Below are 121769 nucleotides of genomic sequence, written 5' to 3'. Positions count from 1 at the left end.
GGGGCTGTCGCTGGGCAACACAGACTTTCAACTCCCTCCAAAGATTTTCTATGAGGTTGAGATCTGGAGACTGGCTAGGCCACTCCAGGACCTTGAAATGCTTCTTACGAAGCCACTCCTTCGTTGCCCGGGCGGTGTGTTTGGGATCATTGTCATGCTGAAAGACCCAGCCACGTTTCATCTTCAATGCCCTTGCTGATGGAAGGAGGTTTTCACTCAAAATCTCACGATACATGGCCCCATTCATTCTTTCCTTTACACGGATCAGTCGTCCTGGTCCCTTTGCAGAAAAACAGCCCCAAAGCATGATGTTTCCACCCCCATGCTTCACAGTAGGTATGGTGTTCTTTGGATGCAACTCAGCATTCTTTGTCCTCCAAACACGACGAGTTGAGTTTTTACCAAAAAGTTCTATTTTCGTTTCATCTGACCATATGACATTCTCCCAATCCTCTTCTGGATCATCCAAATGCACTCTAGCAAACTTCAGACGGGCCTGGACATGTACTGGCTTAAGCAGGGGGACACGTCTGGCACTATAGGATTTGAGTCCCTGGCGGCGTAGTGTGTTACTGATGGTAGGCTTTGTTACTTTGGTCCCAGCTCTCTGCAGGTCATTCACTAGGTCCCCCCGTGTGGTTCTGGGATTTTTGCTCACCGTTCTTGTGATCATTTTGACCCCACGGGGTGAGATCTTGCGTGCAGCCCCAGATCGAGGGAGATTATCAGTGGTCTTGTATGTTTTCCATTTCCTAATAATTGCTCCCACAGTTGATTTCTTCAAACCAAGCTGCTTACCTATTGCATATTCAGTCTTCCCAGCCTGGTGCAGGTCTACAATTTTGTTTCTGGTGTCCTTTGACAGCTCTTTGGTCTTGGCCATAGTGGAGTTTGGAGTGTGACTGAGGTTGTGGACAGGTGTCTTTTAATACAGGTGCCATTAATACAGGTAACGAGTGGAGGACAGAGGAGCCACGTCTGTGAGAGCCAGAAATCTTGCTTGTTTGTAGGTGACCAAATACTTATTTTCCACCATAATTTGCAAATAAATTCATAAAAAATCCTACAATGTGATTTTCTGGATTTTTTTCCCTCAATTTGTCTGTCATAATTGACGTGTACCTATGATGAAAATTACAGGCCTCTCATCTTTTTAAGTGGGAGAACTTGCACAATTGGTGGCTGACTAAATACTTTTTTTCCCCACTGTAATTACTGTGCGTCAATAAAAATGATCAAATCAAAAAGTATTTTGTGACTTGATGCTTTGCTCCCAACAGTGTACTTAAATCCAAGCACAATATCACCATGGCTCTACTGAGTCCTGTTGATTGCACTGATCAAAGAAAATGCAGCTATACTATTGCATTAGCTATTTATGATTGGCTAGTTATAATACATCCGTATAATAGAAAGACCAGGATATAGAGATTATATTTGCCTCATAATATCAACCCTCAGCCACATCTCACTGTGACTGGACTATGAGGTGACTGGTTGATTGGGAGACAGTGGTAGAGGTTAACATTTGGCTACTTTCAACAACTAGGAAGGAGCAGCGACAGAGTATAGCACCACACAGCTAAGAACATAACTTAGCATCCACCACACAATATGCTCTTAAAAGCCTTGAACAAACAGTTATAATTATGATCCAGGGTTAAAATAACAATACAATATATAAACACTATAAATACAAATAACAAGGAATACTACAGCATAATAAGATCAATTATGGTTAACAATTTCTGTGGAATTTCTAGGTTTGTTGTTTTTAGCGCTTCAGCGTCCTATTGATGGGCCAATCAGCAGAGTAAGTGTCTTAACAGTGGCAGTATTCACTGACAAACTAGTTTAATAGACCTCAGAGTTCTACAGTTATTAAGCTTGATTTAGAGTGGCTCCCTAAAGGACAAGTGGCCATTAAGTTGTTATGGCACTATGTAGGATCTCATTGCGCGTCTACCACTATCTGATTAGGGACTGGAATGGCCTTCTATGGGGAGATGTATCGACCATTCACCACAACGCTCTGTGCTGTTTTATAATGTCCAGGCTCCAAACTCACAGTTCTACACCGAGCACAATGCAGCAGCCCAAAAGGCTAAGTGGTTTAGTTTGTGTGTGTGTTGTCAACCAGTATGGGCAACATGTCGCTGTGCATGGTGCAAAACAGCAAGCAGCAATTGAGAGTTTGAAAGCTGAAGAGGTTGCATTTAGTGCTTGCTATCCTTCACTCTACCCACGGGTGCTTCCTTCTGCATATCCTCCTCCTGCAGTCTTTCCTTCCCTCTCTTCTCCTCTCCCAGGCTTTATTTGGCCCAAATCCCCCCTTTTCTCCCTCTCTTTTAAATCCTTTGACAAACAGCACTCTTCATCTAGCAAACGACTAATTATGCCTTTATCCCACAACGTCTATGTTGTTCTGTGCTGCCATGCCGACTAACCCCTCCCCATCTGGTACTATAGCCCCTCCCCGGGCCACCAGAAGCTCCTCCTCCTGAATGGGTACTGCAAAGAGCTTCTCTGGGTCTCCCGTGGCGACAGAGGAAGCACCGCGATTGGTCCTTTCCAGCTTGCGGTGCATGCGCGGCTCCTGGGGAGAGTCCTTCTGGTCAAAGACGTCCCTGATTCGGTTGACGCAGACGTTAGCCGCTTCCCTGGTCTCCCTGGAGAGCTGTGATAGGCTGAGGAAGCCGTGCGGGAGGTCGTCCACCACACACAGAGTGACGGGCTGATCCACGTTCCTCAGGCGCTTGGCAAACATTACAGAGTCATCCAGCATGGGGTCTAAAGCACAGGCCTAGGGGGAGGGAGAGATAAACAACAGAGTCAAAGAGGGTCTTATAAGATCATGTAAAGAATTCTAATTGGTGGAAAAGTCCAGAATAGGATTGGGACAAGCCAGTCCTCAACTCCATTTCCCTCTCTCTCTCACCACTAGGTAGTCGTCCCTCTACCCTCCCTCTCTCCCACCACTAGGTAGTCCTCCCTCTACCCTCCCACTCTCTCTCCTCCCACCACCTCCCTCTCACCACTAGGTAGTCCTCCCTCTACCCTCCCTCTCTCCTCCCTCTCTCCCACCACCTCCCTCTCACCACTAGGTGTATGGGGGGCAGTCCTCTCAGCATGCTGTCGGGTGCCAGTAGAGGAGACATGTAGGGGTTCCTGACGACAGGAGAGGTGGCCAGCTTCATCTCAGCCAGCTGCTCAGAGCGCAGCGGTTCGAAGCCCAGGGGGAACTCCCGAGGGTGCTCCAGCGCCACGCCCTCCTCCCCCTCAGGGGGCGGTATGGCAACAGAGGACAGAGCATCCGACATGGACACCACCTCCTCTTTGGAGAGGAAGAAGCTCACGTCTTCAGGCTGGAGGGGTACAGGAAAAATAGTTTACCATGGCAATACATAAGTTAACACTAGTCTAGGACCAGGACTGTGGAAACCTGATGTATTGGATACTGGATCATACTGATATGTCTTTCCGTTGGGACCAGACACTTGTTCTAAGAATCTACAAGCCTCAAGTAGATTTTTTCCATTTCAAATCACAGGAACAAACATTGACATGTTTCACTCTGACGTCAAATGACAGTTCATATTCTCCCTGTAGACAGAGGCATTAATACAGACTGGCTTTATAGAAAAACACAGGGATTATCCCTATACTGAAACACTAGAGGTTACACTCAGAGATCTGCCTCCATCCCTCCCTCCCTCCGCCAGTTAAATCTGTGGAAGAGGAAACAAGACAAGCAGCTTGGTCACCATCTATTTGCGTAAGTTATTCAGAGAGGCTTAGTTTAGACAAACGCCTACAATTCAGTGACAAGTGTGTGAAGTGGTTGTAAAAGCAGTAAGCATGAAGCTGCTACACTGATCTGAAGTCAGTTTAAACACCCCCCCACCCCCAAATGGTTATGGTTAGGATTTGGGGAGGGTAATCTGATCCTAGATCTGTTGTTAAGGGCAACTCAGGGATTATCGTACCGTGCGCTCGGGGAACACCATTGCATTGTGGGCAGGAGTGGTGGGGGCAGCAGCGGGGGTGTTGTTGGCGTGGGCTGCCAGGTCCTGGCAGGTGTGGCTCTTCAGAGACTCTCTCCTCAGGGAGAAGTCAGAGGGCTGCTCAGGGGGGTCCGAGTGGGGCGAGCTGATGGACGCCTCAGACACACTCTTCCTCACTGACGAAGATGTGTCTGAAGAAGAGAGAGAAGAGAAAGAGTAATCAACAAACCAAAATAAGACAGAGTGAGACATCAGACTGAGGCCATTATGGAACAGGGAAACATCAATGAAGACATATGATTGGAGGACGGTGATAAGAGGCGGGAGTGAGGGACGTGTGGTTATCAGGAGATGGATATTTAAAGCTAAAATCGTTAGTTACTACACTCATTTTTGGACTTATAAATTAATCATATACACCCATTGATTGTTGAAGAATATAACTTTAAAAATGCCTCATGAGCTTAGTTCAACTGTCATACCCCATCAGAACCCCAAATATAATCTTATTTTACCCCAATGTTTGTAAACAATATAAATGTAAACTAACACTGTATAGCTTTAAAACACGGTTAAAACAACCATTTTGATCACATGGATGGTCAGTCCTGGCATCCATAGCTGTCTACAGTATGAACTTGAGTGGTTACATTGCTCCAGGCCCATCCCTCAGCTTTTTACCAAAACAGAGGCGGGGTGTCCTCTTTGTTATCGTTTCAACTGCAGATTCTAGCTTTAAGCAATAATGGTGTCATTACGATAAGATCTCCCCGTCACAACACAGCTGTAAGCGGTGTCATGGCTTGTCTGATCTCAAAGCTGTACTCACTGAGCTCTTTTATTAATAATGAACTCCCCTCATCATAGCCTTTAATAATGTACACCCCCCAATGACACAGTCATTAGTCTGGCCCACAGCTGCTGGGTGTCAGCTAACATGGTGACGCCTGGAATAGTCTGCTTACAGCGGGGTTTCAACACAATTAGTGGTCAGAGCCTAACCAGTCAATTGATATGGATGGGTGAGGGTGTGACGTAACAGGATGGTGGCCATGGGTGATGACTGGTTAATTAGACGTTAACTGTGGATATCAATTTCAATAAAATCTTCCATACTGTATGTACACACATGGCCCTTCCGGTAATAGGGAAATATTATTTCACCTCACACTCCAAGATGCGTGAACACAAGTACATACAGAGACACACACACCCTCTCACCACAAGACACACACCCCAGACACACACACTGGTGTACCTACCTGTTGATGCCATGGCAACAGCTCTGTTGGGGTCCAGTATGGAGTGGATCCAGTTGGAAGCTCCCTGTTTGAAGTCTCTGAGCAGCAGGGCTGTGTCTCTCCTCACCATGCTCAGAGTACTCACCTTCTCCACCTGCTTCTCAGCCTGGGGCTCCTCACCTAGGGGAGAGAGGATGGGAAGGGAGGTAGGGAGGAAATTAGTTACCCGTCCTTCACCAGCATTGAATGCCATGCACAAACAAGAACACACACTATGCTGAGGGGCAGCAAACCATCTCTGCTCCCTCTTACACACAGTTTTACCTGCGTAGGCGCTGAGGCACCTGGACAGCACACTGAGGGGCAGCAGGGGGTCGAAAAGAGTGAGCAGGCGGGAGGGCGAGGCGTAGGCGGTGAGCAGGATGGCAGGGTAGGCAGCTACGATGCCATCAGGCATCCGCACACCGTGAGACGCAGCGCGCATCGATGTGGTAATACACAGGTTACCACCAGCACTGTCACCGGCCAGACACACATTCTCCCCTGTCCAACCTGAGAGAGAGAAGGGGAGTCACAGAGTCAGTAGATTGAGGCAAGAGAGTGAGAGAAGGGGACAAAGTGAGAGAGAAACAGAAAAGCTGACTATAAGTGAGAGTCCTTATAACACTTTCAAGTGATCTGCATGTGATCTCCCACTCTCTGTACCCGAGTCTATATGGGGCAATGGAGGGGCTGGTTGTTGATATGAAAGTGTTTCATATTTGAGACATAAGTTGAGACTATGGCCTTCAGTTGACTGAGTTCCAAGCTAACCAGTCTTTAGCTTTCTGTCATAATAACAATCAATTAAGTACCAGGAAGTACCCATAGTAAATATTGAGATCATTGGGAATAAATCCCATCTGAAAAAGCAGGTCTGTCTATTTTATATACAGCATCAAAATGTTGTCTAAGACATTTTCCCCTCGGGACATTAAGGATAATTATATTTTATGATAAAGTGGTAGTAGTGTGTTGTCCTACCCAGCAGGTGGTGGTTCTTGATGGCCCAGCAGTAGGCATAGAAGCAGTCCTCCAGGGCCCTGGGGAAGGGAGCTTCAGGGGCCAGAGAGTAATCCACAGACAGGATGGGCACACCCAGGTCCTGAGACCAGCTCTTCAGATACGGCTGGAAAAAAGAGAGGGGGAGAATGGAGGAGAAAGGAGTGAGTTTACTGTAGACGGTGCATCCCCCTACCATTAAATAGGCAGGGCAGGCAGAGTGGTGTTTGCAGTTCAGGAGGTGGTGTTGGGAAGGATAGGAGAGAGGTCCTGTATCAGATTCCCAGCTTGCAGGTTCTGTATTGGTGAACTACAAACCCAACCGTACACTGCCTAACTCCAGTGGCAGCTTGGTAATTCTGTTATGAAAATACCAGGTATGTGCACTGTGCTCACAAATGCAACATGAAAACCTTGCTTTGCTCTCACTAAAACAGTGTTGGTGTTAGCCTCTTGTTGCTATGCAATTTGAAGTCATGGTAGCTAAGTGCTTAGGATTCTTAGAAACATACTTTCCAGATCAGACATCCTTAGAATACTTGCTTTTATATTATAACCTTGTAAGGTCATCAAGTACTTAGCTAGGTAAGTGAGAGGTCAGAGTGCGTACATCCGACAATAAATCTCATCTGACAATATTAGTCTACCCTCTCTCCTGTCGCTCCACCGCCGCTCCTCCTCTTCTCTCTAAGCATCAGTGACAGTGTCAGTAGTGACAGCTCCGCCTCTCTAACCAATACACAGAGTGCCTCACCTCAGCGGCCCATGACTGGATGTGACCACATCACACTGCCAAACACCACCTCAACACCATCCCCGGGAATCTGCCCTGCACTCTTAAAGCCACGCTGTCATAATGGATCACAGTCTGGCACCGCTGACGTGTGGTGTGGCGTGTGTGTGCGTGTCAATTTAAACGATCGTCATTGTCAGTACATGATGCGTTTTGACACCCGTCAGCGGCCCCCATAGAGAGAGATTAATGCCTACAGAACAACAGGCTGCGTCTAAACTGTCCTGAGGAGAGGCGTGTGTGGAAAATATGCCCACAACAGGGACACACACACCTATCCATAACCATGCAGATCATCTCCTACTGCAGGGATTACTGGGAGTAGTAGTTCCACTGTGGTTAATCTGCTTCTGGGCACCTCTGTCACACACACACTTGAGTGATTAAGTTGTGGCCCATCCATTACTGGGGGTCTGGATCAATGGGGTGCTGAGAGGAGGGACACCACAGGCTTCTTCCCTCACACAAACAGCTCCCTCTGAGAGATTGAGAGAGAGAGTGTGCAGGAGAGCTTCTGCCCTTAGACACTATCCATCTTCCTGAACACTTCAGGAGGAGAGGAGGAAGGAGGGGGAGTGAAGGTGGCAGGAGAGAGAGAAAAGTGAAGAATGGAGAGAAGAGAGGAGGGACACCACAGGCTCCTGCCCTCACAGACTCCATCCATCTCCCCACTGGCCAGGGGAAAGAGTGGGTAAAGTGAAGGAGGGAGGAGAGAGAAAGGAACGTCGTGGGGAAAGGAAAGCAAAGAGCAGAGGTGGATTACAAAAATGAGAGAAGAGGTCATTAGGACAAAGGAGAGTAGAGAACAAACGGAATAATGATCAGAAAGGAGGAAAGCTTAAAGGACAGGGTTAGAGGAGAGAGAAGAGAGCCTAGAGCAGGGAGATCACACAGACACACATCTTCCATTAGGGCCTATGGAATATAAAGCTATAATAACTTAATGCAGAGTTCTCAGCTAATTCAACATGACAGCCTTGTTCCTCCTCAGATCACTTCCTACAGCCTCTGGTTGCTAGGCTATTGGAGATCAAGGGACTGCCAGTCCACTCTGGTTTCATGGTGACGCATCTCAGTGGTTTAAAGTAGCCTGCTGGTTATATAATACAGACCCGTCTCATCTGAGGCTGAGCTCGGAGATGACCACTTCAAGAGGACAGGGGGAGAGAGAGAGGAGATGGAATGAGGAGGGAGAGGAGAGAGGAGAGACCGACAGAATAGGAAGAGGGGGGCTGGCCTGCAACCAATCACTGGATAATAGTGATATAAATACATGTGTCCATCAACCCTGTTGGATTAATTAAACAGTCATAAGTAGGAACGGCTCATTACAGGGAAGCCATGGAGAGAAAACACAATAATTCCGAACCCGTGACGGTCAATTCCTCCCGAGAGAGAGAGGAGAGAGAAGGTGTTCTTACCTCGTGAGATTTGGAGGTCTGGGCCACAAAGCCTCCTCCGTGGTAGTGTACCAGGAGCCAGCGGGAAGGGGGGCTTCGCTTGGTCTTCATTCCCAGAGACAGGGAGATAGGAACCCCCTCAGAACGAGACAGGGACAGCAATGCCTCGCTGTCCTACAGAGGGAGGGAGACCGAGACAGCCAAAGAATCACTATCACAAAGCTAGAAAAAGTCTATTTTCACTTCAATTGCTACAGATGTTGATTTGTCTGTGTGCTTTCCAGCGCTCTGTAGAACAATCCCTTCAGTCAGGATTAGCTGTGTGGTTTGTTCTCTGCTTCTGGATGTCTTTCCAGCTCCACCACAAACACACTATCCTCATTCCCATTTATTAACATTAGCAGGGAACAGCAGAGAGGCTTTCGCTTGTGTTCTCCACATAAAAAAAACAGCAGCTCTTTGACTGAGCAGAATCAATGAGTGAGTTGAAAGTGTTGGCTGATATCATGTCTGGTTTAACGCCAGACTACAGATGCTCAAGCTCTGCTGTTCAATACCATCCCAAATAAATAAATATATATGTGTGTGTGCGCGTAAGAGGATTTAAAGGGATTAAGAGCCAAGGATGAGACGAAAAGACGAGACACTGTCGTTTACTACAGCTGCTCTCAGACAAAGGAAACGCAAACTAAAAGAATCCCTTGATGTTAAAGAATTTCACGCAGGAAGAGGCTTCTCAATAGCTGATGAAAGCAGCAGCTTAAAGCCAATTAATTTGGGAAATATACACTGTCAGACTGCTGCTGTCAAAGGTTGTACAGCTTCAGCAGCACATTTTGATATACCAGTTAAAGGTTCTGCGTGTCTGTGTGAGATTTGAAAAGTTAACAGTGAACTTTGATCTAGAATCAGCACGAGATCAGCTGAGACTGGAATGCAACCAGTATGAGACCAGGGTTGTATTCACTAGGAACCAAAGAACGAAACGGGACCTACCCGAATTTGTCCAATACAAACTTGTTTATGTTGCAAAATGTTTTCTGTTTGGAGTAAATGTTGCAAAATGTTTTGGACTATGAGTCTAACCTTGATTTGCATTTTGATAACATATCTACAGTATTTCACTTTTTTTATGTGTATAGTATTGCTTACTAGGTGTTGTCCAATCAATCAAATTTTATTTACAAAGCCCTTTTTTACATCAGCAGATGTCACAAAGTGCTTATACAGAAACCCAGCCTAAAACCCCAAACAGCAAGCAATGCTGACGTAGAAGCACGGTGGCTAGGAAAAACTCCCTAGAAAGGCAGAAACCTAGGAAGAAACCTAGAGAGGAACCAGGCTCTGAGGGGTGGCCAGTCCCCTTCTGGCTGTGTCGGGTGGAGATTATAACAGTACATGGCCATTAAGGCAAGATTTTTCTCCAAGATGTTCAAACGTTCATAGATGACCAGCAGGGTCAAATAATAATCACAGTGGTTGTAAAGGTTGCAACAGGTCAGTACATCAGGAGTAAATGTCACTTGGCTTTTCATAGCTGGGCATTTAGAGGTTGAAATAGCAGGTGGTGTAGCGAGAGAGTGTTGAAAACAGCAGGTCTGGGACAAGGTAGCACGTCCGGTGAACAGGTCAGGGTTCCATAGCCGCAGGCAGAAGAGTGGAAACTGGAGCAGCAGCACGACCAGGTGGACTGGGGACAGCAAGGAGTCATCAGGCCAGGTAGTCCTGAGGCATGGTCCTAGGGCTCAGGTCCTCCGGGATGGGAGGGAGAGAGAGAATTAGAGGGAGCATACTTCAATTCACACAGGACACCGGATAAGACGGGAGAATAACACCAGATATAACAGACTGACCCTAGCCCCCCGGCACATAGACTATTGCAGCATAGATACTGGACGGAGACACTGTGGCCCCGTCCGACGATACCCCAGGCAGGGCCAACCAGGCAGGATATAACCCCGCCCACTTTGCCAAAGCACAGCCCCCACACCACCAGAGGGATGTCAACAGACCACCAACCTATTACCCTGAGACAAGGCTGAGTATATCCCACGAAGATCTCCTCCACTGCACGAGCCCGAGGGAGCGACAAACTGGACAGGAAGATCACATCAGTGACTCAACCCACTCAAGTGATGCACCCCTCCTAGGGACGGCATGGAAAGCACCAGTAAGCCAGTGACTCAGCCCCCGTAATAGGGTCAGAGACAGAGAATCCCAATGGAGAGACAGGAACCGGCCAGGCAGAGACAGAAAGGGTGGTTTGTCGCTCCAGTGCCTTTCCGTTCACCTTCGCACCCCTGGGCCAGACTACACTCAATCATAGGACCTACTGAAGAGATGAGTCTTCAATAAAGATTTAAAGGTTGAGACCGAGTCTGCGTCTCTCACATAGATAGGCAGACCATTCCATAAAAATGGAGCTCTATAGGAGAAAGCCCTGCCTCCAGCTGTTTGCTTAGAAATTCTTGGTACAATAAGGAGGCCTGCGTCTTGTGACCGTAGCGTACGTGTAGGTACGTACGGCAGGACCAAATCGAGTAATATGATAAAACAATTTGGTTCTAGTCAAGATTCTAGCAGCCGTGTTTAACACTAACTGAAGTTTATTTAGTGCTTTATCCGGGTAGCCGGAGAGTAGAGCATTTCAGTATTCTAATCTAGAAGTGACAAAAGCATGTATTAGCTTTTCTGCATCATTTTTGGACAAAAAGTTTCTGATTTTTGCAACGTTACGAAGATGGAAAAAAGCTGTCCTTGAAGTATTCTTGATATGTTCGTCAAAATAGAGATCAGGGTTCAGAGTAACGCAGAGGTCCTTCAGTTTTTTTTTTGATGACTGTACAACCATCAAGATTAATTGTCAGATCCAACAGAAGATCTCTTTGTTTCTTGGGACCTAGAACTAGCATCTCTGTTTTGTCCGAGTTTAAAAGTAAAACATTTGCCGCCATCCACTTCCTTATGTCTGAAACACATGCTTCCAGGGTAGGCAATTTTGGGGCTTCACCATGTTTCATCGAAATGTAGAGCTGTGTGCCGTCCGCATAGCAATGAAAGTTAACATTGTGTTTCCAAATGATATCCCCAAGAGGTAAAAATATATAGTGAAAACAATAGTGGTCGTAAAACGGAACCTTGAGGAACACAAACTTACCATTGATTTGTCAGAGGACAAACCATCCACAGAGACGAACTGATATCTTTCCGACAGATAAGATCTAAACCAGGCAAGAACCATGTACACCAATTAAGGTTTCCAATCTCTCCAAAAGAATGTGGTGATCAATGGTGTCAAAAGCAGCACTAAGGTCTAGGAGCACGAAGACAGATGCAGAGCCTTGGTCTGACGCCATTAAAAGGTAATTTACCACCTTCACGAGTGCGGTCAGTGCTATGATGGGGTCCAAAACCAGACAAGCATTTCATATACATTTTGTGTCTTCAGGAAGGCAGTGAGTTGCTGCACAACAGCTTTTTCTACAAATGTTGGAGGGGAATGGGAGATTCAATATAGGCAGATAGTTTTTTTTACATTTTCTGGGTCAAGGTTTGGCTTTTTCAAGAGAGGCTTTATTACTGCCACTTTTAGTGAGTTTGGTACACATCCAGTGGATAGGGAGCCATTTATTATATTTAACATAGGAGGGCCAAGCACAGGAAGTAGCTCTTTCAGTAGTTTAGTTGGAATAGGGTCCAGTATGCAGCTTGAAGGTTTAGAGGCCATGACTATTTTCATGAATGTGTCAAGAGATATAGGGTTAAAAAACTTGAGTGTCTCCATTGATCCTAGGTCCTGGCAGTTTTGTGCAGACTCAGGACAGCTGAGCTTTGGAGAAATACGCAGATTCAAAGAGGAGTCTAATTTGCTTTCTAATGATCACGATCTTTTCATCGAAGAAGTTCATGAATTTATCACTGCTGAAGTGAAAGGCATCCTCTCTTGGGGTACGCTACTTTTTAGTTAGCTTTGCGACAGTACCAAGGGTTATGAGGAAAAACATTTAGATCCACAATATTTATTCCACGGGACAAAACTAGATCGAAGGTATGACTGTGGCAATGAGTAGTTCCGGAGACATGTTGGAGAAAACCCACTGAGTCGATTATGGCGCCGAAAGCCTTTTGGAGTGGGTCTGTGGACTTTTCCATGTGAATATTAAAGTCACCAAAAATTAGAATATTATCTGCCATGACTACAAGGTCCGATAGGAATTCAGGGAACTCAGTGAGGAACTCTGTATACGGCCCAGGAGGCCTGTAAACTGTAGCTATAAAAAGTGATTGAGTAGGCTGCATAGACTTCATGTCCAGAAGCTAATGTCACTAGTGTAACCAGGAGGAGAGGCCTCATTTAACACAGTAAATTCATCAGTTTTTAACAAAGCAAATTTGAGGAATAGGCTGCCGAAGTTCCATCAACATATTGACTGTTGTACTCGCGCTGCTAAAATCCTTGACCATTGCTATTCGAACTTCCGGTATGGTTATAAGGCCCTCCCCCGCCCTCCTTTCGGCAAATCTGACCACGACTCCATTTTGCTCCTCCCTTCCTATAGGCAGAAACTCAAAACAGGAAGTACCCGTGCTAAGGACTATTCAACGCTGGTCTGACCAATAGGAATCCACACTTGAAGATTGTTTTTATCACGCGGAATGGGATATGTTCCGGGTAGCTTGCAAAAATAATTTTGACAAATACACTGAAACGGTGACTGTGTTTATAGGGAAGTGTATAGGTGATGTTGTGCCCACTGTGACTATCAAAACCTACCCTAACCAGAAACCGTGGATAGATGGCAGCATTCGCGCAAAACTGAAAGCGCGAACCACCGCATTTAACCATGACAAGGTGACTGGGAATATGGCAGAATACAAACAGTGTAGCTACTCACCCCAAGGCAATTAAACTGGCAAAACATCAGTAGAGAGACAAAGTGGAGTCGCAATTCAACGGCTCAGACACGAGACGTATGTGGCAGGGTCTACAGACAATCACAGGCCACAAAAAGAAAACCAGCCACGTCGCCGACACAGATGTCTCGCTTCCAGACAAGCTACACACCTTCTTCGCCCGCTTTGAGGAAAACACAGTGCCACCGACGAGGCCCACTACCAAGGACTGTGGCCTCTCCTTCTCCATGGCCGACATGAATAAGACATTTAAGCATGTTATCCCCCGCAAGGCTGCCGGCCTCAGAGCATGCGCAGACCAGCTGGCTGGTGTGTTTACGGACATATTCAATCTCTCCCAGTCTGCTGTTCCCACATGCTTCAAGATGGCCACCATTGTTCCTGTACCCAAGAAAGCAAAGGTAACTGAACTAAATTACTATCACCCCGTAGCACTCACCTCTGTCATCATGAAGTGCTTTGAGAGACTAGTCAAGGGTCATATCACCTCTACCTTACCTGTCACCCTAGACCCACTTCAATTTGCTTACCGCCCCAATAGATCCACAGACGATGCAATCGCCATCACACTGCACACTGCCCTATCCCATCTGGACAAGAGGAATACCTATGTAAGAATGCTGTTCATTGACTATAGCTCAGCATTCAACACCATAGTACCCTCCAAGCTCATCATTAAGCTTGAGGCCCTGGGTCTGAACCCAGCCCTGTGCAACTGGGTCCTGGACTTCCTGACGGTTCGCCCCCAGGTGGTGAAGGTAGGAAACAACATCTCCACTTTGCTGATCCTCAACACTGTGGCCCCACAAGGGTGCGTGCTCAGCCCCCTCCTGTACTCCCTGTTCACCCATGACTGCGTGGCCAAGCACGCCTCCAACTCAATCAAGTTTGCAGACGACACAACAGTAGTAGGCTTGATTACCAACAATGACGAGACCACCTACAGGGAGGAGGTGAGGGCTCTGGGAGTGTGGTGCTAGGAAAATAACCTCTCACTCAACATCAACAAAACAAAGGAGATGATCGTGGTCTTCAGGAAACAGCAGAGGGTGCACCCCCCTATCCACATCGACAGGACCACAGTGGAGAAGGTGGAAAGCTTCAAGTTCCTTGGCGTACACGTCACTGATAAACTGAAATGGTCCACCCACGCAGACAGTGTGGTGAAGAAGGCGCAACAGAGCCTCTTCAACCTCAGGAGGCTGAAGAAATTTGGCTTGGCACCTAAAACCCTCACAAACTTTTACAGATGCACAACTGAGAGCATCCTGTCGGGCTGTATCACCGCCTGGTACGGCAACTGCACCGCCCGCAACCGCAGGGCTCTCCAGAGGGTGGTGCGTTCTGCCGAACGCATTACCGGGGGCAAACTACCCGCCCTCCAAGACACATACAGCACCCGATGTCACAGGAAGGCCAAAAGGATCATCAAGGACATCAACCACCCGAGCCACTGCCTGTTCACCCCGCTATCATCTAGAAGGCGAGGTCAGTACAGGTGCATCAAAGCTGGGACAGAGAGAATGAAAAACTGCTTCTATCTCAAGGCCATCAGACTGTTAAATAGCCATCACTAGCACATTAGAGGCTGCTGCTGCCTATTGAAGTCACTGTCTACTTTAAGAAATGGAACACTAATCACTTTAATGTTTACATATCTTGCACTACTCATCTCATATGTACAGTGGGGGAAAAAAGTATTTAGTCAGCCACCAATTGTGCAAGTTCTCCCACTTAAAAAGATGAGGGGCCTGTAATTTTCATCATAGGTACACGTCAACTATGACAGACAAATTGAGAAAAATAATTCCAGAAAATCACATTGTAGGATTTTTTATGAATTTATTTGCAAATTATGGTGGAAAATACATATTTGGTCACCTACAAACAAGCAAGATTTCTGGCTCTCACAGACCTGTAACTTCTTCTTTAAGAGGCTCCTCTGTCCTCCACTCGTTACCTGTATTAATGGCACCTGTTTGAACTTGTTATCAGTATAAAAGACACCTGTCCACAACCTCAAACAGTCACACTCCAAACTCCACTATGGCCAAGACCAAAAAGCTGTCAAAGGACACCAGAAACAAAATTGTAGACCTGCACCAGGCTGGGAAGACTGAATCTGCAATAGGTAAGCAGCTTGGTTTGAAGAAATCAACTGTGGGAGCAATTATTAGGAAATGGAAGACATACAAGACCACTGATAATCTCCCTCGATCTGGGGCTCCACGCAAGATCTCACCCCGTGGGGTCAAAATGATCACAAGAACGGTGAGCAAAAATCCCAGAACCACACGGGGGGACCTAGTGAATGACCTGCAGAGAGCTGGGACCAAAGTAACAAAGCCTACCATCAGTAACACACTACGCCGCCAGGGACTCAAATCCTGCAGTGCCAGACGTGTCCCCCTGCTTAAGCCAGTACATGTCCAGGCCCGTCTGAAGTTTGCTAGAGTGCATTTGGATGATCCAGAAGAGGATTGGGAGAATGTCATATGGTCAGATGAAACGAAAATAGAACTTTTTGGTAAAAACTCAACTCGTCGTGTTTGGAGGACAAAGAATGCTGAGTTGCATCCAAAGAACACCATACCTACTGTGAAGCATGGGGGTGGAAACATCATGCTTTGGGGCTGTTTTTCTGCAAAGGGACCAGGACGACTGATCCGTGTAAAGGAAAGAATGAATGGGGCCAAGTATCGTGAGATTTTGAGTGAAAACCTCCTTCCATCAGCAAGGGCATTGAAGATGAAACGTGGCTGGGTCTTTCAGCATGAAAATGATCCCAAACACACCGCCCGGGCAACGAAGGAGTGGCTTCGTAAGAAGCATTTCAAGGTCCTGGAGTGGCCTAGCCAGTCTCCAGATCTCAACCCCATAGAAAATCTTTGGAGGGAGTTGAAAGTCCGTGTTGCCCAGCGACAGCCCCAAAACATCACTGCTCTAGAGGACTGCATGGAGGAATGGGCCAAAATACCAGCAACAGTGTGTGAAAACCTTGTGAAGACTTACAGAAAACGTTTGACCTGTGTCATTGCCAACAAAGGGTATATAACAAAGTATTGAGAAACTTTTGTTATTGACCAAATACTTATTTTCCACCATAATTTGCAAATAAATTCATTAAAAATCCTACAATGTGATTTTCTGGAGAAAGAAATCTCATTTTGTCTGTCATAGTTGTGTACCTATGATGAAAATTACAGGCCTCTCATCTTTTTAAGTGGGAGAACTTGCACAATTGGTGGCTGACTAAATACTTTTTTCCCCCACTGTATATACTGTATTCTATAATATTCTACTGTATCTTAGTCCATGCCGCTCTGTCATTGCTTGTCCATATATGTATATATTAATAAATTCCATTCCTTACTAGATTTGTGTGTATATGTTGTGAAATTGTTAGATATTACTTGTTAGATATTACTGTACTGTCGGTGCTAGAAGCACAAGCATTTCGCTAAACCAGCAATAACATCTGCTAAACACGTGTATGTGACAAATACAATTTGATTTGATTCTTAAGCCATGTTTCAGTCAGGCCAATCACATCAAGATTATGATCAGTGATTAGTTAATTGACCATAACTTCCTTGGAAGTGAGGGATCTAACATTAAGTAGCCCTATTTTGAGATGTGCGATATCACAATCTCTTTCAATAATGACAGGAATGGAGGTCTTTATTCCAGTGAGATTGCTAAGGCTGTGGTGAATTATTATTAATGAACTATAAAGTTGAATGGACTGAGGTAGAACTGGGTTAATCAAGAGCATAAAGTTAGAATTCTTTGTTACTGGGCCAGGAATTGTATTGGGTCATTTAATTTCACTGTGTGGGTGAGTAGAGAGGGAATCTGCCCTAGGGTCAGATTGCTTGCTCTTACTTAAATCCATGGCTGTCTTATCTGATGAGAGACTGAAACTAGCTTGTGGCCTTTTGTCTCTCTTCAAACACAGTGAAGGGAGCGGCACCAGGGTTGAATAGAGTTTGGGCTAGACCTTTGTCTCCTTGGTATCTTCTTGATTGATTACAGCTTGAGGGGGTGAAGTTTGTGTATGATTCAATAATTTAGGGCCTTGTCATGTTTAAACTAAACATGAGTGTGTGTGCAAGACAGGGGAGCGAGTGATTGGTTGGAGTAATACTTCAGCCGTCCTCAGGGACAAAGGAAGTGGGTGTGGAGTGATAAAGAGCGGGAAACTGAAGAGGGAGGGATTTAGAGCTAGAAGAGTTGGGGAAGATGGTATATAATGTGACGTGAGAGAGAAAGAACGGTGTGCAACTCTGCAGACTGGTATCGGCTTTGTTGAAAACTTTAATAAAGTCATTTCTTGATGCAACAAAAACTCTGTAAGACCTTATTTGTAATAAAGTATAGTGGTTATTTTCCACAACAAGGCAAACACAGCCATGTTCAGTTTTGCTCAACCTAGATCGAGGCACAGACACGGTCTCAATGGGGATAGCTGAGCTGACTACACTGACTGTGCTAGTGGCAGACTCCACTAAGCTGGCAGTAGCCTGCACCCTATCTCATTGTGGAGCTAGAGCCCTGTCTATGTTGGTAGATAAGATGAGAGCACCCCTCCAGCTAGGATGAAGTCCATCACTCCTCAGCAGGCCAGGCTTGGTCCTGTTTGTGGGTGAGTCCCAGAAAGAGGGCCAATTAATCGACAAATTCTATATTTTGGGAGGGGCAGAAAACAGTTTTCAACCAGCGATTGAGTTGTGAGACTCTGCTGTAGAGCTAATCACTCACCCTAACTGGGAGGGTGCCAGAGATAATTACTCGATGCCGACACATCTTTCTAGCTAATTTACACGCTGAAGTTATGTTGTTCTTGGTGACCTCTGACTGTTTCATCCTAACATCGTTGGTGCCGACGTGGATAACAATATCCCTATACTCTCTACACTCGCCAGTTTTTGCCTTAGCTGCACCATCTTCAGATTAGCCTTTACGTCGGTAGCCCTGCCCCCTGGTAAACAGTGTATGATCGCTGGATGATTCTTTTTAAGTCTTATATTGCAGGTAATGGAGTCGCCAATGACTAGGGTTTTCAATTTGTCCGAGCTAATGGTGGGAGGCTTCGGTGGCTCAGACCCCATTACGGGTGGAGGAGAGACCTGAGAAGGCTTGGCCTCTGACTCCGACTCGTTGCTTAAATGGGGAGAACCGGTTGAAACTTTGTCGGCTGAATGAGCGACACCGGTTGAGCATGCCGACAGTATTTCTTTCCAGAAGCCTTGAGAAAATTGTCCGGCTGCGGGGACTGTGCGAGGGGATTTATACTACTATCTGTACTTACTTACTGGTGGCACAGACGCTGTTTCATCCTTTCCTACACTTACATTGCCCTTGCCTTACGATTGCGTCTGAAGCTGTGCTTGCAGCACGGCTATCCTCAACATAAGGCGATAGTTCTCCTGTATATTATGAGTACAGCGACTGCAATTAGATAGCAGTGTTAATGTTACTACTTAGCTTCGGCTGGTGGAGGTCCTGTAGAACCATGTCCAGATAAAGCGTCCGGGGTGAAAAAGTTGAATGAAAAAAGTATAGCGAGTAAATAAATAAATAAATAAATAAAGTACAAACCATGAAGTTTGGCAGGTAGCCAAGCAGCAACAATCAGCGTAGCACGGAAACAAGTGACGCGCTCAAAACGGAAGTGAAAAAACAGCAAGGTGTCGAAAGTGTTTGACCAAGTGAATCCAAGAGACTTGCAGCTGTAATTGCTGCAAAAGCTGGCTCCAATGGATTCTGTAACCACTCCCTCTTCAAATCAGGGTTGATTGGAACAAGCTGTTCAAAAGTATTATCATCTTTGTACTCCCTGAAGAAGGCCATGCAGCCAATACGCGTCTGAGTTTTTAGTCTTTGTTTCCATTGAACATGTCATACAAATAAATGCATTTTAATTTATTATATGAAGAGTGCCTTGGTCCTTCTTTCTTTTTGATCACATACAAAGGTGGTTTAAAATGTGGCTTGAAATATCCAATCCCAAAAAAATTGGATTTGAGTCACTTCAAAATGCCAATATGAACAAGGCTTTAGTTACCTGTCCCTCCCTCAGCTCGTAGGAGATCAGCCTCATCTGCACGGGGCCAGGGCCGGTGTGGGCCGACGGGGCCTCTATGGTGACAGTGAGGTGGGGATCAGCCACCAGCGGGAGGTCAAAGGGCACAGGGGGCACTGAGAGGGCACGGTTCACCTTCACCTGGGTGGACGTCATACTGGCTAGACTCTGAGGGGGACAGTGGAAAGCAATGAGGGGAGGAAGAAGATGACTGTCATTTGTCACAGACACACTGCGATGTTTCATTCTTTTTCCTTTAGGAGGAGGAGGGACAAGAAAGAAAGAGGGAAGGGAGAGGGCATATCGGATATAAACATTCGCAATTCACCATATCATTTCATTATTTGGTTTTTATCTTCCGGTCATTTGTAGGTCAATAAACTTTACAAGAGACAATGCTGAGAGCATCTCCTCATGGCAGGAAAGCATCCAGTAAAATCGGAATATATCCACACAGTGACAGTATTACAAGCTCTGCAACTACATAACTATGAGAGGCATGAAAGAGAGTCAAAACAGCCAACAGGACAAACGCTGAGACAAACACATACAAGGGAAGAGTAATCTACCACTGAGCAGTACATTCCAACGCAAGGGGACAGTATTCTACCAGCAACCCGTCCGAGGGTCGGTCCAGAGAGTAGTCAGTGACTCACAGATAGAACTTCTGTCTCTGTGATGTTCCAGAAGGCCTTCCAGAAGTGGACGTCCAGGTTCTGAGTGATGCGTTCAAACTCCGCCCCCCTTAGCTCCGGATCGATGGCATACTTCCCTGAGGTAAAGAAGGAGCTAGCTGCTACACCTGGAGAAATAGGGGTGGGTGGAGAGGAGATAGTGGATGGATGGTTGTAGGAGGGAGGCAAGAAGGAGAGAGAAGGAGAGGGTCGAGAAAGAGAGTTGCAGGTAAAAAGAGAGGGGGACAAGGTAGTGGAAGTGGCAGAGAGAGGGAGAAATATACAGGTATGGATAAAGATGAATGACAGAAAAGGGACAGGGAGAAGAGAGGGAGAGAGTGGAGAAGGAGAGGGAGTGAGTGACTGGACGCTAACACATCAAATCACCACAACATCAACTCACTGAGACAGAAACACAGGGAGGGGGCGGCAGAGAGAGAGAGATGGCCATGAGTGGAGGCAGTACATGCTACTGTTAAACAGAACTCTTTCAATATCTGTAGCTACAAGAGTGTATGGATTGTATGGCTATTTGTTCCGCCACAGCACTAAAACAGCTGAATCTAATTAATCACTAAGACTTGGTTAATAGGTGACCACGGGGATAGCGCGACTACAGTGAGGGAAAAAAGTATTTGATCCCCTGCTGATTTTGTACGTTTGCCCACTGACAAAGAAATGATCAGTCTATCATTTTAATGGTAGGTTTATTTGAACAGTGAGAGACAGAATAACAACAACAAAATCCAGAAAAATGCATGTAAAAAATGTTATACATTGATTTGCATTTTTTAATGAGGGAAATAAGTATTTGATCCCCTCTCAATCCGAAAGATTTCTGGCTCCCAGGTGTCTTTTATACAGGTAACGAGCTGAGATTAGGAGCACAGTCTTAAAGGGAGTGCTCCTAATCTCAGTTTGTTACCTGTATAAAAAGTCACCTGTCCACAGAAGCAAGCAATCAATCAGATTTCAAACTCTCCACCATGGCCAAGACCAAAGAGCTCTCCAAGGATGTCAGGGACAAGATTGTAGACCTACACAAGGCTGGAATGGGCTACAAGACCATCGCCAAGCAGCTTGGTGAGAAGGTGACAACAGTTGGTGGGATTATTCGCAAATGGAAGAAACACAAAATAACTGTAAATCTCCCTCGGCCTGGGGCTCCATGCAAGATCTCACCTCGTGGAGTTGCAATGATCATGAGAACGGTGAGGAATCAGCACAGAACTACACGGGAGGATCTTGTCAATGATCTCAAGGCAGCTGGGACCATAGTCACCAAGAAAACAATTGGTAACACACTACGCCGTGAAGGACTGAAATCCTACAGCGCCCGCAAGGTCCCCCTGCTCAAGAAAGCACATATACAGGGCCGTCTGAAGTTTGCCAATGAACATCTGAATGATTCAGAGAACTGGGTGAAAGTGTTGTGGTTAGATGAGACCAAAATCGAGCTCTTTGGCATCAACTCAACTCACCGTGTTTGGAGGAGGAGGAATGCTGCCTATGACCCCAAGAACACCATCCCCACCGTCAAACACGGAGGTGGAAACATTATGCTTTGGGGGTGTTTTTCTGCTAAGGGGACAGGACAACTTCACCGCAACAAAGGGACGATGGACGGGGCCATGTACCGTCAAATCTTGGGTGAGAACCTCCTTCCCTCAGCCAGGGCATTGAAAATGGGTCGTGGATGGGTATTCCAGCATGACAATGACCCAAAACACACGGCCAAGGCAACAAAGGAGTGGCTCAAGAAGAAGCACATTAAGGTCATGGAGTGGCCTAGCCAGTCTCCAGACCTTAATCCCATAGAAAATCTGTGGAGGGAGCTGAAGGTTCGAGTTGCCAAACGTCAGCCTCGAAACCTTAATGACTTGGAGAAGATCTACAAAGAGGAGTGGGACAAAATCCCTCCTGATATGTGTGCAAACCTGGTGGCCAACTACAAGAAACGTCTGACCTCTGTGATTGCCAACAAGGGTTTTGCCACCAAGTACTAAGTAATGTTTTGCAGAGGGGTCAAATACTTATTTCCCTCATTAAAATGCAAATCAATTTATAACATTTTTGACATGCGTTTTTCTGGATTTTGTTGTTGTTATTCTGTCTCTCACTGTTCAAATAAACCTACCATTAAAATTATAGACTGATCATTTCTTTGTCAGTGGGCAAACGTACAAAATCAGCAGGGGATCAAATACTTTTTTCCCTCACTGTATGTCAAAGCCTGGCTCTATGTCCCAGACCGAGACTATGGCAGTGGTCAGGGGGACAGACACTCACCATACGGTGCAATACCTCCTTCATCCACTGGGATGCAGCATAGAGCACAAGACAGCGTTAGGTCATCCCGCGCGTGTGTGTGCGGTCACATGCTTCGTAAACAACAGGTGTAGACTAACAGTGAAATGCTTACTTGTGTATGTATGTGTTTGAGTGTGTGTGAGTGTGCTCTATGGAGAAGGTGCTTTCTGTATCCACAAGTGTCCATATATCAATGAACTATGAAATGTTGGAATCCTTCAACTGTAATGTGATTTGGGGATTAAAATAAAGTATTTAAACTGTGTGTGTGTGGGTGTGTGTTCATGGGTAATATAGTTAAGTGTCCCTTTAATGATGTATTGTATCTAGTATTGATATTCACCCTCACACTCCCTTCACGTCGACTGAGTTGCCTTGTCAGTAGAATGGTTTAGGATGTAAATGAGAATGAATTAATGATTGAGTAGCTTTTGTTTTCATCAATAGGGAGGTTTGCTGGAGCCACTGACCAATGCCTGACTGGTGGCGTCTGTAGTTCTCTCCGAAGGCCACCAGGCCGATGGCTATGGTCTGCAGACAGGGCCGGATGGCTGGAGTGAACTGTCAGAGGAGAGCGACATGTCACAAATCACAACAAAATATATTTTTCCCTGAGACTAACCAAAAGGGCCTCAAGGTCATCCCAAAAGTATTCCTCCCTCCCAGTCTCCTCTCCTCCCCCACACCTGGAATCCGAGGCAGCGTCCATAGAAGCAGCCCTTGTGCATGGAGGAGTACTCCCGGACAAAGCTCTGGCTGAGGCCGCTCTCCTCGTGGAAGAAGAGGTTTCCGTGGCTGTTGTCGTGCAGCAGTCGCTGGGCCAGGTAGAGCAGGGCTCTCAGCTGGCATAGGGCCGAGCAGTAGGCCTCCATCTCCCCTGCGTTGTGGGCCGTCCGAAAGAAGATGCTGCGTCGGTTGGTGGAGATGTAGCGCCCCTTGTGGATGATGTGGAGAATGCAGCAGCGCACCACCTAGGAGGTGTGGGAAGAAAAGGAGAAGTGAGTGAGAGAAATAGGGGGGAGGAGATAAAGTGCTTGTGTGTGAGAGGTGGAAATAACATATATAAAAAAAGAATATGTGCGAGAGGAAGAGTGAATTTCTGAGAACAAAAAGCGACAGGTACAGAAAATTAGTGTGTGTGTGTGTGTGTGAGAGAGCGAGACACCAGGAAAAAGGGGGAGACAGAAATTCAGTGACTATTTAATAGAGGTAAGCAGCTGGCAGAGAGAAGGTCATGATTTCTCATCAATAAAAGAGTGAGCCTGAAGAGGTACAGTCGAAGAGGTTCTATTCCAGACAAATTGGCTACCATGACACAATCAATTGGTAGCAAAAAGAAACTTGAATAAAAAAAAAACTGAGGCATACAATGCTTGTGTTGAGTTTTTCCCCAATGTTGAGAGACGGTCAGGCACACACCCATATGCACTTAGAATGCTCACACATGACACATACACACTCCTTCAAACCCTCTTAACTAGGGAGTAGTTACACACACAAACCGTGCCACCCTACCTTGACTAGAGAGCGGTATCCGTTGGCTGGTATATGTGGGTCAAAGTCAAAGTGGTGGTAGATTGCAGCGAACCCGTAGATGACAGGTTCCAGGCTGCGGGCATGCTCCTGGATCAGGGTCATAGTGTCCACCAGCCGCTGTGCCGCTCCCCCCTGAGCACCCTCCGAGAAGAACGTAGCATTCTCCTCACACACACTGTACAGGGCAGCAAACACCGCCTTGGTGTCCATCACTGGGGGGGAAGAAAGAGAGAGAAGAGAGGGGAGAGAGGTCAGAGTGAAACAATCAGCATGCGTCACCATACAAAGACTAATCCTGTACAAATCCAAAAAAAATGATCTCTATAGGCTATACTTAATTCAAATGACTAATCCCACTATAGCCAGCCTTATACAACAGGTGATTTGAAGTTAGATATACTAGACAACATGCACGTCGCCACATTCAAAACACTGCCATTGTTTGCGTCATTACCTAGCAACGCACTACTCCTTTTACAGATCCACCATCTCATCTGCCAAGCAACTTATAAAACTTCATCAATGTCAATAGAAAAACAGGTCAAATGAAACAAAATGCAGCTAGTTTGCCACCTTTCCAGCTTCAGTCTGAAGTGATTGTGTTGGCTGTGTAGTTGGCTAGCAACCATTTTTGGGTAGTTTTGCTTTACATGGCAGTCAGAAAGAGACCATGTCACAGCCATGATAAATGTCATAACACATGGCCTCATGTATTATTGCTTAAGTATAAAAGCTGATTTGAGTGAAATGTTGCACAAGCTGGGAATTCAATAAACTAAATCCAAGCTTCATTCCACTAAGACAGTCATGTAACTGGAGGCATGTAACTGGAGCAGAGAGCAAGTGTTGGAAAACAGTCTTGCTCCTTCCTCTCTTGTGGTCCCAGAGGGAGGAACACGACTGACAAACAAGAGGAGTTCAACAAACAGAGTATCCATGCATTAATAGTGAACTGAACTGGCATCCAAGCAATAAACACCTAACTCCCTGGTGGACTCCTTGTGGAGTACTCAGCCTGTACTCTGCCTGCCTGCTATATTGAGTTTTAGTGAGCCACCTGAGAGCACAGACTCCACAGCAGAGGCACAGGGCAGGGCAGAGCAGCCCGGGTGACACAGGTACTTACTGTATAGAATGACCGAGATGGAGAGAGATGGAGAAAGAGAGAGGGGAGGTGGGAGAGCATGCAGAGAGACCGGGAGATGGTCAGAGTGAGAGCATGACAACACAAGGGAAATAAATAAATAAATAAATAAATAAATAAATAAATAAATAAAGAGAGAGAGAGAGAGAGAGAGAGAGAGAGAGAGAGAGAGAGAGAGAGAGAGAGAGAGAGAGAGAGAACACACAAGGGAGGGTGATTCATGTTCTCTCAGACAGTCAAGGCCACTGATTCTAGGATCCAACAATGCTTCAATTATGAATGTATATGACGAAAAGAGAAGGAATAAGGAAGGCATTACAGGTACAACGCCTCTCTGTTAGAGAAATGATGGTGGGTCAGCCACAGACATGCATGGTACTGTACAACAGTCAGTCAGAGGTGCCATCACTTTGTTGTGAGGAATCTCAACCTCCTGACATCCAGGCAGCAACTTGTCACACACACACCAGTGAATCGCCCCATCCTCTATCCATCACTACATCCTTCTCCATTCGCTTCTCTCCTTGGAAAGCAATGGAATGACACACTAGGCATGTGATGTCTATCACTTGGTGGAGGGAGATTGCACAAAACTTCACAGCATTGAAGAAAAATTAATGATCAGGCTTATTCATTGCCAATTACTTATCCTCCTCCAACGCATTAAGTAAATCCTGTGTAAATTACCTGCTATTCATCAGTTAACTGCTATATTGAGTACACCCTATCCACCCTAACCTTTGCCCGACATTACCCAACCACCCTCTCCAATTCCCCAAATTCTCAGCCTCCTTCGTCGCCAAGCATCCCAGAATGTAATAATAATAATAATAATAATAATAATATGCCATTTAGCAGACGCTTTTATCCAAAGCGACTTACAGTCATGCGTGCATAATTTTTTTTTTGTGTATGGGTGGTCCCGGGGATCGAACCCACTACCTTGGCGTTACAAGTGCCATGCTCTACCAGCTGAGCTACAGCTCCCGAAGGGAGCTGTAGCACTCCCTTCGGGACCAAACTCCTTTCCTTCCCCTAGCTCTTTGTATGCCATCTGTCATTTTCTCCCTCTCTCTGTGTCACGAACCAAGCGTCTACAAACAGAGGAGGGAGGGTGTGTGTGTGTTCACTGCCACCAACTCTGTCCAGTAGCAATGTGTCCAAAAGGGTTTGTTTCTGCAATGCTGGGCCCAGGGGCTACCAGCACCAGTGGCTGGACATGACACACAAGTATAGCAACACTGAAACAGACATTGGCTTAGCAAGAGCTTAGTACAACTAGATACTTAAACATTACATGACAAGTTCATTAAGTTTTGTGATTAAGTAAATCAGAAACCTAAACGGAACCTATTCTATTAAAACTTGGTATGTGAATTAGAGGAGCAAAATACATTTGACAGAGTAAGGCCTTGTTTTTTTTTAGAAGTTCTATGCATGTAATTTCCTATTAGTTCAAGTAGTTGGGAATATAGCCTAATGGGCATATATGAAACATATCCCATGACCTGCACTCTGCCACACTGAAAGGAAGAATACAGAGGGAGAGATTTACGAGGCTTTAACAAACAAGGAGGAATGACACAGGGAGAGGGAGAAAGTGATATGGACAGTCACAGGAGGAGAAGAATACTGATGGAGTGAATGTGGCAAAAGGACAAGTGGTCCTCTGTAGCTCAATTGGTAGAGCATGGCGCTTGTAACGCCAGGGTAGTGGGTTCGATCCCCGGGACCACCCATACGTAAAAATGTATGCGCACATGACTGTAAGTCGCTTTGGATAAAAGTGTCTGCTAAATGGCATATTTATTTTTTATATTTAAGACAAATTCCTTCAGGTCAACCTTCTCGGAGACAAGAACACTCACTTAAAACACACTAAAAATGCAGGATGACCAAACATGTACTCGTGGACCACACACACGTTTTTCTTCACCGCTGGTGGTGTGCAGCTCAGTGTTTCCGCTGCAGTCATTTAGCGGTGGCGCCACTGCAACATTATTGCCGCAACGGCAAAAAAATATGGAACATGAAAAAATATTTCTGCCGAGGTGCACTTTGAAGATAATATGCTAAAACAGTCCTCATTTATTACCCCTCTGCAAACAAAACGAGTAATGAATAGAAAAACCAGAAAACCCCGTAGTATAATAATTCATCCATTTACAGTCAGCTTGTTGTTGTGCGTTCTATGCAAGAAACACTATATATACAAAAGTATGTGGACACCCCTTCAAATTAGTGGATTCGGCAATTTAGCCACACCCTTTGCTGACAGGTGTATAAAATCGAGCACACAGCTATGCAATCTCCATAGAAAACATTGGCAGAAGAATGGCCTTACTGAAGAGCTCAGCGACTTTCAACGTTGCACCGTCATAGGATGCCACCTTTCCAACAAGTTAGTTCGTCAAATTTCAGCCCTGCTAGAGCTTCCCTGGTCAACTGTTAGTGAAAAAATTGTGTCAATTCTTCAGCGCATGGACTCTACAAGGTGTCGAAAGCGTTCAACAGGGATGCTGGACCATGTTGACTCCAACGCTTCCTACAGTTGTGTCAAGTTGGCTGGATGTCCCTTGGGTGATGGACCATTCTTGATATACACGGGAAACTGTTGAGCGTGAAAAACCCAGCAGCGTTGCAGTTCTTGACACAAACCGGTGCACCTGGCACCTACTACCATACCCCGTTCAAAGGCACTTAACTTGCAAGACAAAAGTTTTCGGTGACAAAATTCATCAATACATGCTAAACAGTAAAGAGATCACATTTGGGATCTAGCTAATGATAAGCCCAATAGGGTAAATGCAGATAGGCTACCCCATGCTTCAGCCTATTTATTTATAGCCATTATGCTGCATCAGTTGGGCTACAGGTGATACTGCTTATTGCTAAAAGCATACCTGATAATATGGACCATGCATAGGCTATATGCATGGTCCAATATGTAAAAATGATTAACAAATAATTTTACCAGTACTATTGGGCTCATATTTCTGGAGGTGGAAATTATATTTTAGATGTCAACAATTTTATTTTCATTCATTTTGGAGCTTCTCAGTCATTCTACATAAAATGTATCTGGGGGGAATATCTGCCAAGCATAGCAAAGCCAACTGACAAGTGCTGATAATTCACTTGACTAAGGGCCGAGAATTTAGATCTGCATTAATGTATAATGCTAAAGTGAATTATGTACATTTGCATAAGGCAGGAGATTGTGTTTCTATCTATTGATAACTGTATTTTGCATAGAAGTGTGGGCTGTAGCATTTTACTTTTAAATTGTTTAGAATATACAATCAATCGTTTGGCACTCGCTATAGGCATCATGCATGTTTACTTTGAAAAAGTCACTGTAGAGAATAAAACATTCTGCCCACACCGCTACAGAAATGTGATCAAATTGACCATTGCTTTTTTTCCTCTTTACTGCTGTGGCCTAACTCGAATAGTTCCAAATTATACAGCAAACATGTCGTCCCCCACGAATGATGCAGCGCACACCCTTTGGCCAATTTATATAATATGTGACTAACACATTTCAATTAATTACTATAGCTTCCGCCTTGGGCCAATCAGTGTAATTTTGTAAATGGCGGATATCTATTGCAAGATGCATAATTCATCCAAGTTATTTCAAAATCGTCCCAGTGCTGTCTGAGATATTGCGTGTGACCAACGGACAGTTGGGGATAAAGGGTGTTATTGTCACCATAAAAAGGTGACTGGAGGGCATTTTCCTGACAGCGTTATAATGCTCGTTCACGTGCGCACAGTTTTACGACAGGTCTGATATTTACGGAAAACATGCGTATGTATGGCGTACGCCAAATGTATAAATCTCAATATTTTTTTACACATACTTTCAGAAATGGCGCAAGCAGATAGTGTGAAATTTACACCACAATTATAAATGAGGGCATTGGTGTAAAAGTAGACTTATGCCATTTTCACTATTGTCAGAATGGTTGAAATGTAATGTGACTGTTTGGATCCCAGTTAGGTTCTTTCCACGATTGTAGATGGGTGTTACGGACTGAACAGCTGTAGCTTGCTTAGACTGCTTCCATTTCTATAGACTTGTCTTTAGGGCCAAGTCCTAACTTGGTATAGGCTCTGAGATTAAATAGGCTATGATGCCGTGCTCCTATCGCAAAACAATACTGTAGCCTATAACCATACTGTTAAATATTTTACATAAGCTTCCGGTCTATTACTGTGTTGGCAGAATGTTTTAATCTTTGCAGTAATTTATGCTGTATTTTGTAAATGACTGTGGCAGTTTCGGAAAGAGAAAATGATTGAAAATATGACCTGTTTCAGGAAGCTAGGCGTATGTCGCACATCACTACTTCACAGGAGAGGCATTTCCATGAATTATTTTGGCAGAAATGCCATCTGGAACATATGAACTTTCATGTGCCATAATCAAACTTGTATGTAATCTGTAAATACAAAAACAATTTTTTAATTACGAACCTAGTTGGTTTTGCCATGGAAAAAGACAGGAACCTTCCTGCTAGCCATGATTGGCTGAGATAATGGGTGGGCTGGACATGCCGAGAGATGAGTTCGGATTGGTCTGCCATATACAATGCTTCTGTCGATAACATGAGCTGCTCAGTATGTGTAGATAATCCTTGCTAACGTGGCTTTTTTGAAAGACATGATGTTAGCCATGGAGAACTGCAAAAGTGTTGCTACTGCTCTCAACAACATTGCTGCAAAGAACAGTGGGAAAAAAATTGTGATGACTACTTTCTGCACATGGTCAGTGTGAACCGGAATGACTTGACACAACGGGCCAAACAAGCTGTAGCTACAAACAAAACGGAACCGACACAGGACGTCTTAGTTAAAACTGGGGTTCCAGTCTGCCGTTGATCACAGATACCTTTTTTGATCCGAAAATTAGTCCGTATCTGGTGTGACCAGGATTTGCCTCATGCAGTGACATCTCCTTCGCATAGAGTTGATCAGGCTGTTCATTGTGGCCTGTAGAATGTTGTCCCACTACTCTTCAATGGTTGTGCGAAGTTGCTGGATATTGGTGGGAACTGGAACACGCTGTCGTACACATTGATCCAGAGCATCCCAAACATGCTCAATGGGTGACATGTCTGGTGAGTATGCAGGCAATGGAAGAACTGGGACATTTTCAGCTTCCAGGAATTGTGTACAGATCCTTGCAACATGGGGCCGTGCATTATCATGCTGAAACATGAGGTGATGGCGGTGGATGAATGGCACGACAATGGGCCTCAGGATCTCGCCACGGTATCTCAATGCCTTCAAATTGCCATTGATAAAATGCAGTTGTGTTCGTTGTCCGTAGCTTATGCCTGCCCCTACCATAACCCCTTCGCCACATGGGGCACTCTGTTCACAACATTTGACATCAGCAAACCGCTCCACCACACAACGCCTTGCACGTGGTCTACGGTTGAGGCCGGTTGGACGTACTGCCAAATTCTCTAAAACTATGTTGGAGGCGGCTTATGGTAGAGAAATGAACATTCAACAGCTCTGGTGGACATTCCTGCAGTCAGCATGCCAATTGCATGCTCCCTCAAAACTCAACATCTGTGACATTGTGTTGTGACAAAACTGCACATTTTAGAGAGGCCTTTTCTTGTCCCCAGCCCAAGGTGCACCTATGTAAAGATCATGCTGTTTAATAAACGTATTGATAATCCATCCACCTGACAGGTGTGGCATATCTAAAAAGGGATGCAAACAAATTTGTGCACAACGGTTTTGAGAAATAAGCCTTTTGTGCGTATGGAAACTTTTCTTTCAGCTCATAAAACATGAGACCAACACTTTACATGTTGCGTTTATATTTTTATTTAGTGTATATGGGTAAGAGTCTAGCTACAATCAGATATTATAGGTTTCTAATTGTCAGAAAGTTGTATTCATTGCACCTTGATATTATGTTTTTATAGTGTAATGATGTCATGTCATAGTATCGTGGGGAACAGGTTAGAGTTACTAGATAAGTGGTTAGGAGACAAACGTCTACATTCCTTATGTCAAAGGAGATTAGTGATGTTTAGGGTAGTATGATTGATGGACAGGGTGTAATGACCTGGGGCAAAGGGTAATAATAACAGAGAAAGGGAGTGCCATGATGGTTTCCAGATGTATGTGAAAGGAAGATAACCAAGGGTATATAAGGGAGAGTGAATCTTTGTTCAATAGTTGGAAACAGCAAACGGCAAAGCTCTGTCCATTGTTGTCTCTAACCCGGTACCGATCATTAAACATTTGCATTAACTGTCTACAAAGTGTCTAAGTATATCCTTGCATCCTTGATTCTTTGATACCCGAGAAACTCATCATAACACATTGGAGTCTTCACGAAAAGGATGCAGTCTACAGCTCAACTAACAGGAAAGCAGACTTTCATTATACACTGCTCAAAAAAATAAAGGGAACACTTAAACACAATGTAACTCCAAGTCAATCACACTTCTGTGAAATCAAACTGTCCACTTAGGAAGCAACACTGATTGACAATAAATGTCACATGCTGTTGTGCAAATGGAATAGACAACAGGTGGAAATTATAGGCAATTAGCAAGACACCCCCAATAAAGGACTGGTTTTGCAGGTGGTGACCACAGACCACTTCTCAGTTCCTATGCTTCCTGGCTGATGTTTTGGTCACTTTTGAATGCTGGCGGTGCTTTCACTCTAGTGGTAGCATGAGACGGAGTCTACAACCCACACAAGTGGCTCAGGTAGTGCAGCTCATCCAGGATGGCACATCAATGCGAGCTGTGGCAAGAAGGTTTGCTGTGTCTGTCAGCGTAGTGTCCAGAGCATGGAGGCGCTACCAGGAGACAGGCCAGTACATCAAGAGACGTGGAGCAGGCCGTAGGAGGGCAACAACCCAGCAGCAGGACCGCTACCTCCGCCTTTGTGCAAGGAGGAGCAGGAGGAGCACTGCCAGAGCCCTGCAAAATGACCTCCAGCAGGCCACAAATGTGCATGTGTCTGCTCAAACGGTCAGAAACAGACTCCATGAGGGTGGTATGAGGGCCCGACGTCCACAGGTGGGGGTTGTGCTTACAGCCCAACACCGTGCAGGACGTTTGGCATTTGCCAGAGAACACCAAGATTGGCAAATTCGCTACTGGCGCCCTGTGCTCTTCACAGATGAAAGCAGGTTCACACTGAGCACGTGACAGACGTGACAGAGTCTGGAGACGCCGTGGAGAACGTTCTGCTGCCTGCAACATCCTCCAGCATGACCGGTTTGGCGGTGGGTCAGTCATGGTGCGGGGTGGCATTTCTTTGGGGGGGCCGCACAGCCCTCCATGTGCTCGCCAGAGGTATCCTGACTGCCATTAGGTACCGAGATGAGATCCTCAGACCCCTTGTGAGACCATATGCTGGTGCGGTTGGCCCTGGGTTCCTCCTAATGCAAGACAATGCTAGACCTCATGTGGCTGGAGTGTGTCAGCAGTTCCTGCAGGCCCGCCCGTTCCCCAGACCTGAATCCAATTGAGCACATCTGGGACATCATGTCTCGCTCCATCCACCAACGCCACGTTGCACCACAGACTGTCCAGGAGTTGGCGGATGCCTTAGTCCAGGTCTGGGAGGAGATCCCTCAGGAGACCATCCGCCACCTCATCAGGAGCATGCCCAGGCGTTGTAGGGAGGTCATACAGGCACGTGGAGGCCACACACACTACTGAGCCTCATTTTGACTTGTTTTAAGGACATTAATGATAGATTAATTTGTATTTTAAGAATAATGACTAAAGGATTTCACCCCAAATACAGTATAAATGTGTGAACGGTGTTAGAGTTATAATGTAGTGGCAACCCACTAACAGAGGGGGGCGGGACTAAACATTCCAGGGTGAAGGGGACTGAGAAAACGGGTTAAAAAAAGCCTCCTAAAGGTGGGCGGAGCAAAGTGCCTTTGTGTGTCAAGGGGTATAAAGCTGTATGTATGTTTTTTGGCGGCAGAGCTCTCCATGATTAAAAATACAGATCATTCTTGCTGGTTGTGGACCTTGAATCATTTATGATTAAAACCAGAGCCTTACAACCCCTGGTAATGATTCAAGCTTAGGTTGAATTAGAGATATAAATTCTCATGACAATTACATCAAAGTTGGATCAGCCTGTAGTGTGGTTTTCCACTTTAATTTTGAGGGTGACTCCAAATCCAGACCTCCATGGGTTGATAAATTTGATTTCCATTGATAATTTTTGTGTGATTTTGTTGTCAGCACATTCAACTATGTAAAGAAAAAAGTATTTAATAAGATTATTTCATTTAGATCTAGGATGTGTTGTTTAAGTGTTCCCTTTATTTTTTTGAGCAGTGTATTATTATGTTAAAAATCTGCTTATCGGTGGTAAAGCTGAACTGTAACGAACTTTAAAATTCTATATTTTAAAGGGGGACGATGAGTGGTGTTGAATTATGTAAAGGGAGTAAGGAGGAATATTAAATTGCATAATGACATGATGCTATGATTCAAAACAAGGTGTGTTAACAGTAATTAGCGTAAATTGGTAAAGAGAGACTGATGTGTTGTATCATCATGGGAGTAAATTAGGTTATGAAGCTCTGATGTGTTGGACCATCATAGGAGTAAAATAGATTAAGCTCTGATGTGTTGTATCATCATAGGAGTAAAATAGATGAAGCTCTGATGTGTTGTATCATCATAGGAGTAAATAGGTAAAGAGAGAAATAGGTTACGGACCTTTTTGATGTGGTAAAACATAATTAAATAAAAAGAGAATTAGACAAATGAATTACTCAAAATGGCTAGGAGAGGGAGCCAATGACATAACCTCTGAATCATAGCACCAAAATGACATTTCAAGGCGAACTACATTTTAATACATTATCAGGGTGGATATTTGATGCATGTGTTTGAATTTACTAACATTGCATGAAATAATAATACAAAACAATGTGGAACCATATCTTAGTGATTTATCAGCATGGACAGATAATGACTATCCTCTTGATGGTAGTTTTAAAAGGGATAAATTACAAGTAGCGCGAAAAGATATCAGACAATATCGCCGTAAGCATCACGAAATGGGATTTAGATTATATGAAAATGGTATATAAAGCATGTGATTTAATGAACGCACGATGGCCTGGAAATGGGTTTAATAATAAGAAAAGTTAGATAAGGCATTATGCAATTGGGCAATGGAACGACATAGGCTACTTTATGAAAAGAGTGTAGAAATTATTTTGTGTGCATAATAAGTATGTAAATGCGTATGATAAGGTCATATAATAAGTTACGATATATAATAGAATAAGGTCATAGAATATCAAGGAGGGGTAAATAGAGCTTGATGTTATTTTAGAGAGTAGTGGAAAGTCTGTTTTCTGGGACAAGCAGTGTCCTTGGAAATTACAGGCTGTGTTTTTTTGGTTCCGCTGGGAGAATGAATGAAGATTGTTAAACTAACTGAAGTATTCTTTGATGTGAGTACCTATACGTTTCTAACGGTCTATATGGAGTTTGTGACAAATGTGAAAATATGATCCATTTTACGTATGGGTAGGTGATTATTACAGATTTCATAAAATAATAATTGGAATAATAATTATATATTGGCTTGCTCACCCAAACGTAGACGTACGTCGTGGGTGGAAAAGTAATTAATATGGGTTTTCTAAGTTTGTACCTGATAGAAGAATTTGGTAATGACTAATTATTACACTCCACTTTATGAAATGTGTTAGAATCCTGAGACTATAATCTAATAATGTGTGTGTGTGTGTGTAGGACCAGTAAAGATTATGACATTGTTACTATTTAGCAATGTGAGTAAGAGTTAGGCCAGACAACAAAGGACAAGGAGAACTGTCTACAGACAACTGAGAAACCAAGATAAAGAAATAGGACTCCCAATTTAGGGAGGAGAGAAACCGTTAGGCTTGGAGGAGAGTATGAAAAGGCTTTCAGGATATTGTAAGAACAGCGATAACAAAAATGTTTTGCCTGCCCGAGCAAGGAGTAGACTATGATAAGAACATGAGTGTGTGTGTGTGTGTGTGTGTGTGTGACCTGATGGTCAGGAGAGCGGAGGAAAATCACATGAGCTAAACCCAGGTGTGAGCTTAAAAGATGCCTAAAGTGAAAAAAATACAGCCCGCCTACAGCGGGGTGGGATTTTTCCTCTGACGTGTGCGTATAAAAAGATTGTACAACCATTTGGTTGCAGAGCGCTCTCATGAATAAACATGCTGACCATGAGCAGAATTGGGTCTTTGTTTAATTTATTTAAACTAAGAGATTTACAACCTTTTGGGAATTATTCAAAGATTTAAGAAGTAGTTGACTTCAACCATTGAGATAACAAAATTCTCGTGACAGTACCGTAGTTGGATAATGTGATTGAGATAAGATTTAAGGAATAAACTGACCATGAGTAAAGTGGTTAAAGACGTAAGTTATAATATTGTACAAAGCCAATTTAGGGTTTCCATCAAAATAAAACTCATTATGGAGCGAATATGATGTAACAAAGGAATTTCATTATGTCGCAAGGGAAACATAATCAGTTTTATTAAAATCGCCAGATCTATTTCCAAATCAATAAATGTGGATTTGACTCGTTGACTGCTAATTTATTCATTCTGAGCACGTGAGCGATTTGCAAAGAAACACTTGAAAGATTTTTTAAGGCTATTTTCTTGTAATTGTGTCGTTATTATGTACCAGAGGTTAAGACTACAAACCTTTGTAGTTGGGCTACTTGTGGGACTTAGTCTTTACGAATGGCATCGGTTCCATGGTACTGACTAAAATCTAGGTTTTGGAGTGTAATTCACATGATGGTATGTGTGCTTGAATGGATACTACAAAGTATTTGGTTTGGTGATGTTGAATGGAAGATTTGTAGCGTGGTGCGTGGTTTAAATAGAAAGACTCACTTATTTAACAAGAATAGCGAGACGATTGAGTGGTAGTAATTATTTTGGGCGTTGACTAATGGGTTTGCTAGATAAGTGATTGAGAATGGTGGTGTAATGTTTATAAATAAATTGGATATTGATTATATGAATATGAATTCAATATATGATGGTAAACCATGGTGCTTGCCTACGGAGCTGTGAGGGGAACGGCACCTCCGTACCTTCAGGCTCTGATCAGTCCCTACACCCAAACGAGGGCATTGCGTTCATCCACCTCTGGCCTGCTGGCTCCCCTACCTCTGCTGAAGCACAGTTCCCGCTCAGCCCAGTCAAAACTGTTCGCTGCTCTGGCACCCCAATGGTGGAACAAGCTCCCTCACGACGCCAGGACAGCGGAGTCACTCACCACCTTCCGGAGACATTTGAAACCCCACCTCTTTAAGGAACACCTGGGATAGGATAAGTAATCCTTCCAACCCCCCCCCCCCTTACCCCACCAAAAAAAAAAAAAAAAAAAATTGTAAAGTGGTTATCCCACTGGCTATAAGGTGAATGCACCAATTTGTAAGTCGCTCTGGATAAGAGCGTCTGCTAAATGACGTAAATGTAAATGTAAACTACAACAAGTGTTTGGTATTACTTGTAGCCTACGTAGAAAGGATAGTTACCTATATCTGCTATATTATGATAATGGAGGAGTGTTGGTTTCAGATGAGAAGTGGCTATGATTTTAGTTGATTACAAGAGAAATAGGATATAGTTTAAGACGCATGGAGAAGTGACTGTCATATCGTAATAGATAAACTGAACCGTACATGACGTTACTAAAGCAATTTAGGATGGTTAATGTTGTTACGTTCGTTTTTAAACCCTATGATAGAGGTAAATGTAGAACGCTGTTTGAAAGTGTGTTTTATTAGGTCTGCTAGTAAAAATGGAAGAAGGTCCATGTTTTTTGTTTGCGGGTGTTAATCATTGGGGCTCGCTGTAACGTGGGAGCGCTATAGGGAATGTTATGTTAGGTGTAAAAGGATCAATGGTTGCTGTGGAGAAGAGAGTCATAAGGGTTGAATGTTTGGTGTGAAAGGGCTAGCTAGTTAGTGGTGCCTACTAGTGACGTCAGTTGCTATGCGACATGGAAGTGGTTGTTTAACTTTACATTTATGTCATTTGGTAGACGCTCTTGTCCGGAGCGAATTGCAGTTAGTGAGTGCATGCATTATTTTTTCATACTGGTCCCTGGGGAATCGAACACACAGCCCTGGCGTTGCAAACGCAATGCTATATCAAATGAGCTACACAGGGTCTTGCTTTGAAAGGAACGCAGATTTTGTATGGTGTTTCGATGGTAAATGTTGTCGATATGTGTAGAGGGTCCCTGGTTCAAACCCAGGGAGGGACAGAAAGCAAAACTATTCTATTGATGATTTTGACCTAGATCACGAGGTGAATTGATTGTCTTAACAACTCATAGCGAATAGTATAACATAGTAATTAAAGTGGCATATTGGTGAATAGATGTTTTATTTGTTTTGACTATAACTTCATAATAATGTATATTTTGTTGAGGTAACGTTATATGGAAAGGTAGAGATAGAGAATAATAGATATTGTAGAGGGTTTACAAAGTAAGTAAGTTCATTGGGTGATGAGACATGTTGAATTGAATTGTTTGAAGATGATATGTAGGAAGCATTGGGATGATATGAAGAACATGTCTAGATAGGTGAATGTGGAACGTTATTTGATCATTGGTAATTATTATTACATTATATAGTTTGTTTAAACAACATTGAGTTATGCAGACAGTTCATTATTTCTAAAAACGATAATCTGTTTATGGTACGTTGAACAATGGGATATAGTTTTTACTATTAGGATGATGGATTATGTTAACATTTTTGTAAAGTATGAAGTTATTAAACAATAGGTTTATATTTTAAAACATCAATGCAACAGGTTGCGATGATTAAATTAATATCAGGGGAAACATATTCCCTATGTTGATTGATCTAGTAACGATACTAGGATAATTTGATATGGGATCAAAAGGAGCAGATTTAGGGGTTGAATAATCATTGTGAGAATTACAGAGGATGAAGTCTGAAGGGTAATCAATTTAAAATAATAATTGTAAGCTCAGAGAACATTGAGTGGTTTTCATATTTTTAAGACATTTTAGGTAATCTTTTTATGGAGTAGTTAGATTGATACAAATGATTATTGATGAGATAGGACTGTGGATATATTTACATTTACATTTTAGTCATTTAGCAGACGCTCTTATCCAGAGCGACTTACAGGAGCAATTAGGGTTAAGTGCCTTGCTTAAGGGCACATCGACAGATTTTTCACCTAGTCGGCTCGGGGATTAGAACCAGCGACCTTTCGGTTACTGGCACAACGCTCTTACCCACTAAGCTACCTGCTATGTATCATGTTTTGTGTGTACTTACTATCTTTGGATTACTGATTGTAAATGAATGTTAACGACATGTATAATTTCTATTCCAGGAGCAAGGGGGTTTCCTTATCTCATTGGAATATTGCCCAGGGCTAGGGTGGAACAGTTAGTAAAATTAAGTACTCTTATATTTAGGTCGTAAAAGGGAGCTACCAAATTAAGTAAGGCCTGGCTATTTTTGTTTGTTGTTTTTCAAATTGGGTTTTTCATATAAAACAACACACATAGTATGGTGTTTATAAAGGGTTGTTATTTTGATTTTAGGGAGTTTTCAACAGGTAACAGGTGATAAGTCTTAAAGGAGCACACAGTGAATTTTATGAAGTTTAAAAAAAATTGACTGAGTTTTGGGTATACATGATTTCTTATGTGAATAAATGTCATGAGGATTTAATGTACACTTGGGGTACATAACATTTATGAGATGTTTTGAATATTGGTCATGTTTAGTATACAGTGGGGGGAAAAAAGTATTTAGTCAGCCACCAATTGTGCAAGTTCTCCCACTTAAAAAGATGAGAGGCCTGTAATTTTCATCATAGGTACACGTCAACTATGTCAGACAAAATGAGAAGAAAAAAAATCCAGAAAATCACATTGTAGGATTTTTAATGAATTTATTTGCAAATTATGGTGGAAAATAAGTATTTGGTCAATAACAAAAGTTTCTCAATACTTTGTTATATACCCTTTGTTGGCAATGACACAGGTCAAACATTTTCTGTAAGTCTTCACAAGGTTTTCACACACTGTTGCTGGTATTTTGGCCCATTCCTCCATGCAGATCTCCTCTAGAGCAGTGATGTTTTGGGGATGTCGCTGGGCAACACCGACTTTCAACTCCCTCCAAAGATTTTCTATGGGGTTGAGATCTGGAGACTGGCTAGGCCACTCCAGGACCTTGAAATGCTTCTTACGAAGCCACTCCTTCGTTGCCCGGGCGGTGTGTTTGGGATCATTGTCATGCTGAAAGACCCAGCCACGTTTCATCTTCAATGCCCTTGCTGATGGAAGGAGGATTACACTCAAAATCTCACGATACATGGCCCCATTCATTCTTTCCTTTACACGGATAAGTCGTCCTGGTCCCTTTGCAGAAAAACAGCCCCAAAGCATGCTGTTTCCACCCCCATGCTTCACAGTAGGTATGGTGTTCTTTGGATGCAACTCAGCATTCTTTGTCCTCCAAACACGACGAGTTGAGTTTTTACCAAAAAGTTCTATTTTGGTTTAATTTGACATTCTCCCAATCCTCTTCTGGATCATCCAAATGCACTCTAGCAAACTTCAGACGGGCCTGGACATGTACTGGCTTAAGCAGGGGGACACGTCTGGCACTGCAGGATTTGAGTCCCTGGCGGCGTAGTGTGTTACTGATGGTAGGCTTTGTTACTTTGTTCCCAGCTCTCTGCAGGTCATTCACTAGTTCCCCCCGTGTGGTTCTGGGATTTTTGCTCACCGTTCTTGTGATCATTTTGACCCCACGGGGTGAGATCTTGCGTGGAGCCCCAGATCGAGGGAGATTATCAGTGGTCTTGTATGTCTTCCATTTCCTAATAATTGCTCCCACAGTTGATTTCTTCAAACCAAGCTGCTTACCTATTGCAGATTCAGTCTTCCCAGCCTGGTGCAGGTCTACAATTTTGTTTCTGGTGTCCTTTAACAGCTCTTTGGTCTTGGCCATAGTGGAGTTTGGAGTGTGACTGTTTGAGGCTGTGGACAGGTGTCTTTTATAGTGATAACAAGTTCAAACAGGTGCCATTAATACAGGTAACGAGTGGAGGACAGAGGAGCCTCTTAAAGAAGAAGTTACAGGTCTGTGAGAGCCAGAAATCTTGCTTGTTTGTAGGTGACCAAATACTTATTTTCCACCATAATTTGCAAATAAATTCATTAAAAATCCTACAATGTGATTTTCTGGATTTTTTTTCCTCAATTGTCTGTCATAGTTGACGTGTACCTATGATGAAAATTACAGGCCTCTCATCTTTTTAAGTGGGAGAACTTGCACAATTGGTGGCTGACTAAATACTTTTTTTCCCCACTGTACTATAGGATGGAACAATTCATTGAATGATTTCAATGACCACTGCAATCTGTCCTGGCTTTATAGTGTGACATAATCACCCGCACTGTAAATCCTGGAGGCATGATGAACTGAGGGTTAGTTATGATAAGGATAATTGTGAAGAAGTTTATAATTTGGTAATAATATATATAGTAGATAAAGAGAGAGGGAGCTATCCTGAATGAGGGATACTTGTTGCTCGTTAATTGTACTAATCTTGGGTTACTTTACGGGATAGAAGTAAGTTGTGGTATTATCCAATGTTGTCATTTTATTATGATTTAATAAACAATGTTGGTGTTTTGTTTTTGAAAGCATGAATCACGTTGTGACTCATGTGTTCAACTAAGGGGGTAGTAATGATGGTAAGATGATTTATTGGTACAATTGAAAATCATAGTAAGAATTTGAGCAGTAGTAATTAATGTGTTATGGGTTAGATTAAATGTTTTAGGGGAAATGTATGTGGTATAAGGCATGATGTAGAGGAAGCATGTCTATGAAACTAGTGACTATAATAAGATGCAAGAATGTGCACTTCCTAATCAAGGTTATTACTGACTGATAAGTAGTGTGTAAAGTAGCATACTGTGTCTCAACTAACAATGTTATGAAGTCTTCTTTAAAAAAAGGTGAAGGCTTCTGGGCCAGAACTAATAGGAAAATATGTGCTTTTTATGTGCAAGGGAGACTGTGGCAGTAGAGGATTAAAGTAGTAAGAGCTGGACAGAATCTAGGTGGTGGTTAGTACTAGTTGTTACGGGCTACCTCAAGGAAGGGAAAGTAGAAGAGAGATTTGTGCATATATTTGTCCCAATGTAGGAGTGTTAAAAACTCATAGGAGGAAGATGGAATTGTCACTGTGGAGCATTGCTTTTGTTTTTGTGTCTATGTGTGTCGTTGCAGCTGTGAATCTTGAATTCCATATTGGTGCGTTGCAAGAAGGACATGCTACACAGAGCGATGTGAATAGAAATGGGAAAGTATATTAGAAATTGGTATTAGGAATAATTGTTAAAACATAATCTGTCATATGGTGAATCTTTATATGGATTTATTGGTTTAGATATTAAATCAATTAAACTGTTATGTTTGTATTCTAGTGAGATAAATACAGATGATCTCTTGATGCATAGTAGGGATCATTTGGCCTAGCATGGTGTGAACCTAAATAAATAAAAGTAACAAACTATGAACCGGGTGAAGATGAATATCAGAGGCGTTGAAGACGATTTTGTAAAATACCACTTCTACATGCAACTGGTCTACAACAACCAATCGAAGATATCAAAGGATATAATTTCTCATATTGTTGGTATAATGGTTGGCAAATGGAGAAGACAATGAGGTTGTGGAGTTGGTGGTGAATAGAATGAGACATTGTAGTTGTGACATTGTTATGGGCAAGTCATTTTGAAATATGAAGATGTCTGAAGAACGTAATGAAGAGACGCAAGAAGATTTAAGTGCCGGGGGACACAAAGGGGTTGCTTAGCTGTGTTGATAATAAAATTGGATTTATCTAAATTTGATAATTTGGGTAGTAGGTATATACACTGGTAAATTAATAGTATTAAGAATGCATTGAGATAATGTATTTATTATCAGGATGAGGAAGGTCATAATTCAATTATGGATGTTTATAATGTATGTTAATATAAGTATACATTCGGACAGTTGTAATGGGTGATTAAGTTGAGGGTTTTAATTTTCATTGATATGGATAAAGTGAATCAATAAGGACAGTCATTTTAAATTTGGTAGAGTTAAGTCATTTGGTTGGTTATAAGTTATAAGATTAATGAGTGATTTAAGTAAATCATTGGTATGTATTTGTATAACTATTTTCAGAATGAAGGATATTGATTGTTAAATTGAGAAATGTTTTATATAGATATTATGGCTTAAAAGAGTGATACATTAAGGTAATGTCTTAGGATACATTTATATGATTTATTTTGAGTGGACATTGTTGAATCATACTGTTTTAAACATGGAAGTTAAGGTGAGGATTGTGAATGAAATCATGAATATGTTGATTAATTGGGTTAATGTTAGCATATTGGTCATTATATACATTTGAAGTAGTGGGTGATATTGATAGGGATGTTTAGAGTGGTAAATATCTATGTTGATAGGCAAGTACTTAATTGGTTATTATCATGGGGTTATGATATTTTCATATGATCTGAATTTGGTTGAATTCTTAAAGCATGAATAGTTGAGGGATGCGATGATTTAACAGGGAGTGATAATAGAGTGTTATAATGTGTATGTCACTTCAAATTTTGCAACATAAGACTGAATCGTGGTGGTCAGTCACAAATTGTTGTGGACCTGTCAGCATAACGTTTGAATTCAACAATGTTTTGCATTGACTTTCCCCCCAACCTAATATGCTGGACTGCCCACGAATTCTGAAACATTGTCAAAGTAATACTTCAAAGTAAAATATCAACTGTTGGCATGTTAACCTGAAATTCGACTGTAGACTACAGACCGGCTGCCTATGGCATACAGCAAAACTTGAAATACATAGCCTATTTACTAAGATACTAGGCCCAATTAAATGAGATGAGCATGGTCATTTGTTGCATTGGCTACTTCGAGATACTAACCCATCACGGTCAGAAATGTGAGGAATTTATTCTGCAATGGTTATGAAAATAACAGATTCCTATGTCTAATTATTCAAAAAATAACAGATTTTTCGCTCTTCTCACTAACGCCAAATAGCTGGATCTTGTTTTTATGAATAAGTGTCTCATAGCCCCCATTTGCACAAAATACTTAGGCTACTTGCTTGCTTGCAATACTTCAACCACTAGACAATGCGTACACTGTCTGTTATGTACTCACGCAACGTTTATAAATGAGGCCCCTGGCCCACTAATTATCCTGAGAACATCCTGAGAGGGCAAGAGGACAACTCAGACCCTTCAACCACCAATCAATTAAACTAATCAAATTAGTGAAAGCAGCAGTATACTATATTCTCTCTCAAGTCTATAGAGATGGAGGCAGCCTAAGCAAGCAACAGCTGTTCAGTTCATATCACCCATCTAAAATCTTGGAAAGAACCTAACTGGGTTTCAATCAGTTGCACTATAACCATTCTGACCTGTCAACTTTTACACCAGGCAGTTAAGTGTAAACAACCACACTGAACTAAAAGTGACACCTGGACTCAAGACATTAAAGCTGGATGAATACAGGCATTAATAAATCATATACAACAACTACCACCAGCGGCATAACAGGCTTATAATGAGCCCTACAGGGGGATGGGTGTGGGTGGGTGAGAAAAGAGAACGTAAATAATGTGTATGAGCAGGCAAATACACACAGAGGCATTAAGCATGCTGCAGGCCACAACTACTCTAAAGCCATAAGAGTATAAACAGGTTTTTTTACCTGTGTCCGGGTTCATGGTTCTGTCCTTGTCGGTCTCCTCTCTTCAACAACAGCAAGGAGAGAAGGAGGAAAGAGAGAGTGAGAGGGAGAAAGTAGTAAAAAAAGAGAGCGAGAGATGGGGTTTTGTGATTGGTCCTCCCTCGTTCCCCTTTTCTCTCCGTCCCCTGTCTGTTTTTGTTTGTGTCAAGCAGCATGTCATTCCTCATCCACTTTCAACCAGTCTTGTTTTTCTTTTCTCTCCGTTCTGTTCCCCCACTCTGTTTTAAAGGGCAGGGATTCTTCAGCCACATGCCAGCAGTCCCACTGAGCTACACTCTGGGGCCATGACTCTTCACCCAGTCAGGGGAAGACAGACACACTGCACACATGCACACAGTATACACACAGAACTGAGCAGGGGGATTGGGTGCATGTATGTGCCCTGATGTCGGATTGAAATAATACAATTTTGCAAATGCAGACATAGCGTAACCTCTGTCTCTCTCCCCCTGGCAGTTAGTAACCTTGGCTGTTATTGGCTGTTCAGCATGAAACTCCCAGTGACCTTCAGCCTAATTGGCAGATACCATGGTCAAAGACAACTGTGTGTGAGCGTGAACGAGTGAGTGCATTCCTTTTGTTGGGTTCTAGTAGAGCTGGGTGATATGGACAAAAATCCACATTGCAATAAATTGACCCAAAAAATTGCACTAACAATAAATCAGCGATAAATTACGAGAAATAATTTTTGGGGAGGTGCTAGAGCTGGCCGATACGGAAAAAAGCCATATTGCGATAAATTTAACTACTTTGCGCGATAAAATGTTTTAATGGACAGTTAATTTACATTAGCGGCAGGGCTCTAGAAAACGTTTTGCAGTGCCAAGCCATTTCATATAACATCCAGGAAATGCATTTTTGATATTTTGATGTGCAACCTGTCAAAATAGGATCCAGAACGATCAGATTTATTTTTGGCTCAGAGAATTTGTCAACATCTTTGTGCATATTGGAGTATAATATTCACCACCTGAGGAAGTGGGAACTCAAAACACTTAATAGATTGCTAACTCTAAATATGATATTGTTGCTAGATAGTCATGTAGGCTAATTGATTAATCTACCAGTAAATGTAGGCTAATGTCCTACAAAAACTTTCCAGTAATTTTTGTTTTTTGTCCCAGCTCTAGGCTTTAGATCCTTCATTTTATAGTTGAGGTAAGACAGTTGTAAGGTATTTCAAAGTAATATTCCTCTAGATCAGGGCTGCCCAACCCTCTTCCTGGAGATCTACTGTCCTGTAGGTTCAGTCCAACCCTAATTTAGCATATCTGATTCAGCTAGTTAAGGTCTTGTTGAGCAGCTAATAAGTAGAATCAGGTGTGTTAAATTAGGGTTGGACTGAAAACCCACAGGACGGTAGATCTCCAGGAAGAGGGTTGGGCAGCCCTGCCCTAGATCAAAGAGTAGGCCTATATTTAATTCACTGAATTTACAGGAAGTACATTCAAAAGTATGGTAAAGTAGGCTATAGTACAAACTCTAATTAAAAAGGTAGGGCGTGAAAAACAGTCCAACTACGCCTCTCTCATCGATGTGTCATGTATGAAAAAATAAAATAAAAAAAGAAACATGTATGCACTCACTAACTGTAAGTCGCTCTGGATAAGAGCGTCTGCTAAATGACTAAAATGTAATTCTGGTCATGCACGCAGCGGCTAGCCACTGTAGCTAGCCAGAAACTCTCCCCGTATGTGTTGACGTCATTTCACAGGATTTGTTTTTGGATGGAAGATGTAGAGATCGGTAAGAAATAGCTTCTGTGGCCAAATATTTTTTAAAGATTTAAATGACACGCCTCAAAAGCATCTTAAGGCTAAATTCATCGTTAGAACCTTCATAGGAGAATCGTTAAATCTCTGAGTTGCACTTGAAAACGCTCGTAATCTAAAAAGCCTGCCTCAGACCACTCGTAGAACAGCTAAGTGCTTTGTTAAATGCTTTTTTTGCCCTCCTGCGTCACTTTATACGCAGAAGATCTCCACGAAACAGACTCACATGGTTAATTGGTCTGTGATCGCTAATAACTTCAGAACAAAGTTGACTACAAATACAAAGTTGCCAATGTCTACGCAATTGATATGAACAAGTGACATAAAAAGATGCTTCAAATGAAAACCTAGATGACTGCATTAAAATATAAACAGTAGGCTATAGGCCTATTTTAATTATATTGAAATACATTTAATGTTCCTATCAATTGAGTTCTATTTTGCTACAGGCTACTGTCTAATTTGTCTCAATATATTTGGAATCCTAGATGCCATCGTCTGCCGTTGTCCCCTTTCCTTGAGCAAGTCACTTAACCCCCACACAACAACAGCTCCACAGGTGTCCAGTGTGGCAGCAACCTGCTGCAAACTCTTCAACCTGTGTGTCTTTCGGAGAGGTTGGGAGTATAAGTCACATTTCAGTTGGACCTTGTGTACAATTGATGACTAAAGTGATCTTAATCTACAGCCTACTGCACACTCACGTGCAAACACACACTTACTACACCCCAAACACCTCATACTGTGTCTGAACATGAGAGTTCAAGTTTTAATAAACAGTAGTAGTGAAACTTTGAATGTGTACTATTTAGGGATGCTGAGATGTACATGTAGGCCAGACAAGTCTTGAGAAATGTCTACGTCTGCCCCAGGCCTGAACCTCATTGTTGGATGTACTGTGCAGTACAGTACGTGCCAGGGCAGCAGCTGGATTGGTTGTACGCAGTGCTTTCCAAACAGTGGGAACAAATTATCTTGTTGTGGGTGGCAGCTCAGCTCTTTCCTCCTGGATTGCAGCTTGAGACTGACTAGGCCTTACCATTGTTGTGGCTAGGCCTTAATATTGTTTTGGTTAACCACATACTTAGCTAGTTCAGTTTAACTGAAAAATGCAAGGTGGGGTGGCATCCTAATGATCCCATAGACTGTAGGACAAACATGCTGAATCGTCTGAATACAGAGTAAGGATAGGTTAACTGAATGTTTTAGCACCCTCCCTGATAAGCTTATCTTCAAGGAAAATGTAAATTGTCAGCCCAGGTACAATGAGAAAAGTAAAGAGGGAGACAAAGAGAGTGAAATGACTTCTCTCCTATCTAGAACATAGGCCTAGAAGTCTATCTTGAAAGTAAAGTCTTATTCAAATTAATAGCCACGTCTGCTCGTCTTTACAACCTTGGTACCTCAGTATCAGTGATAATTGGCTACTTGACATCCATTTAGTGTCGCCTACGCTATTTGAATATGGTGCATGTTAATGATATTCAAATAGTAATGTATTCATTTAAACTGTGGACCTCTGGGGACTCACACATTGTGTAAGTCACCCTAATTCAAATCAAATCAAATTTTATTGGTCACATGCGCCGAATACAACAGGTGCAGACATTACAGTGAAATGCTTACTTACAGCCCTTAACCAACAGTGCAGTAAAAATAAAACAACAAAAAAAGTGTTGAGAAAAAAAAGAGCAGAAGTAAAATAAAATAACAGTAGGGAGGCTATATATACAGGGGGGTACCGGTGCAGAGTCAATGTGCGGGGGCACCGGCTAGTTGAGGTAGTTGAAGTAATATGTACATGTGGGTAGAGTTAAAGTGACTATGCATAAATAATTAACAGAGTAGCAGCAGCGTAAAAAGGATGGGGTGGGGGGGCAGTGCAAATAGTCCGGGTAGCCATGATTAGCTGTTCAGGAGTCTTATGGCTTGGGGGTAGAAGCTGTTGAGAAGTCTTTTGGACCTAGACTTGGCACTCCGGTACCGCTTGCCGTGCGGTAGCAGAGAGAACAGTCTATGACTAGGGTGGCTGGAGTCTTTGACAATTTTGAGGGCCTTCCTCTGACACCGCCTGGTATAGAGGTCCTGGATGGCAGGAAGCTTGGCCCAAGTGATGTACTGGGCCGTACGCACTACTCTCTGTAGTGCCTTGCGGTCGGAGGCCAAGCAGTTGCCATACCAGGCGGTGATGCAACCAGTCAGGATGCTCTCGATGGTGCAGCTGTATAATTTTTTGAGGATCTGAGGACCCATGCCAAATCTTTTCAGTCTCCTGAGGGGGAATAGGCTTTGTCGTGCCCTCTTCACGACTGTCTTGGTGTGTTTGGACCATGGTAGTTCGTTGGTGATGTGGACACCAAGGAACTTGAAGCTCTCAACCTGTTCCACTACAGCCCCGTCGATGAGAATGGGGGCGTGCTCAGTCCTCTTTTTTTTCCTGTAGTCCACAATCATCTCCTTTGTCTTGGTCACGTTGAGGGAGAGGTTGTTGTCCTGGCACCACACGGCCAGGTCTCTGACCTCCTCCCTATAGGCTGTCTCATCGTTGTCGGTGATCAGGCCTACCACTGTTGTGTCGTCGGCAAACTTAATGATGGTGTTGGAGTCGTGCCTGGCCATGCAGTCATGGGTGAACAGAGAGTACAGGAGGGGACTGAGCACGCACCCCTGAGGGGCCCCCGTGTTGAGGATCAGTGTGGCAGATGTGTTGTTACCTACCCTTACCACCTGGGGGCGGCCCGTCAGGAAGTCCAGGATCCAGTTGCAGAGGGAGGTGTTTAGTCCCAGGATCCTTAGCTTAGTGATGAGCTTAGAGGGCACTATGGTGTTGAATGCTGAGCTGTAGTCAATGAATAGCATTCTCACGTAGGTGTTCCTCTTGTCCAGGTGGGAAAGGGCAGTGTGGAGTGCAATAGAGATTGCATCATCTGTGGATCTGTTGGGGCGGTATGCAAATTGGAGTGGGTCTAGGGTTTCTGGGATAATGGTGTTGATGTGAGCCATGACCAGCCTTTCAAAGCACTTCATGGCTACAGACGTCAGTGCTACGGGTCGGTAGTCATTTAGGCAGGTTATCTTAGAGTCCTTGGGCACGGGGACTATGGTGGTCTGCTTGAAACATGTTGGTATTACAGACTCAGTCAGGGACATGTTGTGAAAATGTCAGTGAAGACACTTGCCAGTTGGTCAGCACATGCTCGGAGTACACGTCCTGGTAATCCGTCTGGCCCTGCGGCCTTGTGAATGTTGACCTGCTTAAAAGTCTTACTCACATCGGCTACGGAGAGCGTGATCACATAGTCATCCGGAACAGCTGGTGCTCTCATGCATGCTTCAGTGTTGCTTGCCTCGAAGCGAGCATAGAAGTGGTTTAGCTCGTCTGGTAGGCTTGTGTCACTGGGCAGCTCGCGGCTGTGCTTCCCTTTGTAGTCTGTAATAGTTTTCAAGCCCTGCCACATCCGACGAGCGTCAGAGCCAGTGTAGTACGATTCAATCTTAGTCCTATATTGACTCTTTGCCTGTTTGATGGTTCGTCGGAGGGCATAGCGGGATTTCTTATAAGCGTCCGGGTTAGAGTCCCGTTCCTTGAAAGCGGAAGCTCTACCCTTTAGCTCAGTGCGGATGTTTCCTGTAATCCATGGCTTCTGGTTGGGGTATGTACGTACGGTCACTGTGGGGACGACATCATCGATGCACTTATTGATGAAGCCAGTGACTGATGTGGTGTACTCCTCAATGCTGTCTGAAGAATCCCGGAACATGTTCCAGACTGTGCTAGAAAAACAGTCCTGTAGCTTAGCATCTGCGTCATCTGACCACTTTTTTATTAACCGAGTCACTGGTGCTTCCTGCTTTAGTTTTTGCTTATAAGCAGGAATCAGGAGGATAGAGTTATGGTCAGATTTGCCAAATGGAGGGCAAGGGAGAGCTTTGTATGAGTCTCTGTGTGTGGAGTAAAGGTGGTCTATAGTTTTTTTTCCTCTGGTTGCACATTTAACATGCTGGTAGAAATTAGGTAGAACGGATTTAAGTTTCCCTGCATTAAAGTCCCCGGCCACTAGGAGCGCTGCATCTGGATGAGCGTTTTCCTGTTGATTTATGGCCATGTACAACTCATTCAGTGCAATCTTAATGCCAGCATTGGTTTGTGGTGGTAAATAGACAGCTATGAAAAATATAGATGAAAACTCTCTTGGTAAATAGTGTGGTCTACAGCTTATCATAAGATACTCTACCTCAGGCGAGCAAAACCTTGAGACTTCCTTAGTATTTGATTTTGTGCACCAGCTGTTGTTTACAAATATACACAGACCGCCACCCCTTGTCTTACCGGAGTCAGCCGTTCTATCCTGCCGATGTAGCGTATAGCCCGCTAGCTGTATGTTATCCATGTCGTCGTTCAGCCACGACTCGTGAAACATAAGATACTACAGTTTTTAATGTCCCGTTGGTAGGATAACCGTAATCTTAGGTCATCCAATTTGTTATCCAATGATTGAAGATTGGCTAATAGAATTGATGGAAGAGGCAGTTTACTCGCTCGCCGTCGGATCCTTACAAGGCACCCCGATCTACGTCCACGATATCTCCGTCTCTTCCTCACGCGAATTTGGGCCTTGTCGGGTGTCTGTATGATATCCTTCGCGGCCGCCTCGTTGAAGAAAAAATCTTCGTCCAATACGAGGTGAGTAATCGCTGTCCTGATATCCAGAAGCTCTTTTTGGTTATAAGAGACGATGGCAGAAACATTATGTACAAAATAAATTACAAATAACGCGGAAAAACACACATAATAGTACAATTGGTTAGAGGGCTGTAAAACGGCAGCCATCTTCTCCGGCGCTGTTTGTCAGTTGATCATGGCATGATGTCACCTAGGCCTAGAGATGTTATGGGTGGTGCACACTGCACTGCTCTTTAACTTTAGATGGCATATAAGTTAACTTTTCATCAGAAATGCCATGGTACCAAAAATAGGCTAAGCCTGAGGAAGTAAGCCCTATTGCCAATTGAAGTCAAGAAGCATTCAAACAGTGTGAAGGCTAGGCTACATCTTCCTCGGGCTGTGCCAAACTTCACAACAGGACGTTAGTAACAATGATCCTCTCCACCCCTCACAACCAAGCATGCCTGGTGGCCTGGACTGGTTTCCCCTCAGTCCTTTACTACACTGTCTGACTGAGATGACAAACCAGATAAGACAGTCTAGTACTAGGAGGTGGCTAGTCAACTGACAGTTGAGTCAACATCTCATACAGCAGGTCATTGCTAAGGTCAGACGGCATCTATAGCCAATGTTTCGACGACTAGGCTACATTCACCGTTATCTGCCTATTTTGATGGATAGGCTAAACGTGTGGTTAATGTTGTGGCAATCCAATCCACAGGTATTTTTGGAATTCAAATGTCTATGGGAAGGAGGAAATCCTGCCCCTGCAGAATGCATCTGGCTCTTCACTCATTATCTGGAATCACTCAAAAGGGGCTTACAGCTAGAGATAATAACAGGTCTCTTTGCTCCACAATAACAGTCTAGTGCCAGTTTTCATCCAAGAGGCACGTTTGCTGAAGATAATATCATGTTCATTCGCCTCATTACTAAATGCCTACAGATGAATGGTTTGTTTGTGAGAGACTATGGTGAAAGGCTCTTGGACATATTTAATCCAGGTGTTTGTAAATAGAGTGATGGTTAATTAAAAGTCTAGTGAAGAAGCCCGCTACAGTGGGAGAACCGTCTGACTGACAATGGCTTATCCATGGCCATGTACTGCCGACCCCTCAAGCATGTTCTTTTCCAGTCTGCACATGTGTCACATTGTTGAGTACACGGTTCCAAATGTAAACTGATGGCAACACTGTCTGAAGAATGATAGGATGCTGCTGTTGCATTCTGCCGCTTCTCAGCGTCCCTCACCCCTCCACACACACACACACGTTAATCACTGTTTTGACAACCTGATCAGGTGGAGCATTGTCATCGTTAGCCTACATGAGCTGGGAGTAAGCAACAGGGGCTAAAGAAATATACCGATATAACAGGTGACACGGGGTTTCGATTAGATACAATGTTGATTCTAAATACAGTCAATGACTCGCGCAAAATTGTTACAATTTCCAAGTCATTGGAAACGTTACATTGTAGCGAGATAGCGCGTTACCTACATTATGAAATAAAACGAGTTGTGAAAGTTTCAACCTAGCTAACTACTAAGCTTAGCTTCGAAACACTGGCAACTATTTTAATGCACAAACCTCATATCACATAATGCAAGTTGCCAGAAAACTTAATGCTAACGTTACATGTTAGACTGTTGTTGTCACTTGACGCGGCTTAAATATTTCTGTAACTTGGCTAACGTTAGCATCCTAGTTAGCTAGCTAGAAGAGAGGCAAGAGTTGGTGTGCAACCTAATTTAACCGCCATGATCAAAAACCACTAAAGCGAAAGGTCAAATTTCTAACTGCTGTAAATTACGTACCTATTGGCCCCTCTTTATGTTTTGACGAACGTCGTCCATTCAAACCTTTTTCGAGGCTGCTATTGCCTCCCTTCTTTCCCGACGCCATCTTCGCCCACTATTTTCGCACCGCCTTCTCAAACCTTCTAGTCATACCTGTGAAAAAGACACACCCACAAACAAAACCGCAGCCAGTCAGCGCTGGCTATGTATTCCTAGAGCCTATTGACGTGCTCCAATTTGACAAACGCCACCTCTCTTTGCTGCGTTGCAGTGTCCAAAAGCTTTCCCCAGATAATCATCTGTGGTAAACAAAGTACGGTACTGTCTGTCAGTAGGTTTCCCATCACAGGGAGGTAAACCTTCATGTATTATAGCCTAGTGACGGCTTAGTAGCTGCCTACAAGCTACAACATCGGCAGTGGAGGCTGCTGAGGGGAAGATGGCTCATAATAAATCAAATCAAATCAAATCAAATTTTATTGGTCACATGCGCCGAATACAACAGGTGCAGACATTACAGTGAAATGCTTACTTACAGCCCTTAACCAACAGTGCATTTATTTTAAACAAAAAAAGTAAGAATAAAACAACAACAAAAAAAAGTGTTGAGAAAAAAAGAGCAGAAGTAAAATAAAGTGACAGTAGGGAGGCTATATATACAGGGGGGTACCGTTGCAGAGTCAGATCCAGGTTCAGAAATGGGATAACGCTTCCGAGACTCCATCAAGCCTGTCACATCAGTATGGGCGCGAGTGACATATGACAAATACATCAATTTCATGAAGCAAAAATGCTAAATATGTAAACATGAAAGCATAAGGCAAATCAGTTTTATACTTTTATTTACAAAGCACAATTCAGGCCTTGAATTATGGAGATTGGAGAGAAAAAAACATTTGGCCAATGCATACACAAAAGCGTAGAAAATGCAAATATGCAGAAAAAATAATCTCTCTTATTTATATAAAATGTTTAGGTATTGGCAATGGTAATGAAAGGCTAAACTGAAAGCAAAATTCCCCCTGATATTGTAGTTTACTGCCTTTTTGGCCCACTAAGAAATTAGATTCAAATATAGGCAAAGGCTGCAAGGAAAACGCAGGTCACCTCTATAAATTCAAACATGGGGGGGAGCACTTTTGAAGAAAATTCCTATCAAAACCCTCACCCCAATTCTGTTCTCTCAAATGACTCTTCTCTTCTCCCACCCTCTCTCTTCCTCCCCCTCCTTCCTGCCCCCTCTCATTCAAGGCTTCTCCAGTTAGATTTCCTCCTCCTCCTCCTCTATGAGCATGTTTCCCACATCTTGGTAGGGGCCCTGCACCAGAGAGCGCTGGATCTGATCATATGTGGAACTGCATTCCTCCAGATTTAGACCCTGTATATGGATTGAGGTAAGGGAGGTCATGATAGTTTGACTTCCTCTTCCCTTCTTCTAGGACTTGTTTGATTGACAGAAGAATGGTGAAAACAGTTACTATGACAGAAAGACAGAGAGAGGATCTCATTCAAGACCCACCTCATAGATATTCTCCTCTTCCTCTTTGACCCTTTTCTTCTTTAGTTGATTTCGTTTCTTCGTCTTGAAAAGGAGAGGAAGTTAATGACATCATGATATTAAGTAATTCTCATGACAATGGTGTGAAAAAAAGCCCATTGTCGTCATATAGTAAGATTACCATACATACTAGTCCTTCTGGTTAAAGCAGAGTTTTCAAATGACAAAATTCACTATTGGAATGAGAGTAAATTAGGAATATTAGGTCTAGTAGCCTAGCATTAGAGTAGAAAAGGTGGCCTGCTTGCCTCTCTGACCTTACGGAGCATCATGGTACCATGCAGAAGCACCACCACCATCAGTAACACTCCCTCAGCCGTCAGGATGCTGTTCTTGGTGCTTTCACTGATGTCCAGAATCTTCACCATCGGCCCTGAGCAGGGAGAGAGGGGTCAGATAAAGGTCATCAGAATAGAACTCACCTGCTGCTCTTTCATGGGTGAGATGTAGGCTAGATGTGAATGAAAGAGAGAATGTGTGTGGGGGGGGGGGGGGGGGGGGGGGGGGGCAGAGTACCATGCATCAGATTGCAGCAAGACAGAGGAGAATATTTTGAGATAAATAAAAAAAACAATGCTCCTTATGTCACACACATTCCAAGGAAAAACTATAAACAAAGCATTTGTTTATCATTTCAACATTGGTAATTTGAATTAAATCAGAGGGATTACCACACAATGTAGCCATTCTCTGGTGACTTAAGTCTGGGTGCTTTAGGTGGATTGCAATCTGGTCTGATCTGTGTGCACTACCGGGACCCAACTTTTACGTGGGCAGGTTGTCATGACCATCACAGATGATCTACGTGATCCACAGGGAACAGATACTGCCATTCATGGTGCATTCTACTGGACTGGGCAGTGGTTAACTGGATTTGTCGATTACAAAGCATTCTCCATTGCTTAGCTGGTTTGACCCCATCCCCCCAGACACCCACACGTACATACACACTGACACACACACACACACATAGTAGAAATACTGTACAACAAAGTACTATGAGTACAGTCTAGACTGAAGCTTTTGAGGGTTACACACACAATACCTGAAGGAAGGTGACGTGGGTGCTTACTGTGAGGGCTTCACACACACACACTCACTGTAGACCTGCAGGAAGGTGCCGTGGGTGTACAATGAGGGCCACAGGGCGCTGTGGTTGAGGAAACACTGGTACAACCCTGAGTCGTTCAGACGGACTTCCCTCAGGATGAGTGTGTGACACATGACCCCCGCCGCCGTCCAGTTCACCCCATTCACCGTCGTCTCTCCGGTCCACTCGCTGCGGGCCGGCCGTGCTGTTGACTATGTGGAGGCGGGTGACCCAGGTGATCTGCACGGGGCCCCCTGTGGCTGAGTAGCAGCATTGCAGGGAGGCGGTGTGAGAGAGCTGCACCCTCAGAGAGGGCCTGTCTGCCTCCAGAGTAACCTGGATCCAGCTGAGGTCACCGTGGACACCTGCTAGAAGGCAGAGCAGCAGGAGTTGGATGAGGTTGACCCATGATACACTGATCAAAGGTCAGTTATTGACAGCATATCTGTCCAACTATTGGCCCAAGACAATGATGATATAAAGAAACTGTAGCCTACAAAGTATAAGAACTCCACACAATCCAGTGCTGTAATATTATGTCTCTTAACATCTCTTGTTATTTAGAGAAGTGTTATAAGTGTGGGGTATAGATTCTAGTGTGTGATAGCTTAACCATCTGCTCTTGTAGGAGATACGGTTCATTAGAGCAGAACAGATACATTAATACATTATACTCCCTCAGTGTTCTCACATGTACATAATGTCACACAAACAGCCAAATAATCTCATGTTCCAAGGGATAAAATGGGGGAAAATTGTTTTAATGTTGCAATGCATGGTTTAAAGGGTTGAAATCTGTTCAAAGGATGTTGAGAATATTCATATTAATTCACTCAAACACCATGGTTTATACTCCGGCGCCACATATACTCTGGCGCCACAATGTAACGTAATTGATCTCAAATAAAGGTGAATATGCACTGAAAGGCTAACTACCCTGCACTGTTTATCAGCGTATCCTAGCAGCCCCTTACTCACCAGCCCAGAAGCAGAGGAATAAGAATGTCATGGCCACCATCTTCTTCACTATGTTTTATATTGGTTGCCAGTCGTTGCAGAAAATAAAAAGCCTTCATAAAAAGTATTTTGGTCCGATGGTATTTTGAGTGTTGTGCCTTTCAACACAGCTATACACTTCTACCCAGTTGTCTTGTGAACAACCTTCCTTCCTCTTTTGTTGGTCTCTCTGTGTCAGGATATATGCTTGAGTGATTGCAGTGTTCTAGAACTAAAAACAGTAAAAGACAAAAAAAGTTTGTTTTTCTTCCCCATTTATTAAAAAAACTGAAAATTACAATTTAAAAAACGTACCTAATTTCTTCTGAAGTATACAATTAAAGACTCTTACTCAATGAAATCAATGCCAAAATACACAGTATAGATCTTGCATATTCATTTTTTTATAGATAAGACATGTGGCGGATGCCTGTGTGACAGACCAGACCCTATTCTATACAAAGCGCTGGCTAGCTGGAGCAAACATGGTGCTGGTCAAACCCTGTAGTCGCTGAGGTGAACACACACACACAATACACTTTGTAACATACATACCCCTGAGATAGCATAGTTACAGGGGACACTGCAGGACATATACCGCCACCCTACAGTCAATCCCCCACAAACCACCTATCTGAAACCTGGGATTACCTAGAATTAAGGCCAGGGGGGATTTCCTGACCATGTGACCTGACTAGGAAAACCTCCTGGTCCAACCTAGAATGCATGTTGTTTTAGAGCTTGCAAGAAAGGCATTTCACTGTAATTGTGCATGTGACATTAAAACTTGAAACTGGAGACTTGATGTTGGTCACCCAACTCTTTCTATGTTAATTTCATGGTACTTAACAGCCAAACATTTCCCCAACCAACAGTGTTTGTTTACTAGAGAGCCCTTTGGGGAAAAAAACAAGCTTGATCATCAGAACAAGGCACCCTTCTCTATAAATACATTTTATACAAATAAAGTAGACCACTATGTATTTCTAAATAGGATACATGAGGGGAAGCAAAGGGAAGAGAGAGAGAGAGTGGAGAGACTTTGTAAGCACACGTTTGCCAAGTAGTCTTGAGACTACAGTGACGGTGGAGGTATTAATCTAAGCTGGTATAACAGGATTTAACCTGCTCATTACTGTGGTTCAATGGTGAAAAAGCCCTAGTTAGAGATAATCTGTTTAACCTTATCTTGTTGCCATCCAGTATTGTATAATACAAGTGAGCGGTCTCACATTTGGCATTTCTGAGCAAACAAAAGCTATGCAAGTCTCTTCCTCTTTTTCCCATTGTTGCCAAATGTATAGTACATAATTACATACGTTCCTCTCAACAAAACATCACCAAAAAAAACAACTCCCGACCCATTTAAGCAAATGAAATAAAATACACAGCAACGTACAGTGAAATTGTGCGATAAGAAAAGGTGATGAGAGTAGTAAGGAAGTAAGGACTACATTTCTACCACTTCTAGAAGGAAGACAGGATGAAGGAGAGATGGAGACTATTATTGTGGACTTGGTGATGGAGAGGGGAAGACGAGAAAAGAAAGGAGTGGGGGGTGAAAGAAAAAAGACAATGAAGTTTCAACACAACTCGTAACCTCGCCCTCTGCTTCTTTGAGTAACTATCAATAACAACATTTGCATAATTACATATTTGGGGGAGGGGGTAAGGGAGCGGTTGCTATGGCCACGAGAATGCATAATTCAAAAGTGATCGTGAAAGATAACTGTCATTACAGCACTGGTGAGAGTGACGACTAGTCGTGTCTGCAATTCCTGAATCCAAACTCCACTGACCCGCTTCTCTTCATTCCCGAAGTGGTCTATAGAAACAGTAGCTTAATCCAGTAATGATGGGTTTCATCTCAGTATCCTTCTGTATCTTACTGTACTGTCATCCCATGCTGTCCCTAAATGTGTTCCCCTGTGTTCCAGTCAATATGAAAGTGATGCTAGGTGAGTCATGTCTATAACAACACAGTGCAGCCCTGCTCACACGTGGTAGTAATGAATAGAGGATTTGAATGTCAGTGTGATTGTGAAGTGTCCAGTTAAGTCTTGTTCATTAGTCTGGGGCAGCAGCATGGATTGATGTATCACAGCACAGTCTTCATACAAGTTTAGATATAATTATCTCCCTCTACTGTCTAAGTTCCTACCCACTGTGTTGTTTTCTCTCTATATATGTGACGCTGGAGTTTGGATGGAGGAGAAGCAGAGAGCCAAGGCTACTTACTGTAGGCATCAGACACATAGGCATCACTCTCCAATCAGCATAAAGTGACTTTCTCCTATACTAATAAGCAGTGGGATAATATGAACAGCTCATATGAGGATCTACAGGTACATGGCTCTCTCTTTGGCCTGTTTCTCTGTCCACAGTTCAATGCCACTACTCTAAAAACTAAATCATAAAAATAATAAAAATAATTACAATCAACTCCTGAAGACAAATACACACAAAAATGGTATTGCTACCATTGACGACTATAACCTTTGTATCGGACTAAAAACGTATCCAACAGCATATAATACAATATGTCTCCCTCCGTCTCCCTCCTTTCTTTACCGAGAAGCTACTAGCCCTATAGTCAGGAAGTCGACTCCAGTGACATCACACACGTGATGACCGTTCTCCTGTGTGACCATTGTTACTGCACTGGGCTCCCACGCAATGCAAGTATCAGTGTGTGTGTGTGTGTGTGTGTGTGTGTGTGTGTGTGTGTGTGTGTGTGTGTGTGTGTGTGTGTGTGTGTGTGTGTCTGACTGTGTCTATAACATATTCTACATTACATTGAACACTGAACTTCAAGTCTTCTCATCTCTACATCTCCATCCATCACCATCTAATACGCTGCTAATCAAGTTGGTCTTCGAAGCAAAAGCCCTTCTGCCTCCCCTTCTCTCCTCCCTTACTCCTCTCTTCCTTGCTGTATCCCTCCATCTCTAATCTACATCCTACTTCAGTCTTAAAAACGGTCCTCCGCTCTCCCTCTCTCCTTCCATCTCTGTGTTCCTGTCCATCCCTCTATCGCCCGGCCCAGCACAGTAGCAGGGTCCAATGGAGAGGCAGCTAAAGTCAAAAGCAGTACATACAGTCTATATCCCTAACAACATGATCAGTTCCAGTGCTACTAGATGAATGTTTGGACCATAATTAAAGTTCTAACGGAACTTAATTACAGTAACTACAGAAGAAGGCCATTTTGCTTCCAGAACACTGTAACACACATACACACACACACACAGACACACACACAGACACACATGTCTTCTCAACAATTGGGGTTGGCTATGATACACATGGCACAACATTGGTTAATTCAATTCATTCATGGTTTAGTTTTTCTATTTATAAAAACAAAGGTCTTTTGTAGCTCAGTCGGTAGAGCATGGTGCTTGTAGCGCCAGGGTAATGGGTTCGATTCCCGGGACCACCCCATAAGTAAAAGGTATGCACGCATGACTAAGTCACTTTGGATAGAAGCGTCTGCTAAATGGCATAAATTATTTATTATAATAATAGTAATAAATATTATCAAAATCAATGTTGGGAATTCAGTATGGGTGGTCACTTGAATTGGATTATACTAACTTAAAAGTGCATCTCTGCTGTACTTTGGCATGTACTGGATATAGGGGCCCACTAAATGTGCAGTAGCATGTCTAGGTTTGGAAAGTTCCAGGTAACTTTCCCAAAAATCCCAGCTTCTCCAGAAATCCCCAGTTGAAGGATTCCAATAATTCCTCCTTATTCCAGGAATCTTCCAACCAGGATTTTGAGAAAACCTGTGAATTCTGGAAAAGTTACCAGAATTTCACAACCCTGAGCATGTTCCTATGTCTGGTTCTACAGCTCTACATCGCCCTCTATAGGGCTGACACTAGTATCTCTCTCGACATGCATACATGGGGGTTTATCATACTGTCCAAACCCCTACAGTTGGCAATTATATAAATACATATATATATATATTGAACATACACTGGGGGAAGTATCTGTTGTGTGTGTATGTGTGTTGCAACAGCTCACAATCAATAAGCATAGGCAGCATCTCTCTCACAGCAAACTACTGCTCTAATCTTTGGCACCTGTTTGCAAAACTCCCCTCTCTCACACGCTCACTCACTTGCACACACTAGTATATTCACACACACACACACACACCTCCCACATTGCATTACTCAACTACTTTGCGCAAAGCCCTCCTCCTCCGCCTTGCAAGGGCCTCGCGGTTGTCTGCGACCCCCTGTAAATCTTTAACAAGGGCTCAGGCATGGCAGTGGAGCACAGAGAGTGTTTAGTAAATAGGAAATTCCAGGACGCATTCATCAATCCTCCAAAAGCAACTCTAGCACTCCAATCCAGCACTTACAGTGATCTGAGGAAGAGCAAGAGATGACAAGGGTAAAGAAAAGAGTTGGTGAGATTAGAGAAGACAACATATCCTGGACACAATTCTAGTATTAATACCCATGGCATTGCAAAGCCTGAGGTAGAAGTTGACCTTAACCACAGACCTAAGGTCAGATTACTCTAACCCCAACCCTTATCTTAACTAGAGGGATAATAAAAGATCTGACCCTGTATCAGTGGTAAATGGCAACTCCTCCCACTTGACATCAGTATAAAGGGTTGTATATGAAGGTTCACCTGGTGTCCCGAAGGTGGCGCTGTGTATCTCACTAGAAGTTGCCTCCCTCCAGGGAGAACTTAGACAGGACCTGCTGCAGCCGGTGGTGCTCTTCCTCAACACTCTGATGGAGCAAGATCAATACACAGTTAAATAATGAAGCACACACAGACGCACACACACACACACACCACCCCTCAGTCTCTGCCATCCCTTCCTTTCATAATCTTCTCTCCCTTTTGGTCGGTGCTCTTGTGACATCACATAGTTAGCTGTAGACAAAGGCCATTGTCCCAGAACTTCAATTTCACATAGCAATTTCAGTGACAATAGCAGCAGAGCAGCACAAGCCCTGGTGAAGTGATTTTCTCTACAGTGAGGGAAAAAAGTATTTGATCCCCTGCTGATTTTGTACGTTTGCCCACTGACAAAGAAATGATCAGTCTATAATTTTAATGGTAGGTTTATTTGAACAGTGAGAGACAGAATAACAACAAAAAAATCCAGAAAAACGCATGTCAAAAATGTTATAAATTGATTTGCATTTTAATGAGGGAAATAAGTATTTGACCCCCTCTCAATCAGAAAGATTTCTGGCTCCCAGGTGTCTTTTATACAGGTAACGAGCTGAGATTAGGAGCACACTCTTAAAGGGAGTGCTCCTAATCTCAGCTTCTTACCTGTATAAAAGACACCTGTCCACAGAAGCAATCAATTAATCAGATTCCAAACTCTCCACCATGGCCAAGACCAAAGAGCTCTCCAAGGATGTCAGGGACTAGATTGTAGACCTACACAAGGCTGGAATGGGCTACAAGACCATCGCCAAGCGATTATTCGCAAATAGAAGTAAATCTCCCTCAGCCTGGGGCTCCATGCAAGATCTCACCTCGTGGAGTTGCAATGATCATGAGAACGGTGAGGAATCAGCCCAGAACTACACGGGAGGATCTTGTCAATGATCTCAAGGCAGATGGGACCATAGTCACCAAGAAAATAATTGGTAACACACTACGCTGTGAAGGACTGAAATCCTGCAGTGCCCGCAAGGTCCCCCTGCTCAAGAAAGGACATATACAGGGCCGTCTGAAGTTTGCCAATGAACATCTGAATGATTCAGAGGAGAACTGGGTGAAAGTGTTGTGGTCAGATGAGACCAAAATCGAGCTCTTTGGCATCAACTCAACTCGCCGTGTTTGGAGGAGGAGGAATGCTGCCTATGACCTCAAGAACACCATCCCCACCGTCAAACATGGGAGGTGGAAACATTATGCTTTGGGGGTGTTTTTCTGCTAAGGAAACAGGACAACTTCACCGCATCAAAGGGACGATGGACGGGGCCATGTACCGTCAAATCTTGGTTGAGAACCTCCTTCCCTCAGCCAGGGCATTGAAAATGGGTCGTGGATGGGTATTCCAGCATGACAATGACCCAAAACACACGGCCAAGGCAACAAAGGAGTGGCTCAAGAAGAAGCACATTAAGGTCCTGGAGTGTCCTAGCCAGTCTCCAGACCTTAATCTCATAGAAAATCTGTGGAGGGAGCTGAAGGTTCGAGTTGCCAAACGTCAGCCTCGAAACCTTAATGACTTGGAGAAGATCTGCAAAGAGGAGTGGGACAGAATCCCTCCTGAGATGTGTGCAAACCTGGTGGTCAACTACAAGAAACGTCTGACCTCTGTGATTGCCAACAAGGGTTTTGCCACCAAGTACTAAGTCATGTTTTGCAGAGGGGTCAAATACTTATTTCCCTTATTTAAATGCAAATCAATTTATAACATTTTTGACATGCGTTTTTCTGGATTTGTTTGTTGTTATTCTGTCTCTCACTGTCCAAATAAACCTACCATTAAAATTATAGACTGATCATGTCTTTGTCAGTGGGCAAACGTACAAAATCAGCAGGGGATCAAATACCTCTTTCCCTCACTGTATCTTTCTCTTCTGTGCTGCTGTTAGTCCCCATCTGTCCTCCTTGGCTCCCTCCTTTTATGCTTCAGTCATCCTTTGCAACCCCATTACTCAACCCTCTACAACTCTCTTTCTCCCACTCATCTCTCCTTGCTTCCATCTCCTTCCTTGCTTCCATCTCCTTCCTTCCTTCCTTCCTTCCTTCCTTCCTTCCTTCCTTCCTTCCTTCCTGTCATCCCTCGTTCTCTCACCTGTAGTCTCTTCAGCTGTACCTCCAGACTCTGCAGTTTCCGGCGCACCTCCTCCATCCTCTCCTGGGACAGAACCAGGGGAGCACTGATCCCCCCATCCTCTCCTCCTCCTCCTCCTCCTCCCTCCTCCCCTTCCAGTCCTTGGTCCTGGCTCTCTGGCCCCTCCCTTCCATTCTCCTCATCAAGCTGTGAGTCCTCTGATAGGCTGATGCTGCCAACCAATAACCTCTTGAGAGACATGACTGTGGGAGGAGACAGGAAGAGTTGATTTACGACATGACAGTAAGAGGAACATGAAAATGGTAACAGCTTGGACAAATCAAATAAACCCACTCACCTTCGTTTAACGCGCTATTGGCCACTTTCACCTGATCGCTGTTGCTGTGGCCAATCAAGTCAAAGCCTTTGTCCAAGAGGTAATCAATCAGCGAATGACGAGAGTCCACAGACTTAATCTCATCAGTCAGGCTGTCCTTATCTCTTTCTATAGACACAGACACAGCAACAGTCTTGGTAGTAATTCAGTAACAGTAAAAACGAAATAAATAAACATTAGTAATAACACCATTAACAACTACATTGCCAACACCTATAAGCTCAATGGCTTGAAAGAGTTGCTTTGTTGTCTGTTCTCACCAATGCTGTTTTTCAACGAGTCTCCTCCATTTTCTGTGGGGCTGAGAGGGGGTTGAAGAAACCTGAAAGAAAGAGAAAGCGAGAAAGAGGAGAGAAAGAAATGTGATCGGCGGCAGGTAGGCTAGCGGTTAAGAGTGCTGGGCCAGTAACTGACTGGTCGCTGGTTCGAATCCCCAAGCTGACTACGTGAAAAATCTGTCCATGTACCCTTGAGCAAGGCGCTTAAACCTAATTGCTCCTTTAAGTCACTCTGGATAAGAGTGTCTACTAAATGACTAAAATGTCAAATGTGATCAGTGCTCAGAGGAGACATTTGGCTTATAACAGCGCACACGCACACTCAGAGCTGTGTTGACTCACGTGGTGGGGCTGTATGGGTTTCCTCCAGTTAGGATGCTGTTTCCTCTCTTCAGGTCAGGCGGAGGTCCTTTCTTCTTCAGCTCATCTACCGCCGTCTTGATCACATCTGTCCAGCTTCACACAACAAACCCACATCACCACTACACTTGGTGCTTTGTCTTTACCTTCATATCTTCCATATCTCCTCCTCTCTCCTCTCCCACACTCACTTCTCCCTCTCCCCTCCCTTCTCAATCCCCTTCCCAAACCCTTCTCTCCTCCTCTCCGACACTCACTTCTTCCTCTCCCCGACAGATTGAGCCACCAGTTCGTAGATCTGAGCCCCGCTGTCCCAGGTGAAGATCACGTAGAAGGCCTTACGATCTGACAGACGGAGAGAAAAGAGAGGGGGATTTAGCTGACATATTCCTGCAAGGTGTTTGTGTGTGCGCAGTTTGATGTTGATGATGTTGTGTTTTCTTGTATACCAAATATGGCAGGTATTGTTGTTGTGGGGGGAGGCCGGAGACAGGTGCTCATTTTGGAAGTGTGTTGCTCTTTTGACTCTTACATGGATCAGACCCTGTGCTGTCAAGTTTCTGAAATACCAGCCCCTTGAGTCATGCCTGAACAGCGTTGGGCCGTGTACATAGGCTGACAGTGCATGGCCTTCAGACTGCTGCATAGGAAAAAGGCAAAGCAGCTAGCAAGGTACTGCTCTTTGTCGGCGAATCTGGTGTAGCCTAGCTGTATGGAGAAGAAGGTGCTTTGACACCATTTCTGACGCTATGTGTGTCCATGTATCTGTGACTTTTGAAATGTTTGAATCCTTCTGGACTGTAATGTGATTTGTGGAGTCAAAATAAGTATTTAAAATGTGTGTCTCACCTGTGGCCACCTCTCGGAGGAAGGCAGAGTCTAGTTTGATGATAGGGCTGAGCATCTGCTTGCCCTCCTGAACAGCAATGTTACTTTTACTCTGACACTTCAACACCATCTTATCATCCTGCTTCTGTAACAGCACCAACAGGTCCCCCAGCAACACACACTGCACGTCTGAGAGGGGGAGAGGAACAGAGAAGGGAGGAGTAGGGAGAGGAGTTGTTGAGAAGGGGAGGAGAGAGGAGGAGAGTGGGGCAGGGAGGAAAGGAGTAAATACTAGAAGAACAACAGTTTGGGTTTGTGCAAAATGAAAGTCAGACAGACTGAATTGGTAGATAAATAAACAAACTAATGTTAGTAGAGTTGATACAGCACCTAAAGTTTTCTCCTTGGTCACTCTCCAGGTCAGAGGCCCCTCATAGATCATCCTTCTCTGGGCCAGGTCAAGGTTCTGAGAGAGCAGAGATCGATAGAGAGTGATAAAGAATGAGAGAACAGGACACCTGTAGAAAGGATAGCATGAAGAGCACTGGACAGTGACCACACTACAAGCCCACACTATTGTCATTCACCTTGTATTCCAGGTACAGCTCGTTACTGGGCTTCAGTCCTGAGGTGTCCAGCCTGCGCTGGTAGTCTTTCAGTGTCTGGAGGGAGAGAGAAATCATTTATACTTTCCCTCAGACACTTATAATAATATTAGTAGATGGTTTGTGTGTGTGTGTGTGTGTGTGTGTATCTCACCAGCAGGTTCTCCATCTGTTTGACCTCCTCGTTGACGTGGTTGAGGATCTTCCTACAGCACTCTGCACTCTGCTGGATACTCTCCTTCTCCAAGGTGTCCTCTACAGGAATACACACAACACATGTCACAACACACACACACAGACCTGTGCATAGTCTGTTTATCTAAATGAGAGCAGGGAAGGACACACACAGACCTGTGCATAGTCTGTTTATCTAAATGAGAGCAGGGAAGGACACACACAGACCTGTGCATAGTCTGTTTATCTAAATGAGAGCAGGGAAGGACACACACAGACCTGTGCACTTGGCGATGTTTTCCAGCAGTAGGGGGTATTTGGTGAGCCTCTGCATCTCAGTGGGGATGATGTCCTTCAGCTGCAGCCTACGACACTGAGGCCTACTCTCTGCCTCCAGTATGAAGGCGTTGAAACGGGGGTCTTTCTTCTGTCTGATCTTCAGCTGTTCCAGGGCCCACGTCTGGTGACTACAGAACCTAGACGTCAGCTTCTGAAACCACTCACCCTCCGTCCCTCCAAACTAGACAGAGAGGGAGAGAAAGAGAAGAGAAGAGAAGAGAAGAGAAGAGAAGAGAAGAGAAGAGAAGAGAAGAGAAGAGAAGAGAAGAGAAGAGAAGAGAAGAGAAGAGAAGAGAAGAGAAGAGAAGAGAAGAGAAGAGAAGAGAAGAGAAGAGAAGAGAAGAGAAGAGAAGAGAAGAGAAGAGAAGAGAAGAGAAGAGAAGAGAAGAGAAGAGGAGAGAGAGAGAGAGAGGGAGAGATGAAAAGCTTTCTTCAGGGATCCATTTCCCTAACTATCCACCTCAAATAAGGGATGAGGGGGTTAGGCTGAGATGGGGTGAGGGGCACAGAGAGAGGGGAGTGAGGGTGAGGGGCACAGACAGGGGGGTGATGGAAGGTGACCTGTTCTTTACCCTGTTGAGTAACGTGGTTCCGATGGCCTTGACGATGAAATTGTGCTGACGCAGCTTCTTCAGGTGCTCATAGAAAGCATCTGCACAGAAACACACAGGGAGCACAGCGGTTGGACTGGGGTAGACTTATGGTTGGGTTATTATGGTCAGACTGAGGTCAATTTACAGTTTGGTTACAGTTACACTAGGGTTAATTTACTAGTGATGAGGGAAAAATATGGATACAGTTATATATCAGGATATAACTTTGGAAGATATATCGTATCATTTTGACAGTATCGCAATATTATTTTTGCGCTAGTTGCACCAAAGTTCCAGTATTTTCCCTTCATAGCTTGTTCTCAGTCTTCTTTTTAAATAAGGAGCCAATTTGTTTTCAGCACTTTTATTTCCATGACTGATCAAAACTTGTTTTCTCATGGCTCTCTCTGTCCCTCTGCAGCAGACATATGGTGAGCAATATGTTTGGAACATGGAATCACAATAGAATCACAGTATCGAATCGCAATACATAAAGAATCGTGAGAATCGCAATCCATATCGTATCGGCACCTAAGTATCGTGGTAATATCGTATCGCGAGGTCCTTGGCAATTCCCAGCCCTACAATTTACAGTGGTCCGACTGACTTCAGCCAGCATCAGAACTGTAGAAGTGCTGTTGTCAGGTAACGGTCACAGTCATGCAGCGGCAGTAATGTGGTCATACTGTGTATGTGTGGTTGTATGTCAGGGGTATTGCGGTCGTACTGTTGTGGGGGTTACGGTCATACTACGGTCAAGCAGCGGTGGGACCGTACTCACAGTGCATGTCTATGATCTCGTCCAGGCTGGGGAAGATGGTGGCCAGCTCTGTGGTGGTCATGAGTTCCTCTCTCTCCAGAGGCTTCCAGAACACTGTCTGCAGAACACTCAGCATGCGCACGTGGGCATGCTCCGTCGCAAACAACTCTGAGAGAGAGAGAGAGAGGAAGGGAGAGAGAGGGGGGTTAGTCTAGTGGCAATTCATTCACAATATTTTGCTTCAGATGACCAGCAGCTCAATGTTACACTGCAATTATTTCTAAACCATTGTTTCTTTCCTCCTCCGTTGGCTGGATCCCTCCATCCCCCCCATCCCTCCTCACCGTTGGCTGGATCCCTCCATCCCCCCCATCCCTCCTCACCGTTGGCTGGATCCCTCCATCCCCCCCATCCCTCCTCACCGTTGGCTGGATCCCTCCATCCCCCCATCCCTCCTCACCGTTGGCTGGATCCCTCCATCCCCCCCATCCCTCCTCACCGTTGGCTGGATCCCTCCATCCCCCCATCCCTCCTCACCGTTGGCTGGATCCCTCCATCCCCCCATCCCTCCTCACCGTTGGCTGGATCCCTCCATCCCCCCCATCCCTCCTCACCGTTGGCTGGATCCCTCCATCCCCCCATCCCTCCTCACCGTTGGCTGGATCCCTCCATCCCCCCATCCCTCCTCACCGTTGGCTGGATCCCTCCATCCCCCCATCCCTCCTCACCGTTGGCTGGATCCCTCCATCCCCCCATCCCCCCTCACCGTTGGCTGGATCCCTCCATCCCCCCATCCCTCCTCACCGTTGGCTGGATCCCTCCATCCCCCCATCCCTCCTCACCGTTGATGACCTCCTGTCTCTTGGTCTCCTTCTTGCTGAGATCTTTGAGGGTGTCTGGGGGGGTGTGTTCTCTCCAGTTGGGCGGGTCCTGCTCCAGCTCCAGGAGGCGAGGGTCCTGTTCCTCCTGCTGGGGGGTGGGGCCAGAGAGGGAAAGACCTGGGAGCGCACCCTCGAGGAGTAACACCCCTTCATCAACACTGATGGAAGAGAGGAGGAGGACAGAGGAGGAGGAGAGAGGGGAGGTATAAGGGGTATGGGGCGATAATATGAAACGAATGAGAAGCTAGAGAAGCTTCATCTAACGTAAAGCTAGAAAATCTGCTTGGGTTGAGAAGCATTTGGATTGGGACAGTAGGCTATTGGCTGGTTCAAAGTCTACATAATCTACAAACAGCATTAACATTGCACTTAGTTACAGTTAGTACTGTAGCCCTGACTCTAAGACACTAGCTCTGGCTCTGACCCTCCTCCTCCAGTCTAGATGTGTCACTCAGCATTGATCTCTTCCTGTCTTAATAAAGCTACTGGGGACACAGTGTAAGAACCCTCCATTCACTCTCACTCAGTCTGCTAGATTAACGGTGTGTCTTTCGGTTTTATAGTCAGACATCAGACAGTCAGTAAAGCAAAGTTAGTTGGTCAGTAATGTCAATGAGTCTGTCTGTCTGCCTGTCCATCAGTTAGTATAGTCAATCAGTCAGCCTGCCTGTCCATCAGTTACTATAGTCAGTCAGTCAGCCTGCCTGTCCATCAGTTAGTATAGTCAATCAGTCAGCCTGCCTGTCCATCAGTTAGTATAGTCAGTCAGCCTGCCTGTCCATCAGTTAGTATAGTCAATCAGTCAGCCTGCCTGTCCATCAGTTAGTATAGTCAATCAGTCAGCCTGCCTGTCCATCAGTTAGTATAGTCAATCAATCAGTCTGCCTGTCCATCAGTGACTATGTCCGTCTGTGGCTGTGCTCCTCTCTCTCCCCCTGTGAGAGAAGGGGGGTAGGGGGTCTGCCTTACGAGGGGTGGGGAGAGGTCGGGGAGGAGTGTGCTGCTGTGGCGGCGGCGGCTTGCAGGTCCACGTCGCTACGGGAACGCGACTGTTTGGCCCGGGAGGAGCCACGGCGACGGGAGGAATGTCTGTCCACACGAGCACTCTCACTGCGTCCCACACGCCTGGGGAGGGAGGTAGGGAGGGAGGAGGAGAGTACATAGAGGGAAGGAAGAGAGGAGAGCGAGAGGAGAGCAAGTGGGCAGGAAAATACAAGGAGGAAGGTGGTATAAGGAGGAAGTAGAGAGACAGATGGAGTGAGGAGTACAGGAACAACAAGGAAATGGTACCAGATGACCAAACCAAAGAGTACCGAGTCAACAATGAAGACGGGAGATATTAGGATAAAATGGACCCAAGCAGGAGAACCATTACAGAGGAAGTCAATGTGATGTCAAAGGAATGTAGAGGATCAAAAGGAAGCACATAAGAGATGTGACAGAATGGATGGATAGACTCAGGAGCCCTATTAGAAACACATTGGAAGCCCATCTACTTCAACACTATTGCATTTAGTTAAGAAAACGGTCATTAGTAACATCTCAGTGCGTCTGTGTACCAAGGCCATTCAATTATGCAATGTTAATGACAAAAATTTGGGCTTATCAGCTCTCCAATCTCACACATGGTACACACTGACAAGAAGACTATTGTTATCTAACATCACAGCCCACTGACTTCACTTCAAGGTGCAGGATAAACAATACTTAGCTATGCAGTCAGTGAGTGTGTGTGTGTGTGAGAATTTCTATAATATGTTTCCATTATTGTGGCTGTATGTTGGTCTGACATGATACTGTGTGTGTGTGTGTGTGTGTGTGTGTGTGTGTGTGTGTGTGTGTGTGTGTGTGTGTGTACAGTAATGTAGGATGGAGTGTGTTATCAATGAGGCCCAGTGTGTGTCCGTATCCCTGTCGCAGAGATGTAGAAACCCACCTTGTCTTGCGTCTGTAAAAACACGGGACACCACAGTTACATAACCACCACAACCACTCAACAGTAACACACACCCTTTCTACAACCTCCAACTCCCCCATCAACCGCTGCAGCACACGGACGGAGGCTAACAGCACTGAAAGCATGTTAAAACCACAGAGAGCAAAGCACGCCCACAAACATAAGAAGTCTGCTGTCCTGAACATGGTACCACATGAAGCCCTGTGACGACTGGACAACAGAACAGAGGAGATCCCCATAAAACAACACACACAGATGCCTTCTGTAAACAACAGACATGAAAGCGAACCAGACCTCACTGCTTGACTTACAGTAGGACTGGGATAAAGCCGACAACAGACAAATCCAAAGCTGGACCGCACGACTGAAGCAAAGTAAAAGCCAAGTTAATGCACTTAAGCCTGTAGAGATACAATGCTGTACAAACCAAATATAGCACAATGAATGGCCAACTCAAAAAGACAGACACAAAACCCCAGACAACATAACAACAACGTTATAACAGCTTTCCCCAACTTTGGTACTTGAGTCTAGCCTGCACACACACAGAAGATATGGCACACTGCAGTACAATGTTAACTATTGTACACTTAACAACTTGCTCTCAACAACTGAGCAGAGTCAGCATCGCACAAACAAGGAGACAGCATAGTGGGTGCTTTGGAAGTAGCAAACACAAACAAGAATAATGATGGACACAAAAAGAGTGAAAGAAAGTGGAGTACAAGAAAACACAACAAAAGATTTGGGGTAGAGGAGAAGGGAGGAGGATGGGGTTGGGGGGGGGGGGCTGGAGGGGAAGACCAGGTCCCTGTAGCCACAGTAAGGGTCCATCTCCAAATGCTGGGTGGGTCTTAGCGATGTTAGCTACATGGAGCTGCCGGCAGGGCAGGGCATGGCAGCAGTAAGGTGTGGTAGGTAGGCTAGGTAGCACAGTACACAGCAGGGACGGACGGAGACACTGAGGGAGTTTTACCACGCTCCCTCAGCCTTAGCATGGCCACTGACCCCTAACCTTTTTTAAATGTTTGACTATGTTCAACTATACCTAATAGTGTTGGGTTTATGTTGGTCTTATACATCTTATCTATCCCATTTTCTCCCCCTTCCCACCCTGTCTCTTTACCTCGCTCTTCCTCTATTTCTCCCTCTCCCTCACTACCTCTCTCTCTCACCTGTCTTTGTCCAGGTTTTCCTCCGGGGGGAGTTCATTGGGTGAGGGGGGCTCCCCTGCCAGCCCCGCGGGGGACACCTCGCCCCCCTCCGCCACCAACTGGGGGTCCGAACGGCTGTTGAACAGACCTGGGAGAGGAGAGAAGAAAACATACATTTCAGATTCACCTCACTGAATACACCCTTAGTTAGGTTGGGTGTTGCTATGCTACCATGTATCCGTCCAATCAGCCTTACCTATCTCGCTGTGGGAGAAGTCTGGGCTGGAGGTCACACTGATGTGGACCCCTGAACCCTCGCTGACCTCCGACCCCTGATGGGGGGCGGATCCTGTGGAAACAGACTTCCTGTTTAATGCTGGAGGGGCGGCATCAGGGGCGGAGGAGCCTCGAGAGGGGGCGAGGCCGCTGGAAGCCTTACGCTCCTGATTCACCTTCTCTTTATCCACTGAGAGAGAGAGGGAAGGTAGAGAAATAGATGGTAAAAGGGATGACATTGAGAAGGGAAAAAAAGAGTCAAAACAGTCAGAGGCATTTCTATGAGAGAGACCATGAGATTGTGAGACAAACAGACAGACAGAGACAGACAGACAGGATGAGTATAGGGCAATCAGTGGATCTGTGGTGAGAGAGGTGGGTTAATCATTCTCAGGGTTGGGACAGTTTAGCACCTACGTTCACAACCCTACGACAGACTGACCGTGTGTGTTTGTGTGTGTATGTGCGTGTGTGTGAGAGCTGGGAGAGATGGACAAAAATCCATAGGGTGATAAATTGACCCCTTTTTTTGATAATGATAAATCATGTTTGGGGGAGGTGCTAGAGCTGGGCAAGATGGACAAAAAGTGATATCGTGATAAATCTAACTATTTTGCTCGATAACAATAAATAGCCTACATCTATAAAACAAAACGTTTTAAAGGGGCAGTTAGGTTACTTTACATTATCGGCAGGGCTCTAGACAATTTTTTTCCAGTGCCAAGTAAGTCAACTGAGATGGTAGCCTAATATTTAAAAAGTAAGCTGTTTCATCTAACATATCCAGGGAATGCATGATTTATATTTTGATGTGCAACCTGTCAAAATAAGATCCAGTATTATCAGATTTATTTCTGGCTCTTCAGAGAATTTGTCGACCTCTTTGTGCATATTGGCCTATAGGCTATATTATTCACCACATGAGGAAGTGGGAACTCAAAACACTTAACTAGTGATATTGTTGCTATAGCCATGTAGGCTAATTTATTAATCTATCAGTAAATGTAGGCTAATGTCCTACAAAAACTTTCCAGCGCTAGGCCTGGGCTACTTGATGTACAACAAGATCTCACGGTTTTACCAATTTGGCATCAGATTCTGATGTTTATCCGCGTTTCTCCAAACGTCAAATTTCAAAGTTGCACCAAACGTCACAATTTCTGCAGGACACAACATAATGCATAGGCTGTTACTGTTGACCATATAATGGTTTTAGAACCATCTACAGGAACGTTGTTTAGCAAAATCGGTTTATCGTCTCTGCTCTAGTGTGTGTGTATATGTGTGTGTGGTCAGTCCATCTATCAAAACACCAGTGATTACAGATCATGCCACAGAATCTACACCTACAGGCAAAAAAGCAAGTCAACAAATCAAAAACTTGGCATTCCCCTCGGATCCCCTTCCAGGTTTGATTTGGTACATGCAAACATGCATGCATGCATTGGGGTTGATTAGTAAGGACTAGACCATTCTAGAGATAAAGGGGTGGGGAAGAGGAGATGCAAGAGCCAGACGGTGGTACCTTCAGCCTCCACTTTAGGAAGTTTGACCTCAGCTGAAAGAAGAACACAGGGCAAGACAACGGGTTCTTTTTAATTCTACAATGACTTTGGCTTATACAGGCACTATGGTCATTCTGGTAGACCCACTTTTGGATGGCGATCGATAATCAAACACCTGACATAGCTTTTACTATGTCATCCATTCTGTTTCTCTGTACCTTCAGTATGCATATGTATTTAGTAGTGTATACAGTATGTATTTATTGTAAGTATTTGTATTGTTTTTTTAACTATTTAATGAAGACAAACTAATTTCCCCTTGGGTATTGATAAAGTACAATCTCATCTCATATTATGACACTGCTGGTACGTACTGCTGCCAGCAATCCAGCCACCAGCGGCGCTGAGGATGTTGGGAAAACCCCCCTTCTGTTTGGATTTAGTGGACTCCTCACTCTTCTTACTCTGAAAGGGAGATGGACGGAGAGAGAAAAAGAGAGAGCGCATTATGACAAGAACAGTCCAATAATACTGGATAGGTTGGTGTGTGGTATGGACCGTGGACCGTGGAGTCCAGCTAGCTGCAAACCAACAGACAGTCTCACCTTCCCAAGGGGTCTCCTGAAGAAGCCTCTGGACTTCTTACTGTCAGATACTCTGGACTTCACTCCTAGGTGCTTCATGTAGAAGGCCACTGCTGCAAAGATGGACGAACTGGAGGACGAGAGAGAGGGAGAGAGAGCGATCTCTGTAAAGTTAGTGGTGATGAAAGTACATACTGTATAAATGCATATATATTGACATTGCAATAGAAATAAACAGTAATGATAAACTATTATAAAGGATGCTAAAGCATGAGCTGTAAATAAAAATAAAAAGCGTGAAAGAGGGAGAGTAGGGGTGGGATTGAGATGAGAAAAGGGTTTGGGTTGGAATATGAGAAAGGATGGAGAAAGGATGGGGTGATACTAGGTGGAGAGTTGGAAGTTTACCAGAGAGGAGGAGGAGGAGAAAGAGGAGGAGCTTGAGAGGGAAAATGCAAGAGCTTCTCAAACTGAGGCAAGACCATAAACCAAGTCAGTCTACATCAGCTACAGAATGCCATTTATGTCAAAGTAATGCAACTATAGTACTGAATTCTGCACAATGTACAACTATAGTGCTGAAGACTGCACAACGTACAACTATAGTACTGAAGCCTGCACAACGTACAACTATAGTGCTGAAGACTGCACAACGTACAACTATAGTGCTGAAGACTGCACAACGTACAACTATAGTACTGAAGCCTGCACAACGTACAACTATAGTACTGAAGACTGCACAACGTACAACTATAGTGCTGAAGACTACACAACGTACAACTATAGTACTGAAGCCTGCACAACGTACAACTATAGTACTGAAGACTACACAACGTACAACTATAGTACTGAAGACTACACAACGTACAACTATAGTACTGAAGACTACACAACGTACAACTATAGTACTGAAGACTGCACAACGTACAACTATAGTACTGAAGACTACACAACGTACAACTATAGTACTGAAGACTGCACAACGTACAACTATAGTACTGAAGACTACACAACGTACAACTATAGTACTGAATTCTGCACAACGTACAACTATAGTACTGAAGACTACACAACGTACAACTATAGTACTGAAGACTACACAACGTACAACTATAGTACTGAAGACTACACAACGTACAACTATAGTACTGAAGACTGCACAACGTACAACTATAGTACTGAAGACTACACAACGTACAACTATAGTACTGAAGACTGCACAACGTACAACTATAGTACTGAAGACTACACAACGTACAACTATAGTACTGAATTCTGCACAACGTACAACTATAGTACTGAAGCCTGCACAACGTACAACTATAGAGCAAAACAAACTAATTGAGGAGGAAGAGAAAATACATTTAAGGCATGTATGGATTTTTAAACATCAATGAATCTAAGCAGGGAGATGGACAAAACATGTCTAGGATGCATTCACTCACCATTTCTCCTCATCTGCGACGATGGAGGGACTGAAAGAGAGGAGATGAATAGATATTAAAGAGATAAAGAGAGAGAAAGATAAGTGCAGACATTGCCAAGTCCGTAGACTTACCGCCAGAGTCGATTAAGTGGCATTTCCCCTTGCTTTTTCTCGACCGATTCTTAACTCTGTTTTGGGACGGTGGAATCTGAAGCGACTAAGCTTTTCCTGAGCTTTTCCCAACTTAAATCTGACTACAGTGATATTGTGTTCAGAGCAGAGGCTATTGAACATATTCTGATATTTCCAACAAAAAAGGGAAAAAAATACAACTAAAAGTTTAAAACAATGAGAGATGCATTAAAAGCTGCACCCAAAACAATGCACAAGAAACTATTGACAATTGTTTTTAAACTAAAATACTGCACAAATCGAATCTGTAAAAATCTATCCAATATGCTTTTCTGCACAAGGCAAGGTTTTAGCTCTAACTATCTGCAAAAGATAAGTCTAAAGTCAAGGCACAGCTGCTCTCTGGGAGTTGTCTGCAGGGTGAGTGGAAACATCTAACAATGCTCCAGGACAGCGGAAATGACTATTTAACTGTGTTTTAGTCTGATGCAACAAGCAGGCAAGAATATGGAAATAAGATCCCACGGTTTTTCTTTTCTATTAACATAAAGGGAGGGGAGGGGTTTCCCTGGGATTCCCCAAGCCAAGCCAATCAGGACGCCCCATCCCTCCATTCCACTGTCAGACTGACCAATGGGAGGCAGAGGAGGTGAGGTCACCATGTTGTGGCAGAGAGAGGGGGAGAGTGGGGGAGCGGCTGAACGAGGGAGAGTGTGGGATTGTGGAGGAGAGCAGAGGTTTGAGGAAGAAGGAGAGGATTGTGTAAGTGAATCTAAATGGACAGAATAAATGAATAACTATTTTGTTGTTAGGAGACAGAGAGAGTTGATTGTGAGTCAGTAACAGGGCCGGTGGGAAGCTGCTTTATGATGTGTTTGACACTGCCTGCCGACAAGCTTTTCATACTTCCTCCACTGACAATACAGTAGTAACCAGAGAAAAGGGACTTATGCATTGGGCATATCCCTTTTCCCTTTGTTGGTCTCTCTCTTATAATCACTCTTCCATCCTCTCTCTTCGCACTGCAGGTTAAAGAGTTAGCCTCCTGCTGTCCTCCTTTCCCCCTCTGTCTCATTCACTTGTTCCATTGTTAATTGTGTCTGGCCACTTGGTCAGAGGTAGATGAACTTCCCCCTACTTCCCCCTCTGTGTCCGGCAGCCGGACTGCATCAATAATACTGCACTGCCCCTACTCCCCCTCCCTCCATCCTCCCCCTCCCTCCTGTTGGCAGCATGCCAGGGGACAGCCTTCCGGCCAACGTGGCACTGCTGACTCGATCCTTCTCCCTTTCACCCCTCTGTTCCAATCACTGCTCTCCCTCTTTCTTTTCTCCCCACTAACCTCCTCTTCTCTCCTCCTCCTCTTTAATCATCCATCTATCTATCTATCTATCTCCATAGTGGTCTCTGTGTGTTGAACTGGTTGTGTCAGTGTGTGTATTTATGTACCATATTCTAGAAATGTCCGCTGAGGGACTGGAACTGTGATGTATCACTAGAGGCCCGTGATGTCATGATGATACTATACAGTATTTAATTGAATTCAAATGAAACTTGCCCCCAAACGAAGCTATGGGAGGTTTAACATAGCTAATTAGACTGTACCCTTATCTATTAAGTTACATAAAAGCTACACGCCATGTAGCACTGCATTATGAAAGTTAATAATCCACCCTAGCCGTCTACTCACTGGATCTCAGACATCTTGTCCAGCAGGGTCTCTGCCACTGCCTTCTCCTTCATCTCCATGGGGATACGATCGGTGGGGTAGTGAGACTCCACCTCCATCAGCTCTGCCGCGTTAGGGGTCATACCCATCATCCTCTTCTGCCTGAGAGGGGGGCACAGCAGGAAGTAGCCCTTTAAGTATTTACATATCACACTATATAACTGTCATTAGTCTGACATCTATCGCTGAGGGCTAATTGGTACAAACATGTGCATTGGGAGCAACAAGAGAATGTGTTTAGGGCAGATACTATTTGAACCCAATGTTATCACTGGTGAGTCAATACAGTGGCTTGTGAAAGTATTCACCCCCCTTGGCATCTTTCCTATTTTGTTGAAGGTGCGGGGCTGGTTGCTTGGAAGTTGCTGCCTGGAACTGCTGCCAGAAGGACTGGGATCTGAATTTGGATGCTTGCCTCAAGAACACGGCTCCTATCTTGACCATTGGGTCTGTTGGCTCCGGGGAACCATAGGTCTCTGCTTTGGCACTGTAGGCTTGGGGTACAGTGGCTTGCGAAAGTATTCACCCCCCTTGTTATTTTTCCTATTTTGGAATAGATTTTTGGGGGGGTTGTATCATTTGATTTACACAACATGCCTACCACTTTGAAGATGCAAAATATTTTTTTCTTATGAAACAAACAAGAAATAACACAAAGAAACAGAAAACTTGAGCGTGCATAACTATTCAATTTTTTGCAGCAATTACAGCTGCAAGTCTCTTGGGGTATGTCTCTATAAGCTTGGCACATCTAGCCACTGGGATTTTTGCCCATTCTTCAAGGCAAATCTGCTCCCTTCAAATTGGATGGGTTCAGCTGGTGTACAGCAATCTTTAAGTCATACCACAGATTCTCAATTGGATTGAGGTCTGGGCTTTGACTAGGCCATTCCAAGACATTTAAATGTTTCCCCTTAAACCACTTGAGTGTTGCATTAGCAGTATGCTTAGGGTCATTGTCCTGCTGGAAGGTGAACCTCCGTCCCAGTCTCAAATCTCTGGAAGACAGAAACAGGTTTCCCCTCAAGAATTTTCCTGTATTTAGCACCATCCATCATTCCTTCAATTCTGACCAATTTCCCAGTCCCTGCCGATGAAAAACATCCCCACAGCATGATGCTGCCACAACCATGCTTCATTGTGGGGATGGTGTTCTCGGGGTGATGAGAGGTGTTGGGTTTGCGCCAGACATAGCATTTTCCTTGATGGCCAAAAAGCTCAATTTTAGTCTCATCTGACCAGAGTACCTTCTTCCATATGTTTGGGGAGTCTCCCACATGCCTTTTGGCGAACACCAATCATGTTTGCTTATTTTTTTCTTTAAGCAATGGCTTTTTTCTGGCCACTCTTCCGTAAAGCCCAGCTCTGTGGAGTGTACGGCTTAAAGTGGTCCTATGGACAGATACTCCAATCTCCGCTGTGGAGCTTTGCAGCTCCTTCTGGGTTATCTTTGGTCTCTTTGTTGCCTCTCTGATTAATGCCCTCCTTGCCTGGTCCGTGAGTTTTGGTGGGCGGCCCGCTCTTGGCAGGTTTGTTGTGGTGCCATATTCTTTCAATTTTTTAATAAATGGATTTAATGCTGCTCCGTGGGATGTTCAAAGTTTCGGATATTTTTTTATAACCCAACCCTGATCTGTACTTCTCCACAACTTTGTCCCTGACCTGTTTGGAGAGCTCCTTGGTCTTCATGGTGCCGCTTGCTTGTTGGTGCCCCTTGCTTAGTGGTGTTGCAGACTCTGGGGCCTTTCAGAATAGGTGTATATATACTGAGATCATGTGACAGATCATGTGACACTTAGATTGCACACAGGTGGACTTTATTTAACTAAATATGTGACTTCTGAAGGTAATTGGTTGCACCAGATCTTATTTAGGGGCTTCATAGCAAAGGGGGTGAATACATATGCACGCACCACTTTTCCGTTACTTATTTCTTAGAATGTTTTGAAAAGATTAATTTTTTTCATTTCACTTCACCAATTTGCACTATTTTATGTATGTCCATTACATGAAATCCAAATAGAAATCCATTTAAATTACAGGTTGTAATGTAACAAAATAGGAAAAACGCCAATGGGGATGAATACTTTTGCAAGGCACTGTAGGTGCTGTTTCACTGGTTCCATAGATATGGCTGATTTTTACCAGGTCACTGCTGGTTCTATGGATGTGGTGTGGATGTGGATGTTCTATGGGTGTTGGTGTTCCCAGGGATGTGTCACCTGAAGTCTTCCAGCTGTCGCAGCACCTCTGGGACTTGAGCCAACTGGACATCCTGGACAAACTTCTTCTGCTGCTCCTCACTGAGCAGGTCTGGTCTGGTACGGTCTGAGACAGAGAGAGAGATTACATACACACAATGCTTTATCCAGATAATGCTGAGTAGATCAGTGATGGAATAGCAGTATGACGGCTGCATGATCTAAAATCCTAAAATAACGATTGTAGAAGGGCTTACCCAACTCAAACGATACATTGTGAGGGACTTGTACTCTGAGAATCTGTGTGGGTTGAAGAGAAGGAGGGAGAGACATTTTTTATTTGACATAATGATAATATGTTTCACACTGACTTCCATGACACAATTTGTATAGAAATCTCAAACACTGCAGTACACCACATTCACCACCAGATGACACTTGAATACCAATACAAAAATAAATGCAGGCAAGAGGAAAATGAGAAAACAGAAGTACAATTTCTACTCCATGAGTCTCTCTCTACCTCTGAATGTTCCAATGAACTTTCACTAAACGTATCCTTTTAGAATAGAGTGAGTGTAAAACAGAAAAAGAGCAACAGAAAAAGTGATTCTTCCCAAAGGTCATTCCCACGACCTAAACAGGAAGTAGTGGGTCAGACGGAGAAAGTGTGACACACACTGAGTAGAGGGACAAAGAGAGAGAGAGAGAAAGAGAGAGAGGGGAGGGAGAAAGAGAGAAAGAGAAGAGGAGAGAGACTCTGGTCAGATGAGCATAGCTTGCAATGTGAGTGTGAGTGTCCGAGAGGGAGAGCGAGAGAGAGAGAGAGAGAGAAAGACACACACACAGGGCGAGAGGAAGAGCGTTGCCCTATAAAAAAGGGGTACAGAGGGTACAACCGGACAAACGGCCAGTAGCAAGAAGATGCACGGTACAGAACAGGTACTAAGTACGGTACAGAACAGTGAGGTGCCATTCTGGCTCTGGGCTCTACAATCGCTTCTTAGCTCCCTGTGTTTCTTGCACTTACAGCGCCCTTGTCCAGGAAGCTGTTGTAGAAATCCACAAAATGCTTCTTGGTCTCTTTGGTACTGAGGTTCTTGAAGAGGTCAGCATGGAGGTAACACAACTGAGAGAGGGAGGGAGGGAGAGAGAGAGAGAGAGAAAAATAGAGAGAAAAATGAGGAAGGAAGCTAGAAGATGTGAGTACCACACACAAACTTGACCATTTTCTATAACACTATTAAGGAGGTAATTTATGCAGCCGTATGCAGACTTTCTACAGCACATTGTGACACTCTGGAGGACAGATAGTCTGGTGTGTATTAAAATACAGGTGCATCGCTAGCTACAGGGACAGGCATGGGAAAGTAGGGGGGTTGGGAGAGGGTTGAGGAGAGGGAGGCTGTCTGGGCTGTGGGGGTAACAGTACCTGGGTGGATCACAGTGTCTGCATGCAGAATAAAGGGAGAGACAGGCATGCTTAATATCACTGGAGATACACAGCAACACATGGAGCAGACACTCATCACTCACTAAGTACATAAACACCCAAACACACACCAGACGATACACACACACACACACACACTAGACGATACACACACACACACTAGACGATACACACACACACACTAGACGATACACACACACACACCAGACGATACACACACACACACATACACACACACACTCATCACACAGACACTGCCCCCGGTCCTCTCCAGGTGCATTCGGGGGTCTGTAGTTCTCACCAGGGAGGAGCAGTCGAACTGCAGGATGACGTGCTGAAGGAAGACCAGCAGGTGGGTTGGCCTGCCCTTCACTAGCTCTATACTGGTGAAGTGACTGCTGTGGTCATCCACCATCTGGGATGGACAGAGAAAGAGGGGGCAGATTAGAAAACAGTAGATATATTGAGGGAGAGGTGAGGGAAAAGAGGATGGAAGGAGGAGACAGTACAGAGTGAAGGAGTGATTAGATAGAGGACATTGCTGGACAGGGAATGACGAGAAGGGTAGAGAATGGAGTGTGAGAGGGACAGAGAGAAAGGTCAGAACAGATATGATCATTAATCCATTAGTGAGTCTATTGTTCAGTACAGTTAATTGTCATTAGGGAGTTACTCACAGGTTCCAGATCATTCTCAAAGTCTTCATCCTCAGCTCCGATGATGCTCATGGCTGGGTTAAACCACTGAGCCCCAAACGCTCCCCGCTAGAGACAGAGTAGATCTGGGACAATAAACCGAAAATGAACGACACCGACCAGACCGATCACTTATCGCCGGCATTTTGCTGATATCGTTCATTACAATAAGTAGCCTATACTAGAGAAATGTGAAGTTTGAAATGAAATAAGTTTGCTAATATGGGTGACTGTTTATGGGACAATTGATGGCTATAACCATCAAACTAGTAGTAGTAGTTTAAATGACTTATGACAATAACTGTGGTGCACATTAATGTTATAAACGTATAGTTATATTTATTGTTATCGCATCAATTCAGGCAATTTATTGCAATATGGATTTTTGGCAACATGAGGAGACAGAAAGAAGAGAGAGAGGACATTAACCCATCTGACACCACCACAACCTGCTGAGTGACACTACAAAAGTCAACCCACACCGACCTCAGGCCTCACTCACCACACACACACACACACACACACACACACACACACACACACACACACACACTTACAGTCAAGAAGATGATCGAGGAAACATATATAGGCTACCCCAGGGGTAGGCAACCCTGGTCCTGGAGTGCTGCAGGCCCTTCATGTTTTTGGTTTAACTGACCTGGAAGACCAGGTGTGTTGATTTTAGGCAATCACTGAACTGATCAATGAGCTCAGCTGGTCAGGTGTGGTGCCTAGTTGGGACAAAATCCTGCAGTATCTGCGGCACGCCAGGAACAGGGTTGCCGACCCCTGGGCTAGCCTATAGGACCCCTTAATCACACTACTAAAGCCTTGTTCACACTGCGGACCTTAATGCTCAAATCAGTTCTATTTTTCAAATCCGTTTTAGAATACTGACTGTCGAAATAGCAAGTTACAAGTGACCAAATCAGATGTGTTCAGACAGCAGTCATTAGCTAACATGGCCAAGCTAGTTGTCATAGTAACGACTGGTGTGTGGCGGTGGTGTAGCAAATATATTTATAACTAAACCAAGATAGACCACAGCCTGCCATTTCAAATGGAAACAAATGAGTCATAGTGGGTAGAACAAGCAAGGAGGTGGGCAGAGCCAAGCACAAGCTAGCGAGATCCTATTGGCGTGTTCTAGCATAAATTTGCATATTTCCGTTACGGAATGACTACTCTGAAGTGTGTGTGTGCGCAATTACTCAATTCACCTTTGCACTCATTCTAAACAAAGCAATTTTTTGTAACTTTAGCAAAGGATAAAGTCTAGAAAACTTAGTCCACTCTGTTCGTAAGAGATTAGTTTTGGGTCTACTCTGGTTAGTGAAGGGGTCTACTCTGGTTAAGGAGGGGGTCTACTCTGGTTAAGGAGGGGGTCTACTCTGGTTAAGGAGGGGGTCTACTCTGGTTAAGGAGGGGGTCTACTCTGGTTAAGGAGGGGGTCTACTCTGGTTAAGGAGGGGGTCTACTCTGGTTAAGGAGGGGGTCTACTCTGGTTAGTGAAGGGGTCTACTCTGGTTAAGGAGGGGGTCTACTCTGGTTAGTGAAGGGGTCTACTCTGGTTAAGGAGGGGGTCTACTCTGGTTAAGGAGGGGGTCTACTCTGGTTAGTGAAGGGGTCTACTCTGGTTAAGGAGGGGGTCTACTCTGGTTAAGGAGGGGGTCTACTCTGGTTAGGGAGGGGGTCTACTCTGGTTAAGGAGGGGGTCTACTCTGGTTAAGGAGGGGGTCTACTCTGGTTAGGGAGTGGGGTCTACTCTGGTTAAGGAGGGGGTCTACTCTGGTTAGTGAAGGGGTCTACTCTGGTTAAGGAGGGGGTCTACTCTGGTTAGTGAAGGGGTCTACTCTGGTTAAGGAGGGGGTCTACTCTGGTTAAGGAGGGGGTCTACTCTGGTTAAGGAGGGGGTCTACTCTGGTTAGGGAGGGGGTCTACTCTGGTTAGGGAGGGGGTCTACTCTGGTTAGGGAGGGGGTCTATTCTGATTAGGGAGGGGGTCTACTCTGGTTAGTGAAGGGGTCTACTCTGGTTAAGGAGGGGGTCTACTCTGGTTAGTGAAGGGGTCTACTCTGGTTAAGGAGGGGGTCTACTCTGGTTAAGGAGGGGGTCTACTCTGGTTAAGGAGGGGGTCTACTCTGGTTAAGGAGGGGGTCTACTCTGGTTAGTGAAGGGGTCTACTCTGGTTAAGGAGGGGGTCTACTCTGGTTAAGGAGGGGGTCTACTCTGGTTAGTGAAGGGGTCTACTCTGGTTAAGGAGGGGGTCTACTCTGGTTAAGGAGGGGGTCTACTCTGGTTAAGGAGGGGGTCTACTCTGGTTAGGGAGGGGGTCTACTCTGGTTAAGGAGGGGGTCTACTCTGGTTAAGGAGGGGGTCTACTCTGGTTAGGGAGTGGGGTCTACTCTGGTTAAGGAGGGGGTCTACTCTGGTTAGTGAAGGGGTCTACTCTGGTTAAGGAGGGGGTCTACTCTGGTTAGTGAAGGGGTCTACTCTGGTTAAGGAGGGGTCTACTCTGGTTAAGGAGGGGGTCTACTCTGGTTAGGGAGGGGGTCTACTCTGGTTAGGGAGGGGGTCTACTCTGGTTAGGGAGGGGGTCTACTCTGGTTAGGGAGGGGGTCTATTCTGATTAGGGAGGGGGTCTACTCTGGTTAGTGAAGGGGTCTACTCTGGTTAGGGAGGGGGTCTATTATGGTTAGGGAGGGGGTCTACTCTGGTTAGGGTGGGGGTCTACTCTGGTTAGGGATGGGTCTACTCTGGTTAGGGAGGGGGTCTACACTGGTTAGGGAGGGGGTCTATTATGGTTAGGGAGGGGGTCTATTCTGGTTAGGGAGTGGGTCTACTCTGGTTAGTGAAGGGGTCTACTCTGGTTAGTGAAGGGGTCTACTCTGGTTAGTGAAGGGGTCTACTCTGGTTAGGGAGGGGGTCTACTCTGGTTAAGGAGGGGGTCTACTCTGGTTAAGGAGGGGGTCTACTCTGGTTAGGGAGGGGGTCTATTATGGTTAGGGAGGGGGTCTACTCTGGTTAGGGAGGGGGTCTACTCTGGTTAGGGAGGGGGTCTACTCTGGTTAGGGAGGGGGTCTATTATGGTTAGGGAGTGGGTCTACTCTGGTTAAGGAGGGGGTCTACTCTGGTTAGGGAGGGGGTCTACTCTGGTTAGGGAGGGGGTCTACTCTGGTTAAGGAGGGGGTCTACTCTGGTTAAGGAGGGGGTCTACTCTGGTTAAGGAGGGGGTCTACTCTGGTTAAGGAGGGGGTCTATTATGATTAGGGAGGGGGTCTATTATGATTAGGGAGTGGGGTCTACTCTGGTTAGTGAAGGGGTCTACTCTGGTTAGGGAGGGGGTCTATTATGGCTAGGGAGGGGGTCTACTCTGGTTAGTGAAGGGGTCTACTCTGGTTAGGGAGGGGGTCTATTATGGTTAGGGAGGGGGTCTATTATGGTTAGGGAGGGGGTCTATTATGGTTAGGGCCTTTGCTTGCTTATCACGACAGGTCATTACTGACGCAATTGACTGCAAGAAAATAAAGGGGCCAATTTGAATTCTCCAATCAATTTTTGGAGAATGGCTAAATATCTAGCACCATTAAAATCAAGGAGTGTTTGACTAATTAAATAGAATCAAGGTGCTTTCTGCAAATCACAAATTCCTCTTCCTCCAGGCTCCTCTGAAACATTTAGATTTGGGATCGTGGCTTGGAGGGAGTTAGAGAGAGGGATACATATTTTAACCCAAGGGAAACAGTTGGACATGGCTTGCCAAAACCCAGTTTACAGCTGAGCATTCAACAAAGTTTAATCAAGCCTGAGCCAATAATGCCCTGAGGGAGATGGGTCCCCATGAGAACTCTGTCCAGAAACAACCCCCAACCCCATCCCTTGGACTCTACCCCTAGACCCTAGGTTACACCTTCAGTATTTGCTGATCTGTAGACTGTAGGAATGGAATAGATGTAGTCTAAGCAATCTGGCAGAAGCGCAGAACCTAAACCCAATTCGAAGGTAGAGCCAAATTGCTTACACATATCCAACACCACTTCAGATCTCCAAACACAGAAGGGGTAGGGACTAGGAATTGTTTGTAATACAACTGAGAGAGATGGAATTGCCCTTAAGTCACAGGAGTGGACCCCCGCCCTGCATTCATCCTCGAGGCCATAGTTAGTCAGGCTCCTAGAAGCCACCAGTGAACACTCTGACACAGTGACACCATCACCATTGTCCAGCCCCAAGTCAAATCACTACTGAGAAGATCTTTAAATGTCTGTGTATGAGTGAGGATGTGGGCAGGTGGGTGTGGGCCTGTGAAAGTGTAAACTCGTTTTTTTTTGTAGAAAGAGTACAGCGTATCTAGATGACGTGAGCCGAGATAGTAGCAAATGTGTGTTCGGTTTGAGAGTGAGGTTAGGTAAGTGACAGAGACTGAAATGGCACATTGTCTTGTAAGGGGAAGTGGTGTTGCTGGTATGAGTTCAAAGAGGCTTTAGAGGTCAAGAAGGAGAGAGATGGAAAAATTGAGTTGGAGGAGGAGAGAAAATGTGGTCATTCACGGTCATGTGTAGAGGTAAGTAAACCAGGGAACTGAGTGGAATGCACAAACATGCACATAGAGTAAGGTGCAATAATCCCACACACCAGTTGGTAAACCTTCCCCTCGGCACCACACATACCGACCACCGCTGTTAGTAGCCTGAATCAACCAATGCCCTGGCTGCACTTAGAGTAATCTTTTTCACCAGACACTTCTGCCAAATGCTATGCGCAATTAGCCTGGGGACGAGGTGACAAGTAAAGTAAAGTAACACTGCTGCAGTAGCCCATCATTTACCCAATCGTACGGTTACATCACCATGGCTACCACAGTGGATGAAGGTGCGTACTGCTGCCTGGTGGAACTATGAAATGCTGTCACATTAAGTAGTATCCCCCACTCCAGTGCAGACAGGGGGAGTTTGCTGTTACAGACAGTGTTGGGATACTATAGCTAGCCTAAATCTGAGGAGGGTCTGTGTGGGAGTGTCCCCTTTACTCTCCTCTCCTGACATATTGAACATTCCACAGCATGGCGCCAGACTACACGTGTCTCCTTCCCTTCTCGTCTCCTTCCCTTCTCGTCCCGATACCTGAAAGGGCTGGATGGGGCCGTTCTGACAGTGAGGAAAGGAGACAAGGAGAGAAACTACTACAAGACTATTGGGACGTGACTTGGTGAGGAAAGGAGACAAGGTGAGGAAGTTGATTTGGGCCATTATTGGGACGTGGCCCAGAAGAGCAGGAGCGCCCTGGAGCTGCTGAGGAGGCAGCTGTGCTACTCCTCCCCCCCACTTCCTCTCCTCCCCTGCCCTCCACCCCACCTCCTCCCCTCTCCTCCACCTCTTCTCCCCTCCACCTCCTCTCCTCTCCCCTCCACCTCCTCTTCTCCCCTCCACCTCCTCCCCTCTCCTCCACCTCCTTTCCTCTTGTCACATTCCAACAATAATTAGCTAGGTGTCAGCTGGCATCAATCTATTGATAGCTATCGAGCGTACGTGCCTCTGTACATGAGTGTTTCTGTGTGTTAATGTGCAGGGGCTTGTGTGTGTGTCTGTATTATAAAGGACCTGTTACAACTCTTATCTCCCTTTTCACTTGAAACAAATGAATATTATGGTTATTCAACAAGTAATTGTTTCATAGTTCCACCAGGCAGGTCAGTGTGAGAGGGTTGTATTAATAACCACTGAGTCACTGTTACACCAGCTCTAACAACAAGACCCCAATCCCCATTGTGTAACCGTTTGAATAAACAACCACCCAGCGCGTCACCATTTACACAACCAATAATAACGCAGGACACTAAGGGGCCAAACGATGACCTCACCCCACTGTGATCTTCTTCACTGTCCATACCACAGTGGGAGAGGCTGATACATGTCAATCAAGCTTCTTCAATGACAGTCACATTACAGTGACTGTCAGTCAGAGCAGTTTGTGTCAGGCAGTCAGAATCAGAATAGAACATATACATTCTAGTGGTATGGTGCCAGCCAATGCCCACTAAGAGTAGAGCATCACAGACCGCTGGAGTTCAGATAATGCCAACCAGAGCCAACTGGCACAACACTTTAGAGGGATTAAGCCTAAAACAGACCCTTATGTGACTGGTGAGAGTCATATAGTACTGTACAAATAAAAGCAACCAAGAGAGTGAGGGGTTCTACAGTATCTATCAATCATAGAAGCCAGTCTTTCATCCCATCTGAAAATATAAAGTAGGTGCATTTCTATGTACCAAACGTCCATTCATTGTGTCAGCTTAGGTCTCTCTTCACCCCAAACACCCGGTCCCACACAATAGTCTGTGTCCCGTCCCCTGTGCCACTATGACAGCATGGCCCTGAAATAGAGCAGAGCCCTAATGGCAGCTAGCTGTGTTTGTGCTCTTTTTATCTGGCCTTCTCATCAGGCTGGGCTTCATTACACTGAATGAGTCAGGGATTCTCTGGGGTCCTACGGCCCCGGCCGGGCTCCGAAGGGGTGTCCCCAGAGGCGCCTGAGTAGAAAAGGAGCGGGAGGCACACAGACAGGAAGTGGGTGTAATTTCCTCAGGAAACGATCAGAGCCATTTCCTGTTCAACCTGTCTGCAAGAGTCATGTCGAGAGATCGAGAGAGCGAAAGAGAGAGAAGACGAGAGAGAGAGAGAAAGGAGGACAGGAGGGATGAGGAGAGGAGGGATGAGGAAGAGGAGGAGGGGAGGATAGAGGAGGAGGAGAGGAGGAAGAGAGGAGAGAGAGAGAGAGCGAGAGAGGAGTAATGGGGTACAAAATGAGAGAAAGAAAGCTAGAAAGAGGAAGGGTGGAGCATGGCAGAGGAGAACAAGGTCAGGGGTCAGATTAAGAAGTGACACCCTTCTCTTTATTTGAACGGTGCTCATCACCTCTGTCACTCAGAAGAGGAAGTTGGCAAACCTCACATGAACGACACCAACCGAAGAACGATGATTGAAACCAAGAGAGGAGTCGAGGACGCGTGGGTAAAACTGAGATAAGGTGTGAGAACCAAAGTAAGGCCCTAGTCCTGCTGCCAGCCTGCACCAGACTGACTGATAAACAGAAAGAACAGGGGAAGAGGCCTGGGGTAGGAAAGGAGAAGAAGGAGACCAATGAAAGAGAAGGCTAAATCTAAAATAAATAAAATAGAATCATTTTAAGTACTTCACAGCTAACTTTAGACTAAAAACACATTATTCGCTGCTTAGGCTAATTTATAACTAAATATACAGTGGGGAAAAAAGTATTTAGTCAGCCACCAATTGTGCAAGTTCTCCCACTTAAAAAGATGAGAGAGGCCTGTAATTTTCATCATAGGTACACGTGAACTATGACAGACAAAATGAGAAAAAAGAATCCAGAAAATCACATTGTAGGATTTTTAATGAATTTATTTGCAAATTATGGTGGAAAATAAGTATTTGGTCAATAACAAAAGTTTCTCAATACTTTGTTATATACCCTTTGTTGGCAATGACACAGGTCAAACGTTTTCTGTAAGTCTTCACAAGGTTTTCACACACTGTTGCTGGTATTTTGGCCCATTCCTCCATAAAGATATCCTCTAGAGCAGTGATGTTTTGGGGCTGTCGCTGGGCAACACGAACTTTCAACTCCCTCCAAAGATTTTCTATGGGGTTGAGATCTGGAGACTGGCTAGGCCACTCCAGGACCTTGAAATGCTTCTTACGAAGCCACTCCTTCGTTGCCCGGGCGGTGTGTTTGGGATCATTGTCATGCTGAAAGACCCAGCCACGTTTCATCTTCAATACCCTTGCTGATGGAAGGAGGTTTTCACTCAAAATCTCATGATACATGGCCCCATTCATTCTTTCCTTTACACGGATCAGTCGTCCTGGTCCCTTTGCAGAAAAACAGCCCCAAAGCATGATGTTTCCATCCCCATGCTTCACAGTAGGTATGGTGTTCTTTGGATGCAACTCAGCATTCTTTGTCCTCCAAACACGACGAGTTGAGTTTTTACCAAAAGTTATATTTTGGTTTCATCTGACCATATGACATTCTCCCAATCCTCTTCTGGATCATCCAAATGCACTCTAGCAAACTTCAGACGGGCCTGGACATGTACTGGCTTAAGCAGGGGGACACATCTCGCACTGCAGGATTTGAGTCCCTGGCGGCGTAGTGTGTTACTGATGGTAGGCTTTGTTACTTTGGTCCCAGCTCTCTGCAGGTCATTCACTAGGTCCCCCCGTGTGGTTCTGGGATTTTTGCTCACCGTTCTTGTGATCATTTTGACCCCACGGGGTGAGATCTTGCATGGAGCCCCAGATCGAGGGAGATTATCAGTGGTCTTGTATGTCTTCCATTTCCTAATAATTGCTCCCACAGTTGATTTCTTCAAACCAAGCTGCTTACCTATTGCAGATTCAGTCTTCCCAGCCTGGTGCAGGTCTACAATTTTGTTTCTGGTGTCCTTTGACAGCTCTTTGGTCTTGGCCATAGTGGAGTTTGGAGTGTGACTGTTTGAGGTTGTGGACAGGTGTCTTTTATACTGATAACAAGTTCAAACAGGTGCCATTAATACAGGTAACGAGTGGAGGACAGAGGAGCCTCTTAAAGAAGAAGTTACAGGTCTGTGAGAGCCAGAAATCTTGCTTGTTTGTAGGTGACCAAATACTTATTTTCCACCATAATTTGCAAATAAATTCATTAAAAATCCTACAATGTGATTTTCTGGATTTTTTTTTCTCATTTTGTCTGTCATAGTTGACGTGTACCTATGATGAAAATTACAGTCCTCTCTCATCTTTTTAAGTGGGAGAACTTGCACAATTGGTGGCTGACTAAATACTTTTTTCCCCACTGTAGCTACAGTATATATTTTGGCAACTAGTCTACATGCTTCCAAACACTGATCACATAGTTTTGACAGTATCTGATAGGTTCCTTAACAGTTCACATTGAACCAGTTCAGACAGTGAAAATAGCCCTGGGCATTTTGTCTAAAGCAACATGTGTGGGGTGTTTGTGTGTGTGTGTGTGTGTGTGTGTGTGTGAGGTGTGTGTGTTTGTGTGAGGTGTGTGTGTTTTGGGCAATGCAGGGTTAGGCAAGGCCTGAGGTGTGACATTTCTGGGCGACTCAGGTTAATGAAGGATAATCATTCAGAGATGCCAACTGTTTCAACACCACTGTGGTCAACACATTTACACCACCGCTGCAGATTACAAACTACACTCCAGATTAGATACATTGATATTCCAACTGCATGTGAGATTAGGGATTACATAGGTACAGAACATTACCCAAATGAGTCTATATACACTGTTCAAAAAAATAAAGGGAACACTTCAACAACACATCCTAGATCTGAATGAATGAAATAATCTTATTAAATACTTTTTTCTTTACATAGTTGAATGTGCTGACAACAAAATCCCACAAATATTATCAATGGAAATCAAATGTATCAACCCATGGAGGTCTGGATTTGGAGTCACCCTCAAAATTAAAGTGGAAAACCACACTACAGGCTGATCCAACTTTGATGTAATGTCCTTAAAACAAGTCAAAATGAGGCTCAGTAGTGTGTGTGGCCTCCACGTGCCTGTATGACCTCCCTACAACGCCTGGGCATGCTCCTGATGAGGAGGCGGATGGTCTCCTGAGGGATCTCCTCCCAGACCTGGACTAAAGCATCCGCCAACTCCTGGACAGTCTGTGGTGCAACGTGGCGTTGGTGGATGGAGCGAGACATGATGTCCCAGATGTGCTCAATTGGATTCAGGTCTGGGGAACAGGCGGGCCAGTCCATAGCATCAATGCCTTCCTCTTGCAGGAACTGCTGACACTCCAGCCACATGAGGTCTAGCATTGTCTTACATTAGGAGGAACCCAGGGCCAACCGCACCAGCATATGGTCTCACAAGGGGTCTGAGGATCTCATCTCGGTACCTAATGGCAGTCAGGCTACCTCTGGCGAGCACATGGAGGGCTGTGCGGCCCCCCAAAGAAATGCCACCCCACACCATGACTGACCCACCGCCAAACCGGTCATGCTGGAGGATGTTGCAGGCAGCAGAACGTTCTCCACGGCGTCTCCAGACTCTGTCACATCTGTCACATGTGCTCAGTGTGAACCTGCATTCATCTGTGAAGAGCACAGGGCGCCAGTGGCGAATTTGCCAATCTTGGTGTTCTCTGGCAAATGCCAAACGTCCTGCACGGTGATGGACTGTAAGCACAACCCCCACCTGTGGACGTCGGGCCCTCATATCACCCTCATGGAGTCTGTTTCTGACCGTTTGAGCAGACACATGCACATTTGTGGCCTGCTGGAGGTCATTTTGCAGGGCTCTGGCAGTGCTCCTCCTGCTCTTCCTACTGCTGGGTTGTTGCCCTCCTACGGCCTCCTCCACGTCTCCTGATGTACTGGCCTGTCTCCTGGTAGCGCCTCCATGCTCTGGACACTACGCTGACAGACACAGCAAACCTTCTTGCCACAGCTCGCATTGATGTGCCATCCTGGATGAGCTGCACTACCGGAGCCACTTGTGTGGGTTGTAGACTCCTTCTCATGCTACCACTAGAGTGAAAGCACCGCCAGCATTCAAAAGTGACCAAAACATCAGCCAGGAAGCATAGGAACTGAGAAGTGGTCTGTGGTCACCACCTGCAGAACCACTTCTTTATTGGGGGTGTCTTGCTAATTGCCTATAATTTCCACCTGTTGTCTATTCCATTTGCACAACAGCATGTGAAATGTATTGTCAATCAGTGTTGCTTCCTAAGTGGACAGTTTGATTTCACAGAAGTGTGATTGACTTGGAGTTACATTGTGTTGTTTAAGTGTTCCCTTTATTTTTTTGAGCAGTGTATATATATATATATATATATATATATATATATATATATATATATATATATATTCTCAATATCAAGAGATTAAATAATCCAAGATAACTAGCTACTAGAACGGTTTACTGCCTGGCCTTGTAACTATTTGGAGGGTTAATCAGTACATTTGTTTGCATAGCATAAAATAGTATTGGGTAAACAGAGATTGTCATTCACAATTCAACATACTGTAGTAGCAGACCTAAATGGATGGATGTTCCAAAAGAGATATATATAAAACAGAAGAAAGAACCAAGAGAGACAAAGGAGATGAGAATAAACGAGCAAAAGAAAAGGAGAGAAAAGAGAGAGAGGAGAGAGAGAGGAGAGAGAGAGAGGAGAGAGAGGTGAGAGAGAGAGGAGAGAGAGGTGAGAGAGAGAGGTGAGAGAGAGGAGAGAGAGAGGTGAGAGAGAGAGGTGAGAGAGAGAGGTGAGAGAGCGAGGTGAGAGAGAGGAGAGAGGTGAGAGAGAGAGGTGAGAGAGAGAAGAGAGAGAGAGAGGAGAGAGAGAAAGGAGAGAGAGAGGTGAGAGAGAGAGGAGAGAGAGACAAGAGAGAGAGGAGAGAGAGAGGAGAGCAAGACAGAAGTGTCAGGAGGATGTGTGGATGGAGGGAGTGAAACAGCTACGCTGAAGGTGGTGTAGAATATGGCCTCATACCACATCCTCTCTTCTCTCTACCCATCCCTCTTTCAGTCCGTTTCTCTCGCTCTCTTCCTTCCCTCCCCGTCCTCTCTTCTCCCCTCTCTCTCTCCACCTTCAACTCAATAATCTTGGTTGGTATGGCCACTTCAATACAGCCAAGCCACTCATGACCAGAACAGTAGAGCAAATTATGTCATTTAACAGCTATTACGCACTGGCTAACATAAGACTAGCAACTCAAAATAGACCAAGAAGCAAAGAAACATAGACAGGTCTATAGTATAGGAAGAACCCCTCTACTCCTCCCTTTGTGTATGCTGTATGAGGTCTGTCTCTAGACTGTCCTACCTCACCAACCCCCCCTGACCAAGTTTAACCCCCTCTTCCTCTCTCATCTACAGCCAAAATAGACAACCAACAGCAGTGGTGTTAAATCCCCTACATCTCTTTCTCTGTCCCTATTGCCTATCCCTTAGAGCCAAAATATACTTCCATACCCCTGACAACTCCTTGGCATTACTTTCCCTACCCTCTTTCTCTCTCTCTCTCTCTCTCTCTCTCTCTCGCTCTCCGTGTAAGTGGTCACTGCTTCATGGAAACATTGGATGGACGAGGGCCAATCGACTGGCATGGATTGGGTTCGCAGTGAGCCTCCCGCCTATTAAACTGCTTCCAAATGTGTGTATGTGTTGGTGTGTGTGTCGGTGTGTGTGTGTGTGTGTGTGTGTGTGTCTGGATGGTAGGGTATTTGCGCAGGCCAAATACAGAGGCCTTTGATTACCATTTGGGTCATGGAGAACTGTTCTCATTCATTCAGAAGGGATGTGTGCGTGTGTTGGCAGGCCACGTTTTACTACCCCTATGTCCAGCGGTGGCTGATGATGACTTGAGGACTGCAGCACATAAAGCAGCTACGCCCGGCCAGAGTGCTGTCAGAGCTTTCCCAGAATCCCAATCTGGGCTGGTTCTGAACATGGGAGTAGCAATAACGCCGCCCAACACACACCCACCATGCAATGCAGTCCTGCAGCATTCATATCCTCCATCTTAACATAGCTCTATTAAATGAGGCACCATGAACCACATACTGCAGCTAGCATCCTTATTGGACATTTCTGTTACATTTCTCAGTAAAAATTGCCTAATAATTCATCTCTTCAGATTTAGTCATACAGCTCTATCTCCCCCTTTTCTAATAAGATTTTTAGAAAACAAGATGTCTACAACTCATACAGAGTTGTAAATGTTAAGATAGTGTCGTGTCCTAGGACCCTCTCATTGTTTACATTACAATCCTCATCAGCCCTGCTGCACTGTCAACACGGATGTGTACTTTGAGGCTGCTTGCTCTCGTGATGGTGGTGGTGTGTGTGTGTCTAAACCTCCACTCTTGTTCAAGTCCCTTCTTGCAAGTTATCCCACCCATCCATCCCTCTCCCTCTCCCTCCATCCATCCTTCTCTCTCCCTCTCCCTCCATCCATCCCCAAGAGTAAACACGGTCCATGAAGCCCAGTCTAGAATGAAAGAGCTCCTTCTCTCACTCCTGTTCTCTACCAGTCTGACTCACACTGACTGAGGGGCAGAGCTGTTTCCATGTCGTACCTGTCTGTCTGTCTGTCTGTCTGTCTGTCTGCCAGCCAATACACTACCTGTCTGTCTGTCTGTCTGCCAGCCAATACACTACCTGTCTGTCTGCCAGCCAATACACTACCTGTCTGTCTGCCAGCCAATACACTACCTGTCTGTCTGCCAGCCAATACAAAAGAGACACACACAAACACAAGGTCTAATACAAAGACATAATACATACAAACAGCTGTATACCACATACAGTCTAATTACCCTCGACTAACCGGGGGCACATTGACTCTGTACTGGTACCCCTGTATATAGCCTCCCTACTGTTATTTTATTTTACTGCTGTTCTTTAATTATTGGTTATTTTTACTTTACTTTTTTCTTAAAACTGCATTGTTGGTTAAGGGCTTGTAAGTAAGCATTTCACTGTAAGGTCTACACCTGTTGTATTCGGCGCATGTGGCAAATAACATTTGATTTGACTTGATTGTACATACTGTATGTGCACACTCACACATCTCTTCTCCTCCCTACTAAAATACTCATTCAGGGCTTGGGGATGTCACCACCTTGCACACATCTCCTTCACACATGCTCAGTTCCATTCCCCTGCCTCTACATAGTGTAGCAGAGGCCAGTGGGTTGGTCCTGTACTGTTCTGTCCTGTTCTGGACTGTTCTGTGCTGAACTACATGGCTGTGCTACAGGGCTGACACAGCAGACAGACAGACAGACAGGAGAGAGAGATAAGCGCTTCTACTGTACAAGCTAACAGTAAACCAGGGCTACCTGTGTTCACCTGAGAATACCCCTGAGCTAAGCTGACTCAAAACCATCACCCACCTTGCCGTTACAATCTCCACTTATTACAAATCCACGGGGGGCCAGTATGAAAAATGTACGCACTCACTAATTGTAAGTCGCTCTGGATAAGAGCGTCTGCTAAATGACTAAAATGTCAAAAAATGACAGCAAAGTGTTTTGTTCCTCTAACAAAGACAGGAAGCCACTGTAGTTCAGTGGTTGCCGCTGACACATCACAAGGCTCCAAGCCCAACCGCAGTTTCAGCATCACCTTGTCACAATACAACTGATTGGCTCAAACGCATTAAGGAAAGAAATTCCACAAATTAACTTTTAACAAGGCACACCTGTTCATTGAAATGCATTCCAGGTGACTACCTCATGAAGCTGGTTGAGAGAATGCCAAAAGTGTGCAAAGCTGTCATCAAGGCAAAGGGTGGCTACTTTGAAGAATCTCAAATATAAAATGTATTTTGATTTGTTTAACACTTTTTTGGTTACTACATGATTCAATATGTGTTATTTCATAGTTTTGATGTCTTCACTATTATTATTCTACAACGTAGAAAATAGTCAAAATAAAGAAAAACCCTGGAATGAGTACGTGTCCGAACTTTTTGACTGGTACTGTATATATTCTGGACTTTGACATTGCGCGTTCTGATATATATATATTTTTTTAACTTATTGAATGATGTGCATATTGTTGTGTATGGCTAGTTACTATTACTGCATTGTTGGAGCTAGAAACGCAAGCATTTCGCCGCACCTGCGATAACATCTGCAAATCTGTATATGCAATCAATAAACTTTGATTTGATTTTGATTTGATTTGTAGAGGTTTAAACAGCACGATGGGGGAGGGGAGTGAGACAAAGGGGAGGGGAGAGGCAAAAAGGGGCCAAAAGTGGGAGGGACTTGAGTAACAGATGCGTGTTTGTATTGCTGCTGTACTTTTCATATAGAAAGATATAAAATAGTGTGATCAATTGGAAAACAGGAGAAATATGCTACAGTGTATGATATCAGAACTGGTACAATCTCACATAACTTCCTATCAGTAGTCTATCTACCTTTAATAGTGATTAACTATCTAATCTCTTGTAAACTAGTGTTATCAGTGTAATGTATGTGATATCATGTCTAAATAGCACTCAGAAGACTTTAGGCTGGTTTAACAGCTAAATCAAACATGCACTAATAATGTTATTTGATCAAGTATACTTTTTAGATTTTAAATGTCACATTCAAATACCCCAAAAAAATACATAGGCAAGCAAATCGATTTACCCTACAAATCATCGCATGTAGGCCTGCTATAGTTAGAGTTACATTAAACCGTAGGCTACAATGTCGCGAGTCACTTTACAAATTCCGCTCCTTGCAACATTTTTGTAACATGACGGATGGCGATACTTTGTAGCCTACTAAAAAATATAACTTGATTTAACAACAAATTAGCTAGCGACCTGACACGTAACGTTACCCTTCAAATACCAATATGCTTCAGCAAGTTTGTGAAGTCCTGCTTTGTAATGAAAATAGTGTTTCGTTTACTCCAAAACACCTGATTTGGGACTCGAGAGAACGAGATGTTCTGCTAGATTGTAGCCAAACACAACATTCCTTTAGCTAGACGCTAACTAAAGGCTGTCTGGTGAGCTGGCTAGCGAGAGACAGAGAGACAAGCCTTTACTCGCGGAATAACCTAATTAATTCTCAAGTTTTTATAAGTAACAAACCATCCAACATATGTACTACATGTTAAATTAGCTAAATGTTTCGACGTGGTACTCACCTCAAAATACAGCAAAAAAAGACTGACAAACGTCTAATATGGTTTGCTGTTCGAAAGTTGGCGTATGTCGCTGGAAAAAAACATTATACGCGGAAGTACAAATTCAAGTGCACAATTTCCCCTTGCCTGTTTTTTTTATCTGCATAAACCACTGGCAAAGTAATGCATGACGATGTCAAAATATATTGGTTTGATGTAATAATACAGTTTTCAATATGATCTAGCTATGTAAAATCTGGTTTTCATGTAACTTTTTCCATCCCCAGTTCTTTCCTGTTGGGCTTCCATACAAGACTGTGTTACACGGTATTCGGTCCCCTCGTTTACCCCATGGGAGTCAACCGTATCAACAGTTATTCAATGCATCTTCAATGTGTTTGTGTAGCAACATTTCAGTTCACTGCCAATCTTTTCATACATAAGGTAATCTGTGTTCAAATATAAATTATGGAATTTAACACATTATGTCATTGACTGAACAGTATGGTATGGAACACTGAACTAGTGCATCCATAAATACATTTAGGCATATCCAGTACAGAGGCAATGCTTTTGTTTCCGTAAACTTCTGTTTCACTTAGCAATATGATCTCATATGTTTCACGATTCACAAAATAGGCTATCACACAAAGTAATTCCGACATAGCTAGTGTGAAAGTTTAGGGCATGCACATATCTTGGTTTGTCATCTTCATTTCCCTTCTTCATATCCGGCCTTTGCTTGCAGTGTGCGTCTGAAATGGCACCCTATTCTTGATACTGCGCTGGTAAAATGTAGTGCACACTATGTAGGGAAAAGGTTGACATTTTCAGACTTTTTATTCAACACATTTAACAAAGGTAGGCGGCAGATTTGTCATGACTTTATATCCTTGGGAGAGGAGGCCATATGGCATATGCTGTCCCATTACCCTGACTATTACAACTCATTGAACTCAATCAGCCAATTACACATGCAAGGAAAATAAGACTATGGGAAACCATGGCCAATTTTTACTCATCCTCATGAACTCAAACCCTTCCATGATAAAATGCAAACTATTCTTGTAGACTAGATAAGGTAATTACATTGTAATATAGGTCCAGGTTCGCCACCCTGTGGCGAAAGGATGCTCTACACCAGGGGTCTCAAGCAGGCCTATAGGAGCCACTTACTGTGTCAACGCACACATTCACACAATGAGTTCAGTGCCAACAACAGTCCAATCTCTAGAATAATGTTTATTGCTTTAGAAGTTATTCATCTTTTTTTCTTATTTTTGCTCTTTCCATTTTTCCTCTTTACAATAAAACAAAGAAATGTGACTTATTATTTCACGGCATGATCATTTTGGATGTGTACACATACATTCACAAAGGAAAGAGTATTTACAGCGGTGTTGGTGAATGCCACACAGAGATCATGAAACAGAGATTTCCGGTAGAATCCAACAAATATAGAATTATATGACCTTTACAATAGGGCTTTCACACCTAATGTTATACCGCCACTTGTTTACAAACCATACCATATGAATCTGTACAATGTGGGGTAGTTAGTATTGCACTCTGTACTTCAAAGTGAGCATCGTGGAATGGGGAAGTTGGTTTGCGTCCCTAGTTGGTATTGAGATACTTTGTACCTCTGTTTTAATTTCTACAAGGGGACGCATTGCCTAACTGTTGCCATGGATAAAAAGCATTGACTCAAAAATAATCAACATATTTTTTTGAAAGAATGTGCTGAAACCAATATTATTCACATTGGAGAAATTACAGAACAGTTACACTGGGTGAATGCTAACTATAAAAATAAGACTACCAGAATATTTTAAATCCAAAGGGCATCTCGGAAAATGACCAAAGGGCACAATTAGCTGAGGTTGAGAAAATATGAGACAATTCCCCATATATGAGTCCTCCTCATAGAAAAAACACCTTCCCAATACAGATACTCTGACTGCCGTTAATTATTTAAAACTTTAATACACCTATACTTGTCAATTTCCCAACATTATTTAAATACGTAATTAAATCACACCAACACAGCTAACCTTTATAATATTGATAATAATTAAATGTAATGTACATCATAATAAAATATATACAATGAAATATTGATACAAATTCTAGATTTGTCCAGCTCTCTGTTTTGCTCTTTCTTTCTCTCTCTCCCTTTTCTCTCCCTCTCACTGAAGAAAGTGAAGCAATTTAAATTAGCATTAAACAATAATAAACAAAAAAGTATGGAGTTAGAAATGTACATTACAATACCAGAGCATTACATTACCAGAGCAAAATGACTAATTGTTTGGATTTGGGGGATGATAATTTCTCCAAACAGACAATGAACTGTAGCAGCCTCCTATAATGACCACCAGCTGGCAATGTCTGACTATGTTTTGAACAGCAAAAACCATACCTGTACCCAGGAAAAGGAATCCCAAAAAAACTAAAGTAATATCTGTCAGATATAATTTCTTGTGGCCATTATTGCAATTCATCTTATGTGTGTATATTGTAGTGTTGTTTATTATTGTTATAGCATTATGTTTTAATGTAATGAATTATATATTGAGTTATATTTATGCAGTTTGATGGACCCATTGCAGTAACATGGTAACATATGAATAGCACAGAACAATGTACAATGCTGTTAAAGCTCAAAACATCACTGAAACCTTGAGACAATAAAATGTGTGGGAGCTCATAATGAATAAGAAGTACACATACATCTGAAACATGGTAGACTCTCAGTAATGTCAAAATCAGCAAGCTCACTAGCTCAGCCATGTTGGACAAGTTAACATGTAAAGAGAGAGCGGAAGAGAGAGGAAGAAAAAACAGAGAGAAGGGGAAAGACGTTTCAAAAGGCGCAGAGCAGAGTCTAAAGAAACAGCAAATAAAAGACAACAAACAGATGAAGGGAGAGAAAGAGAGAAGGAGAGAGAGGAGGGAAAGAGAGAGAGAGTTATCTATTAGAATCTATTAGCTGTGGATCAGTTTGAGAGTCTCTGTCTCCCTGTGCCGTTCAACCAGAGCAATGGATGGAGAGAGGGGTAGAGGGAGGGACGGAGGGGGAGGGGTGAGGGACACCAGCCTCTTGAGGGCATGGGGGGACACAGGGGGAGGGAGGGAGGAGAGAGGTGGCAGTGCTCCCCCTTTCTTCCCCTCCACCAGGATCTGTGATCGACCGCTCAGCCGGGTCTCCTTGATGATGCTGAAGTCAGGCTCGTTGTCGTTGTCTGAGCTGCAGTCGCTCAGATCTGTGATCTCCAGGTCTGAGTCTGACTCTGGGTCCTGCTTCACCCCGCCTCGCCGCTCTGATGGGCTCTGTCGCCCCCCAGCACCACCACCAAGACCCATCCCTCCCAGACCCAGACCCAGACCCAACCCTAGCCCCAACCCAAGCCCTGTGCCTGGGGTGTTGGTCTCCCTTCTCTCCCTCTCACCCACAGAGCCCCCGTTGCCAATGTCCGTCCGGCCCAGCGACAGAGCACCAGGGTAAGGAGGCAGGCAGAGTCTGGGCTGCCCACCTGCCGTGCCGTTAGTAACCCCAGTCTGGCCCGCTGCTCCCCTCTCTCCCCCTCCTGCCACCTCCCCCGGGGGGAGTAGGGAGGAGAAGGGGTGAGGCAGCTGGCCCAGACTGGTCTGCAGCGGGTTGGGGTAGAAGTGGGAGGGGTAGAGGGAGCCGGGGGGCAGTTTGGGGCAGTTGTTGAGGGAGAAGGCCCCTGAGAGGTAGGGATTGAAGCCCCAGGGGTAGTCGAAGGGAGGGTTGCGGGGGTAAGGACCCAACAGGGACGGGGGCTTGGAGTAACAGGGAGCGCCTGGAAGAGAACAGAGACACAGAGACAGAGGTTAGCTCTCTGAAGGGGTAAAGGTCTCCTGACATACCACATCCAAGCATGTTCACTAATTATGCTCTGCAATAATTAGCAATGCAAATCCACAGCTATGCACTAGGGCAAAATGTGAGCGCTGTTGATTTGAAGAGAACCCTGATCTTAGACTATATGCCTGCCAGACCTATTCACACATTCAACTGGTTCACAACAAAGATAAACACATGATGAGAGATATGCTCTCTGACAAATTAAAATATATATATATATACATAACAGAATATTTATGCCGCTGTAATAAAATAATACGGTCTATGAAAAAAGTAAAATGGACTGTGGTAAGAGAAATCCAGTTATTTAGAAAAGCTGTCTGTTGTTGGCCGTGTGTATAGTCCAGGTGCTTGGTGAAGTCAACTGAATAATATAAAAACAGAACTCGCACACCCTGGCACTCTAGATGGCTCCATCATACTTTAATATATAACTTAAAACCAATGTGGAACTTTTTTTCTTCTTCTATTAGACAGAAAAGCAGAAATCTGATTAACATAACAGCTGATATAATGTGTATGTGCATTACATCAGCTTCCCTATATGCATCATTTAATAACAACTAAAACAAAGGGGGTAAATCTGAGGTGATACTGGAATTCAATTTTAATGCGTGAACAAAATAACTCCCTCCCACCCCGACTGTACTTCCTTCCAACAACAGACAGCAAACTCAAAGATTTACCCCATCTCTCCCTGTTTCTCTCTCTCTCTCTCTCTCTCTCTCTCTCTCTCTCTCTCTCTCTCTCTCTCTCTCTCTCTCTCTCTCTCTCTTTCTCTCTCTCTCCCTCTCGCTCTCTCTCTCTCGCTCTCTCTCTCTCTCTCTCTCTCTCTCTCTCTCTCTCTCTCTCTCTCTCTCTCTCTCTCTCTCTCTCTCTCTCTCTCTCTCTCTCTCTCTCTCTCTCCTCTCTCTCTCTCTCTCTTGCCTCTTGCTCTCTCTCTCTTCCTCCCACTTTCTCTCTCTGTTATTTGCTATGCAGGGCTAATTTGACAGTGCTTGAGTCTCTGTGTGCTGGGCCAGGAGTAGCTGGCAGACACATGAATATTGAATCAGTCAGGCAGGCCTCACTTGCTTATGAAAACACAGTAATGGGCGCCCACAGGCCACAAACTGAAGCCTGCACCCTCAATTAGGGCCTTCCTGCCTGGGAAGGGATTAGGACAGGGGGGACACATGGGAGGGAGAGGAGGGTGAGGAGGGAAGGAGGGGGGAATAGGACCTGAGGACAAACAAAACAGGGGGGCCAGGTTGTGATGTGAAGGGGAGTGTGTGCACAGTGAACACACACTAACTCACACACACACTCACTGTACAGTAAGAGCACACATTCTGATGCAGCAGCAGGGCTGAAACGCACACATGGAGTATCCAGACAGACAAAGGCATCTGTACACACACATGCACAAACACACACATACGCCCGCACGCTCACCCACACACAAATGCACACAAATAAAACACACACATACATGATACATGCACACATTCGCGCAGGCAAGCACACAAATAAAACACACACATACAAACTGAAGGCTTGTATAAAGGGAAAATGCAAATGATTCCGCTGACATAAATTTCAAATACCTTAATTGAGCACCTGCCTCATATCACTGTAATAATACTGTAATATATACTGTAGATCATTCCCATCTAACCCTTCCTCTCACCTGAAGGAGAGTATGAATTGGAGGCAGTAAAGGGGCATATCACTGCTGTGTAAAGTACTGCAGTGAACATGGGTTTGACCTTGTTCTCTCTCTCCGGACGCCCTCCGCATTTCCTCTGTCATTCTCAATCTCCTCTTTCCATCATCTTCCTTCCTTCCTTTTACCTTCCCTCTCTCCTCCTCGCCTCTTTTTCCCACTATCCTCTGTTCTTTACCTTCCCGTTTTTCCACAATCATCTTCTACCTTATTTTGACCCCTGTCACCCCTCTCCCTCTCGCCTCTCTCATCTCTCCTCTCCTCTCCTCTCTCTCACCTGAGCTGAGGAAGGGGAACGTGTCCAGTCTCAGTTTGTCTCCCTCTGGTCCCGGGGCCGTGGCCACTCGGTCAAACAGGGAGGTTCCTCTCCCTGACTCTGGCAAACGAGGGAACAATGACTGCAGGGCCTGGGAGAAAGAGGGAGAGACAGAGATACCAAAAAAAAGCAATCAATAGTAATTAATTTGATCAGCAAAGAAAAACAACACATTTGACTTGTCTATAGGATCCTCAACCTCCTCTTTAAATAATCATGTATTTAGGGTAAGTCATTTGATGGCAATGGCACCCTGTAGTGTGTGGTGCAAAAAGGACAGGATAAAAGGAAGTGCCAGGGGACTGAAAGGGAGAGGAGAGGAGAAGATAGAACAGAGGAGAAGATGAGGAGAGGAGGTAGGAGGACGCAGAGGCTCAAAGCCAGAAGAAGTACAGAGTCAAATGGAGGCCAACGATTAAGTGGGCACAAAGGATAAACGACAAGAGAGAGAGGGATTGGGCGCCCTTCGAGGAGGGAAGAGTGTGAGGGGACAAAGGAGGGAAAGGATTGATGTAAGGTAGAGAGAGAGAGAGTAAACAAAATAATAGCTGTGGGGTAAGAGAGAGAGAGAGACAGAGAGAGAGAGATAGAGAGAGAGAGAGAGAGAGAGAGAGAGAGAGAGAGAGAGAGAGAGAGAGAGAGAGAGAGAGAGAGAGAGAGAGGGAGAGAGAGAGAGAGAGAGAGAGGGGGGAGAATGTACGTGTGTGTGTGTGTGCGCATGAGGTGTGTGTGTGTGTGTGTGTGTGTGTGTGTGTGCGTGCATGTGTGTGTGTGTCTGTGTGTGTAGAGGTGCTTTAAAACAGGAAAGAGAAAGGAGGCCAAACAAACTAAACGGTTAAGTCACACAGAGTCGAGGGAGACAGAGAGAGAGGGGGGATTTCTCTTTTTTTAGAAGAGCTGGGATCAATAATTTCTGTCACCCCTCAGCTCCAAGTTTGAGAAGCGAGACTGTACTTCCAAGCTGCATGATCTGGATTGCTTAACCAAACCTGCATTAATGACCGAGCATTGATCTGATCTGACGTATCTACTTGTCTTTTATTTCTTTCATTTTCAATCGATGATAGAGGGATAGGCCAACCCGAGACGGGAATGTGAGAAGGGTGGATAACGTCTTCTTTTGTTTTAAGGACAAGTTAAAACCATCTCTCCACTTTTTCCTTCACTCTCTTTGTGACTCTCTTTTTCTTGTTCTATCTTTCAGGACAAGCAAAGACTATGCTAGTAATTTAAAGTTAACTCTATTCCCTTTTAAATACATTTCATGAATTAAATTAATAAAGATAAAATACCCTTTGCACTAGTTTCGCAATGTCCGTTTTTTGTATTTGTTAAAAATCATTAAAAAATAATTGTCATAGCAATTTCGATATCCAATCAAATGAGAAAGTAAGAATCAGTTACTGTTTAATTGTAATATATCATCACCTAAATTGATCAATCAGAAAAGTTAAATATGCAGCCTGAGCACAGAACATTAATTCAATACGTGTTTCTATTGTATAATTACAAACTGTAACAGGACAGTTTTATTCATACAACCCCTCTGGTGGTCCAAGAAGATTTATCTTTGTAAAAATTTCAATATTACTCTGGGCAAATAATAAGTGAAGACCATTTTATCATGATCAGGACTGCTGCTATTAGAGACAGTGAATAAAATATGTCTGATAAGATACGCGGAATACAATTGATCCTCCCGTAACTGAAGAATGAATACACAGCAGGAGTCTGTACAGTGCAATCTGCAGTTCCCTGATACGAAATGGATTTTAGCTAGACCCGCCGAATCAAATCAACATTAATAAACAATCAAGTATGGAGTTGTGGCAACCATATTTCCATCTCTCCCTCTCATTTTCCTCCCTTTATTTCGCTCTTCTTTTTCCCAATGTTTGTCGTTGATGGTTCTCAGGTACTCGGAATCTGCTGGTTTTCTATCCAACTTGTCCCTTAATTTTGGTGAATTCAAACATGTACTGTGCAAATGACAGCTCAATTTAGACAATGTGATGGATTGTGATAATACCGGGGAATAACTTGGAGTAGCTGTCTATTCTGGAATACCTGTAATTCCTGTCCGTCCTAGTAATCCTCTCTTTCTCCTTTCTCTCGATACCCTCCTCCATCCATTACCCTTTCTCTCCATCCCTCCCTCTGTCATATACTCCATTCCTTCCTTCCTCCCTCCCACCCACCCACCCACCCTCCCTCACTTCCTCCCTCCGTACCTCGGGTGTGACAGGGCTACAGTCGGGCGCGGCAGAGCCCCCATTGAAGTGGTTCTGGAGCAGGAAGGGGGAGCTGGCCATGTCCAGCAGAGGATAGTTCACCAGCACCACCTTACTGAAGTTAAACTTGTAGGTGAAACGCTTCCCTTTGGTTTTGTGCAAAATGCGCTTGTTGTAGTAGTACCTGGGTGGGGGAGGATGGAGAGAAAGGTGAAAGGGAAGAGATTAGGATGGAGGGAATGGAGAAAGGAGAGACATAATATGAAGAGTTAGAAATAAATATCCATGTTTTCATCGATGGTCCACAGCAGGGCTCTCCAACCTGCTTCCTGGAGAGCTACCGTCCTGTAGGTTTTCGCTCCAACCCTAATCTAGCACAACTGATGCTAATAATAAGCTGGTTGGTAAAATGAATCAGGTGAGTTACACCTGGGGTTGCTACAGGAGGGTAGCTCTCCAGGAGCAAGGTTGGATAGTCCTGGTCAACAGTAATGTTTTCCCTTAAGAGCAGGGGGAACAACACCGGTCCTCCAGGGCTAAACTCCTGCTGGGTTTGTTTTTCCCTGGCATCTCACTGATCAATTCATGTTTTGATTTGATAGAGTCTCCACACACCTCGTTAGGCAGGACTAAATAAGTCCCTGACTAAAACCAAAAACCAGCGCATAGACAACATCCCTCCAGGGCCTGATCTGACCTGCTGTGCACCGTTGACATACAGCAATGATAATGTATGTAAATATTACATATATTTGGGAAGGGCCCGTAAATAAGCATTTCACTGTTTTTCCACACCTGTTGTTTACGAAGAATGTGATGAATACATTTGATTTATTACATGTATATGTACAGAAATATGCATAATATATATACATCAACTCTTGCTGTCAGTGCTTCTGGCATAATTTACAACTGAAGTGCCTCTTTGAGGGTGGAACTACAGTGTGAGTGGTGTCTCTATGGAAACAACCTCAGGTGCCAATCACTCTAACCCTACAGTGCTTGTTTCCTGTGCCACCTACTGAGGTGTCACAGGCTACAACACCTGTCAGAATCCTACACTGTCAGATACTACATACTGCCATATGGTTCAGATGAGAGGGTTGGTACTTCAGGTACAGAGGTGGGGCGGGGTGGGGGGTGTTCTCAAAACTGAATAAAGAAAAAACGTGTTATATTTTCAAATGTGTGCTCAAGCTTGGTGACTGTCCTGATACATTCTTAGACTTTAATTGACTGTATTTGAAGCATGTAAGTAATTTAAAATAGGCCTTTGACAAAGTGAAAATCTTGTATAGCTACGCAGTAGATATAAGGTAACAACTTCACAGGCATACAGACCTGTATATATCAGTATGTATCCACAACAAACGGTTGGGGCCCTCGCAGTGATTTGTACACTTTTGCTTTGCGTGGCAATTGTGCCGCGGCCCTTAATTGAGCAATTAAGCTAGGCTAATCAAGAAGGCTAATTATGGCCCCAGCCAATTCATAACAATTAGACCCCAACGACAGCCCCCATTAACGAGAGGGCAGGGGAAACCAGGGAGGGGGGTAACAGGGTGTGTGTGTGTGTCTGTGTGTGTGTGTGTGTGTGTGTGTGTGTGTGTGTGTGTGTGTGTGTGTGTGTGTGTGTGTGTACGTTTGTGTGTGTGTGTGTGCATGTGTGTGTGTGTGTGTGTGTGTGTGTGTGTGCATGTGTGTGTGTGTGTGTGTGTGTGTGTATTGTCATTTGATAAGTAAACAATGAGTAGCGGTGGGGTGCAGCGGGGTAAATTCATTAGAATGATGTATAGCAGAATAGGTAGCAGGGTTATAGCTTAAATCACATAGCAATGCCTACAGAGTTTTGAGCCAAGTATTTCTGAGACTGCAGAAGGACTTGATTGACTCTCGGTAGGTCTAAGTCCAAGCTATTTTATATGGAGGTTTAATAGTGAACTTTTCCATTTGGACATTGGAAAATAAGGTGAAATCGAGGGTATTGACATTCCTAAGGAAAAAACATCATATTTTTCTTTCCATTTTTACTGACATGGAGGGAGAAGGTGAATGAGACACGTAGGACTTAAATCCACCCAAAATAAATACTGCTATTTTTTCTGGCTTCTTATACTGAAATATATCAGATAAAGCACATGCACACCCACCCACCCACCACACACCCACACACACACAGTTCCTACCTTAGCGCCCTGCTCAGCTTATCGTAGTTCATGTGGGGTTTGCATTTCCGGAGGCCCCACAGTTTGGCCACCTCGTCGGGGTCCTTGATGACAAACTCTCCATATTCCCCCTGCCAGGAAATCACACTCTGGTACTCCTCCTTCTGCAGCAGCTCCAGGATGAAGTGCCAAAGCTGAATCTGTCGCGAGCCAGGGCTCGACTCAGGCTTGTAGGCCCAGTCTGGGAAGGCGATGCCTGAGGAGGAGGACCAGGAGAGCAGAAGGATGAGATTGAGGCCTATTGGTTTGTGAATGGTGAGTGCTGGCCAAAGGGGCTAGCTGTCTGGATGACTGATGGAGTGATGCAGTTAAGGGATGATGTGTTTAATATCATAGAGCGTGCCTACAGCAATGATGCTCTGTGGTAATACTAATGCCCTCTAGCTTGGACCCACTAGCTGGTCAGTTAGATTTCAGCTCTCTGTCAGAGTTGATGGATGCTACTTACATTTTGACAATACTTGAATTCTAACTGCCTGCTGCCATACACTTTTAATAGAATTAAATAGCTCATCAATTGAACAACAATTCTGGCTAATTACCTCTTGCAGAATAAGTAAAGAAACATGAATCCTAACAAATTAGAAACTTTATTTGTTCACCGATGTGTGTGGTAAGTTTTTTGTTATTTATATATAACAAATTCTCTTTATAATCCAGACTTGTTGGAGTATACATATTGACCATTAGAAAACACTAGCTATGAAGGCCTGATGTACTAAGCGGTAACACAGGGAAAAAATATGCAAGGGAATACAAGTAAACCTACTACAAAAAGGTACAAAGGTTAAGAGGTAGGAATAAAGCATTTTGTTTAGTAAATATAGACAGTTTGGTAAATTAGCGTCAAGGTTTTTTGTTGCCTATTTCATTCCTGCTGATAATAACAGTTAACACTTAACATTGCACAGGTACAAGCACTTTGTACATCTCCCCTTAGTGTATAACTGATATCTGCCCTCCCCCAAAAGTTCATCAAATGTTCCTCCACAACCCTAATAAAATCCCCAACTCCCCAAACCACGTACCCCGGCTTCCGCAAAAAAGTGCCCCCATCCTGCTTGCCTCACCTGGTGTCCAGAGGGCAGGGACAGGGGGGGTGAGCAACAGATCACTGACGCAGTTACAGTCCATGCCTCCACTACACCTGAGAGATGGGAGACAGAGGGAGAAAAGAGGAGAGAGGGAAAAATTCAAAATTTATTCAAATTACTTTTATTTCCTGGGAGAAAAATTAAAATTAAAAAAAGGGGGGGGGAGAGGGATGATATATTCATATTTTGTAATACCATGAGGAGAACATTAGAAAAATAGAAACTAAAATGAGAACCAAGGCCAGGTGAGTAAAAACAAATAAAGCTGAATTATTTTCACATTTTCACATTGCTAATACCTAAGATAAGGTCTGTATCGAATATGCCAAATAAATGCCAAAAAATCGGAATTGGGTTGGCTAGTGAAAAGCACAACAGGTAAATGTACAGAATAAATACAATAAGCCGCTCCAGACATATTTATTGCCCAGCAAACTGTTGATCAGCAGCGTCTTTCTGTCTGAACATTCATTCACATCCATATTATTTCTGAGAAAATAACCTCTGAATATAGAAGTTAAACTGTGAATTAGGGCGGCAGGTAGCCAAGTGGTTAGAGAGTTGACAAGATGGAAAATCTGTCGATGTGCCCTTGAGCAAGGCACTTAACCCTAATTTGCTCCAGGGGCACCATACTACTATGGCTGACCATGTAATATGAGTGAATATGACTAAAGACAGAGTTGTAATTCTACTGTGCACATTAGACAACTGTGGAGGTGAATGGTGAAATACTAAAGATGAGCACCTGTCAATGTTAGGATGAAGTGAAGTGAGATGAGTCCAAGAGATTGGATATAGTTAGGATATTACAATTTCATCTTGGTTGTTTTACAAACCTCAAATAGAAAAGAAACTCTGCCGCTGCAATAGTATCTTTAATGCTGGTCTCTCCATCTCTCTCTCTCCACTCTCTGCCTCTATTTAATTATGCTCTATGAAATGTGGATTTTCCCTCCAGCATTGAAATGGTACGTGAATTATTGAGGTGTGTTTGTATAAATTATTATTACTAACTCCAGGCATTTCTCACTCACTCACTCTCACCCCCTCTCTCTCTCTCTCTCTCTCTCTCTCTCTCTCTTTCTTTTAGTCTTTGGACTGTGGCTCTTCCCGCTCTCTTCATCTTTGTATTTTCAGACCTCTCTCTCTTTCTCAGAATCCATCGTCTGACTGCATATATCCCTTCTTCTTTTTCCTCTCTTCCTCATTTTCTTGTTCCTACTGCTCCTCCTTTACTGCTCTTCCTTTACTGCTCCTCCTTTACTGTCCATCCTTTACTGCTCCTCCTTTACTGTCCATCCTAAACTGTCCATCCTTTTCTGTCCCTCCTTTACTGTCCCTCCTTTACTGTCCATCCTTTTCTGTCCCTCCTTTACTGTCCATCCTTTACTGTCCCTCCTTTACTGTCCCTCCTTTACTGTCCCTCCTTTACTGTCCATCCTTTACTGTCCCTCCTTTACTGTCCCTCCTTTACTGTCCATCCTTTACTGTCCATCCTTTTCTGTCCCTCCTTTACTGTCCATCCTTTACTGTCCCTCCTTTACTGTCCCTCCTTTACTGTCCCTCCTTTACTGTCCATCCTTTACTGTCCCTCCTTTACTGTCCATCCTTTACTGTCCCTCCTTTACTGTCCATCCCTTTCTGTCCCTCCTTTACTGTCCATCCTGTACTGCTCCTCCTTTACTGTCCATCCTTTACTGTCCCTCCTTTACTGTCCCTCCTTTACTGTCCATCCTGTACTGCTCCTCCTTTACTGTCCCTCCTTTACTGTCCATCCTTTACTGTCCATCCTTTACTGTCCATCCTTGAGTGCAAACTCTGTCTGTCTCAAGTAATTATCTTCACCTGTAACTAACAACCCTGTTCAATTATTTACTAAGATAACTATGAATTCTGGGAAGCTGTACATTCAAAACAATTTCCCAGATATTTTGTGGAATTATTTCAACACCTTTAGCGGCTACATTTACAGTATTTAAGTATGTTTGAGACCTGACAGGCACTGAATTTCAACTTGTCTATTTATTTAGTCTTTGCAGCCATAGAGCTCCTATATGTCTATGATTCTATATGTAATTCTATGTTTGCAACAATATATGCTTTCCCTATTCCCTTGAGCTTGGGCCATCAATTGCACATCATCCTATCATTTACCATAGGCTCCTAAACCCCAGTCTATACTCTCAGAGGATACACAATATGGGCGCTCTAGTATCGGACAAGGTCTACCTCTCTTTCCTCCTACGCATCTCCTATCTATCCGCCAGCCTATCTCCACAGGTGACTCCTCCCTTCCCTTTCCCACCTGTCCACTGTCTTCTCTCCCTCCCTCCTTCCCTCCCTCTCCTGCTCTGTGTGTTATGCTTCGGCGCAGTAATTTTCCGTTTGATTTCGGAGGTAATGCATTTTTTACAAATCAGAGAGGAAGCCCCCCCCACCCCCCCACTCTCCCCCCCACTCCCTCCCCGATCTCCCTCTCTCGCCCCCCTCAGCCCCCCTCAGCCCCCCTCAGGCCAAAGAGAAGATAAAGGAGCCCCTATCATTTCCTTGTTAGTTTTGATTTGGGCAGCACAGGGCTTTCAAGTTCCCCCTATCACCCCCAGAAACATTATAACTAGCAGCTCAGGGAATACTGCTCCTCACGCACACACACCACACCACACACACTGGCAGATACAGAGACACACAGATAGACTGATGGAGTGTGTGTACACACAGAGACACACCGAGTCACATGCACATACTCCACTCACACATACAAACACCAGCGTACAGGTAGCGACTGATGGCGATCGTAATAGCACACACAATGAGTCGTTGTTGAAACCGTGGATACTAACTGAATCAATACACACACACACACACATACACATGTTCATTGTTTACCAAAGATGCAGACTACACACATGCACACACACACACACACACACACACACAGTGTATAAACAAAGGCTAAAAGACACTCACAAAGAGGTTTGCAGGCAGCGTTGGGGACTAGCCTGTAATGGACCAAAGAAAAGACCAGTCTCACACAGTAACTGTTGGCCAACCAATACAACAGTATAGATGCTGGATCACTCTAATCACCAATAACAAAGAAGGCAGAGTGTGAGACATATTGTCCCAGTTTCACACTGGCAACTATTGTTCCACTGTTCCACTAATACACTGATAACATGTGTCCTGGAACCCCATAGTACACCTGCACCTGCCTTGGAGTTCATTATTGAGCTTTTCTGTGAATGGAAATGTGGAATCAGATTCTATATGGTAATGAACTGCAGTTCACTAAATCAGGTCTGACAGATGTGTGGAGACTTGGAACAGAGGTAGAGTGGGGACTTAGGGTAGAGTGGGGACATCGAACAGGGGTAGACTGGAGAATTGGGGTAGAGTGGGGACTTGAAACAGGGGTAGAGTGGGGACTTGGAACAGGGGTCGAGTGGAGACTTGGAACAGGGGTCGAGTGGGGACTTGGGGTAGAGTGGGGACTTGAAACAGGGGTAGAGTGGGGACTTGGGGTAGAATGGGGACTTAGAACAGGGGTAAAGTGGGGTCTTGGGGTAGAGTGGGAACTTGGAACAGGGGTAAAGTGGGAACTTGGAACAGGGGTAGAGTGTGGACTTGCAGTAGAGTGGGAACTTGGAACAGAAGAAAGACTGGTAATGGAGAGACTGTGGACAGAGAGGGCACAGAGTGAAGAGTAGCAGCCAGAGATGGAAGGGTGACAGACTGACATTCTGGCAACATTTTGTCTCCAGTGGTGTCTAAAGATGGAAAAAGTGTAGGGTCTCAATAAAAAAATGAAAATATATGAGAAGAGATACGAGTCTGGCTTCTCTCGCTCTCTCTTTCCAACAGATGAAACAAACTCTGTACATCTGTCTCATCTTTCTTTTTTGGTTGCCCCTGAAAATGCTCAACTGAACCCCCTCTCTCTCTATCCTTCTACCCCCTCTCCCTCTCTCTCTTTCTCTGTTCCTCTCTCTGGTTAGCTCTGACACTCTGGCCAGCCTCGGGGTGGAAGAACAGAGGGACTGTGGTATGGGTTTGTAAGAGGAGAAGAAGAGGGGGAGAGGAGAGGAGGGAGGAAGGGAGGAAGGAGGCAGAGGGGCAGAGGGGCAGGGGGAAGAAATGCAGGAGGATGGAAGACAGGACCTGCTGGCTGTCCAAATGTTAAACTGGAAGGTGGAGAGGTCTATGGAACAGACAGCAATACAACTTGGATTGATGGTGGAAGAAATGGGGGGAAGAAAGAAAAATGAACAAAAGTCAAAAGAGGATGAGGTCAAGAAGAGGAAATAATGGAGAACTTGAAATGAGCCTGTAAAAATGACTATAAACCCAAAACTGCTAAACCAGTTCAGAAACAAAATGTAATTTCATCAACAACAAAAAAAAAGACCATACAATGTAGGCCTATAAGCATTGGGTGCATGAAAACCAATGAGCCTTTTGGAGATATGTGTGTTTGTGAATGCACATCCCCAAACAGCCATCAATTCAAAGTCTAGGTTCTATTTCACCTTGGTTCAACTTAATTTCATTGAAATTATGTGGAATCAACGTTTATTCAACCAGTGTATGCAGGGAAATAAATGGGGTAAAGTTTTGTATGTGAATCCTAATGATTACGATTTTATTAAGAAAACTAACTAGTGTGTGTAGTTATGAAGCTAAATGATTAAAATATATATATACAGTAGATTGGCATGTGGATAAGGAAGCGAATGTTTGGAAAACTTGCTCAAGTAAGGAGATGGTGATGCGAGAGGGTTGCATGTGATATGGTACAACCTTACAGAACACCGGCCTTAAGATATAAGGAAAATACGAAGAAAAAAAGAGGAAGAAAAAGTATCAATCGATAGGGTTAAATTATTCATCGTCATTAATTATCGATCGCTCTCCGCTGCCGGCTCGTCCGCCTAGCGCCAGAGTTGAAAGGAGGGAAAGCGCGCTTTATTAAAACCGGCTCGAGCCTCATTGTTTCATGTCCCGCGGCAAAGAAAAAGCTCGAGCTTGGTTCTACCCGTGCCAGTGAAAAATACACACAGATGCACACACACATTGCCCCCCTTTGCGTTTTCCCTCTCTCCTTGCTTGCTCTCTCTCTCCCGACGCGCGGGAGAGCTTTGGGGAGCCTAGTACGGTGTTCACGGGGCGGCTGTGTCTCGCGTGGATCGATGAGGGATCAATGGCTCGCGCTGACTAATAGCCAGAGAGCGCCTTTGATCTCGCGGCTGAGAGATCAAAACCTGCGCGAGAAGGAAGAGAGAGGGAAAGAGAAAGAGGAAAAGAAACTGCTCTGGCGAGCGGACCTTAAACTTCACATAAGCGGGGACACGCATTTGCACGGCTAGTACACACAAAGCGACACGCACATACATGATTACATCTACAAACATATATATGAAAAATATTTCATGATGTGGCAATTTCACACCGTTTGATTAACTGCAAATGACTACTTTCAGATGCAAGGTGTGTGTGTGTGTGTGTGTGTGTGTGTGTGTGTGTGTGTGTGTGTGTGTGGTTTGGTTTTACTATCCTTGTGGGGACCAGAAGTCCAAGGAAAATTCCAAGGAAAATTTGGACAAGTGCGGACATTTCGCTGATCCCCACAAGGAAAATGCTATTTTAGGCTTAGGGGTTAGGTTTAGGGTTAGGGTTACAATTAGGGTTAGGTTTAGGGTTAGGGATTTGGGGTTAAGGTTAGGGTTGACGTTGATGTTGATGTTGACTCCTCCAGACAGGGTAAGACAGTGAGAACGGGAGAACCATCTCTTGTTTCTATTGAGCAGATCAGTATCCTATGGGCTGAACTTCACCCTATCCTAAAGGTAAACAGGGAAGGTGTGTGTGTGTGTGTGTGTGTGTGTGTGTGCGTGCGTGCGGTGTGGTGTGTGTGGGACCAGATGCACAAGAGAGAGCTCAGAATTGCAAAGTTGTAGAGAAAGTGAGAGCATGAGATTTGAAAGATACCAAAAGCTATCAAACTTGTTCAAGAAAGACAACTGTTTTATGGAAAAATCTGACATTTGAACATAATATTTTATTTGTTGACCAGAATGTAGCCTACTGAAACCCTGCATGGTGGTTTGTCAGATCAGGTGATCAAAATGGCTTGCTAGTTCCTATATTGTGCATTACTTTCAGCAGTGCTTGGTCAAAAGTAGTGCAATTTAAAGGAAATAGGGTGTCATTCGGATACAGACAGTTATGGGATTCAGAGGTCAAAGGTTAGCAGAAAAACGACACCTTTAACTCCATCCTGCGAGACCAACAACGTACCAGCCTGCTTTCAACACCTGTCTTTAGATGCATGGTGATAAAAGCTGCCATTGTCAATGATTTCACCCCATGAGGAGATGCAGTTGTTACAGACCCTTCTCTCCTCCTTATCCTTCCCTTCCCTGCTCTCTACCCCCCTCTCTATTTATCCCTCCTCCTCTCTGGTCAGTGAGTTACTCTCTCTATCGCTCTCACTTCCCGAATTAACCACTCAAGAAGTCACCACAGACTAAATCAATAGCTCATACATAAACCCTGCTATAATCGCTCCCCCCGCCTGTCTGTCTGTCTGCCTCTCCCTCCCTCCCTCCCCCTCTCTCATCCCCCTCTCTTCACCCCTTCACTCTTTCACTCTCTCCTCTGACACTCTTCTCTTCCTCGTCCCCTTCTATGTCTTGCCGAGTTGTTCTCTTTATTTCTTCCCCTTCCTCTCTGTCCTCTTCCTCTTCCTCTCTGTCCTCTTCCTCTTATTCTCTGTCCCCTTCCTCTTCCTCTCGGTCTTCCTCTTCCTCTCTGTCCCCTTCCTCTCCCTCTCTGTCCCCTTCCTCTTCCCCTCTGTCCTCTTCCTCCTCTTCCTCTTCCTCTCTGTCCCCTTCCCCTTCCTCTCTGTCCTCTTCCTCTCTGTCCCCTTCCTCTTCCTCTCTGTCCTCTTCCTCTTCCTCTTCCTCTCTGTCCCCTTCCTCCTCCTCTCTGTCCCTTTCCTCTTCCTCTCTTCCTCTCTGTCCTCTTCTTCTTCCTCCTCCTCTCTGTCCCCTTCCTCTTCCTCTCTGTCCCCTTCCTCCTCTTCCTCTTCCTCTCTGTCCCCTTCCTCTTCCCCTCTGGCCCTTTCCTCTCCTCCTTGTTCCATCAATACTGTATTGTATTACCCACTTCTATATTCAGTCCCTTGTTTTGTTATAATGAATCTAAAGACCCCTACTCTCCCTCCCTCCATCTCCCACCATATTCTGATATATACCTGAACACCACACACACACACCATCATCATCATCCTCTGAAAAATTACTGGCCTAAAATGGACTTTGAGAAAAAGCAACATGACAAATAAAACAAAACAGCATATGCTTCTCTAACTGTCAATTAAACCAATTCGTGTCACACCTCTGAAAACTCAACTATAGATGACAACTTCTCTCAGGTGCTTGTTAGCACAGCATTGTAAAGGCGTGTAATACACACTAATGATCAACTGAACTGAGGCAGGCAGTGTTTCACAGTGTTAGTGTGTCAAGGAGACATCAATATTACATTATGTCTCCTGTTTAACTATGAAACACAAAGTTGTTTTGGTCTTAAAGATATTGTATTGCCAAAGGAGCCATGTGCAGACATCCACATGCACAAGGAGAAAAAAAACGCATTTTAAAATTACACACACCCCTCTCTTCCCTCTCTCCTCTCCTTCTCTCTTTCCCTCTCTCCAAGTCTTTGATTCGCGTGCGGTTTGATCTGTGAGAGAGCGAGTTTTGTAAACACATTTTTCACGATCATATAGCCATGGGCAAGGGGAGAGCGAGGCGAGGAGGAAGGAGGGCGGGAGTGGGAGCACCAACACGCGGGGAAGGGGAGAGAGGGACGTTTAATGAGCGCGCAAGATGGAGAGATGGACTGACAGACATGCATGCACGGACTGACTCAAATACCAAACCAACAAACAGAGGCACACACACACCAGCAGATTGCCTTGGCCAAGTAAAGCGTCAGAGAGGCTGACGAAATTTGAGGCAACACCGAGTAAAACAACTTATTTTATTTTTCCTTATCGCTAAAAGATGACAATGTATTCCCCAATTTGACATTTCCTTACACTGAATTCAACAAAGTCCGAATAAAGCACGAGAGAGAAAGAAAGATAGAGCGAGAGAGAGAGAGATTTCGTTGTAAGGGTCAACAAAAAAACAACAGCTAAAAGATGCAAACTGATTATGGGTAGAGAAATAAAGCTAAGCACAGACGGTACCGGTGTGAGCTGAACTAATAAAAGGGCGCACTCTCATTCCTTTTTCACTTTGTTTTAAAATGTTCTCCCAGACCGACATCTGGGGTTCCTAATTCGTTTAGGTTCGATTGCTCCGGCAGTAATAGTGCTAACCCGTCGCCTCTGCCGACTCCTCTCCACGGGACGCGCCAACCGGAAGAGACTTTGGATCGGTATCGGAATAGAGTAGACAGGCGCAGAGGCACAGACCGAGTCAGGCAGAGGAAAATACAGAACAATTCAGCAATGAATTACATATCTATTTAAAAATAACATTCAGCAAACTATATGAATACTAAACACAGGCATAATAATCATAACGATAATGATAATGATAATAATCATTATGATAATAGTAAGCTATTAATATAATAGTAATAATAATAATAATAATAATGCAATTATAAGTAGATAAATAGGCTAATACCTGTAAGCCAAAAAATAGTTTTTTTATGGCTATAATTACCTACATTAACCAGCAAGAATGAAACTGAGAAGGCCAATGGTCTCCTGCATACTGCCTTGGCGACCCAGCCGATACCATTTATTTCTAAATAGTTGGTTGTAGCATTTGTTTGTATTTTAGTGTTGCGCTAGGCTCATTCATTTCAAGCGCTTTGAAATATCCCTCATCGTTTATTTATTCTAAAAATAAAAAACTCCCCTCTCAAATCCCTCGCGCCAGTCGTTAAAATGATATTATTTTCATTTCTCCGTTACTTGCTTTTTACTGCTTTTTAAAAAGAAGAATAGCTGGAAGGAGTGAAGTTGCTTGTCAGTATGGTAAAGTGAGGAGGTGTGTGTGTTTTTTCCTCATATTTACTTTCTTTCTTCTCGCTCTTTCTCTCTCTGTCTCTGTCGGGGGAATTGTTCTCAATGTCCACAAACACATCGCAAATACCCGCCGGCCCCAACAGCATCGATTTCTAATTAGACGCCAGGATAATCGTTGGTGAGAGAGATGAAAAAAAGAAAGCGGGATAGCGAGATGGGCTAAATAAATAAATAAATAAAGGAATTAGACCCGGGATTAATTGAATGAATATGAGCATTGAGAAATAAATAATGGTGGGTTTATATATAGCTCGCCAGTTAAATAACAAAATGCGTGATGGAGTAAGGAAATATCATGAAGGGGTGACAACCAATGCACCAATGGTAATAGTGACAGGATGACAACAAAAGTATCTTTAATAACACGGTTCACTGATATTGTTTCATGGCTATCTACATACGAAAAACAGGCTATGGTAAAACATGTTAACCCTGAAAATGACTGGTCCGTATAAAGGACACCAAGGTTACAATGACATGTAGTTATACCACCCCAACACATACAGTGGAAGAGGCATGACATCAAACATACAGTATATGATAATGGTAGCTATTTATTTCCAAATCACCCAAGTTATTTGATTTCGATTCAAGGGCACTTGGCAAATGAGTCCACGAGTCATGCCAACTACAGGTAATGTTCTCTACTTGACGCGAGAGCTCATCTTTGGATAGTATAGTGGTGGACATTTTCAAGCCCATGTTGTGCACATGTTGGAAAAGGAGAGGCTATGTATCCAGTCACTACACCCCAACCTCGATGCAACACTGGAGCACTGGCTCTCAACAGTGGCACTTCCATACCCATTCAATACACTTTCTTGGACACCAAAATGAACAGTGACAACTGTCCATAACTGGTACAAGGTCATACAGAACATAAATTATTCAGATTACCCAGAAACAATGCCTATGCCATGTAAAGTATAGAAAATACCCATAACAAGAGGTATTGGGTAAACTTAGTTGTTTAGTTCATAATGGTTCATATGAAAAGGCAGCATGGGAAACTAAACTTGGACCTAAAGGCATAACTATTGAACATCAAGAACTTCCCTCTTCCCTAAATCTCTGTCTCACCTTCCCACTACCTCTTCCCCTCCCTCCCTCCCTCCCTCCCTCCCTCCCTCCCTCCCTCCCTCCCTCCCTCCCTCCCTCCCTCCCTCCCTCCCTCCCTCCCTCGTTCATTCAATCTCTCCTGCTCTTGACAGACTGTGACAAGGGGTTAGTCCAAGGGCTCAGGTCTCTCGTTTACTTTAATTAGCGTTTCATCATCTGCAGAGCGGCACCCTCCTCTTCCACACGCACTCTTTCATGCTTTCATGCTCTTTCATCCTTGTTTTCTATCCATTCATCATCAACCTCTCTCTCTCTCTCTCTCTCTCTCTCTCTCTCTCTCTCTCTCTCTCTCTCTCTCTCTCTCTCTCTCTCTCTCTCTCTCTCTCTCTCTCTCTCTCTCTCTCTCTCTCTCTCTCTCTCTCTCTCTCTCTCTCTCCCTCTCTCTCCCTCTCTCTCTCTCTCTCTCTCTCTCTCTCCGGTTCTCCTCTCCACCTTCAGGCTTACCCCCATCTTTTCTTTTACAACTTGCTGTCATATCTCTTTCTTTCCTTCTCTCCCTCCCTTTCTTTCTTATCTTCCATCTCCTGCTCACTCCAGCATACAGTAATATTTCAAGCACACATCCAGTCCCCACTCTCTTCCTTTGTCGCTCCTCTGTCTCCTCGCTTTCTCCTCTCCTTTGCTCTCTCTTCCCCCCGAGTGTCCCCTCTCCATCCTTCTCTCCTTCATCAACCTCCTTGATCACCTTGTTCTCTCTCTGTCCTCGGTTTCCCCCCTTTCCTCTTTCTCTCTCTATCTCCCTCCTTCCCTCTCTCCTCCGTCCGCTCCCTGTGTCATAATGATGGTGATTAAGTACAGAATTAGAAGGAGGGCCAAAGCAGTGAGTGCCCTGCCCCAAACTCTCAACACAGACCATTAATCTCTCTGCCACCACCTCCCAACTCTGTCTAACACACTCCCCCCTTCTGCCCAAGTCCTCTCTCTTTCCCTCCCTCTGTCTCCATACATCCCCCTCTCTTCTTCACCTGCTGTATCACTCCTCTCCTCCTTTATCTCAAGTTGCCTCCTCGTTTCCTCTATACTTTTCAATTTTTCCAGAGTGCACATATGTATTTTTCTAAATCCTAGGCTACTACTCTTTAATTTAATTCACAGCCCATCCACATCCCTCTCTTGTCCATTATTTCATAGTAAAACATTGTGTGATGAATGTTGAGATTTGTTGCAATGCAAACAAGATGTAGATTCAAACAGACCTTTCTAAATTCGTAAAGATTTCGATCTAAAAAAGTATGAGAGAGGGAAAGAGTGTGGGTTTTTTTCAGAGAGAGACGGACGGTAATGAACTGTTGTTAGTTGTTCATTTCTTGCTGTCTTCAACCGGATTGGCCGCCGCCGGTTTGGGCTGTCCGTTCGTTTGAAGTTCTTAGGCTTGTCTCGTTACCTCGCTACCGCAGCTTTTCCAAAACGGAAACGGCGGGTTGAACTCCCCCCAGAACCGTGTAGACAGGTGCTTTTCCTCTTCCTTCCCGCTCCCATTGCCTCCTGTCTCTTCGCTCTGACTCGATCGTTCATGTTTACCGGAAAGTATCACTCTACAGATTAATAAGAAGGGAAATTTGAATAGCCTACATGTATGAATGTTGAAACAACAAGCTCATAACATCAGTGAGCTATATCAATTATTGAACGGATACTAAAGTAGTGGTAACATGTCATTTTTTGTGTGTGTTTGATTTATAGGCCTGATGTTTGATAAGTAGCCTACTGAAAAGTAATTAGTCAACGAATTATGTGCATTTTCACAATTTATGAATAAATGTTCTCCTTTTTGACAACCACAGAATCAATGGTATTATTATTATTATTAATGTTATTTTTTTTTTTTTTTTTTAGTTGTAGTAGTATTAGTATTAGTATTAGTAGTAATAGTAATAATAATAATAATAATTATTATTATTATTATTATAGTTATTATTATAGGCCAACCCCTAATTTATTTTCGTTCCTTGTCTGCCTAGTGATGGTTAAGCTATTCAGTTATTCTATGGACAATATTACAAGCATAAATGTGTTTGCTTCTTGGTAATGTTTTACTGGCCTGTATTACAATGACATGTACAATTCGTAATTCTATCGAAATAGCAGACTAGAAAAACGACCATGGGAAGATAAAATTGGATACATTATAATTGGTAGGCTACAGAAACGCAAGTAGCACTAATCTTGGGAAATTGATTCTTAAAACTTTCGTCATTAAAAAACTACTGATAAATTCACCAGCTGAATATCCACATAAGACTGTACGTGATGCCATTGAAAGTGATTGTGTGCCTAAAAAACAACATACTCCAAGTCAAGTAGCCTTCGGGAAGTGAAAGGGTGTGGTCTGGGACACTTATAAGGGTTCTAGACACAGCGTGAAGCATGTTGATAGTTTAAACTGTTTAAAACACTTACAATGGTTACTGGATTTGCAGCCTTGTGGGGTTGAGAACGTGATCAAACCCACCATACCCGTTGGGAATGGAGAGGTGGGAGCTCCCATACAAATTGATAAAAGACAGAGAGCGAAAGGAGGGATACGCGGTCCTCACATTTCACAATACACTTACTAAAGAAGACTTACGCAGACTTATTTCGCTCCATTTGAGACCCCCCAGGAGAACTAGGTCTGCAGTGCTATGAGATGGGAGTTGTAGTTTTTGGGTCATCTTGATTCTACCTGGACACTTTCTAAATGGAGGTGAGTGGGACTTCAAAAGATGGTAATATGACAAGCTTGTTGATGAACATGGAAAGCCTGTAATGTACAAATGACAAAATGTGTATTCATAACGTCAATAAATGATGAAACAGCGTGAACAGTAAAAAAACATGGACGCACACAATCAATGTTGTGGAGAGAGCAGAAATTCCTAATATAATCACGATGTATAATACCCAGATCATCACTATCAAAATGAATCTATTACCATTAATCATATTGATCATGGGAGACAAATCATTCATTTTTACATTGCATATTCATTAATCAATATCAGCAAAGAAATGAAACCTCTCTCAAGTTATTTTGATAGCTATATGTATGATAGCATTTCCTTCTCTCAGTGCACTACTGACTATTCATTGACCAACTGGCTCTGTGTCTGGCTGTGAGTGTGTTGGTGTAACTGTGTGTATTGGTGAAACTGTGTGTGTTGGTGTAACTGTGTGTGTTGGTGAAACTGTGTGTGTTGGTGTAACTGTGTGTGTTGGTGTAACTGTGAGTGTTGGTGTAACTGTGTGTGTTGGTGTAACTGTGTGTGTTTGTGTAACTGTGTGTGTTTGTGTAACTGTGTGTGTTGGTGTAACTGTGTGTGTTGGTGTAACTGTGTGTGTTGGTGAAACTGTGTGTGTTGGTGTAACTGTGTGTG

The 121769-nt window shown here is 44.2% G+C and overlaps 3 protein-coding genes and 1 pseudogene across 6 annotated transcripts; all 4 read right to left on the bottom strand.

Annotated features, from left to right (window-relative positions):
* Positions 1-1215: 1215 nt before the first annotated feature.
* LOC311121780 (hormone-sensitive lipase-like) lies at positions 1216-52420 on the bottom strand. Its single transcript, XM_084158000.1, has 14 exons — positions 52303-52420; positions 44010-44050; positions 23978-24210; positions 23149-23433; positions 22933-23023; positions 20135-20280; positions 19461-19646; positions 8501-8653; positions 6269-6413; positions 5570-5797; positions 5267-5425; positions 3987-4195; positions 3099-3365; positions 1216-2803 (listed from the first exon to the last, which is right to left on the bottom strand). Exons 2-14 carry the CDS (start codon positions 44023-44025, stop codon positions 2402-2404), a joined length of 2520 nt encoding a protein of 839 aa, XP_084014126.1. The 5' UTR covers positions 44026-44050; positions 52303-52420; the 3' UTR covers positions 1216-2401.
* A 1110-nt stretch (positions 52421-53530) lies between these two features.
* LOC311107954 (B-cell antigen receptor complex-associated protein alpha chain-like) lies at positions 53531-58579 on the bottom strand (annotated as a pseudogene). Its single transcript, XR_014615275.1, has 5 exons — positions 58500-58579; positions 54943-55347; positions 54100-54215; positions 53804-53866; positions 53531-53662 (listed from the first exon to the last, which is right to left on the bottom strand). The product of XR_014615275.1 is annotated as a B-cell antigen receptor complex-associated protein alpha chain-like (transcript).
* Positions 56311-97009, bottom strand: LOC311121746 (rho guanine nucleotide exchange factor 1-like). 3 transcript variants are annotated; one of them, XM_084157997.1, is made up of 28 exons: positions 96744-97009; positions 81016-81119; positions 80640-80753; positions 79916-80014; positions 79143-79185; positions 78907-79012; positions 76646-76786; positions 74843-74872; positions 73419-73527; positions 73188-73278; positions 72834-72866; positions 71289-71498; positions 71054-71180; positions 67883-68079; positions 67062-67208; positions 66260-66339; positions 65628-65868; positions 65329-65429; positions 65157-65231; positions 64960-65035; positions 64591-64758; positions 63999-64086; positions 63724-63837; positions 63364-63425; positions 63065-63211; positions 62728-62969; positions 60585-60688; positions 56311-60312 (listed from the first exon to the last, which is right to left on the bottom strand). In XM_084157997.1, the coding sequence occupies exons 2-27, from the start codon at positions 81064-81066 to the stop codon at positions 60617-60619; spliced, it is 2964 nt and encodes a 987-aa protein (XP_084014123.1). In that variant the 5' UTR covers positions 81067-81119; positions 96744-97009; the 3' UTR covers positions 56311-60312; positions 60585-60616. The 3 variants fall into 3 exon arrangements, with proteins under 3 accessions (XP_084014123.1, XP_084014124.1, XP_084014125.1); XM_084157998.1 differs by having other exon boundaries at positions 81016-81102; XM_084157999.1 differs by lacking the exon at positions 72834-72866.
* Positions 97010-99710: 2701 nt separating this feature from the next.
* Positions 99711-108225, bottom strand: LOC311121964 (ETS domain-containing transcription factor ERF-like; the record flags this gene model as incomplete). Its single annotated transcript, XM_084158020.1, has 5 exons — positions 99711-100549; positions 102597-102726; positions 104867-105050; positions 107053-107287; positions 108162-108225. 5 exons carry the CDS (start codon positions 108223-108225, stop codon positions 99711-99713), a joined length of 1452 nt encoding a protein of 483 aa, XP_084014146.1.
* Between the last annotated feature and the right edge of the window lie 13544 nt (positions 108226-121769).

Source organism: Coregonus lavaretus (genome assembly GCF_964263955.1).
Source record: "Coregonus lavaretus genome assembly, chromosome: 3".
NCBI classification, from domain to species: Eukaryota; Metazoa; Chordata; class Actinopteri; order Salmoniformes; family Salmonidae; genus Coregonus; species Coregonus lavaretus.
This window is presented reverse-complemented; position numbering and strand designations above follow the sequence as displayed.

Excerpts from the sequence above, each read along its gene's own strand:
- LOC311121780 (XM_084158000.1), bottom strand. Across the intron at positions 5,798-6,268 it reads CAAGAACCACCACCTGCTGG|GTTGGACAGGGGAGAATGTG; the intron begins GTAGGACAACAC and ends TCTCTCTCTCAG. Across the intron at positions 4,196-5,266 it reads TGTTGCCATGGCATCAACAG|ACACATCTTCGTCAGTGAGG; the intron begins GTAGGTACACCA and ends TCTCTTCTTCAG.
- LOC311121746 (XM_084157997.1), bottom strand. The coding sequence starts at position 81,066 with ATGAGCATCATCGGAGCTGAGGATGAAGACTTTGAGAATGATCTGGAA. Across the intron at positions 72,867-73,187 it reads TGGCTGGATTGCTGGCAGCA|CTGAGGTCAAACTTCCTAAA; the intron begins GTACGTACCAGC and ends TTCTTCTTTCAG. Across the intron at positions 65,869-66,259 it reads GAACCACGTTACTCAACAGG|TTTGGAGGGACGGAGGGTGA; the intron begins GTAAAGAACAGG and ends CTCTCTGTCTAG.